The sequence below is a fragment of the Schistocerca cancellata genome, chromosome 5, assembly GCF_023864275.1.
Source record: "Schistocerca cancellata isolate TAMUIC-IGC-003103 chromosome 5, iqSchCanc2.1, whole genome shotgun sequence".
In the NCBI taxonomy this organism is placed as follows: domain Eukaryota; kingdom Metazoa; phylum Arthropoda; class Insecta; order Orthoptera; family Acrididae; genus Schistocerca; species Schistocerca cancellata.
The window spans coordinates 394,129,803-394,273,981 of NC_064630.1; the positions used below are offsets into that span (position 1 = coordinate 394,129,803).

The 144,179-nt window shown below is 43.9% G+C and overlaps 1 protein-coding gene across 1 annotated transcript; it reads left to right on the plus strand.

Annotated features, from left to right (window-relative positions):
• The first annotated feature begins 4,843 nt into the window (after positions 1-4,843).
• On the plus strand, positions 4,844-74,175 carry LOC126188562 (uncharacterized). The gene is made up of 9 exons (XM_049930163.1): positions 4,844-5,099; positions 57,619-57,822; positions 61,522-61,731; positions 65,201-65,493; positions 66,600-66,787; positions 68,380-68,744; positions 70,556-70,606; positions 70,742-71,022; positions 72,774-74,175. Exons 1-9 carry the CDS (start codon positions 4,950-4,952, stop codon positions 73,072-73,074), a joined length of 2,043 nt encoding a protein of 680 aa, XP_049786120.1. The 5' UTR covers positions 4,844-4,949; the 3' UTR covers positions 73,075-74,175.
• Positions 74,176-144,179: the final 70,004 nt, after the last annotated feature.

Consider the following 144,179-nt stretch of genomic DNA (forward strand, 5'->3'; position numbering starts at 1 on the left):
CGTGACGAATATCCTGTAGTTACTCCCCACGCCTGGTCTGATGAACACACAGCCACACTATGGTACAGCGAAATACTCGCTAAATAGCTCGCTCTTAATCGAAATGTCTGGCACTATTTGTGACAGTCGGTGAAATGTAGCAATCAACGTCCGCACATTTTGGTAGCTCTATGGTATTCTAACCATGAATGATCGTCCTCGCCGATCTGAGACTGGGGGCGGTGTTATAAGGTATTAGCCTGTTTTATCCGGTGACCTTACAAAGCTGATGAAAACAACAGGCTTGCTCTACTTCAGTTTAAACTAAATGTGCTGCACTCCAAATACTATCTGGAAACATTACGCGTCGGGCATAGACACGAGTGTGTAAGAGAATGTTAAAGCAGCGTACAGAAAGCTGTTAAAAAGGAACAAAGAGAACTTCCTTATAAGTAAGGTAAACAATATTCCTGAGAATGCTGCTGTAAGTTCTTCATTCTTATCACAGAATGCTGGCCCAACCAACAAGTCACAGAGATGTACGAATCGGTGGTGCAACTAATTTTGTTCTCCATAGATCAGTAGTTTGAAACGGGGCAATTTGAAATATCTGATTTGGTACCACTGGTCCTAACAAACATCTCATCCTTCATTCTTCACCCTTCCACTTTACATCCTTTTCCTATACCTTTTTATAATTTGTAAATTACTAATGGGAATATGTATATGTACCAATGGTCTTGTCGCAGTGATAACACCGGTTCCCGTCACATCACCAAAGCTAAGCGCTGTAGGGCTAGGCTAGCACTTGGATGGGTGATCGTCCGGGTCAGTCGAGTGATGTTGGCAAGAGGGGTGCATTCAGTCATTGTGAGGTTAATTGAGGAGCTACTTGACTGAGAAGTAGCATCTCCGATCGCGAAACCTGATACGACTGGGAAAGTGGTAAGGTGACCACATGCCCCTCCATATTCGCACCCAGTGACGCCTATAGGCTAAGGATGACACGGCGGTCGGAGATATATATATACAGACTCGAACTATGTTGAATAAGATACTCCATATGAAAACACTGAAGGAATAGATTTTAACCTAAGGTAATATTCTTAGTATGTTTTATTCGCAAACCTAAGCTTAGTCTGTTATTTCACTTTAGCTCAAGGTTTCATGGTAACTCTGTACTGTTATAACTATTGCCGGCTGTATGAAAAATGTTGCCTAAACTCAAAATACATAAACAAAAAATTTCTTTTCCTATAAGAATGCCGGCCGGCGTGGCCGTGCGGTTCTAGGCGCTTCAGTCTGGAACCGCGTGACCGCTACGGTCGCAGGTTCGAATCCTGCCTCGGGCATGGATGTGTGTGATGTCCTTAGGTTAGTTAGGTTTAAGTAGTTCTAAGTTCTAGGGGACTGATGACCACAGATGTTAAGTCCCATAGTGCTCAGAACCATTTTGACCCTATAAGAATAGTTGATTTTGATGTGTACAAGAAAGAAGGAAGGAAGACTGGAATTTAGCGTATCATCGACGACGGTGTCATCAGAGGCGGAGGACAAGCTCTGATTATGACAGGATGGCGGAGGAATTCGACCCTGCCCTTGTCACGCGAATCATCTCGGCATTTGCCTTAAGCGATTTTAGGGGAATCACAGGAAACCTAAACCTGTATTGCCGGACGGGGACTTGAACCGTCGTTCTCCAGAATGCGAATTCGAATCCAGTGTGCTAACCTTTGTATCGCCTTGCTTGATAAGTGGACAAAGCCGTCAAGATGTATCGTTCAGTAAGGAGTAATATGCGCTTATCTGAAGACACCTTCCCGATCGCTGCCGAGCGTCTAGTCAGTTTCGCCAGTTGAGGTAGAACCATTCTAAACATGAAAGATGATTTGAACACCGCAGTGCTTTACTAGGGATGAACCATTCTCTGACCGGTGAACTGATTTACCAATCTACAGAGCGACATACAGTTTACTCGCTTCTGAACCGAGTTGCAACTTGAATTATATACATTTAGATATCGTTGCCATTAGTGAAAGATGCGGTCAGTGGCAGAAAAATGTCGTGGAACCGACTGAGGATTGAACTCCGAACTTTTGTATTTTATGTCTCATACCAGTTTCGACAGTGAACCACAATTAAGAACGAGATATCGCACGCTTACTGAAAGGTCAGGGTGGGGGAATGGATACTTCGCAGGTTTTAACCCAATGCGCTAGCGGGCACTATAAAAATACTGTTCAGGATGTATCAAAAAGAATCATCAGATTTTGCACGTATATATTCCTGAAACTAATAAATATATAAAATGAATTTTGTTTTTTGATGAACAGGAAACTCAAAAAATATCCTTTCCTACCTTTTCATAGGTGTTCAATATGCCCCCCTTGAGATGCATGGCCTATATCAATGCTGTATTCAAATTGTTCCCACACTGCAGCGAGTATGTCTTGAGTTACATCTTCCACAGCTGCTGTTATGCGATGTCTCAGTTCATTCTTGTTGCTGGTAACGGAGGCACATAAACAGTCTTTTATAAACCCCCACAAGAAATAATCACTTACAATCAGGTCCAGTGACCTTGGAGGCCAGTAATGTAAGGCTGAATCACTTGGTCCAGTGAGACCGATCCATCGTTCACTAATCCTTTGATTTAAAAATTTCCGCATTTCCAGATGACAGTGCGGCGGTGTCCCATGCTACTGGTAAATGAAGTCGTTCGAATCAGCCTCCCACTGTCGGAAAAGAAGGTTCTCAAGCATATTGAGATATGTGCTTCCTGTAACAGTATTCTCGGCAAAGAAAAATAGACCATACACAAAACACATTAAATTTTGGAGAGTCCCTCTCACATTGTACAGCTTCATGTGGTTGTTACGTATCCCATATTCTCACATTATACGGTTCACCTTTCCATTTAAATGGAATGTTGCCTCGTCAGTAAACACTAAGTGTGGAAGAAAACTGTCGTCCTCCATCCTGACAAGAACGAAATTAACTCCATTCGTTATTGTTTGTCACCTTCACGAAGAGCTTGCAGTAGTTGAATTCTGTATGGTTTCATGTGTAAACGTCGACACGCAACACACGCCAGACGGACATCGGGGGCATGATGAGCTGCACGGCGAACGGATTTCTGCGGACTCCTTGTGAAACTATGGCCGATGCTTTCAATGTCTGCGGCAGACACCCGGGGACGGCCTGGTGATTTGCCTTTACACAAACAACCTGTTTCTCGCAATTGCTCCTGCCATTGTCTGATGCTCTCTACTGTGGGAGGTTCCACATCTTACCAAGCACGAAAGACACGCCGAACAGTCATTACCGACCCGTACTGCGCGAAACGTAGAACACAAGAAGTTTTCTGTTGTCCCGACACCATTTTTGCTAGAACTGAAGTGAGCGTACACTGCTGCTACCAAACGAGATCCATGTAAAATTCGAGAGTTTGCTCTTTCCAACAGTACGTTTTCACGCATATATCTCAAATAACATAATAGTTTCTATTTTTTTTAAATCGGACGATTCTTTTAGATACACCCTGTATTTAAACCAGAATGGCAGAATCGGTACCCGAATCACAGTACTCCGACTGTCATTTCAGCCACGCTATCCAGCTCGAAGTGTAATGAAATCTGCATTGTTACGTACATTAACAGAAAAACAACAAGTAGTTGGAGCAACATTAAAATGCAAAAGGGCTAAAACGGTAGACATGAACATATATATACAAGGTGGCTAAAAAAGAGAGTCTGTTTTGATATAGCAAAGCAAGAAGTTCATTTTTACAAAATACACAATCAAAATATATAAACATGTTCATCTAACCTTCCCATTTCATGTATGAAAATGTGAGGCATATGACCTCCTCTACTGCGCTGGCCTGCAAGAACTCTACCCATGAAATTCACTATGACTGCACGATAAGTTTCCACATCCATTTCGCTGACAACTTATCGAATTTCCTCCTCTAAGTCATGGATGTTACGCGGTTCATTAGCATACACCGTTCACTTAACATTACCCCAAAGAAAAAAGTCACAAGGAAGTAAGTCACATGACCTGGGACTGCCATCTCTTCAGCTGCTGCGTCAACTGAATTTTATATGGATGGTAATGGAGATCATACCGGAGAACTCTCCGTACTGAAGAACAGCTTAACCCCAATTGTTGGGAAAGTTGACGAATTTATTTCACTGGTCTAACAGCCACACTGTCACGAACTTCCGCAGTGTTCTGCACACTTCGGCCAGAAAGACGACACCAAGGACTAAGTTTACTGTGGAATCTGTCTCAAAAAACATTTTCGTAAGTCTGCGAACTGTTTATTCATTCGGTGTCTCATTACGCACTAGAATCGCGCGAAGTCGGCTGACAGTTGCTGCATAACTTTCTCCATTTTGATAAAACGTTTTCACGATTAGCAGACGTTGAGCGCAACTGGACTGCCCCATGGTTCGGCACCGACCGCGATGAACTCAAACTGAGTCAACAATCGGAATGTTCCGGACAATAAAAACGAATCAAAACAAGGTCACCAATAAACAAAAATTACCACTCGTTTCAAAACCGGCGGCCTTTTTGAACCACCTTCTATGTTCTTGTTCAGGCGCGGTTCCAGAAAGGAAGAGGGGTGTTCGTTTAGCAGCAGTTTAACGTGACCATGAAATGGAATCTTTTCAGCGGAGTATATAGTACGTAATAGTGCACTGATATTCAGTTTACACATTCGTGTCAAGTTCAGGCGCGGTCCTGAAGCACGCTGCAGTCTACACAGATCGACTTGGCGCGTTAGTTCGTATGAGTGGAACGTCTGCGCAGTGGTATTCTTTGGACTGTGACGGACGTCGCGGCGCGGCGCTCAGTGTTGGTCGGAACAGATGGCAGTGCGTGCTGCGCCTCGGCCAGAGATGGGCGTAGCGAGTGGCGGGAGTGCGTCATGCTCGGCGTGACGTTGGAGCCGCGGCACGATGGCAGCCACCACTGCTGCCGCCCTTGCGTGCCTGCTGTTTTTGATGATCGGCAGCGCGCGTCTGCAGGACGCCGAAACACCGCTATGCCAGCGACCGGGCTGCAACTGCGTCCAAAACACCGCGAGCTGCGAGTTCGCTCCTGATCAGGCAAGTCGGCAGGCAGTCCGACAAATATCCTCCTAGCAAGTGCGTACTACTGGTCCATCGCAACAACGATTGTGCGACGATACTAAAGTATTACGCTAAGTGAAGTGAACGTGTATGCTCCAGGACGCTAATGTTGTTTTGGAGATACCATTTCAACAAGTGGGTTGTGTAACAATGTCGCTTCGATGGGAGCAGGTTAGAAGAATTCTTCCTCCCACGTCAGCGATTTATCCTCAACTCCTGTTAGTGGGTAGCAAATATTGCTTGGAAAATATACCTAAGGACTCTGAATAGACCACCTTCCATAATTTTTATCAGCTCAACCGTTCAAAATAGCCCTAGCATGAATTTATAGTACCAATATTTTAAACAATATCTTCGGTACAACTGTTTTTACAAGATTCGTTATCCTATGAATGCTAGTATTCCTTTACAAATGTGAGAATATGTAGTGTGACAAACATTGAGTCAATTCCGAAGCATATAATCTCGAGACATAAAAAGAAACATATCTATAATCTGCGTATCTTGAAGAACGTGTTTTTCTTTTCAGGCGTTACGGGTTGAAACAAAAGAGGAACAGGTGTCAGACATAACGTTCATGAACGCATGCATATTCGTGCTTGCTAGACTTGGAAAGCCCCAGATTCTCATCTGTCTAAAATTATTCTGAAAATTGCCTCAGTATAAGCGATGATAAAATGCTTGGTCAGCTTAAACAGCTGATCTGCAACGTGGCTGCGATTTATGTGATCACCGAATGGAAGGAGAATGATCGTTTCAAAGTCTCAGCTGTTGTACTTGATAAACCGGATAACAAGTGCGTCAACAGGACGAAAGTTTTTATGCAAGCGCCACAGTAGGTGGTTAATTCTTTAACAATGGACTAAAGCTTCAGCCATTTTGGTAGAAGGGAACGTCTAGGCGGAGATTTAAGATTCTATACCCAGCATGAGTGAACCTCGTTAATAATATTCTGAGAGTAGTGGGAGAAACACTGTTTCTACGGATTTAATTTTTGTAAACATATTTGCCCGTGGCTTCCTAGTGATATTGTCCAAGGTGTTACTTCATCTCCGTGTAAATTCGTCATTTCGTGGCATTCAGGAACAAAAAGTAGGGTAATTTCCATGTTTTTCCATGAGGCTACGCTTCTGTCCGCTTCCTTCAGTAAGGTTGACATTTTGCTGTCAGCTGCGAAAGCCAACTCGGTTCAGGTTTAGAATAAAAATCACGGCTACCGAAGAGAGGGGCATGGCTTCACACGAGACACATCATGCACTCATTTTAACGTGCGTTGAGGTAACTCTCCGGGACGGGTGCCAGCTTTATTTCTGTGAGATGCAGGTGCACTTCACTCACAAACAGCTGCAGGGGCACGGATGCTGGCCTCAGTCCCAGGTAAAAGCCATTACTTGCAATCTCAAAGGAATGAATGCAGCTGGAGAAAAAAAAGGACACTTTCAACAACCTGTCACAAATGACGCCTGTCGCATCAAAGTCCTCTCAGTCGCAAGATCGCAGTGCTATTTCAGTGATTAAACTTGCACAGGGGTTACGGTGCGAGACGGCGTTCCACGAAAGAGCAGTGTTCAAATTTCTGCCCACCCATCATGCTTTACGGTTCCTCATATCGCTACAGGTGAATGCTGCAATTATTTTTCTCCACATGTTGTAGTATTTCTACACGCGCTGAAACTCCCAAAAAAGATGATGTGTATTACTCATTTCGGGCATTTTTATTTCAATCTGAAACAGAAGTATTAAACATTTTAATTCATAAATATAGAAAACTGATCATCGGACAGACTCGAACGAAGTGGTGCGGTGGTTAGCTTTCCGAGCTCGCATTCCGGTGTAATGGAGTTCAAATATCCGTCTTAATATGCTGATTCGTTTCCCTTGGTTACCATGGTACTTTTGTAAAGAATATTGCCTATTTTCTTCCCCGCCCTTCCTCTATCCGAATTTCAGCTCTAACTCTAGTGATCATAGGAGACCGTGGCTTTGTCTCTTACACTGTAACCGTCACCTACACCGTAACCGTCAACCTATGTCGCAACACCTCCTCGTTAGCTCAAAATTTCAGGTCCAGCTACCTCAAAATTTCAGGTCCAGCTACATCTGTGATCTCGAATCACTGTAAAGTGCATGGCAGTACGTTGTGTATTTTTTATTTTGTGCCATGTAGTAATTCTTTCCATTCCTTTTACAGATGGAGCGCGAAAAAAGTAACTTCTTGCATGCCTCTGCGCATGCCATTGTTGGTCTATGTTTTATATTTAGTATCTCTACGTGTAAGCCATCATTCGTAACGTACTTCAGCTGTCTCACGCACCTTGATAAGTTACCAACGAGTAGTGAGACAGAGGAAACCAGATATTTTTTCTATTGCTCTCCACTTCCTTGTCTACCATTTGGCAGAAAGCTCACTAAGATGATGTCGACCCCCATTAAATTTCCCATGTTTTCTAACAGAATTTAGGACCGCGTTTATCGAAGCTTAGTGAATCAATGGGGACTCTTCTTTATCGTGTTTCAAGCGAGCAGCTAACATTCCATTCTGTCGTCCGACCAAATGTTGATCTGTTAAGTAAATTTCTTTGCTTTTCTTGTTAGCGCGGAAGTGAAAGCAACGTAGTGGTGTGTACGCACATAGTGTGGAAATTCAGACAGTTTTAGTACAACAGATGAGTCTCTTCACCCAGTCCTGAAACTCGTTCACCGCGAAACACCTTTACTCCTGCCTATACCCTGCCGGCTGTACCATCCGCCCTTTTAACACGAGTGAACACCCGGTATCAGCTGACAGCCTGTCAACGCACGGCAAAGCGCCTCTGTGCGGGCGGAAGCTGTTAGTAAGCAGTTATCGGAAGACGTAACAGCTTGATAGCATCTCCCCCTCTTGAGGTACAATTTATTTACCGACAAAAAGCCGCTTCGTTTTCATGCATCTTTTAACATACAATACAAATCGAATGCACAGTCAATGCTGAGATCTTTTTATAATTATGAGTCCATGCTGAGACACACACACACACACACACACTTCCTGCGAAATAATGACTGAATATCTTTAGGTACAATTTATTTATCGACGAAAAGCTACTTCGTTTTTCATGCATCTTTTTAACACACAATACGAATAGAATGCAGAGTCCATCCTGAGATCTTTTTACAGTTATGCAATTTCTGTATTATGACAGTGTATTTCACAATGATCACATGTGGTAATATGTATATAGTTCCAGATTTTTAAATAGTCACAGACTAAGGACGAGTCCGCAAGAGAGCCGACTTATTTCCCTGCATGAGTAAACTATGTGGTTTCGAGGGCTATTCGGAAAGTAAGTTCAGATCGGTCGCGAAATGGAAACTACTGTGAAAATAAAAAAAATGGTTTTTTTTGCAACATTTAGCTACACTTTCCAGCTACTTCTCTACATAGTCGTCGGTCCCGGTCAGACATATGTCGTAGCGTTGTACCCTCGTCATAGAAAGTAGCCGCCTGTGCTTTCCGTTAATTCTCTACGCTGGTCTACAGCTCGTTGTCTGTGTTGTTTTTATAGCCAGGGGTTCATATAAACGGAAATGTAACACAGAGGGAGTCAATTATGGGGTGTATCGTGGCTTATCAAACACTTCCCATCGAAAGCACTCGGGGAGTATCTTCATTGCCATTGAAGAGTGCAGCCGAGAATTGTCAAGAAGAAGGAAACGCATGGCAGTTATGTAGGTTGCATGACAGGCGAAATCTTTCAGCAGGCCGACATACGTGGCGGGAGATATCTAGGCATCTTTATACGCGCATTGTGCGCTCAGAACTGAAAAGAGCGACGTAATGGGAGCGACAGGCATACTATAGACACTGCCCCAACACATTTGTGCAAAGCTTTACTGGATTTTCACTGTGGTTTCCATTTCGTGCCCGAGCCGGACATTACTTTCCAAACAGCCCTCGTAAAATGTACGACAGAAACAAAGCTTGGGATTCCAGACTTTCCAGAAAGTTTGTAGAATGTACGTCACCCCTGAAGCCTTTGTACACATACGAACTGTTGCGGTCTTAGAAAGTTTGACTTACGAAAACAAAATTTTCATGCAGTTTTGAGAGACAGCACATGAAATGGAATATTTTTGGTATAAATTCTTTTTTGATAACGTTAAAAATCGCCTTGTACATTCGTAATAGAGTCTACCACAAATTCAGTTGCTGTCCCAGGACATTTAGATTTATAAAGATGTTGGCGTCCTAGTTATATCAGGATAGTACAACGTATATAAAGTTATATGGTAGTTCCTGATTTATGCTGACCGCCAAACAGACGAAAGTACGTAATGTTTCAATTATTATCAGCATGGAGAAAGTGAATTGCAAAATACTATAAAATTATTTTAGTCGCGAACAATGTTACGGTGTAAAGAGACGTAGTATCCTTAAAAAATAACAGTTTATCGGCTTCACATCGGAATGTGCGCCCTCCTTATGAAATGGCAGAGAATACAGTTCACCAGATAGCGTCTACGAGTGGACAAGATACCTTCAGTGTAATCACAGAAGCAGCTGTCCGCTCCCCTTTCAAACGTTCTCACACGCCGACTTTAAAACTTTTAGGACGACGTAAAGAATCAATAAATGGGTTATATCTGCGGTATCTAACTAATACTGATGGACAGACGGCCGACATTGCGGAATAAAGTTCCCTTCCAGAGAGTACTTACCGCCGTCGTCTGAATGTGCTTGTGATTATACACCGACAAGGCAGGTTGTTCTAGTTATGACTTGCGGTGCGATCAGCAGGTGTTCCTGGAAGATATGCTGGTACATAACGTGACCTTCATTGCACAAAGTTGCGCTTGTTTCTCGTATTTAAAGTTTCACTGTACCTTATCTGCCTCGGATTGGGTGAAGCTTCTCTCATGCCGGAGACAGAGGTACATCGGTACCATGTCTCTATCAAAACACTGTTATAGTCGTTGAAAAACCAATTTCGCGTACGTGACTTTTCCGGATTTAGGCCACTTGGCGTACCTGACTCAGCGCAACTGCTCTTACCGCGGGAATGACGAATTTTCAAATCCTCTCAATGAAAATGAAGGTGATAGAATACCGCGCGAGCCAAACTAGGCAAAGAAACGTTTAATTTCCGCGCAACTGCAGTGCCAGAAGGCAGTGCGAAATGGAGGAGAGGATACTGAAGAGGACTATCAATTGGTGCAGTGGCTGACAGCTGTCAAATCATTCCCAAAAAAAAAAAAATCTCCACTTTCATCCGCCCTACTTTAAAATGGAAACCGATTTTTCTGTCAATGAAGAGGTGGTCATGTGAAAAGTTGTTGATTTCCATCCACGTGACTCTCGTACTTATTTCCAACACAGAGAGAAACGTAACAAGCCATTTAAATATGCTATGGCTGCACGTTCTTTCGCAATTATGCCGCAAATCGACACAATATTGTTTCTTCAACGACTATATGCGTACCAAATACTCATTTTTTAAAACTAGTAAACAGTCGGGATATCTGGAGCATAAGAATCAAACGGTTTCAAATCGAGCGCCGAAAAGACCGATTCACACATGCGTAATTGGACGAAAGATTTTTTTTTTTTTTTACATTTATTCCAGTTGCAGACCACAATAAGTCTAAGATGCTTTAGTTTATAACTAGAATTAATATAAAAAGAAGGCCTTCCTGCGTCCTATGTTTTTTCCGATCATTTCGCATTCGTAATACGTAGGGACTTCGGAAAGTAAGTCACACGTGTTATCCTATGCTAAGTCCATTGTGCAGCAACAGTGGCACACAGTCAAAGGTGAGCACATGTTCAGTGTTTTTGACTCAGCAACTCATATTGAACGAGACAAGACTGGAAATATTTCAGCATCTTCTTTTACCTTGTTGCCGGCCATAGTGGCCGAGCGGTTCTAGGCGCTACAGTTTGGAACCGCGCGACCACTAGGGTCGCAGGTTCGAATCCTGCCTCGGGCATGGACGTGTGTGATGTCCTTAGGTTAATTGGGTTTAAGTAGTTCTAGATTCTAGGGGGCTGATGACCTCAGAAGTTAAGTCCCATAGTGCTCAGAGCCATTTGAACCATTTTTACCTTGTTGACCAATAAATGAAAAGCATCGACTGTGAATGCTTGGTTTTCGCTCTTAACTTTGCTACATTTGCTTCCATATTGGCATTATTATCAACAACAGCTGTCAGCGGACAAAACTTTGGGTAAAGAATAAAAATATGATAAACCATTACTAGGATTAGTCGATGCTACACCTCGTATAAAGTACTGATCTATCCATCGAAATCTATACGCGGCAAACCACTGTGAAGTGCACGGCAGAGAGTACGCCCCAATGTACCAGTTATTAGGCCTTTTTTTACGTTTCATTCACTTATGGTGCATAGGAAGAAAGATTGTTTAAATGCCTCTGGGTAATTAATCTAGTCTTGGTCCCACAACCCGTATGGGAGCGACATGTAAGGGAGTTGTAGTAAATTCCTAGAGTCATCATTTAAGACCGGTTCTTGAAACTTCGTAAGTAGGCTTGCTCGGTATAGTTAACGTCTATAAGTCTACGTATATAAGCTTTAATTACTTCCGTACGAGTGTCCAGTTATTTGCTGAACTGGTCTGGAGGACAAGTCCAGTGAGAAGCGGAAACCCGGTGATGAGATTGCGCCACCTCGTCCCCTAGCAGACCAGAGGGAGTGTCGTCGCAGTGACTGGCAGCTGCGGCAAGCCGAGGCGTCGCGTTTTGTGAAGCCCTGGCGCGTGGGAAGCTGCCGTCAGGCGCAGCAGAGCGACTGGCGCCCACTGCGGCAGGAAACCCTACTTACAACGACGTCCCAGGAGCTTAGGCGGGCTCCCCAGAGCTCCGCACGGCATTAGCAACGACAGCTTCTGACAAAGTAATTAGTCATCGCTTCCCCCCCGATCGCACTCCACTTGTTTTGGAAACTGTGTCTGAAATTATAAAAATTAAGAGTTACACACTATCGATTCCTGAGGGTAATCAGATACATTAAACAGTCCTTCTTTAGTGTCCGTTATTACTTCACTTGCACTGGAAAGCATTTCTCGCTGTGAAGCGGAGTGTGCGCTGTCTGTGTGAAAGTATCAGATCGGGACTCGAAACCGCACATGTTTTTCACTGAATCAATCATCATTGAGCTCATAACTCCACACTAGTCTTCTTCTTTCGTCCCTTATTTCCCATGTGTCTTGAGATTGGCCCTCCTGGTCTTGTTATGCCATTCATAGTTTTCAGGCCGTTCTTTAGGGTCCTAATCCATGTATTTTGTGGGCGTCCGGGGCCTCTCTTTGGTATTTGTAGGTCGCGTACTGGTTTTCTCATGTGGTTAGGTTCACGGCGCATGACTTGTCCGTACCAGCATAGACGATTCTCCTGAAGCTTTTCCGATATGTTTTCTAACTTAAACGAATCTCGGATGTAGTCGTTTCTTACTTTAACTTTTAGGGTCACTCCTTCAGTGAAGCATAGTACCCTTGTCTCGGTTCAAAAGCACTATGGGACTTAACATCTGAGGTCATCAGTCCCCTAGACTTAGAACCACTTAAACCTAACTAACCTAAGAACATCACACACATCCATTCCCGAGGCAGGATTCGAACCTGCGACCGTAGCAGCAGCGCGGTTACGGACTGAGGCACCTAGAACCCCTCGGCCAAATCTGTCGGCTCCTTGTCTCTGTAATCTGGAGTTTCATTTCCTCTGATCTGCGCATGGCCCAACATTCTGATCCATACATTACAGCTGGCCTGATCGCTTGTTTACATGTGTTTCCTTTGACTTCGACAGGCAGTTTCGCATCGCAGAAGACTCCTTTAGTGACTTGTATTTCAACCAGCCTGTTTTTATACGGTTTTCAGCATCTTTACCCATGGAGGTTATCACTGTTCCAAGGCATTCCATACTCCAGAGGAACTGAAATGTCGTCGATTCTAACCTGTCTGAGGTGGAGTTTTCGTACACCACATCGAAAAACATCTCCCGTTTCACGCTGCGAGTCGGCCCATGACAGCAGTACTCGAGAGAGAGAATAACACCTGTTCGTTGCTCTCGTAAAACTTCTGATGTGTATATGTTTGTCTACTGTCGCTTCTTCCTACGAGAAACTACCGTACGGCATCATAAGTAAGCGTATATTACGGTAGTTTTCTAGTAGCCTTGGTCAGTTAAAATCGCAACCGCATTATCTCTACGTTACATGTGTTGCATATCTTTCGGGCGTTATTCCATTTCAATCCCTTGGTTTGCGTATGCGATCAATGTCTTACTAGATACTCCTAGAAACCGGAAGCGATGAGCCGTCTAGAAACTGAGCAAGGATATATAAAGACCCACATAACGCATGGAAATTTTTTTCTGCATAGTTATCCTCCTCTCTCTTATTTAAAAAAAAACTATTTCCAGTAAAATTGAAATTGTCAGTGTTTAATTCAGGTTTATTGTTGGTTTGTAATATGAAAGAGAGGAATTTTGTAGTAAAAATTTTAAAAAAATCAGGTTTATAATATACTGCTATAAAACTCAATTTCCTAAAAACATGGCTTCAGTACTTCGTCAAGCTCATTTATGTTTGTACATGTAAACTCCACTTGCGTCAAAAGTAATTGTTTTGGTTACATAAAAGCGCAGAAGTTTCGCTGTGAACTAATTTTTATTGCTTATAATGTACAATTCATATTTTGTAAGCATATAAAATACACGATAGACTAGCCCTGAATGACGTGCGGTTCTAATTATGTGGAAAACAAACATAAAAGAGAGAGACACCGTCGATTACCAGTTCCTCTGACAGGCACATTTATGTTACTTTTACTACCAATCCGATCAATACTTGCAATTTACTACGTAATTTACCTAAACGTAGTTTTGGTAGAAGCGCACCTCTAGGCAACGGCGTTCACTTGCCATACAAAAGGAACATTTCATTGAAAGATATATTTAAGAAATAATGGAAAATGTGTACTTTCTACTTGCATTAACATAATCCTACATAATTTCGATAAAAGTTGTTCCATTAATTTCCAAAAATGAATATGGAAATACGAGGATAAAATACAAGTCTTATGACAATTAGTTCCGATGAAAATAATCGGGGTCCGCAGCTCGTGGTCGTGCGGTAGCGTTCACGCTTCCCGCGCCCGGGTTCCCGGGTTCGATTCCCGGCGGGGTCAGGGATTTTCTCTGCCTCGTGATGACTGGGTGTTGTGTGATGTCCTTAGGTTAGTTAGATTTAAGTAGTTCTAAGTTCTAGGGGACTGATGACCAGATGTTAAGTCCCATAGTGCTCAGAGCCATTTTGAAAATAATCAAGTTGTTTGACTCTAGAGTTAAATTCTATAAAATTCTTTAACGTCTGTTGCAACAGGAAACGTACGCCTACTTTTCCCACACATAACTGTAGCAAGTGAGAACCGGAAACGTTAAGATTAGAGTCGACTGCGTGGCCAAAGCGAAAGGTGCTCACTGCGGCCTGCTAGGCTGTACTTATAAAATATATCAGTTCTCGAGAACACAGTATCCGATTCCCAAAATTTTGATTCTGCACATCATTACTTTATACTGCTAGTACCTTCTCCCCTACTCACCAAACCCTTCGAAATTTCTCTTCCATATTTCAACGTGCTGGCATCCCTGGGGAAAGGATTCATGGAGAGTGGCTTAGCCTGAATCTTTCGTTTGCGCTGTCTCCTCTAGACTGCATCCTTCGCTCTACAGCGGACACGCGGTGCTGTTTGTCTGTTAGGAAGTTTCACAGTAGCGAGCGAGCGGTCTGCAGCAGATACTCATCTGCTTCATAGAATTAAAAACTCGGTGACCTACGGGGCTTCTAATGCGGCCCTGCGTCTTACGAGCGAGCATTGCTCGCTATCGATACCAAACCTCAGTCTACCAGTATCTTTCTCCAGACAGGCTTCCTGTGCAGTAATCAAGTTGAGCAACAACTTCTCACTGGTCATAGAAATCATTTGTCACAACCGAAGACTGAAAGCTAAAAAAATATATACTGGTTTTACCAAATCGCGTGAGGCGAATGCTGGGATGCTTGTTTCCTTGTCTAGTCGAGTTCTCGCTTTGTATGTAATAACCTCGAGAAGATAAAGTTTGCAGCCTTCCTCTCTCTGTCCGTGCCAATATGTGTGCCTTCCTCGTCTCGGCTCGCATCCTTCCTGCTTCTGTGCCTCATCGCCACAGACAGCCGCTGCCGTCTGCTTCATGTAAGCACGAAAGCTCCAAGGACGCCGCAGACCTCCCCATTCTTTTTTCTTTTCCCTTTTTGCCCCCCTTCCCCCTCTGCGCCCGCCTCTCCGGCGCAACGTCAGCGGTTATGTTCTTTATTTGGTTGTTGTCAGTTCGAAGGAAGCGCCTAGCTCGAAGAACTGGATGGCGGTACAAGATGTAAGCTCGCCGCCCGACCCTTACTTCCCTCTGTTCTGTTTCTTAGGATACTCTACTTGTGAGCAAATAGTCCTGGGTCAGTTTCCACTTTGGTCAGTATGTCTTCATGGAAGAAGTACGCTAGATTTGTTTTGTTCGCCTCGGGCAATGACTGATTTACGAGAACCATAAGCCGCACAATGCTCCAAATTGCTCGTTAAATTGTAGGTACCCCTAAGTCTATTTATAGCTGGAAAGAACGCACACACTTAGACTAGGGCGAAGCCGAGAAAAGCACTGTGGGTGTTCAAAGTTCATATGAATCTTCAGACTGATAACACTTGTTATTTACATCGAAAATCAATTGCGCTGTCTTCCAGAATAGCGATAGACTGATTGGCCAGAATAACACCTGTCGTTCCTTTGCTGTTTCCTATTGTCTGCTACTACAAGAAATGGTATACGTCGTAGCGTCACCGTCTGCTGTTGGTTTCAAATAGGAGTTCCACACTGATGATACGTTAATACAACCTTGTTGGGTAGACTATAATTTTAGAAAATTCAGCGAAAGTTTCGATGAAAAGAAAAACACTGTCGTTAAGATTGTTCTGAACAGCACAGTGCTTTAGTAGCCATACTTTGGTTAGAAGTGGTATGCCATTACATTGCTCCGATCTTGGATCTGACTTATTCAGTCAGGTACATGGGGAGCGAGAGTTTAACGTGGACTGCGAGCCACGGTACAAGTCGGCATTTTTCAACAAACAATGCCAGAGGTGACAGAAGTGAAAAGTCACAGGTAAAAATCGTAGAACTGACCGCAATATGATGTTAACATATAATTTTTCATTTTTTTATACAAATGAGAGGGAGAATCACTGACTTGCTCTCAGGTTCCTAGGTCCCTATCACCATTCCTGACACGTTAGAATGAGTTTGGAATAGGGACAGTAAATAACACGTTCCAAATCGCTTGAGGGCTTTCGATTTTGGTTGTAAAGTTCACGAGGACTATTCCCTCAACTTCCTTTATCCATGTATTCTCTTGCCCTGATCTCTGACGCAAAGGGGTGAAAATATGATTACAGGAACCACTTTCGGACTCAAACGACGCCTACTGAACTGGCACTTGGTCGTACAATTACACTGTTTTGTGTGCCTGTCCCTCTGCCAACGCTCAAAAAGGGAAGAAAACGGTAACTGAAAATAGCGAGTACGGTTCCGGCAGATAGCATCTGGTTGCCATGTATTGTCTTGTAGCTGCGATATATAAGATAAACAAGCTTTGATGGAAGCGTAATTGTTTGTTTTTACCTTTGCTAAATTCGAAGGGAGAAAAATAATATTTCTTAGTCACTTCCTTTTCGATATTTCAGCTCTAGGTGTATGAAATGTGGTTGATCAAACATCGGAACGTTGCCAAATGTCACGGTTTTCGCAGTTTTATTTGTGGCTTCAGTCGGGTATCGCATAGCGCAAGTTCATTTCGCGCCGGACAAAGCTGGTCGCACGCACACACAAGACGACATGAGGTAAAGCGAACCGGGCGCCACGCTCTCTTGCGATTTCCTGGCAAAACACCACGTGTTGAGGCGCAGCTGATAAAATCAAACTAATTGAAGCAAACTGCGTTTAAATTACTTTAATCAAAAAATCGCATGTGCACCTGAACATAAGTATCTTAATAGTGTATTAGAACTGTGATTGTTGAACTTACTGTGGCAAGGATGTACGCAATTTATACGAAAGTAATTAGCCTCACAATCGACTGTAATAGACCCTCAACCAAAATTGTGACTCGCCTTTCAGAAGGCTGAACAGAAACGTCGTTTTAAACGGGTAAGTGATCTTGCACAAACTTTCTACATGATAATTCTGGACGTTTAGATTCGATCTAGTTTTCTCGGTGTTCCCTGATCTTTAAGTCACTCTCTCATCAGCCAGAAGAGCCTTTTCTGATTCGCGACCACTAGTTTATATGCGTTCGATGTTCTATGTTAACCGTACCATGGCTCACATACTCTTGAGCAGTATTGAAGTATTTGACGTAAAAGTGACTGGATGCAATCTTCTGTTTCGACAGTATCCAACCAATAAATGAAGCCCTGTCTTTTGCTTTACGTGCAACTCAGATTACGTAGTCCTTCATTTCAAGTATTGGTGGAAACAGATAACAAATACATTTCGTACCTACTCGTCGAGATAATCCTAGGATTTTGATGTGCCATTTCTTTCATCCCTGGCAGTCAAAAATGCTGAGGTACACCGTGGTACAGGTCCACGTTAAATTTTTGGTCCCCCTATAACTGCCCCGGTTAGTCACTTCAAAGGTCCTACGAGGGCAACGGCATACGAATACGACCACAAATAGTACCGTGCCTAGTGAAGCAGTGTGGTGTTCAGACCAGGCTTCGTATTGACGACAGCTTTACCTTTTACGCTAGCATACCGCAAACTCTGTACGCCACCACAATAGTGCTTGCCGAATATAACACGAGGCGCTTTGTCGGTGGCATCGGTACTGCGCAACCGGCAGCCACAAACCAACCACCTGTGTTTGCCCAGCTGTGCCTGGGCGCCCGCAGTCCGCTTTTTGCCGTTTCGCCTTACTTCCCAGCAGGCGAGGGAGCTTGCGTCAACCTCTGCCGCCTTCTCAGGCTCGTTCTCACAACTGTGACTCACGGGCTGACTTGTTCAACAAATTATCTAAGCGCGCGCCGGAAGAGGTTCGCATGGCGCCCGTCGCACTGTTGCTACTATCTATCGCGTGCTCAGCTTTACCAGCGCCAGTTCCAACAGTTCAGAAGCCGCCAGTTACAATCCTGCTATCGGGCACATTTGCTACATATGTCGAGAAAGTCGTCCCCTTCCAGGTATTCACATTTGGAATTACTTCTGCCCCACTCGTAGCTCGCTGAATAAAAATTGCTCTCTACAGAGAACCGGATCTCAGACCACCGTAACTGTTCAGCCAATAAATGAAAGGAAGAAATGCCGTAGACTCATTGTTTGTACTTCTCGAATTTAGTGCTCTGGTAGTAGATAAAAACATGGCTTTTTCATTCGCCTCCGGCTTTCTAGTTCCACAGCGTCAACATTGAAAACTGAAAAACCGAAAAATGTTCCGGAGGCAAACCTGATCTTTGTATCCAACAGTCATGAGTGTTCGTAGGACTTACTGAAATATAATGGGCAGTCAAATGAAAACGAGACAGGTGGAAAAGAGTAGTTAAACTGAATTGTCAATGTCCGTGCATCTCTTCATCCGTAGCAAATCGAGAGCCGTGGATGTCTTTCTTCAGGGCTCCAAAAATGTGGAACTCGGTTGGGAAGAGATTGGGACTGTATGGATGTTGTGTAAGTGCTTCCCAGCGAAGCTTCTGCAGCCTTCTGCGCTGCAGTCATGGACTGTGCGGCTGGTCCCGGCGGAGGTTCGAGTCCTCCCTCGGGCATGGGTGTTTAGGTTAAGTAGTGTGTAAGCTTAGGGACTGATGACTTTAGCAGTTAAGTCCCATACCATTTCACACACATTTGAACATTTTTTTGCAGCCTTCTTGAAACAACCTTGGCAATATGTTGGAGGGCCCATCCTCTATACACTCCCGATTTCTCGCCAGGCGATTTCCACTTTTTTGGAGCCCTTAAGAAAGACATTAGTCGATGTGCTTGGGACGAAGAGGTGCGCGGCTGGGTACACCCGTGGATACGTAGGCAACCGCAAACTTTTTTCCACTTAGGTTTTGACCGTCTTGTCCCACAGCGGGGCAATTGTATGAAAAGATATGGTGATAACCTGTGAAATAAAAAAAAGTTTAGTTATTTCTTTTCCCACCTGTCTAGTTTTCACTTGACTGCCCCTGATATAAAGATAAGGTTCCTCTTTTGGGTAATGCGTTGAAGTCCGTATTTCTGCCGTCATTATGACTGGCGAACCATTGTACAGCGCAGTATTTGTTTCAGTTATTATGGATCTTGCTTGAATTAAAAGAAAGGAATGGGGGAAAGTCGGTGTCAGCACATGGCGTGCGTTTTAAGGAAAGGCAGCAGGGCTTAATGTCCCTGAATGACGGATCACAACCGAGCTGCAAAGCTGCTACCTCTGGCGCAGTAGGTCGCGCCCTCTGAATACGTTGCTTTTCTGTAGGTGTTGGCTTTTTTGATATGTGTTTGACGCACTCTAGACTGAAGCAGTAAACATACACTCAATAGAATCAGCGTCATCTGTAATGAAAAGGCTAGGGTTCGGCAGCAGATGAGAAAGAACTCGGTATCCGCTGCTAGGACAGTCCTGCCGTCGACATGCAGCAGGAAGGCGCGGCGCGCACAGCTGGTGGCCGGCCGCTCAGACGGACCGGCAGACGCGGCCCCGCTCCCGTCTGCTGGCACAGGCCCCGGCGCCAGCCGTGCGCCGTGCCAAGAGGCGGCGCCTCGCCTTGACTTCGCGTCGCTACTCCAGACGGCGCCCCTCTCCCACGAATCACCTCCACTCGCCATCCTGCCCGTCGCTGCTCAGCATGGGGAGCGACGTAGGTCGCGTTCCCAGTTACTAAGCCGTCGCATAAAACGTGTTAACTGCCTATCGAGGCTAAACATCAGTGTTCGCCCTCCCCTCCCCCTCCTCCGACCCCAATCGAGTGCATAACCTGGGGAGATTTCATCTAAATGTAGACCTGTGCTCCGCAAGTTATAGTATGGTGTGTGGCAGTAGCAGACGTGCCAACTTTCAAAAGTGAAAAATCAGGAGCATTTTAGCGCTGTACTATTGTGAATTACAACACATCCCTGACAAAGTTGCAATAATTCAGTACCTGTACCTGGCACACCCATATTGTTTCGCAATTTCAGAATCGGGAAACATTTTGAGAAGAGTGGTCGGCACAGTTTATAGTCAAGTTATGCTCTACAATAAATGAGGCAAATAAAGCCTCGGCATTCGTCACAGAATCTACATTTTGGGGTTTACACGAGAAGTTCACAGTTTCTGGTTCCGTTCTACACAATGGACACTCTCCTTGTGTTTTTTAGTTTGCACATGTTTAAGAATGCCGCATTTGCCGCCATGAGCCACTGAAAAGTCACATCTACATACACTACAAAATGCGTAAGTTTGTTCCATCTCGATTCACTTAAACATGGAAACTCTTCCGTATGTACGTTTCTGAACACTGCATCGTATTTCTTCGCCATCCTGCACAAAAAATAGTCAACACCTCCATGATACGCAGCCAACAACTACTACAGAGTATACAAATCACGCAGCAGAACCGAGAACACAATGGTCCTACGTTCTAGACAATGGTCATGTAGCAATGATGCCAACCCTGGTGCACCGTTTCCCCCTATATTGCACTTCAAATTCCCCTAAATAATTTGTCACACTGTCGGGTAAGCGAGCGGGGGGTGTGGCGGTAAAATGGAGTCAACAATAAAATTGTCGAGTGGAGAGGTGGGGAGGGTAGGGTAGTAACCCTAAATATTTTTCCCCCCTGAAACATTTATTCCTCTAATTTCCCCCAGGCAGCTTAATTCCCCCTAAATTTAGGAGGAAATCCCCAAACTTGGCAACACTTCCTTGTAGAAAGAACAACTCTAATAACTTTGCTTGGGACGACTATCGACTACCGCTTGTCCACAGTAACTTCACGATTGCACTGATGCTACCAGAAGTGGAGGAAATTGGCACTGGTTGAAAGATATTCATTTGTCTACGAACGCTGCCAACGATAAGTTTCTTACTTCCTTGTAGATACGAAGCCGCCTACTGCCGCTCCCGACAGCCACCGCACAAATCTTCCAAGTTAACATAGACAAGTAGCAGCCATACATTGTCATCCACCAATATATCGAAGGGGCAGGATTTTTCATATAGTAAGGAAAGTATTGAAACTGCTCTGAAAATCGGAAGATCGGTCTTCATGGTCGGGAGATCGGGAGGAAGAAGGAAAAATCGGGAGTCTCCTGCTTAAACCAGGAGAGTTGGCATGTCTGCAGTAGGTATGTAGTGCGCCAGTGTAATAGTGTCGCGGTCATTACGGAAGATGTAAATTGTAGGAAGGTAGTTTGTATGCCTGTATTTGAGCGTGCCCGTTCGGAATTGCGGTGCACATAATCTTTTAACGTGCCCCCCTTCACTGAACATTTGAGACATACATACGTTGAAGATACACTGTCCGAACAGGTCTCGAAAGGCCCAACTGTACCGACCGACCGCCCGTGTCATCCTCAGCCGATAGGCGTCCATGGATATGGATATGGAGGAGCTTGTGGGCAGCACACCGGTCGCTGGTTTTCGTGAACAGGGTCGCTACTTCTCAGTCAAGCTCCTCAATTGGCCTCACAAGGGCTGAGTGCGCGCCGCTTGCCAACAGCGGTCGGCAGACCCTGACAGTCGCCCATCCAACTTCGGTGATCTGGTGGGAACCGGTGTTACCACTGCGACAAGGTTGTGGGCACAGACTATATGATCATAAACGAATCGCTGATCTCATCTCAGCAATTTCTCTCCCTCCCTGTCGTTAGTCCAGTTTCTTAAGGGTCCCACCAGACGGCGCACAATAGGACACACGACCTTATCACCCAAGTGTTTCGTAACAGACCTCTTCCGTAAATGAATCAGACATTCTTAGGATTGTTCCGACAAGACAGACTGGCATCCGCCCTGCCTCGCCTTAAACCGCTCTGGACAGGAACGTGAAGGTGGCGGCTGCTTCAATGAGAATTCCCGTTGGTAGGCTAGGTATGAGTTAGCCGTGTAATGTAAACCCATTCAGCTTCATTCTTCCCTCCTTCGACGCGCTAGGTAAGACACAGGGCTCGCGTTGAGCAAGAGAGAGGTTCAAAACCCCACCAATCTTTACATGTTCAGATTTTCCATAGTTTCCACAAATCGATTAAGGAGAATGCCTGTTTGATTCCTCTCAAAATGCAAAAGTACGCGGCGATTTCTTTATTTGTCTGAGTTTTTCTCCGTGTCTGATGAATCGTTGTCGCCAGGATGTTAAAACCTAACCATCTTTCTTTCCTCTTCCGATATTTATACTCGAGAAAACGTACGGAGTGCACAAATTATTATCCATGTTAATAACGAAATTGGCGAGCCTTTGACTCCCCAGTAATCTGTATTTTGCCAGTAGTTCACACTACAAGCGATACAGCAAACTGTTAGGTAGCGCAAGCTAGAAAAAAGTCGGGCGAGCCCTCGATCGATGCAAACCTACCGCAGTGTTTGCCTAAATAAGTGGTAGTAACTAGTAGAAGGGTTTTGCCATTATGACCTCGGAGCTATTAAGAAGTGTAGAGTGTAAATGTCTAACCTGTGTGTAGATATGAAGAATGTTGTTGCTGTGTCGTGCTCTGCTGTAATGGAGGAATGCAAACATGAAGTAGAGGTCAAATAGGCGGCGCCAACATATAACCAGTATTTCCAAAATATCACGAAGACAGCGTCGCTAAACACAACCAACCCGGCCAACTTAATTTAATTAACTGCGCCAAAGGTGCCACTCCACGAGTCACTGCGAAATTTGCAATTTTACTCACGAAACTGTCGGGCTGTGATTCGTCAGCTCCTGCATCTGCATCCCAAAATGTCTTTTTCAGGAAAATTTCACATACTGTGAATTGGAGAAAGCCTACTACAATTGAATGTTAACGTTATCTTTTAACTCAGCATAGTATTCTTTCTTACACTGACCACCCGTTTCTTTTGTGAATGAACATCCTGAGATCCATCGTGGTGGTTGAGCAACCGGTCGGTCTCATGTGCCCCTGTAAGTGACTAATGTGCATGTCTATGAGTACATAAAAAAGATTGGTTACTCTGTAATTTCGATGAATTTAAATACGTTCAGTGAAGAACGGAACAGATGGCGAATGTGTATTTAAAGAAAAAATTTAAAAAGACTGTGAAGGTGTCGAATGGTGACCTCCTTAACAACTAGCATTAGTGATTCGACTATGGCGGTGAGTGTGTTTATGCGTAGCTCCAAGAATTAAATCGCTCTGTGCAGAAGTAAACCTAGCTATCTACTAACTCACAGAATTCGGTTCAGTTCTAGGACTCTCCGGGAATAATGTTTCAGTAGGATTTCAAAATGGTTCAAATGGCTCTGAGCACTATGCTACTTAACTTCTGAGGTCATGAGTCGCCTAGAACTTATAACTAATTAAACCTAACTAACCTAAGGACATCACACACATCCATGCCCGAGGCAGGATTCGAACCTGCGACCGTAGCGGTGCTCGGCTCCAGACTGTAGCGCCTAGAACCGCACGGCCACTCCGGCCGGCAGTAGGATTTCGGTAGCCGAAGTACTGCGATCTTTCTTTCTCAGGCCAAGCCGTGCCACCACGAATTTAAAATAGTGGAGTGCTTAAACGTACAAGGCCGAATGCCTCGCATTGCTTTCGGTGTTGCACAATAGAAGAGATACCATTCTTTTCGCAGAATTGTCCCCCCCCCCCCTTCTCTCTCTATCACTCTGTCTCTCTCTCCGTCCCTTACACACACACACACACACACACACACACACACACACGCGCGCGCGCGCGCGCGCGCGTTCGCCCACCCACACATATTTTTATGACTCAGTTTGACGGACACGTTTCTCTGCGCAGAATTCATCCCTTATGTCTACAGCAATGATTGTAGCAGCAGTCGAGCACCAAAACGAACTATTAGCAATAACGTCATAGTTAACTCATATATTTTACCTCGTCGACGGGGCTTTAAACCCTAATCTTCCTCCCTTCGGCTACAGAGGTCAATAGAAAAAAGGAGTATGACAGAGTAATTCAGGCAGAATGAATATTCTCTTAAAGGCGTGAAGGCCGGCATATTCGAACAAGAGCACTGCACTGGATCCTCTACAAGCGGGAATAAGCAACCGAAGTCGTGCTTTCGGCGGTCTCTGCCACTCACCGCGGCTCCCCTCGCGATGGGCCGATGAGTTGGTTAAGAAGGCAGGAGATAGGAGACAATCCCACAGCAGGGGAGGGTCAATATTGTGTGTGTGTGTGTGTGTGTGTGTGTGTGTGTGTGTGTGTGTGTGTTCGCGTCATTCAGCGGCGAGGGGGCGGCGAGACCCGCGGCGTTGCCAGCCGGCGTGCCGGCCGCCGTCTAGACTGACAACCTGTAACGACCGCTCCCACAGGAAACGGGACTACTGGGCTCACAAAACACCGCCGCCATGGCCGCTCAAGTGTGTCGCGCCCCTAAACCTAACCGCTAATTACTTTTATAGCACGCCGATGACGAGTGACGCCGTAAACAGAGAAACGGGATGCGCCGTGTCAGGAGGACAACTTATCGTCCCAGCCTGAGCTAATGAAATCGTGACAAAACTGGCACAAACAGAAATCAGTTTCCTGAACACCGAGGGAACACTCATCGCTTACGAATTACAAAGCACCTCTTCTGAAATTCTTTGTTCTTTGGAAGGGTGTTGTACCGCATTGCTATATGATCCTGAGGTAATTTAGCTTTTTAAACGCCTGTATAGCTTTATCCATCCGCCTGAAGTTCGTGTTTAGACATACTCAGATTATTTAACCATGTTATAGAGAATCTGTCTTGTGGAGTAGGTTGCATTTTTTTGACGCTGATTTCACACAGAATTCTCCTACAAGACTTGACATTTTTTAGCCCGATTTCTAAGGAATATTCTAATTTTCAACCACAAATTGGAAATATTAAGCTTCCTCCTGCTTGCTTTGTTTCGTTTTTATCGCTTTGGATACAGGGTGAACATTAATAAAACCGAAAAACAACAGGCGCGGTATCCTGAGTGGAATTGGAGTGAAAAATGATGTTCATAGGACCTTATTTCCTCCATTTCCAATCAGGAATCCGTCCCTGTAGTTGGTCGGTTTTAGTAATGTTCACCCTGTATACTCCGCAAGCCGCTACACAGTGCACAGCCGAGGGTGCATCGTGCCAATATTATCGATTCAGCGTATTTAGCGGAGGAAAATTACAGTCTCTTTGCCTCAATACGTGCCCTAATCTGTCTTATTCTCGGAATCCCTAAGCGAGATATAGGCCAGTAGCACAATGGTAGCACAGTTTTCTTCGAATACAGATTCTCTGAATTTACCCAACAGCGTTTCGCGAGAACTACGTCATTTCATTCCCATGGTCCCTTTTAAATTCCCCAAGCATTTGTAAAAAAAAAAAAAAAAAAAATGGTTCAAATGGCTCTAAACACTATGGGACATAACATCTGAGGTCATCAGTCCCCTAGACTTAGAACTAATTAAACCTAACTAACCTAAGGACATCACACACATCCATGCCCGAGGGAGGATTCGAACCCGCGACCGTAGCGGTCGCTCGGTTCCAGACTGTAGCGCCTAGAACCGCATGGCCACTCCGGCCGGCAAGCATTTTTATTACACTATCATATAGCCTACATCGACATTTTATGATGTACTGCAAACTTCGTACTAATAACTACGATAATAGAATGAACCACGGAAATTCTTAAAATTTCGTTTCGTACTATCCTCCACCAACTGTGATGTAACCAAAGTATTACTATTAGGCACCCACTTAACTGCTCGCCATGCCCTGAGTTCTCATTCGGATAATAAATTGAAAACTCTTTGTAGGACCTCAAATCATCTGCGATATCATCTGCGAATCCACCATGGCCAGAAAATTCGTAGCAGATCTATGACTGGATATGATTATAAGCATTTAACATGGGTGGAAACTTCAAGCTTGTTGCAAATCGCCCACTTTCGGAGGTGGAGAAAGTTGTCTGAAAACAGGCGGAACATCATAGACTGGACAGATACATAGTGAAAGTAGTAGCACATTTAGTCTTTATTTTTAAAGGAAGTTTAAAAAGAGCTTATTATCAATCTTGTTACTCGGTGGGTATTGGCGTTTGAAACTGCTTCTGTGACCAGCAGTTAGAACACAACATAAGTATAATAGGATAACTGCGAGACACGAAAATGTTCAATGGCAAATGAATCTACTTGTAATGACTGAAAATTTCGGGAGTGTTTTCTTGGAGAATTGTTAGTGGATCGTGATTGTGGCGCCAACTGCAGAATTCTAATGTGTGTTAAAAGTTGTAAACATGATATTTCTTACCTCCGTTCAAGGAAGAAACTATATTAAAAGTATGTGGAGTTTAGAGGTGAAAGTTGTATCAAAAGTTACGAGAGACGGTGACCCAGGCAGAATGTGATAGTTAATATTTAATTACAGCGGTTTGTGGACAACGAAACAGAGGGAAGGGCGCGTAGGGCAAACGAGCAGAATGTAGAGGGTAGATGTCACTGATCTTATGACATACAGAGCAGACAGCAATTCAAGATCCAGTAGTAGTAACTCGTTTTTGTGTAGCGGTGTGAAGATGCAGCGGGTCGCTCAGATTCTGGGAAATGGATGCCCTGTCCTTGGTCGAGGGCAAGGAAAGAATACCGTGTGAGGCTTAAGCGAGGACAGCTTGAGTAGGACACGAAGCAGAGTCCTGTGGAGCACGTGCTGCAAGCTGCTACTGACGGCGCGCCCCCCGGGCTCGGCAGCGTCCTCTGGAGCAGCGGCAGCGGCGCGTGTAGGGACGACACTAGACGGCCTATCACGTTACCGGATGCTTGTTTTCAGGTCGCGCGTTCTTAGTCCACACTGCTTGTTGCGTAACAGTGACACGGCCCAGGGACATTACTCGTCGGCTCACATACTCGCTTCCTTCGAGAAGTATTTCAGATTCTCGAAGTCTCTGCCACTGATATTTAATATTGATCTCAATGTAGACAAGTGTAATGTGCTGCGAATACATAGAAAGATAGACCCCTTATCATTTAGCTACAAAATAGCAGGTCAGCAACTGGAAGCAGTTAATTCCATAAATTATCTGGGAGTACGCATTAGGAGTGATTTAAAATGGAATGATCATATAAAGTTGATCGTCGGTAAAGCAGATGCCAGACTGAGATTCATTGGAAGAATCCTAAGGAAATGCAATCCGAAAACAAAGGAAGTAGGTTACAGTACGCTTGTTCGCCCACTGCTTGAATACTCCTCAGCAGTGTGGGATCCGTACCAGATAGGGTTGATAGAAGAGATAGAGAAGGTCCAACGGACAGCAGCGCGCTTCGTTACAGGATCATTTAGTAATCGTGGAAGTGTTACGGAGATGACAGATAAACTCCAGTGGAAGACTCTGCAGGAGAGACGCTCAGCAGCTCGGTACGGGCTTTTGTTAAAGTTTCGAGAACATACCTTCACCGAAGAGTCAAGCAGTATATTGCTCCCTCCTACGTATATCTCGCGAAGAGACCATGAGGATAAAATCAGAGAGATTAGAGCCCGCACAGAAGCATACCGACAATCCTTCTTTCCACGAACAATACGAGACTGGAATAGAAGGGAGAACCGATAGAGGTACTCAAGGTACCCTCCGCCACACACCGTCAGGTGGCTAGCGGAGTATGGATGTAGATGTATATGTAGATATTGCCTTCTTCTCTCCTTAGATTCGGCTAGAAATTATTCTGGAAACGATAACACGTACTGTGACTTCATCGAAGCATGTGTCATTTACCGCATGAGGAGTGAATCTGTCTAGGTCGGTCTGTCTCTCGTCGAGGTACCACGTTGTGGTGACGATACTTTCTTTTTTTCGCAGCCCTCAAAGTAAGCTGTTGTCACATCTGTTCAGCGTATTTCTTTCACATAAAACTAGCAAGATGCACTGGTTTGTCTCAGTGGAGAAGTGGATAATGTGTAAAACACTTCCATTGCTACCGTTCTTCGTCGGTCCTCTCAGCAATAATGAGGGCGATAGTAAATGCAGGATAATTCCAGAGTAAATGGCATGAGTACATCAGGTGTATATCGAGCGCTGTTTAGCCACGCCGGGTCGTAATGAATGTTGTCGGACTATCTGTTTATCAGAGATGTGCGCAGAATTCTTATTATGATCTGCACACTGCCGGCCGGAGTGGCCGAGCGGTTCTAGGCGCTACAGTTTGGAACCGCGCGACCGCTACGGTCGCAGGTTCGAATCCTGCCTCGGGCATGGATGTGTGTGACGCCCTTAGGTTAGTTAGGTTTAAGTAGTTCTAAGTTCTAGGGGACTGATGACCTCAGAAGTTAAGTCCCATAGTTCTCAGAGCCATTTGAACAATTTTTTTTTTTTTGATCTGCACACTGATTACGAAATAAAAAACTGCGTAAATTTCGCCATGTAAGGGCAAGCTTAGTGTAGCTTGGAAGCTCACTTAAGGGAAAATAAATATTTCAAAAGAATGAATAGTGACTATTGCTCTTTGTTGTGCAAAAATCGTATGTCTATACCACAGCAGTGGTGCTCAACGACGCTCAGAATGGATACGATGAAATCAGGGCCGTAGTTCCTCTTCAGACGAATGTCTATCCTCACTTTTCATCCAAGTATCTATAAAGGCGAATACTGTATCCTTCTTGTAATAGAGTTCACTGCCAGAAATTCATGTTTTCTTAATCTCAAAAATGCATTTTCTAAATAAGCAATTTTTATCATCAGCAAAAGACGCAACGTAACCTACAGTACCCTTCGTCTGCTGCTGTGACGTCTGTACAACTCCTTGCCAACACTAGTTACGTAAATAAGCAATTCTCCACCTGAACATGATGACGTGACCCATTGAAGCGCGTAGTGGCAAAATAAACAAGTGACTGACGCAGAAACTGTTTTATTTGTATTGTGGCAGTATCCTCCAAGTGGATCTAACAAAGCCCTCGAAAAAAACAAATTCATTTTAAAAACAGGTAATAGCAAGAAGAACTACCTCGTCATTCCCATTATTATTGTTGTAGGCCTACATCATGTTTTTGGCAAGCGAATAACAGATTGGTGATAATGTTGATTTTATCACAGACGACGTCAAAATTATTAATCCATTTTAATGGTGTTACAGCACTTTGGCTGTGAATGACATTATTAATATGAAGTACAGCAACTTTTTAACTTGATAGCAAGACGTGTTCCGGGCTTTCGCTCAGCTTCAAATCTCGTAAGACAGTTACATATTACTCTGTATGCCGATTGCTATTTGAATGCTGCACTTATCCTGCAAAATAACAGTTTCTTTCGCTAACATGTTTTTAAAGGCGCATGTTAACATCTGACTTGTATTTAAAGTACACATACATTCATTCATGTGTGTTCAGGAGTTCGTTGTTAGGACATTAAACATTGAATTTAGAATAGTCTGTGGATTTTTTCTGTTGGTCTGTTGAATTTTCTTTTTATCGACTATCTCGAGTCAGTTACATTTCAATAGAAATTGCTCCAAACTAATAAAGAAATATAACTGCCATCTTGCAGAATTTGTCGATGTTGAATAACTTATTCTGACGTGCGTCTGTTATTTCTCTGTTTCGGTCTACTTTCGAAAGTTGTCTTCTAATTTTAGTGCCAACACCACAGTTCAAAAATGAAATAAATATAACGGTAATTCGAAAGTGAAATATTCGAAACACTTTGAGTGCAGTGAAGGATGTACAGAGTTTGCTAACAAAACTGGCAATTCCTATCTTCGGTGGTGAAAGAGTTAGAATTTCTCTCTGTGTTACGTTCTGTCTTCACCACACACTCCTTGCAAGACATTAGAAGTCAGGAAATAGATAGCATTCGACATAGGGCCTTGATGTTACTGGTGGAACTGCTATGGGAGATGGCGGGTGAGCAGTAGAGCACTTCTCAGAAGGGAAATGTTTTCCCTGCCACGACTTGCTCCTCATGTCATCCGTGCCTGAGGCGTGCAGGGTGCTTGCTTCCTCATTGCAGTCCATAATATTGAGTACGGCATGGCTCGGCGCTGCCACATGTAGCTGGAGGGGGCTGTCGCTGTGTTTCTCTGCTTCGCCTTCCCCTTTTTTTACCGTCCAAGGTTCCCGGCCGTAGCTTTCCTTGTAAGGCAAGCGGGTATGCGCGCCCGCCTTAATACTGCGACGAAGCGGCTTACTCAACCCGCCGCCGCCGCATACAGCAACACAAAACGCGGCGTATTTTGCCCAAGGCTTATTTCACTCACACAGGACAATACTAGACCAAAAGATAGATACTTAGGTAGACCGATTTCTTCATTATGTTGGAAGGGCGATAGATAAGTGCATGCAACGTAGCGAAATACTATGTCATTATTTTATGGAAATAAAGAAAATTTTCATAAGTGACTGGTTGCAGCCCTCTGATATGATTTTTAATTTAATACACAGCCACGGGTTGTTAAATAAGTATAATAGCTTATTTGAAACTTCCTGGCAGATTATTTGAAACTTCCTGGCAGATTAAAACTATAACCAACTTTTGTTCCATAAGGAACCGTTATGCACAGCGACCGTAAATTAATTTAAGGGAGGAGAGGAGCATAGCAATCAGTCGTAATACCATTGTTTTTTTATTATTCTTGCATATCCAGATTTCATTTATAAATAGCCATCTTCAGAGCATTTGAGTGACTAAAGTGCATTCGCGTGAGTTACCATCCAACAAACTAGCAGCAGTACATGACATCATATGACTTTATTATTCGAATGCAATGAAGATGACTATTTATAGCCTACATCTGGATAGGCAAGAACAATAAAAATCCAATGGGACTGCGACTGATGACTGTATTCCTATTCTTCCTTAGATTAAAACTATGTGCCGGAAAGGGACGCGAGCCTGGGACTTTTGCCTTTCTACTTTTGGTTTTCTTCTTTTTTTGGATCTGTTTCTTCGATGGTTCTGAGCTTGTGTCACAAAACATCTTTCGCATTCCATCGGTTTTTTTGTTTAATTACAGTGGGTGGTCAGTCCCCTGACCAAACACTCTGATCTACGGTGCCGGCGACTGTGCTATCCAAGCTTCCACAGTTTTACTCCGTCACTACCTCATCTTCTATTTTCCAGACTTCACAAAGTGCTAGTCCCGATAGGTACGCAGCAGGACTACTTTGAAGTCTGGAACATACAGCATGAGGTACTGGCGGATGAAAGCTGTGAGGGCGGGTCGTTATTAGCACTTGGTTAGCTCACTGGGCGCTGCACTTACCCGCGAAAGACAAAGCTCACACGTTCCAGTCCCAGTCCAGTAAAAATTCGTTCAGGAAACATAATAGCTTAATTTGCAAGGAATATTAGTATTTTAAGGCCCCGTCGATAGCGATGTCATTAGAGACTGAGCAAAAGCTCGGCTTGGAACAAGTGAAGGGACGAAATTGGCCTTGGCCTTCCAAAGAAACCATTCCAGCATTTGTCCTAATCAGTTTGAGGAAACTACTGAAAGCATAAATCTGGATGGAGTGTTGGCTATCTGTACGCTGTTCCTCCGGGATGAGTGCAGTGTCTGACTGTTGTGAACTGGGGGCGTCCACTATGACGAAAATCTCGCTGCCGCTGAAAAAGACTAAATAGGTGTCCTGGTAGGACGTATGTGTCGGTTCTAGGGCATCACACACACACACACACACACACACACACACACACACACACAATGAAAGTAATCCACAACAGGGGATAATAAAATATATTACTCAAATTTGGTTACGCTGGTTACATCAGTGGTAGAATGCAGGTTTAGCCCATATGTCCTGCACTAAGTTCCATTAAGACAAACTAAATAATCTTCTCTGAACTAAAGTCAGAAGAAAACTAATCTTCTGTCGTAATGTATTATGCGACAAACAGTTCCGCACTATCAATACTGAGTAAAATCTCTAGGCAGGCGGTCTCTGTACGTAACGATAATTCTGTTCACTGTTCTGCTTCTACTGAAGACTGACCACTGTCCATCTATCGACTATAGGAACGCCCTAGCACGACTCGGACTGACTTAAAACTTGCAACTGACAGTTTCTCCTCGTGCGTGGTATTTAAGCGCTCGTCTCTCTTCCTGTTGGTACTGCCCTCCAGGGGGCGTGATTCTCGAGGACAGCGTGACTGGTTTGCGCGCAGCGATGTTCCATCTGTGGACGGGAGTCTACGGTACTTCTGCAACAGACTGTCGCAAACTCTTCTTGTGTGGTATCTCAGCACACCATTATGAACACTCAACACTGCTATACGTCGCTTCGTTCTGAGCGCTGGAAACGTTATGCATACGGGTGTTTCGGAGTGCATGAAAGTTGTTTACATTCACGGTCAGCCGAAAACAGTCGCCTTGCATTAGTGTCTCCAACAGCCTCTACAATCCACCCATAAATGATAGCATCAGTTTCGTCTTTTTCATGACATATCTCATCACTCTAAAAAAGTTCAATGCCCTGAACATTAAAACAACCTCCTCTGGGATGTTATTCACTTCGCGCACCCCATTCTTCTTCGGTCTTGGCAAAATATCGGGGACCCACTCTCGTTACCCGTGATGACTTTTTCCAGGAAATAATTGTCCGCGATTTCAATGAAGTTGCGACGGGCGGCCACGCATCGCTATTTTTGTTCAGGAGTCAAGGTGTGCGGGACAAACTTTGCACATACTTTTCTCTTCTTCAAAACATTCTGGAGAACGTCTTAAACACTTGATTTAGAGATGTTGCCCCATCACGATTTTTGACACAACTTCGACACACTACGGCCGCACATCCATTCCTGCCTGCTCACAACTGACTGGTGGAATACACCTCTGTCGTTTACAGTCGTTAATTCAGTCACCGTAGTTCCTGTGCTGAAGTCGCTTTATATGCCAGGGATAAAATCAGCCTCGGAACTTTTTGGATGGACGGTATATGGACGGCATAGATACGTTTTTCCTTAGTAACTTGCGAAGAAGAGGAAAAATTCCTGCCTTTTTTCGATTTTTTTGCCTATTATCTTCTCTCTAATTTTAGTATTACATTTCATACAATGCTTACTAAAAAAAATTACTGCTTACAATGTCAGCAGCAGAAAGTATCGCGAAGTGGAAATAATAGTTCTGACACAACAAAAACTATTCCAATTTTCTTTTTTCGCTTCCAGTATTCAAAATAAACTTTGACTGTTACACACCGAATCCTAGCTCCATTGCTTGTTATCACTAAAGACTTTACTAGCATGGGGAGTAGAATGCGACTCACACCTCTGCATGAGGTTAAATCAGCTACTTAGACGAGTAGGGACTCTTCTTTCAAAAGCAAACGTCAATAGCGGACAGGGCGACCTACCGATAAGGATCTCCAATGACGTATTAGATGACGCAGTGGCCAGTGAACACGCCACCAGCTATTAAATTTTAGTTAGCTAAACTGAAAACTAATAAAGTAGATTAAACTAGATAGTGAGTCAAAATATGAAATGGCAAGACGCAAGTCTACATTGTGCACTGGTTAAAGTATTCGAAAGTACAATTACTATTGCACGTATTTTAAGACGTGTGCATTAAAATTGAGCATACATTGTAAAACGGTAAAAGAGAGGTGGCTACATTTGCTCTAAAAACATAACTAAATTCATTTTGAGTTTCGTGATACATTCTTCCAACTGGGCTCTGTAAGTGCCTGTTTTAAGTAACATGCTTGTGTGAAGACACTTCTTTGTCACTTTTAACCAGTTCCCTTTTAATGTAAATTAAAAGGGGAGCACTGCTGTTAGCAGTTATGTAAATGTAGTTCTCTTGTTCATACAGTCTCTAAAGTCTACGCCATTAATTATACCTCTACCAAGCCGGTCATGGAAGATACACTTCCTTTTTTTGCTGTTGGACCATTCAGCGTATTTAAGTGGCAGACAAGAAGGGGAAACGAGTGTATAGGAAACTCGCCGATTCCCTTAAAAATAGTAGAGGGGAGGTGGCAGGTGGGGGTGGAGGGGGGGGGGGGGGAGGAAGACTGTGCGTCCCAGGTGGGACGCAAAGACAAGGAATCGCGCGAGCTCTCGTCGCGGAGGCCTCAGCTCAAAATAGCGAAACTGCTCACTGGCTCAGCACGTCCGGAGTCGCGGCAGAGATTTACAGAGGAAGCAGCAGTTACCTGTGCCCGAGCTGGTGCTTCATGCTCACGAACTATGCTTTCATCTCCATCGAGTTCTAACACTTCTGAAATAAACACAACCACAATTGCCTAGCTTGTTTTGTTAGACACAGCGAGGTAGATCTGTCAGTGAGTGTCGTGAGGGCGAAACCAGAGTGAGAAATAAAACACGGCCTAAAATTTACATAGAATAGATAGTCCTGGCATTGTTTTCGTGTTTTGCAGTAAGATATGGACGAAGGGTCTACCCGCGACGGCAAAGACATGAACGAAATATGTTACGCTGTTAGACGGTACGGTCGGTGCCGTAAATGAACATTTCACAGCAAATAATAGAAATCTGGAGAAATGTCGCTCCAATGCGGTATCTGTTGCTAATATTCTACTTTTTTTATATTAATGTCCACACTTTGCGAAGTGGCGACAAGTCATTAGCAAGGCTGAAGTACAGATATCGATATTATTTTGGCTAAGACTTTCCCTTCATTGTTGTTTTTATAAACAGAAAATACCGTAGTTATTCTAGAAAAAAACTGACAAATAGGCAAGTCTACTGAGTTGTCCCATAATACACACGGTTTTCGGAAATTCCCGTTACAAACTTCTAACACTTGTAGAGGGAGTGACGACATAATATTTTGAATACGAATCCATGTCCAGAAACGTACAGTTTGCGTTCTACGACGGTTTCAGTTCAGATGTCTAACTCATCCACTTCTGCTTGAGGCACTGAATTTGACATGATCATGAAACATCCATTTATCACTGAAGCATATTTGTAAAACATTCCATTGAATAACTTGACTAAAACATACGATTTTTTTTTTCATTAACATCTCCCCTGTGGTTCGAAGAAACCTGTGACCATTCGCGCTGCCATTCTTTGTGTACGTTCAGTACCCCCTGTTAGTCCTGTTTGGTACGGGTCCGACACACTACAGCAATAATCTACTCGTAGGATAAGTGTTATGCGTGGTTTTTATGCAATCTCGTTTCCCAGTATCCTACTAATTAACCGAAGTCTGTCAGCTGTTTTATCTGCGACTGAGCCTACGTAATCATCCCATTTCATATCTATTGAAATTATTTTTTTTTTCAATGTTATTTTATCCATGTTGGACCTTGTGAACTTCGCGGCTGTTAATGGTAGTTGGTGAATGACTCAACCAGTCACATGTACTTTTTAAAATGTTTTATTTTTGAGCCATAAGCGGTTTCGGGGCTTCCAAGCCAATCTTCAGATGGCTAATATTTTGAGTTACATACATTTTTTGCTCAAAACCATGTCATCTGCTCCTACAATACACAAGAATATTTGAACATATAGAACTACTTTATAATTTATTTCATTAATAAAAACACGCTACAGTGCTTGGATTTATTTACATATAACGTAAAATAGTACTATTCACTCACTTTAGTTCCAGAACAAGGCGGTTCGTTTTGCTTTAGTCCATGTAGTTTTCCATGTCGATGTATACGTTGCTGAATTGCAACAGCAATATACTCGTGTAATACAGCTAAATAAATGCAAGGTTTTAGTGTGTTTTTATTAAGGAATGAGTTATAAAGTGGCAGTGTATGTTCAAATAATCTTGTGCAGTGTCGGAGTAGACGGTATGCTGTTGATCAAAACATCTATGTATATATATATAACCAGAAATATTAGCCATATAAAAATGGTCGAGATGGCCCGAAATCGGTTATGGCACTAAAATAAATCTTTTAAAAAGTATTTGTGGTTGACTGGGTCATTCACCAACTATTCAAGTATATATTTGTACGAGTCTGCTGATTGCAATTGTGCCCCAGTGGTAGTCAATGCTTACTACCGCTTTCACCTCTGTGTATGTGAAGTGCCAACTTGCGCCGAGGTTCGCATCTCTCCTCCTTCCTCTCCAACAACTGCCTTGGTAAGTGATTCTGCAGGTCGGGGTACTGTGGTGCTGAAATGAACTTTCTTACTATTGACATCTTTATCGTCAACGAGACTTGGGCTGAGACGTACAACAGACATGGCACCAGGTCGGCACTCCTCAGAGGGTCGCGGAATGAGAGAGGGCAGAATGCTGTAAACAGAGCAGGTTCGCCGTCCAGGCGTGCGGAGACCTTGAAGCTGGGAGCGGCGGGTAATGGCCGCGAAAGCCGGCGGCCGCCGACGCCACCTGAGAACACCGGCCGGGAACGGGCCCGAGCCGTTTCGCGTTTCAGCGGCGTCACATTCCAGCCGGCTCCCAGCGGGGGCGCAGGGCGTCGAACTAAACTCCCCACCTTGCAAAGCACTGGACTCGCGAAGAACACACCAACTATGCATTATCGTTTCCCATCATTAGCGGTAGTCAAAGTTTTCAAAATAGTTCAAATGGCTCTGAGCACTATGGGACTTAACAGCTGAGGTCATCAGTCCCCTAGAACTTAGGACTACTTAAACCTAACTAACCTAAGGACATCACACAGATCCATGCCCGAGGCAGGATCCGAACCTGCGACCGTAGCGGTCGCGCGGTTCCAGACTGAAGCGCCTAGAACCGCTCGGCCACTCTGGCCGGCGTCAAAGTTTTAATTAACACCGCAAAATATAATCAATTATTTGTTTTGAAAATAATGTGAAAAGGTGGCAGCCGGAGAGTGTGGTTATGTGTGCGTGAGTTGCGTTTGCATGTGTATGAGTGTGTGTGTGTGTGTGTGTGTGTGTTGTCTAATTCGGACGAAGGCCTTTCTCGCCGAAAGCTTACTTGTTTATCCGTCTCTTTGTTGTGCCTATCTCCGACTCAACATCTTTGCTACATGATGAGCAGCAGTCTATCGTTTTCATAATATTGTCATTATTCCATCCTGGATTTTCCATTGCTGCATTTACTTGTTTTGTTTGTCTGAAGGTACACGTACGTGTGCTACAGTAATGTGCCTCGGTGATTTCAGGGTGTACCAGAACAGCCTACATGAACCTGCATAACAAACAAAATGTCGTGACTTTGTTTTCGAGGTGATGACAATCACTCGTATAACCGATGCACAGTATCCTGCAGCTTAATAAACATTTACATATATACTCGGCAAGCTATCGCATGGTGCGTGGCGGTGGGTAACCTGTACCACTACTCATTAACAGAGCGAATTTCTCGTATCTTATTTTCGTGGTCCTTACGCACGATGTATGTTGGCGGGAGCGGAATCGTTCGACAGTCAGCTTCAAATGCCGGGTCTCCAAATTTTCTCATTAGTGTCTCCCTATAAGAACGCCGACTTCCCTCCAGGCTTTGCCATTCGAGTTCCCGAAGCATCTTCGAAACACTTACGTATTGTTCGAACCTACCCGGTAATAAATCTAGCAGCCCTCCTCTGAATTGCTGAGATCTTCTTCAAACTGACCTGGTACGAATCCCAAACATTCGAGCAGTATTCAGGAATAGATCGAACCAACGTCCTATATGCGGTCTCCTTTACAAATAAGCCACTCTTTCCTAAAATTCTCCCAATAAACCTAAGTCGACCATATTGCCTTCCCTATCACAGTTTTCACATGCTCGTTCCACCTCATATCGCTCTGCAACGTTACGCCCAGATATTTAAAGAACTTAACTGTGTCAAGCTGGACACTAGTAATACGACGTATTCGATATGACTGAGCTCTCGTGATCGACCCAATTTGTTGTTACAACTTCTCCACTGACAACACAGTATTCTCCACCTCCCTTTACACTAGGGTTCCCCTGCTCGCGAGAGATGGTGGTCAATTCCTTATTACATTGGAGCGTCCAGAAACTTTTGATCAGATAGTTTATCCTGTCTCCGTCGAAGGAAGGACATCTTTTTGACTCTTTGGTCACACGATACGGGGCGCTTTTGCAGCTGAAATATGACAGAGCGGTAGCAATCATGATGTTTTTACGAAAAGATTCAGCGACTTGCCTGCGGTGACTTAAGGAACCCACTGAACGTCAAAGATCAGTTGCGTAAAAGAACCTTTTCCCTCCTGTGTGAAGTGTCTCGACCAACGCATCGCGTAGCTCGATGATTCCGTTGAGACGAGTGCATGCTGTGTTTCCTTGTCGATAGTTCTTAGATACTTTCAAACGGACGTACACAGCAATACGGTGCATTGCTGCTAACAGTGGCAGTATTCTTGGCCATATGAAGTTGCAGTGGCGACGTTTAGCATCAATACTGTAACAATTGTTGTAAGGACTAAAGTATTTGGGCCGACACAATGACTTTTTCGCTTCACTGCATAGGCTTAGAAGAGGAAACACACAGAGAGAGCTTTGTTCCGTGAATGTTTGGAAGAAACGATAAAAATTTTAATAATTTACATGCAGGTAACAGCAGACTTTTACCAGCACGGTGAACAAGAGGAACGAACTGGGACAGAATTATAGGTTCTAGAGGTGAACTTGTACGTTACTAAAGTGCGGTCAGTGGCCAAACGTTGATAACCCGTTCCCAAGGTCCCTCTGGATAACCTCCGCAGACCCTTCGTCACAGACAGACCCGCCAAACTCTGCCATTTCTAGTGGTGAAGACAACTCCGAGGATCCCAGTCAAGTTGGCAAGGGTGGAGAGGCAGTAGGGATGAAGGAAGGGGAACCAGAATAAGGCAGGCAGAGCCGACTCGTCGAGTACTAAGCGACACTTCATGTGCGGAGCGCCGCTTTTTAATCTCTTTCGCTATTTTGCCGCGCTGCTAACACGAGGAAGAAATTGAGTTTTTGTCAGTCCACTACGTTTTTCGACATGAGTCGCTCCGCTTCCAACTACTTTACAAACAGAACTGTTTCTTACTGATTTGCATAAACACTGTGATTTAGTTTCGTTGGAAACACGAAAAGTTCGCCAAGGACTTCGGATGACCAGAGAAAAAACAAACGCCCCGCAGAGTCATCAGCATTCTTGTTTTTCTCGCGTGTTCCTAACAAAAGGCTGCAGGAAATTCCATCTCACGAGCCTTCCAGGACGAGAAATTGGTTCACCTCGGAGCTACCAAGGAGAAATCAGTAACGCGAATCTCTTTACTACAAGCTATATAAGTTTGCTCCTTCCAATCAACACAAGACAGTTCTGTCGACATTAATGTTTTGTTAAAGCATCTTATCACTGGCCGCATTTTAAACTGTTGTAGACCAACGCATTTCAAAATTAATTCGACAACTTTAGAAAAATTGTTTTCCTGTGACTTAAAACTATAATTATGTGGTAATACGATGATGGAAAGCGCATACAAGGAATTGTCGGTTGATTCTTTTATTTCCGTAAGATGCATTTCCATCTGCTTATGTCAGAGCAATCAGTGATCTTTCATTAAAAACTATTACAATTATGAATTGAATTAAAACTTGTAATGTGAGCACGAACTTAATTGGTTTTGTTCGTGAGTGCGTCTCAGCAGTGTTTCTTTGTACATGTTTCACATGTTTTTACCTACAGTTTTTCTGCGTTAACAGCAGACACCTTTCAGGGGGCACATTCGGTCCTTTTCATTACACGTCCTCTGCGATTTTCAATGTTACCTAAGTGCGCATTGTCTCATCTGTGTAATCTGTAAGTATTTGTGCAACAAGAGAGATTACTTTACTTCGGAGAGCTCGGAAGACAGTGGTCGGATTGTGAATATTTGAAATAACATCTATTCTGAAATGTCACACTTCTGCTGTGTCCTTTTACCGTCTGAATGGTCTAAACCTATACATGGCTGGCATATTACATCACTTCGTTCGCCTTGCTTCCATGGTCACCGTTAGAAACAGTAATTGCTAAACTTTAATTGGCTTACAAGAACATGATTTAGCCGTTGATTTATTATCCACGCGTCGTTTACTGTCATATGAATTATCGGGACCTATGAATGAGAAGATTGTATGATTGGACCGATAAAGCAGATGTACATAAATACAAAGCTGATATGTGGAGCAAAGAGCACACAAAAAAGAACAGAACGAATGACTGTTTCACCGAGGAATAGTCCGAGCTGGGTACATGTAACGATCATGGTAAGATCCTGTTGAAATCAGTCCTTTGTATGATCACAACCCTGTTACTATAAAGCCTACCTAGGCAATGAATGCAGATTAATTCAACCAACTGAAAGAGTGTATGTAAATCACGTTTCTAATTAGCCAGTTGTCTTTGTAGTTTGTCATTATTCAAACTGAACGTCGCATAATCGAACTTGCATACTGTATTTGCAGTGATTTGTAACTGTTCTACTAATTGCTACAATCTTTGCAGTGACACCGAGGGAAAATGTGAAACAGAAGGTTGCTGATCGTTGTTGAGAAACTAACCACATGTGTGTCAGAGAAATGAGTTCATAAGTATAGTGTATGTGCTACCATATTCTCTTTACGAGAGTAATAGCTAAATTGACTGATGACTAGGAAAGTAATCGTCAGTAGTAACAGCAAATAATGCTTTCGTGGCACGATTGTGTCGCTAGAATCGATGCTTCCACTAACACCGGTGGCGTGCGCCACAGTATAGTCTGCTGAGCCTGTGGATCCTTACGTAACCCTCTGGGCAGACGTTCTGCCCTGTACAGCTGTAAACACGAGAGTGGCGTGGCGTTTGAACCAGATTACAGCTGCGGAGAAAGCTTTACCAGAGACCACGTACCGTCTGTGTAGTATATTATCCTTCATTATTTAGAACAGTATGCCAATGCTGGGGTAAGTTTTCGATTCTGCGACTGTAGAAATCACGTGGTTTTGTGGCGAAGAACTCGTGGAGCCGTGTTCGCAGCGCATTTTCATCTGGGAAGGATGCTCCTTGAAGGTTGTTCGATGGAGAGCGCAGAAGGTGAAAATCTGAAAGCACAGGGTCAGTTGTTGACAATAAATGTCAGCAGTGATGGCCGTCGCTGTTCCACCAGATCTTTTGTGAAGGTCTATGTATGTGGAGCTGCTGCATTCCTTCCTTTTCCTTATGTTAGCATAAAGACACGATTTCTCGTCAATAGATACAAGATATGAGTGGTCGGTGTTGTTTACGGGGCCAGCTGATAACGAGGAACCAGGGATTCGCATATGGCCACCAGCTGATTTGTGTAATTTTGGTTTAGAGAATGCGGTACACATACACTTGATTTACCCTCCACGCTGTCCTCCAATACCTACCAACCGATCCCTTCTTCTAGTCAAGTTGTGCCACAAACTCCTCCTCAATTCTATTCAATACCTCCTAATTAGTTATGTGATCTATCCATCTAATCTTCAGCATTCTTCTGTAGCACCGCATTTCGATAGCTTCTCTTCTCTTCTTGTCCAAACTATTTATCGTCCATGTTTCACTTCCATACATGGCTACATTCCATACAAATACTTTCAGAAACGACTTCCTGACACTTAAATCTATACTAGATGTTAACAAATTTCTCTTCTTCAGAAACACTTTCCTTGTCATTGCCAGTCTACATTTTATATTCTCTCTACTTCGACCATCATCAGTTATTTTGCTCCCCAAATAGCAAAACTTCTTTTCTAATTTAAGTGTTTCATTTCCTAATCTAATTCTCTCAGCATCACCCGACTTAATTCGATACATTCCATTATGCTCGTTCTGCTTTTGTTGATGTTCATCTTATATCCTCCTTTTAACACACTGTCCATTCCGTTCAACTGCTCTTCCTAGTCCTTTGCTGTCTGTGACAGAATTACAATGTCATCGACGACCCTCAAAGTTTTTGTTTCTTCTCCATCGATTTTAATACCTACTCCGAATTTTTCTTTTGTTTCCTTCACTACTTGCTGAATATACAGATTGAATAACATCGGGGAGAGGCTACAACCCTGTCTCACTCCCTTCCCAACCACTGCTTCCCTTTCGAGCCCCTCGACTCTTATAACTGCCACCTGGTTTCTGTACAAATTGTAAATAGCCTTTCGCTCCCTGTATTTTACCCCTCCCTGTATTTTACCCCTGCCACCTTCAGAATTTGAAAGAGAGTATTCCAGTCAACATTGTCAAAAGGTCTCTCTAAGTCTACAAATGCTAGGAACGCAGGTTTGCCTTTTCTTAATCTAGCTTCTAAGATAATTCGTAGGGTCAGTATTGCCTCACTTGTTCCAATATTCCTACGGAATCCATACTGATCTTCCCCGAGGTCGGCTTCTACCAGTTTTTCCATTCGTCTGTAAGGAATTGGCGTTAGTATTTCGCAGCTGTGACTTATTAAACTGATAGTTCGGTAATTTTCACATCTGTCAACACCTGCTTTCTTTGGGATTGGAATTATTATTATATTCTTCTTGAAGTCTGAGGATATTTCGTCTGTGTCAAACATCTTGCTCACCAGATGGTAGAGTTTTGTCAGGACTGGCTCTCCCAAGGCTTTCAGTAGTTCTAATGGAATGTTGTCTACTCCGGGGGCCTTGTTTCGACTTAGGTCGTATCTCACATTTCATCTTCATCTACATTCTCTTCCATTTCTATAATATTGCCCCTGTATAGACCCTCTATATGCTCCTTCCACCTTTCTGCTTTCCCTTCTTTGCTTAGAACTGGGTTTCCATCTGAGCTCTCGATATTCATACAAGTGGTTTTCTTTACTCCAAAGGTCTCTTTAATTTTCCTGTAGACAGTATCTATCTTACCCCTAGTGATACATTCCTCTGCATTCTTACATTTGTCCTCTAGCCATTTTGCACTCCCTATCGATCTCAATTTTGAGACGTTTGTATTGCTTTTTGGCTGCTTCATTTACTGCATTTTTATATTTTCTCATTTCATCAATTAAATTCAATATCTCTTCTGTTGCCCAAGGATTTCTATTAGCCCTCGTCTTTTTAACCTACTTGATCCTCTGCTACCTTCACTATTTCATCTCTCAAAGCTACCCATTCTTCTTCTACTGTATTTCATTCCCCCATTCTTGTTCGTTTTAGCGATACTTATTAACAGGACACCAGCAACGACTGAGAAGTGCTGTCCCCGCGGTGTTAGCCTTCTGATATCTTCTGAATCTGGGGGCGTTGCGAGGCTCGGGCGTGCCGTGCAGTGAGGTGCATAGTGGTGAGGCGCCGGGCTGCTGCGGGCCTGCACCGGGGCCGGCCTGACCGCTACTTTTTGTGCGCGTGGCCTTTTCCGGTCGGCCGGCGACGCCTCCTGAGAAAGCCGAGCACGCACGCTGCTGACGGCGCGGTCGGCAGACGTGCCACAGCCCAGCCAGCCGCCGGCGCCGACAATAACCGGCGGGGCAGCGCAGCGAGCGAGGTCGCGCGCCGGCCGCCACCGCACAGTGGATGGGTGAAAGGGTTCTGGGCAACCACGTATGCCCCTGTATTATAAGGTCGCTGTCTTGTTAGCTTGGCGGCGCTACTTCCTACTACGTGGAGCATTTTTTAAATTAAATACTGTTTTGAAATAATGAAGTGTTTCCGCTACCTTGGGAAGCATTGCAATTACTATCGATGTTAAAGATTGCATCGAATAGTATATCGGCACTTACAGAATTAAGTACGTGTTTCTTTGTTGCTGGTTAAGGAATGATTAACCTAAATTCCTTTGAATGTAGGTTGCTGCAGCTGTTCTTCCTATATGTGTATGTTGCATTAATAATCTGCAAAATTTTGAGTCATCGTCGTTTATTCACGAAAAATACAAAACATTTTCAAAGTCCAATAGTTCAATCAACACCAGCCACGTGCATTCAACTGCCTTTCCAACTTCCCTCCAAAACCCATCTCCTCCAAAGAGCAAACAATTGACAAAACATTAACATCTTTGGAAATGGAAGATTAATTATGTAACCGCTAAAATTAATATCGATAATTCTGCCACACTAGAAAATGCATAATAAGTTTTGATTAACAACTAAAGTAGACATGAAGATCTGCACATAGTAAAATGCGTAATTAAGATCTGCACATAATTTGCGTAAAAACGAAAGTAGACACTAAGATCTGCACATAGTAATGGGAAGGATAGAAATTGGAAGGGCGTTCCATTTCAGTACGACTACTGGAGCTTTCCAGTCTCCGTTCTGTGCATGCTCGCAGCGTACATTCAACTGCTCACTCACCAAAAACACTAAATGCGGTAGCTTTCGCTTGCACGACCTTGTATTTATGCGTGTTTAACGCTAGAGAACTTAAAGGGGGCCAAACGTTACGTAGCAACTAAGCCTTGGAAAATTTACTACTACAAATTTTATTCAAAGGAAACTATAAAAATGGTTCCAATGGCTCTGAGCACTATGGGACTTAACATCTGTCACCAGTCCCCTAGAACTTAGAACTACTTAAACCTACTAAGCTAAGGACATCACACACATCCATGCCCGAGGCAGGATTCGAACCTCCGACCGTAGCAGTCGTGCGGTTCCGGACTGAAGCGCCTAGAACTGCTCGGCCACCGCGGCCGGCAAGGAAACTATAATTTATAGGTTAAGCGCTAGTTACTTAAATACATTATCCTTCAGTTATATGTTAAAAATAAATAGAAAATGTGCTGTTTTATGTCCTATAATGACAATTTTACTGTTCACAACGTTATTGGGAAAGAAGTCATAATTTATGTTATCCACTAGCTACAAATTATTGTAACTTCAAGAATACTTTACAAACAAAATGAGTTCTGCTTTAGTGACTGTTATTACAATATAAGCAAGACCTAGCTCCATGTTCTGCAGAAATTACGCTATAGAGCAGTGGATACAAGATGTGTCATTCTTCGTCTGCTCAAAGGACAAAACAAGCGCACTTTTCTCTCTTGAGGTTGTTACAGGTCCCGCTGTGTCTTTGATGTCACGGCCTAAGTCCACTAACGTTGTCCATTCCGTTTTTGCTTTTTTTGGCGAGTGTGGTGTGAAAGTCACTCATTGTACGGTACGGGTAGTTCTCTGGGAAGCAGGTGCTGCACCTTATATGCCCCAATACCAACATAATCCGTTATCGACTGTAGATGAATCAGCTGAAACAACTCTTTGGATCTCCTGAGAATGTTAGTATATAGTGTGCCAAGGTATTCACAATTTTTCTTCGTGTTGCCCTCAGAAAACAGTGCAGATGGGACACTCTGGGGCGTAAACAGTGGGAATACCAGCGGAAAAGTAATGTTTGAAATTGCAGTGTTAGTTTTACGTAAGTGAAGTGTGAAATTTATGACATTATTTTACTTTGTCTGCTTATTTTCAACGTTATCGCGATTTCTTTGCGACTGTAGAGCAAATAAAACATCCGCGGTGGTTGTAAATAGCATGACATGTGAGGGAGATACCTGTCACTGTGGACTCCATCTGGCTGTACAATGACAACAGCTTAATTTTGCGCCGTGGATCAGGCTGCTCCATTAAGCTAGCTGCCCTCTGTTTCCCGGATCGCAGAAGCACATGCCTGGGCTCCCAGACGGGACACCTAAGAAGAGGGACGAGTGAAGGCGGGCAAACTGCGCCGGCCTGTCGTCGCCCCCAGCCGCTCTGCGCCCACTTGTTTGAAGCGGCGTAAACACAGGTGACAGACGGCCTAACTACCGGGGACCGCGCCGCCTCCGTCTCTAACACTTCTTACCACTCTCGTTCCCGCAACGTTGGGCAACACTGAATCCACCCCCCAAATAGTCACCGTTACAGACAGCGCACCACCTTCACGTAAAAGTAATAATAGTAATTAATAATAATAATTACATAAATCAGCAGAATTTCCTAAATTCTCGAAAATAAACTAAATGGCAAAAAAACCTTCAGTGCCGTTAATATATCTGCAGTTCCAGTGCCAATTAAGACTTTTGGCGTCATTAGCTGAACAAAAGAGACTAGTAGAAACACAGAGGGAAACAGGGGTAATTTGCACCAAATATGGCATCCATCATCCTAAATGAGCTGTTGAAAGAGTTACTATCAAACGTGAGAAACGAGACAAGGGACTGAAATATCGAGCAGCTTCCACGAAAAGCGACTTTGGAATCCGAAACAGTAATTTTGCAACAGGAACTCATCACTCGACAAAGCAATAGTAGCTGCAGACATTAATTACTTACTCTACCAGAAACACCCAAAAAAGTCTCACGATCTAGGCAGAAATAATCGTTAACACGATATAAAAGACTGCACGCGAAACAAACGAATGACCTCAGCCAGGATCGTGTTGATCTGCAAGCAGCGAGCAACTGGTTGATGCACGCAGAATGGCATGCAGGAACTGAGGGACTTCTGACAGCGATACAAGATCAGACCATAGGGGTGAGGAATCACTAGAAGCAGGTCCTAAAGGAAGAAGGAACAGATGGCAACTGCAGCAAGTGTGGGGATTAGGAAGAGGCCATATAACACATTACGTCTCGTTTCTCTACGGGGTCGACATGTTACTGGACTGTGGCAAAGTTGGTGACCGGATGCCCTTCCTGACGCCAACACTTCCCCGGGGCGGAATTCGTATACAATACTCCATCTGACTGTGTCCAGACTAAAATCTATACTCCATCTGACTGTGTCCAGACTAAAATCTATGTTACAGCGATAGAAAGTTTTCTAAATGTTGCGTATTACGTAATTGTGGCGGAAAGGGAATACCAGCCCGGTATTTACCTAGATGGGTGTGAAAAACCGCCTAAAAACCACATCCAAGCTGGCCGGCTCACCAGCCCACGTCGTTAACCCGCTAGACGAACTTGATCACGGACGGACTCCAAACCCTGAATCCTGGAATCGGCGGATTAACGCGCTCGCCTGTTGGACGCAAAATTTTGATATTCACCGAATATTTATAAAGGCATGATGAAGTAACCAAAATACTCCTCCAGAAGTAGGGACAGCTGTATCAATGAGAGAGTTTCCCCCATAGTACACATTAGATCTTCTCACTGGCGCAGAAAACTAAATACTGATTTTTTTTTTGTTTGGAATCGCAGCATAATAACCGATAAAACAATCCATTGTCTTCATCCTGACGTAAGTCACCAATGAAGCCCAGCGATTCACCTTCCCCATACGCATCACTGTACCCAACAACCTTAGTTTCCTAGCCGCATGCAATGAACCTACACCTTTTATATGTACTTCCAACGATCTGTATTACTAACTGACTAATCCGGTGCTTGATCCCAGTTGCATGTTGCTTATCTACCAGTCTCCACGGGCAATAAAAATTTGATTTTAAGTATTTCATTAATTACTGACCGAATTTAAAAATTGAAAACGTTATCATGATCTCCTTATTCAGAGGTATAATCTTACGTTAAAGGTTTAACAAAATAAGACAGGTATTAATGTTAGAAACCGTGTATATATCTTGTGGCGGTCTAACGCACAGCGTGCAAATTACACAGGCTACATTCTTCCAGCATCTGAGAATTAGAGCACTTGCCGACTTGCAACAAACTTTATACATAATTTCAAACCTTTTCGAAACTTTTTCATTGCTTTCTGGGTGAATAATCCGACATTACAAAAGCAACATAATTAGGATTTTACTGCTTCAACCAGTGAAGGTTTCACACGCTTGACGTCAAACATTTAAGGCATTAACTCATTTTTAATCGGGCGAAGCTGTGTTATACATGGGAATTCGATTATTTAAAGAATCGGGCGTGGGGGTATTATTGGTTTCTATTCTGCAAGTGAGTGTGAAGTGTATAGGGGAAGGGTGCACCAGTATCGGTATAGTTCTCGGTCTATCGTCGCACTCATGTTCCATTCAGATGTGAATCTTGGGAATAAAAACTGCAATCCTTTGTATACGTTGGAATTTTTCATTTTCCGTTGAGGCAATCGCATGAGATAAAAATGGTGTATCTCCGGGAATTACTCCTTCTCAAATGTCTGCCACTGCTGTCGGCTGAGCATCTCAGGTGTGTCCCCACACTGACTAAACAAATAATTATTCGATTTAAGTAATAAGTTTTTTATGTATATTGTCAAGTATGTCCTTTCATTTTTATGTGCTCTTCCAGTTTACATTAGTGGTGTGTGTGATGTTCTGCTTCTTTCCCTGCAGTCGTATATTTGTGGTTTTAAAGTTTTGTGCCTCTGTTACGCAGCAACTCATACATACGCAACACATACCATTCACAATTTTTACTTTAAATCATAACATAGTACAATATGTACGTTACATCGTGAAATATTATAATTTAACGTAAATAATATGAATGCTGTATTGCGTGAGTATAAATTTCTGTGTAGCGGAGGTACAAAACCTTAAAACAATAAAGGTGGCGTTACATCCAGTAATAACGTAATCGCCCACATCTGTTGAAGATGAGAATATATTACCTGAAACGGGTGGGAATATATTACCTGAAACGGGTCGTGCTACACACGAAAATCTTGGCCGCAGTACTTTGTTACTTGAACCATTAACACGCAGGTAGGCATTCGCCAGATATCGTTCATTAGGAACGAAGCCAAGTTACAAACAAACAAAAAACCTAAATAACTGATGCAATGTACGTATCATGTGCTTATTCAGAAGGGTATATCGTCTTGACTTGACCGATCATTTAGCTGATTTCATTGGCGATAGTTATCGGTAAGTTATTACTTAACCGCAGTGTAAACAAGAATGACTGGTGAGCACGCTGTTAACGCTAATCCAAGTGCGTTAGCTAAAGCCTACGGGTTGTCGCCGGCCACGAATTACAGGGAAGTGTGAAATCGGCAGGCCAGCTGGAGCAGCTGTGTGTAGATTTTGGTGGTTGTCGGAGCGGCGGCTGTAATCAGCGCGGGCGGCGTGCGGCCTGGAGGCGGCGTAAAAAGACCGTCGCGTGCGCGTGGGAGCCGCGCCGCGCCGCGCCGTGACCTCAGCGCGCTTCCGCCGCTGCCCCACCGCCCGTCTCGCGTTTCACTCCATTCTCCCTGTTGCGTGCTGCCACTGACCCAAATTTATTCTACTTGCTCCCTACAAATTTAGCTACGAAACCATGAAGAGATAACATATTAGAAACACAACGGGAAATATGTGTATGTGTGTGTGTGTGTGTGTGTGTGTGTGTTCGAGTGAGTGTTTGGGTGTGTGAAACTATTTCGATTTTTGCATGTATAATTACACTGTTTTCAGCTAACGTTTGGAGGGTAAATTAGCATGAAAACTAACGGTCTCGGAATGGAATGGAATTACTATTTGCGAACTAATCCACATAAATGGGCTTGCAGTCTGTTCGGTAGCAGAAAACAGTGCAGCCAGGTAAAAGGCATCCATTCAAAGGTTGACCGAATCTGCTACTTTCACGTTCTGTGTGTGTGTGTGTGTGTGTGTGTGTGTGTGTGTGTGTGTGTGTGTGTGGACAGAACCAGCAACAAGTACCAATATAAAACAAATTTCAAAATCATTGTAAATCAGGATCAGTGACGCCATACAGGACAGAAACGACAGCGAGAGGCTACAAACTGAAGACGTTTCTGTGCTAGTTGTATAAGGCGAATGGTCTACTGACGCAGTTATCGCCAACCACCGGCAGAGGGTTGGATCTTCACACTGCACACGCTTCTGAGGTGAATGCCCAACGCGGCAATGTCTGGTGGATAAGTCATGCTACAGTGACACACCAGACCGTCCAAGTACTCGCAGGGCCAGCTCACCTCAATATTTCAGCGCTTTGTATGGGGCTCGTAAGTAGGCAGACGGTGTATACACTCGTAGTAACGACGATTTATTTATAGGAAAAATAAAACTGACCTTAGTGCGCAGACTGGTTTGAACACCATAGATTCCATCTTATTGTAGTTTTAATGCAGTTTTGTGTTCTTTTGAAAGCATTTAGCCATGACCTGCAGTTTAAGTTGGAATCCGAGTCACGGTGCAACTCGGCATTTTTTTTTACATGTAAGTGGTTGCCAGAGTTGGGAGGAACTGTGCTAGGTATACAAAAAATTCTAGTACAGGATGTGGTTTCAAAAAAATGGTTCAAATGGCTCTGAGCACTATGGGACTTAATATCTGTGGTCATCAGTCCCCTAGAACTTAGAACTACTTAAACCTAACTAACCCAAGGACATCATACACATCCATGCCCGAGGCAGGATTCGAACCTGCGACCGTAGCGGTCACGCGGTTCCAGACTGTAGCGCCTAGAACCGCACGGCCACACCGGCTGGCAATGTGGTTTCAACCCCGATCTTTAGGATCTGTAATGTGACACTTGTCCACTTGGCCAGTTGTGGAGGCTTAAATGTCACGTGATAGAGGTTGCTAAAATGAGTTTCTTGTAAATATGAAGGCTTTCGTGACCGTTGTCATTAGTGGTAACATCTTCTGAATCTTTAGGCCACGTCACATCTCTGTTCAAGCTTCTTCACTGCTTGACATTACTATTACACATGTCTGCTTTAAAATGCTGTAATTCTGCTTTGCCGGCCGCTTTGACCGAGCGGTTCTAGGCGCTTCAGTCCGGAACCGCGCGACCGCTACGGTCGCAGGTTCGAAACCTACCCCGGGCATGGATGTGTGTGGTGTCCTTAGGTTAGTTAGGTTTAAGCAGTTCTAAGTTCTAGGGGACTGATGACCTCAGAAGTTAAGTCCCATAGTGCTCAGAGCCATCTGAACTATTTTTTGCTGGGATCTTCTTCGGGATTCCACTGGTGTCCCTGGTTGGCTGAACATAAGGCATGACACAAGTGGAATCTTGAAGAAGATCCCAGCACGAGGTATCACAACGCCGAGCGCTGAATAAGTAACAACGGAAGCTCATTAACAGCAGTGAAAAGTGACGACAGTCATTCACACAGGATCTACTACAATACAGCCCACTGACAGAACTGAAGTCTGAGTTCAAAGTCATTTGTACCCATTGCTTGAATACATTTTCATGAAATTCGCTGTATTTAATGTTCACTTTGTAGTGTTCCTATCCCAGCTAAGTTGCGGGTGTTTATTAATTAATGCTTTCGTACACCTCCAGTCTCAAATTCTACTGTGCGTACAAATATTTGTCCAAACTTGTACGTTTCCAACACAGCCATTTCTGTAATTTAGGATCGTGTCAACATGCTGCTTCCATCACACATTTAACCGATGTTTGTGAGTACTCTGGTTGTTATCCATCTACAAAAAACCGTTTTGAGCTGTAAACAGTATTAAACTCCACCGTAGAAACTCCGGGAGCGATTGTGTATACCATCACCAGAGTCAATGTGGCAGGCATTTGTTATGAAAGGCAAGCCATTTACAGACACGTGCCTCACACGTACTGCTAGTTCAAGACACCGTGCTGATTGAAATATATATTATCGACCATTAGTTCATTACCTCTGCCACCGTCTGTATAATTTGTGATGTGTTGGCAAATGTGCCAACACCTTGTAGATAGAGGAGGCCGAAATGCTCGCTATAATCTAACGCAGACGGGCAGGTCTGGAACAGGATACGTAATGAATGCTATAAAGAAAAGTACGTAGCTGCTGAAATACTTAACTTTTAATCCATCATTTGTATACAGCATTCTTGATGATACAAGTGAGACTCTCTCTAGAAATGGTTAATGGCGCCTTGCTAGGTCGTAGCCATGGACTTAGCTGAAGGCTATTCTAGCTATCTCTCGGCAAATGAGAGAAAGGCTTCGTCAGTGAAGTCGCTAGCAAAGTCGTCGTACAACTGGGGCGAGTGCTAGTACGTCTCTCTAGACCTGCCGTGTGGTGGCGCTCGGTCTGCAATTACTGACAGTGGCGACACGCGGGTCCGACATGTACTAATGGACCGCGGCCGATTTAAAGCTACCACCTAGCAAGTGTGGTGTCTGGCGGTGACACCACAATTTGGGTTTGAGACACCCGGTGCATCGAATGACCTGGAAGCGTTCTTGATAGCTATGGTAACTGCTGGGGTGTGCAGTTGCGCTCCACTACTCGCGTCTGACGTGGCTGGGGTGGAAGGCGGCCGGAGCCACGGCGCCGGCTACCCCAGCGGCGGAAACCGGTCGCAGGTGTGCGCGGGCCTTTGTGTCGCGCGACGCAGGTTGCAGCTCCTGTGGAAACCTCTCGCAGCTTCCATCCAGCCAGTCCTCTCTGTGTTGCTACGGCACCGGCCACAGCGGGGTGGGAGGCAAACCTATCGCAGTCATAGCTCCACCAGCTTCCTACGTTGGTTACTAAACACGGTACATATTAACACTTTAGTAGTTTATAGGTAATATGTTGCGCTGATACGCGCAAAAAATTGCTATAAGCTACTTATGGTATCGAAGTACGAATCAGAGCAAACATAATAGTTTCTTCCATATCCGTTCATTTAAAATATGTTTAAAATTCTGAGTTACAACCGTAGCAAACCTTTAGCACAAATATTGAAAAATTAATAAATAGAAATATTAGAGTACTGACTCTACAACTGTAAGACATGCCGTACGGCATTCTAAAAAAATCACGCAACTTCTCGGGTCACCTATATTTACCCTACCCTTGATTACTGCTACAATTGATTTAAGAGAGAAGAAACTAGGTTATTCCAGGGATTTACATTGAATAACGATTAGCGGAATATTTCTCTTCCGGAATCTCAACTTCCAATGATAGCACTTCGGAAAAATGAAGCGTGTTGAATTATAAATTTTCATATTAGTTCCAGTATTGTATTTCTGTGTATTGTTATCACTATCTAAACAAAAGGGTCTAACGAAATCTCCCGAGAAAATAACCTAATAAGAAAATAAATGTTCAAATGTGTGTGAAATTTTATGGGACTTAACTGCTATGGTCATCAGTCCCTAAGCTTACACACTACTTAACCTAAATTATCCTAAGGACAAACAACCACACCCATGTCCGAGGGAGGACTCGAACCTCCGCCGGGACCAGCCGCACAGTCCATGACTGCAGCGCCTTAGACCGCTCGCTAAACCTAATAAGACAATAGTGGAAGACTCACTCTGTTCCACTGACCTGCGTAAAAATCGCATAATGCTTATGAATTGAATGGCAAGCAAGACAACTTTATGGGGCGCAGGCGATTGCCGTAAAAACACCGCATGTGTGTGTTGCTAACATAATCCAAGATGGAAAGTACAAAGTGCTCAGTCAGGTGCTGAAGAGGTGACGATAGAAACGTGTAGTGGATGGATAGTTAATCGTCACAGTATCGCAGAATTTAGTTTTATTTGTGGTTTATTAACCAGTAGCAGAGCTCTCTCAGTACTATGTAACAGATAAATTACACTTCCGAGCGTAATTCTCGCAATTTATTTCGGACTGTGACTAACCAATCATTTAGGAAGTGAACTGTTACATTGATCAGTGTTACTGCATCATGAAACGCGTGTTTCCATTGCAGCAGTAGGTCACATCACCTCTTGTTGCTCCTGTGTAATCTTGAGACATCTGGCACTCGAAGCACAGTGTACAAGTCTCCAATACTCGGTGACAGGTCTACCGTGGAATTAAAGTTAACTCCCAGTATAGCTAGCAATATAGCTAACTTGTTTTATTTCAACTTTCAAGATTCTTGGGCATGAGGAGTGTCCACTGATCTCGAAGAACGTCGAGGCTACCGCAGGATGACCCAGTCTCCCCAACTACTTTCGATGTGTGACATATTTTATTACTAGCGGCGGCCGAAAACAATCTAATCTGGTTGAAAGGGAGTCAGTTACAAAAGCTTTCACCACAGCTAGCGAGGGAGGAGTTCTGAGAACTGCGCCAACCGCTAACCGTTACTGCAGCAGGTTCCTCGTTGCTGGTGCTGCTGCGGCGGCGGCGGCGGCATCAGCAGCAGTCGTAGAACCGCTACGTTGCACTACTTCTTGCTGCCCGTAGCAGCGACGCGGAAGAAATGTCCACCAATCGTTTCCAGCAAAGACCACGATTTATCCCAATTACTTTCTTTAGCTACCTACGATGTTAACATGTACACTGCGGTGAAACGGAAACAATAAGGCCACTGACTTCGTCGTACGTGCTGCGGTCGACCGCTCTCAACCAATAACAAAACAGGACGTCTGACAAAATTTAAACAGTTTTGTCACAAACGAATGAAGTAGAAGTTCAACCATTGTTGGCTGTTATTTGCTACAGTACACAAGAAGTAAAATAATGCTATAGCTTGGACATAAACAGCAGCAACAGCTGTGATAATAACATTGTCTGCACTACACCGCGACAGTCTTCTGAATAATAGTAATTAACTCACTGCTGTTGAAGATTATTTTGTATAAAACTGAAACAATTATCATAGATGTATATTACTGAAGTACGCAAAACGTAAGTTAGTTGTTTGAAAATATATACATATTAACATACTGAACTTCGCGTCTCATTTTAATAATCGATCACCCGCACATCGAGATCTCTTTTCATTTCTCGCACGTGGAAGAATAAAACACTGTTTGAATGGTTTTATGATAACTTCTGTATACTCTGCCCATGACAATCATAAATAATAATTGTAAAATAAAGATATGTGCAAATACAAACATAAGATACTATAAATCGGCGCTACTTTAATATTCGGCCATCTCGCAATGAACAAACCGACATCCCAATTCGTAAAAATAAAAATGCTTGTTAATATCTTTTTTTCTTGTACACAGTTTTTCGAGTTACTCGTAATTATCTTGGCGACTTCGAGTAGGGCACTAACCCATTCTTCTTTAGGCCTCCTCTTTGGTTCCTAGATTCTGCTCAGGATTTGGCACAAATCCGCAGTAACGTTGTAAGTAGGATTGTGAGAGTATGGAAATATTTTAACGCAATTAAAAAAACCTCGATTGGTAAAGTTCGTGCGCCTTATTCTGCTGGTCGTTGTCTTAGATCTTAAACGCTTTTTCCAACCATTTTGTGCAACCTCACTTTTAAAATGGTATGAGAAGTGCCTTCAGTGGGTGCCGTCAATAAATATTTCACCCGGCCAAGGTTGCCCCTTTATCCCCCTGCCCCCATCCCACACCTATCTCCGCCCACGTCCGTGCTTTACACTGATAAACTAGACTAGAGGTTTCCCTTCTGCAATTCGTCATTGTCGTTCTTGCGTCTCCGACGCGCCATACCATTTGATATAATACGGTGAATTTACCTGTGTCCGCAAATAAATCAACTTCGCACCATTCAGTGCGTTTGCTACCGTAGCTCTTCGGTAAGTCCAGCCTATTCTTTTCGTCGTTTTCGCTAATACAGTTTTTTATGCCAGATGCACTTTGTAGGCTTGACTACGCAGAAATTAATGGGACGACGGTCTTCTCAGTCCAGTCCTCCGAGCTAGATGAGGATGCTTAGCGCTTTGGACTCGCCTTCGGAACGGATGCAGTTCAAATCACCGTGCGTCGTCCTTGGTTCGTCTTAAAGTAAGACGTGTGGTTCGTATAGAACGGACGCAGCCGACTATCAATTGTCTGATGACCTGCTTTGCCTGACGCTGCATGGAACGTCACACGTTGCTAGGACATAATTCAGAAGCTTGAAAATACCAAGTTGTAAACACATGTGGCCTACAAATGATCAGTTTTTGTAATTCGGCCTGCGGCTGCTAAAAGGTCCCCGACTCATGTCCTCTACCATTGGTTCCCAACCTTTCCGAAAGCATTACCCCTGACTACAATCAAATATTAGCTAGTATCCCTCTTCCCACCACATTCATGAACATTAGCGCCTAACTAAACTTAAGAATGCAAAAAAAATTTTTTTTGGTCAGTTTCAGTTTTAAAATGACGAAAGAAAAGATAAATGATATTTAGTTTTTGTAGGTTTTTTTTAATGAGTCAGTGAGAGAATTGGTACTGTTTGTTTCTAGCAACCTTTTTTATACAGTGATAAAGGAACTCGCAGAGCGTGTCGAGTGTAACCTACAACACTTTCTCAGAAAAGAAACTTAGCAATTTGGAAATTTGTGGTAAGTTCCTATGGGACCAAACTGCTGAGGCCATCGGTCCCTAGACTTACACACTACTTAAACTAACTTAAACTAACTTACGCTATGGACAACACACACACCCATGCCCGAGGGAGGACACGAACCTCCGTCGGGGGCAGCCGCGCGGACTGTGGCAAGGCACCCGAGACCGCGTGGCTATCCCGGGTGACTAGGGAAAGTTATCCATCCACCTTGAGGGTAGACACTTGTTACAAAACATGCGTCCTTAGCTCCTGGGCCGGCTGGAGTGGCCGAGCGGTTCTAGGCGCTACAGTCTGGAGCTGCCCGACCGCTACGGTCGCAGGTTCGAATCGTGCCTCGGGCATGGATGAGTGTGATGTCCTTAGGTTAGTTAGGTTTAAGCAGTTCTAAGTTCTAGGGGACTGATGACCTCAGAAGTTAAGTCCCATAGTGCTCAGAGCCATTTGAACCATTTTTTGAACCTGTGCTGCACTCCTCTCCCTAGGCCACTTGCTTCACCCGTATCGTGCACCCGCATTTGAAATAAACCAAATTAAAATGTGTTTATTGTACTTGCGGCTTACTGTGGGTAAATCACTTGATTGGTGGAGTCGTTGCTTCTGAATTGGCAGAAATTGCAAGACGTGAGGCTGTGAATGGTCGTGTTGACCACTCCCACTAATAATAATGTGTTGGCCCTACAGAAGTTAAGTAGCCATTACATAGTTAGTGTTGTCTAATGTTGCCATTTAGTTTATAGTTGCGTTGTGAATAATGAAGCAATTTCTGATGTATTGTGAGAATTCCTACAACACTGAGATATTTATGCATATATGGTGTACATGTATCAGTTTTACTGTCACAGATGCGTGGTAGAAAGTAGAAAGTAAGTGTGTTGTTGTTGTTGTTGTTGTTGTGGTCTTCAGTCCACAGACTGGTTTGATGCAGCTCTCCATGCTACTCTATCCTGTGCAAGCTTCTTCATCTCCCAGTACCTACTGCAACCTACATCCTTCTGAATCTGTTTAGTGTATTCATCTCTTGGTCTCCCTCTGTAGTGGGTGGATTATGTGAGAAAGATGTTGTTGAGGCTTGCTAGTGGGCGATCCAGCTTTCATGGAGCGCGTAGGCGGGAGGGGTCTCGAGGATATTTTCATTACATCTTCATAAAATTCTGATGTAAAGTATTTGATACGTAATTACTATTGCACATGTATGCTTTAAAATGCTGTATTCTGCTTTATAAATTTTAAGAAGTAAACTAACTTCCCTACTTCACAGATCAGCATTACAGTGGAACTGGTGGACGATTACAAAATTTTACTATTAAAAGAGATCAAAAACGTGCAGTAGGTAAGACGGTTGACTATCCCTGCATCAGGGGGGTAATTAGGGCCAGGTTGAGAAGCACTGTTGGTCGGAGCAGAAGTGAATGTGTGTGTGTGTGGGTGCGGCAGGTGGTGCAGCTGGGCGCGGGCGCGCTGCCGGCGGGCTCCTCGGTGTCGGTGGTGTCGGTGTCGGGGCCGCGCGAGCTGCACGTGCTGGCGGGCGCGCTGTCCGGCGTGCGGCTGCTGCAGCGCCTGCGCCTGCGCAGCATCGGCAAGGTCGTGCTGCGCAAGGCCGCCCTGCACGCGTACGCCGAGCCTCACGCCATCCTTGAGGTGAGCACTCACCAGCCTCGCACTGCTCCTACCGAATTCCCAACTACCCCACTTCTGTTACTCAACGAAGCTCACAATACTAACTATGTTTATCCGCGACACCATCTCCCCCACCATCTTCTTGGCAGACACTGGATGACATCAAAATGTAATTGCCACTCTGTAAAGGAGTGTGCGCTGATATGGAAACTTCCTGGCGGATTAAAACTGTGTGCTGGACGAGAGACGGCCTCCGGACCTCTGCCTTTGGCGAACAAGTGCTCTGCGACTGAGGAACCGAAGCACGACTCAAAGCCTTACTTCTGCCGGTGCCTCCTCTCGTGCCTTCCAAATTCACAAAAGCTCTCCTGCGCAACTTTCAAGGCTACAGTCATCGTCCAGGAGTGCTAGACTAGACTCCTCTTCCATGAATGCTTGTCTTGCAAGTTTTACAAATGGCTCAAATGGCTCTGGGCAATATGCGACTTAGCTTCTGAGGTCATCAGTCGCCTAGAACTTAGAAATACTTAAACCTAACTAACCTAAAGGCATCACACACATCCATGCCCGAAGCAGGATTCGAACCTGCGACCGTAGCGGTCGCTCTGCTCCAGACTGTAGCGCCTAGAACCGCACGGCCACTCCGGCCGGCCAAGTTTTATAGGAGAGCTTCTGTGAAATTTGGAAGGTACGACACGAGGCACTGGCAGAAGTAAAGCTGGGTCGTGAGTCGTGCTTGAGTAGCAGATTTGGAAGAGCACTTGCCCGTTAAAGCCGCCGATTCCGAGTTCGACATTATATGACGGGAAGGGAAGTTGCGGTCGTATCAGTAAGTAAAGCAGCCGCCGTAATTCCACGTGGGTATAGTCGTAGCTATAGCTGGCATTTTACAGCTAGCTTGCTGGACCGCTGCCAACACCAATACACAAATGGCAGCCTAGCGTCGTGGCTCTCTGCAGGAGAGACGCTCAGTAGCTCGGTACGGGCTTTTGTTGAAGTTTCGTGAATATACCTTCACCAAAGACTCAAGCAGTATATTGCTCCCTGCTACGTATATCTCGCGAAGAGACCATGAGGATAAAATCAGAGAGATAAGAGCCCACACAGAAGCATACCGACAGTTAGCAATAACGCTATTGTGTGGTGTAGAGTGTTGTTGTTGGAAGAAATGTTAACATAAATGGAGTTTCATGAGGCGGTCCGTCATCATTTCCTCTGCTGTGCCAACCTCTAGCGCCTGAGAGTAGCACTTCAGACTAAAATCCCCAATTACGAGGGGTAGTCGGAAGTTTCGTTTATAACATCTGTATTTGCAGGTAAATGTATGCAGTCGTGGTGTATGCTGAACTCCACACACCACTAAAGATGCCAATACAACCGATGGGTACAGTGGAGTATCGTGCAGTAATCCGCAACAGAAGAAATGGCGCAGCTGTGCCAGGCTAATTCAGATAGCTAAAGAAACAAAAAAATTAATTCCATAATTTTGTACCCTTGTTTTCGAGTTGATGTTCTAAACTCGGACTACCCTCCAGTATTGATTATAGTCAGTTTTCTCTTTCGCCCTACAATTTTGCCTTCCACGACTCCCCCTAGTACCGTGCGAGTTTCATACTGATGCCTTCAGAGACCTCCTATCATCCAGTCTCGTCTATAAGATAATGTTTTTCACATATTCCGCTCCTCGTGGCTTCTGTGTACGACCACCTCATACTTCTGGAACACCACATAACGTTCCGATTCTGCTCTTTCTGGGGCGTTGTATAATAAATAAGTCTGCGATTGACAACTGGCAGTGGTTGGCGTCTGTGTTGCCAGGTGATACTCAACACGCCACGCCTTCGTGCTACTGATAGTTGCATATTATGACGGGAAGGGAAGTTGTGGTCGCATCAGTAAATAAAGCAGCTGCCGTAATTCCACGTAGCTATAGTCGGATTTACAGTAGCTGGCATTTTACAGCTAGCTTGCTGGACCGCTGCCAACACCAATACACAAATGGCAGCCTAGCGTCGTGGCCGTCGTGGCTCCCACTGTGTCGACGCTTCTGCTGCGCTAAGCTTCGCGAGAGGCGCTCCAGAAGGAACGAGATTGGTGTATCGTTTGGTTTGACGTGCCTTACGATGTGCAGTGAAAATAGTCGATAGACAGGCACTGGCGACACACTACAGAAATCAATACCGAATGTGATTTTTGTAGGAGGCAGAGACTTTAAACATCATACTTCTGACGAGTCATATAACGGAAAAATTGCAAAAACTACCGTTTTCCGAACCTTATACATATCAATCACAATACGATACAACAGTCTGCAAGCATCTGTTACCGAGCGAGATACTTTGGTAATCAACGAAAAATAAAAAGTATTTCAATGACTTCAGTAGTTTTGGAGATATGAAGTAATAAGTATGAACTGTTTTCGGGCCGATGACATTTAACCCCTGTAAAAAGAAAATGGCTTGAATTAAAATTAAGAGCAGTATAAAGATCTACACTATACTCGGATTTATTTTTTACGTGATTTGTGTGGGAGATAGACGTTAAACCGATTTTCTATCGCCGGGTAGAGCTGTGGCACCTGCCTGCAGACAATGCTTCTGGCAACACCGTCGCTGCTTTGTACCTTAAACCTCAGATGCCAAGTGCCCGCATCTCGTGGTCGTGCGGTAGCGTTCTCGCTTCCCACGCCCGGGTTCGATTCCCGGCGGGGTCAGGGATTTTCTCTGCCTCGTGATGGCTGGGTGTTGTGTGCTGTCCTTAGGTTAGTTAGGTTTAAGTAGTTCTAAGTTCTAGGGGACTGATGACCATAGATGTTAAGTCCCATAGTGCTCAGAGCCATTTGAACCATTCAGATGCCAAGTAATTTAAATCAGATTATATAGCGTAATTCTTAGTAACGTTTAAACACTGCCGAAGCGACATATATGACGCTCAAACGAGTAATTTAATACAAGACACATGAGGTCTCAAATGTCGGGAAACACCCCAAAAATAGATGACAAATGTTGAAGATGTGACGTGGCCAGGTGACGAACGTCGCCGCACGGGCAGCGGTTGGGCTGGGATGTGACTGAGCGATGCAATACTTGTATTCGAGCAAACGGTGCAAATTTCGATCACCTTCGTAAATTTGATCTGCTGTAATCGTAGAAGTTACATAATTATTGTCCTCACTGTAACCAAGACAACCCTGTTCTTGTCTTGTGTTTCTTTCCTTTCGTCTCCTCTTTTTTGTGTACAAACGTGAATTAGTTTTCATTTACTGGTAGGGAAGCAGTTCGTAAACCAGCAGAGGCCGAGAGACCGGTAAATTTTTCGGCAATGTAATCACATAATTGTCTCACGCAATGAAAAACAAAATACTGCCTGGGAGACGCAAGACTCGAACCCTGAGTCCCAAGCGCTAAAGTCCTGGAGCCTCACCGACGTTAATACTGGGTTGGGATGATCAGCTGCTACAGACCGACAGCCTCATCCACTGCATGAGCGGCGGGCGGGGTACGTCATGTAGCGACATCAGACATGTCATCCACCTTTGGGATATTTTCCGACATTTGAGACCCCACGTGTCTCGTAATAAATCACATGCCTCGGCGTCATCTGCGACGATTCGGGGGTTTGTACACGATAATAAGAAAGCGGAACTAACTGGCTACTGGGTGACTGCCGCTGCTCAACGTACGTTGGTTGTTTGTAATGACAGTGTATGTGGGTGCGCAGGTGAGCGACTGCGGGGTGCTGGTGGTGGAGTCGAAGGCGTGCCAGGGCCTGCGCGGCGCGCTCATCGCGCTGGTGGCGCGCTGCGGCCACGTGCTGCTGCAGGCCGGCGTGTTCGCGCGCCTGCTCGCTCTCGCCGTCGCGCACGTCCCGCACCTGCAGATGCAGTCCAACGCGCTCGCGCTCGACATCAGCGCCGGCCAGGCCACCGTGGTAAGTCGTACCATCACTACGTCTACGTACAAGCAGGAATCAGCTGGAACTAACTTTTTGATTTTCGTCATCTCTGATATTTTATGGGTACTGAAGTCCATGTCTGGTTGACTATCACTGTGCGGTAAGAAGTTTGTACGGTTCCAGTTACCTGAAAGTCATGGAACCTAATGTTCCGCTGTGGTGCCGGTCACTTGAATTCAGTCGCACGTTCCAATTTTGAGAACATTGCTTAATCACTAATGTGTCGTCTAATGTGACAGACGCAAGTAGCTGTGCCAAGCGTGCTCAGTAACTTGAGCGTGGGCTGCTGCTCTGCTTACCTGCAACCGTCTCTTTTTACCAGTGAAAATGTTCCCACTCAACTCTTGTAATAACGTAATTTTGTAACATATTAAATTTGGAAGGGAGGGATTATAATTGTTATAATTGCGTACGGTTTTTAGTTTGTACCAACTGCCTTGCCGCAATGGTAACACCGGCTCCCGTCAGATCAACGAAGTTAAGCGCTGTCGGGCTTGGCTATCACTTAGGAGGATGACAATCCGGGTCTGTGGAGCGCTGTTGACAAGTGGGGCGCACTCAGTACTTGTAAAGCCAGCTGAAGTCCTACTTGACTGAGAAGCAGCGGATCCGACTGACAACGGCCGGAAGAATGGTGTGCTGACCACATGCCCCTCTCCCCATATCCTCATCCAGCGACACCTATAGGCTGAGAATGACACGGCGGTCGGTCGGTACCGTAGCGCCTTCTGAGGCTAGTGGGGACGGAGAGAGAGAGAGAATAAGAGATTTTTAGTTTGTATTTATATATACGTTCTTGAGCACTTAGGTACTATTTTTGTATCACGCTCCTTCTCCATTGTAATTGTCACTTATGTTGCTTCTCAATTTTCATAGCCACTTACGACCATCTGTAGCCTCTAGATGGTGGGTCAGTGCATACTGGAAGAAATAAATAATCAGAGAGACATTGTTCGAACTACATATCGTACTGCAGCAGTTTCTCTAACAGAGTTCTTTCCTACATAGGCAGACTGCACTCTTCATTTCTGAAACACCACTAGCGGAGCCGGCCTTGGTGGCCGAGCGGTTCTAGGCGCGTCAGTCCGGAGCCACGCGGCTGCTACGGTCGCAGGTTCGAATCCTGTCTCGGACATGGATGTGTGTGATGTCCTTAGGTTAGTTAGGTTTAAGTAGTTCTAAGTCTAGGGGACTGATGACCTCAGATGTTAAGTCCCATAGTGCTCAGAGCCATTTGAACCATTTTTTTTAAACGAAGACAGTAATCGATGTGGATGTTCACTGATCCATGACATAACATCTGAAAGTGGAACTTGTAATTCCGAAATTGGTAATGTGAATTAAGTTGAGCTATTGGGCAATTTCACTACCTTAAACATTTTCCGCTGTAGACAACGCCTCTCCGTCATTGTGTGATAAAGTTTTAATCGGTCAAAATAATGTCACATTAAACGACGCAACTGATTACCGTTATTTCAGAGGTGCGCTTCACCTGTCGTCGATTTCATAATACTTATCAGTACTACTTCGAGTAAGAGACGCCTATTTTCTAGAACTGGTTTAAAACCTGGATTTCAGTTTTCCAAGATTTCCTGATACTACTCTCGACATACATCTCCAATTACTGCTTTATCATGTTTCTCTGCTGAGATATGAACCTGCAAGCCTTTCTCGTTTTGCAGCATTTCGAAGTGTTTGCAATACCGCTAGCGTCGTAGTTGGTTGTCCAACCGCGATTAGTCGGACGTCTCGGAAGAGAGGTTTTTGAGGGTGACGGGTGGGTGGTGCTTATGCCGCTGCTGTCTGCCTGACTCTCTCATGGAACTTCTGTCTAGAAACGTGAGAGAGGAAACAGGGGAGAGAACAAAGGCGGTTCTGTTGTTCAGAAAAGTCCGTCACCACTCAGCCCAGATTAGGTGGAATGTTCTGGCAGCGGAGCACAGTGCGCGCGGCTCACGCCTCAAGTGCCACTGGGGCGAGTGGGAGCAGGGCGAAGGAAGGGCGAAGCACGAGGAAATGTCCGGTCTGTTGTCAAGTGTTGCGGAGGGCAGCCACTGGTCACTTCTTATTAGTGTAGAATTTTGCTTCTAGAGACGTATTATACATAACGCAGTACTGGCTGTATTTATGAAGACGCATCTAAAAGCTTACCGAATTAAAGTGAAACGGTTCCGTCGTCTTTCGTGACGTTTCGTTGCGTCATTTCTCACGGCCCCCGCGGCCGGAATTTACGCGGCGCGCGAGCCGAATTATTTATGCGACGTGTTAGACTGATCTTTGGAAAAGAATCGTTTATCGGGGGACCGAGATAAATTCACGGCAGTGTTGCATTCGTAAAACAGTCTTAATAAGAGTCGAAAACCTCACTTCAAAGTTAACGCGGTCATTACGCCAACCACAGTGAAGCAGCTCTAAAATATTCCGACCTGTGGAATGAAAAATATGCACTGTCATCAGTCAGTGCTCCGTCTCTAACCGGTTTCTTGCATCTTCCGCAGACGAAAACGACCATCCTTAGGTCAGGAGGACTAGGAGCGTATTAAATCTGCAGGGTTCAACTAAAATCATATTTCGAGGTCTGTTGATAAGACAAAAACACGTACAAATCTACTGCCCCAATTTAAGTTAGAATGCGATAGCTGTTCATCTCAGCCTTCGCTTCTACAGACCCAAAAATGAAGTGTGAAAATGTTTTTTTCTTATTAAGCGTACAGGGGACGTGGCACTGGCTGAGGAACGCATCCTTGTCGAGAGCAGTGGATGAGTCCATACCTCGGTTCGAAGATTTCGCGCACCATAGTCGCACAGAAAGTTCTTGATAATCACGCATTATGATTATATGGAGATCGTAGACAATAACATTAAATATTTTCGAAAAAGGCAAACAAGTAAGCAAAAATCTCATTAAAAATTGTGCTTGAGAAGGCTGCAGGAACGGCTAGCTATTTTAGTCACTCAACAAAGAGTGCTATAAGCACTATTTCGGAAAGACGAGGAAGAAAATTTATTTTTAGGCAATATTGCCAAAAAGGTTGTCAGGGGGTCTGACATAGTTTCCACGTGGCACGTGTTCAATATTGTACATCATCATTATCATGATATTTCTGCTACGATATATTTTTTTACCCACTTTATGAGATTTCCTTCTGCCAGTGTGTGCTCTGGTCAGACCTGTATTGCTTCGACTAACTTCTTCGGATGGTGGCACTGACATAACTCGTTAATATAGTCATTTGCAGACTCGCTAGCTGCACCTTACAAGCCATATGCGTAGTCTTTCGAGCTGCACCACGCCTATCGCACGGTGGCAGTGCACATCTGTGCCCATACCACTACAGTGGTCCCCTCCCCTTCCCTGCCGTGCCGACGGCGCAGCTAAGGGCCACTCTACCACTCGGCAGGTACCGGTGTCTCGACGCTGTACCCTGTGCTCGCCCTCCTGCAGGTGAACCTGACGCACGTGCTGATGCCGGAGCTGGCGAAGCACACGTTCCCGTCGCCGGCGGTGGAGGTGCGGCTGCAGGACTGCGAGGTGGTGTCGGTGCGCGAGGAGGCGTTCAGCGCGCTGTCGCTGGGCAAGCTCTCGGTGGTGAACTCGTCGCTGCACGACGTGGCCGCCTCCGCCTTCTCGGACCGCACGCTCATCGACCAGCTGCTGTTCAGCGGCTCCCGCATTCACCGGCTGCGCCGCGGCGCCCTGCTCGCCGGCGTCACCAACCTCACCATCGAGCGCTCCAGGTACAGCTCGACACTCACACTGACCCTCGGGAAGCTGGTAGCTCAACTTCGAGCGTTCGCCCCTATCAAAATAGATCCGCCTGGCAAGTTCTCGTATGCAGTGACTCCTTCAGCAGTCTCCAGACAGTAACAGCGTGCTTTTCAAATCTTTCCCTCGTACATTACATCCGAGGGCTATAATCACTCTTTACTGAATAGGAGCATTCTGACTGAGGTTGGTACTCTAGGATATGACCAGCTCTCGAGATGCAATGGTTGACACAAACCCCCTACGCTGATTTAAGTATGTATCTACGGCGCTATATTCTACATGAAAATAAGGGGAAGCGAACAAAATAAAACCCGACAAACTCAGGATGATTAAAAATTACGACTAAATACTGGAAACGATCCCATCGCACTATCCTTCACTCGCATGAGGCTTGCTAAGCTCACACATGAATTTCTGAGAACACCAGCACAGGAGTCACTGTAGATCAGTTATGACTGTTGAACATCATAATGTCGAGCGCACAGATTCAAAAGATCTACGGGGATGATCCTATTACTGCAACTAATTCATTAAATTAGCCACAAAAGAGTAGTTAGTACGACAAGATCCATTTTCCTTGTCAGAAAATTGAATTTACTGCTACCACTTTCGTAATCTCTTATTTATTCATTGTACTTCTTATTCAACCGCTCTGCTCCTTTATAATTTTGACGTATCAAGGATTTGTTACATAGGTAGAGGACCACAGCTTGACGCCACAGAATGCTCTACCTCCAAGTACCACAAAAAAGGAAAAAAAACAGTTATCATATCTCACTGAATTTCTTTTTTTCGAGGGGGGGGGGGGGGAGGAGGCATGAAGGGGTCTTTCATCTGTGAAAAGTTTGTTCCAGTGGTCGTTTTGACGCGCCTTCTCATAGTGACATGCCAAACCTTAAATGACTGTTATCTCCTTTTTGCTATGTTTTTGGGAATCTCGGTCGGTCAGACTAATCTGTATTCATCCATTCTCATGTTCGGGATCAACTATGAGAATGCCTGTAGAGTTAAATTAACCCGACCAAACACTATGTGTATATTGTGACTCAGTGAGTGCTGTGCTGTTTGTTCGCAGGATAGATGAAGTGGAGAGCGGCGCGGTGAACAACACGGTGGCTGTGGTGACGCTGCAGCACAACCACATAGCTCTGGTGCGACAGCAGGGCTTCGTGCTGCGCAAGTGGAACCGCCTCAGGGTCGTCAACAACACCTTCGAGCAGCTCGAAGAAGACTCCATCTGGGCTCCCTACCAGACCGTCGCCGGTAAGCAGCCAACATTACGCATTATCCCTCCCGTAAACGCCATGTTTTCTTTCACTTTCAGCGAAAATTGTGTGTAGCAGCGTTAAAGCGAGCCGAATTTATTTATTGATTTTTACTGGAGAAGACCCCGTTAAAGGTATTCATTTGCTGCATATCCATTGCTTTCAAGCTTCAGCAGTACTGCACAGCAACCGACAGTAGTTACACAATGTTTACCATTTCCAGAAATTAAACTACCGGTAACGTCGATTGTACCACCCCCTACAGCCAATGTTCACATAACAACATCACCATTCCCAGGTAGTGAATTATGATGTTGTTGTCTGCATGAAAGTATTGCCACAGGCTGGTCATGTGGAAATCCGAAACTACATAGGTGGTATTTCGCTTGATGTACCGAATGGAACCTCTCTTCTGATATAAATAAATGCAGGACAAGAACCATAACAAAGGGAGAGAACTCGGCTGTAACCGATTACAAGATCTGTGATGAGTTTCCACAATGTGTCGCAATGTTTAAAGTATAAAACTGGGTGGTCATCAACTCAGTATATGAGAAGGTGAAGTGAACGTCCGGGGCTAGAGGTTTCTGGGAGTTTCCAATGCGTCTGTAAAGGAAACCGCTCAAAAGACACTAGTAAGATCAATTCTGCAGTACCGCTAAGCTTTCTAGAGTCCTCGTGATGTAGGTATGACTGTAAACAGCATAGGAACTCAGAGACACAATGTTAGCTATCGTAACAGGTTGGTAGGGTCCTTACGAAAGTGCACCAGGTGTGCTTTTGTTTGAGTAAGTTTGGAAAATTCGAGGGAAACTCTGTAACAGCTCTGATGCCACCATTATATATGTCATGTAGGAATGATGAGAATAACTTTAGGGTGGGACACATATCGAGGTTTAGAAACATACACTCCATACTCCATACTCAGAGTGAACGGGGCGACAGACTGAATGGAGTGAACAGGGCGACAGAGTGAACAGAGTGATGGAGTGAACAGAGCAACACAGTGAACAGGGCAACACAGTGAACAGGGCGACAGAGTGAATGGGACAACAGTGTGGACGATGCAACGGTGTGCATGGGGCGACAAAGTGAACGAAGTGAAAGAGTAAACGGAGTGAAATAGTGAACGGGGCGACGGAGCGAACAGGGCTACAGACTGAAGAGAGCGATGCAGTGAATGGGGTGACACACTGCACAGGGTGAAAGTGTGAATGGGGTGACGGAGTGAACGGATCGAAAGAGGGAATGGGGCGACGGAGCGAATGGGGCAGCCGTGTGAACAGGGCGACGGAGTCAATGGAGCGACAGAGCAAAGGAGGCGACGGTGTGAATAGGGCCACTGTATCCTCTACCATGCACGGTACAAAGGATTTTGCAGTAAACAGACCTAGGTATAGTAAGAGAAAGAATATAAATCGTTCTTTAACTTTAGTTAGTGTGCTCACGGAATAGGACAGAAAGTCGCTAATGCTGATACGAAGTAGCATCCACCACAGACTATACAGTGACTCGCAGATTTATATGGAGGGATGCCACGATACCAGACTGTGGGCGTGCCGTGCATGTGGCTTTGTGTGTGTACGGCAGGTGCGCCAGTGTCGGAGCTGCGCTTCTCGGAGAACCGGCTGGGCGCGGTGTCGGCGGGCGGCCTGCGGTGGCTGGGGGCGGCGGCGGCCGGCGTGGGCTCCAAGACGGCGGCGGGCAACGTGCTGGAGGGCACGCCGTGCCGCTGCGACCTGCTGGGCGAGGACGCGGCGGCGTGGGCGGCGGACGCGCTGCTGTGCCGGCCGGCGGCGCCGCTGCTGGCGCGCTGCCTGCGCCCCAGTGCGCTGCCGGGGGCGGCGCCGCAGCCCGCGCTCTCGCTCGCCAACTTCACGGCCGCCGTCTGCGGGGGCGGCGACGTGCTCGTCTGCCAGGACGCGCCCGCCGTACTCGCCAACGCCGACGGCGAGGTCAGTAGCGCACCTCTGCCCGCCCTTTCATTTCCGGAGCCGAGGCACCGTCTCAGTCATCGCCTAATTTGCCTCCGCCCAACGTTCTGTGCGCGGGACATTCGTAAGAATAACCAACAACTTTAGGTTTCTTTCTTTCATTATCTTACTAAAGAGATTCGCTTCTGACCACTTGTCACCTGACGTTACCACTTCATTGGTTATCAGAATGACGCTTGTCCCTGGAACTAGGTAGGTGGGAACTGGTGACACCTGACACCAAGTTTGGTCCGTGATGACGTAATGTTGTGGCGTGTGACGTCATACGCTCGCAAAGAGAAATATAGCAGAACACTGACGATATTCATTTCACCTTCACGTTATTTTTTAGAATACGGAACCAGTGTTAATAACAAATCTTAGTTGTTGCGAGATACTGATCTGCAGCGTCGCCTAGGGATTATATTGGGTTCAAAGATAACTGATTTATGTTTTCGCGATTCCAACGAATGTCACGTTATGGCAGCTATAATTCTTGTTGTGGCGCTTATTTTATGGACATTGTATTTCGATGGAAGTATTATGTCCGGTTTTTCGATGACGTCAAAGGTCAATGCAGACACGTGGTATCAGATGGTTCAATTTTTTGAGCTGATAGAATTTCATTATTTACGCACTCAAAACCAGTTTATGTGAACACTCAACATATCCAAACATTTGAACGCTCTGTCATGATGCCTGTGGGGCACAATGCAGTGTGAGCACATTTCCGTGGGATACTATCAAGTGCTTACAGGTACTATATGTATGACTATGAGGAATCTTTGTGCGGCGTGGTAATGTGGATAATTATGGAAGGAAGGAAAGGAAAAGATTGGAAATTCAGAATTGGTACACGATCTAATCTTTTCACTTTACATCTTCATACGTGTTCTATCCATTTACAATTCTGGAAATGAATTGGAGTCTAGGTATCGTTCTCCCCCGCCCCTCCCGAAATTTTCCTCATTTCGGTGCGTTGCGAGATTTGTCACCCTTGCATATTGGAAGAGGTTATCCAAGTGCAGGCAGAGAGTTAATTTTTCGTGTAAGTATAAGAAGAAAACATGCGCCAAACAGAATTTTCGGTTTCTACAGGTTCTTGGTTTACTAATGGATCAGTAACTCCCTGATTGTTTAAAGAATCCAACTCCCATGTATAGAAGAGCTTCAAACTTCTGATTACTTTTTAAATGAGTTAATGTGTTGAATATTTGGCTTAAGCATGTAACTATGTACAAAGTTTCTTGGAAATTACTAATTGCTGTCGCTCTTAAATACTGGATGGATATAGTTTGGGTAATTTTGGCGACTTACGCTACCTCAAGATACATACACAGTTTGTAACTTTAATACTTGGATACACAATTTGTAACTTTAGTACTTGGATTACTGTGATAGACCTTTGACATAGTGTTACACCTGTTACCGAGTAGATTATGACAGGATTTTAAATTTTTAAATTCGGCCACTGATTATACGAAATACTGAAAGTCATTGTTTTGTTGCCGCTTTAAGCCGTAGATCGGTAAACTGAAAGTCACGTCTCACAGCATGAAACGGATTAGGCGTTTAGTAATACAATAAGAGATCTTCTGGAGGCTCTAGAAGACACTTATCTCATGAACCAATAGTCCACATTCCCTATCCATACAGGAGGACACTGTAGACAAGGCTCTTAATAAAATTGTTCATGTAAGCAGCACGTTTTTGTTGTGGAGTTCTGGCCGTTATGTCAGCTGACCTTTTGCGGGCAGTGAGTGAGTGAGTAAGTGGTTGTGGGGTGCCGGCAGGAGTCGGGTCGGCGCAGCACGCTGGTGCTGGCGCTGGTGCTGGGGACGGCGGCGGCGGGGGCGGCGGCGGTGTGCGGCGGCGCGTGGCTGCGGCGCAAGCGCCGGCGGCTGCCCGCCTGCCTGGCCGCGCTGCTGTCGCGCCGCCTCGACTCCGGCGCGGGGGCGGCGGGGGCGGGCGCGCGCCAGGCGGGCGACGGCTCGCCGGGCCACGAGTACGCCGAGCTGCAGCCGCAGGCGGCCGGCACGGGCCCGGGGCCGCCGCCGGGGGCGGGGGCGGACGACGACGCGCTGCTGCCGGCCGAGGACAAGTGGACGCAGACGCTGCCCGAGGAGCTGACGCAGGAGCTGCTGCAGACGCTGCGCGACAAGCTCGACGACCCCGACAACTACAGCGAGGCGCGCGACATGATCGAGCACCTCTACGACCTCATCAAGGTCGAGGAGAGCGGAGCCGAGGAGCGCGAGACGTGAGTCTACACTCTACTCCCATTACGGTATTACGCCATCCGCCCGTTTTCCTCTCGTACTAGTACCCGTACTTCCTGTTACGCCCCCACGCAGCTCTCCGTTCTTCTCTTTCTTCTCAAGTCTCTTCATCTCCAAGTGACTACTTTCAACTTATGTCCTTCTGAATGTGCTTACTGTATTGATCTCTCAGTCTCCCTCTACTATTTTTAGCCCCCGCCCCCCTCCCGAAAGACACTCACTTCCCTTCAGTAATAAGCTGGTTGATGCGGCGGTTCTAGGCACTTCAGTCCTGAACCGCGCTGCTGTTACGGTCGCAGGTTCGAATCTTGCCTCAGGCATAGATGCGTGTGGTGTCCTTAGGTTAGTTAGGTTTAAGTAGTTCTAAGTCTAGGGGACTGATGACCACAGATGTTAAGACCCATAGTGCTCACAGCCATCTGAACCATCTGATCCCTTGATGTTTCAGAATGTGCCCAATCAACTGATCCCGTAACACTTTTAAGACGGTATTTGATGTAAACAAATATCTCTTCTTCAGAAGCGCTTTCCTTGCCATTGCATTTTATTTCCTCTCTACGTCGGCCGTCATCAGTTATTTTTCTGCCCAAATAGCAAAACTCATCAACTGCTTTCGGTGTCTCATTTCTTAATCTAATTTCCACAGCATCACCTGATTTAATTCGACTACATTCCATTATCCTGGTTTGCTTTTGATGATGTTCTTCTTATATCCTCTTTTCAAGACACTGTCCATTCCGTTCAACTGCTCTTCCAAGTCATTTGCTGGCTTAATTATGTTCTTTAAAACGGTTTCCGCTCCTTCACTTTACAGTGAGCCTTCACCTAGTTTTAGTTTTTCCCCGTTTGCCTAGTTTGCGTTTCTTCCAATTCCCTAGGTTTTTTTCCGTTTGTCTAGTTTCTGTGTCTTTTTCGATTTCTTTTGTCTGTTTGCTGTTTGATTTCAGTTTTTCGCGTTTGCCCACTTTACCTTTTTTCAGTTTGCCGGTTCTTTCACTTTAGTCTGTCTCCATAGTTTTGCGATTTTTTCTTTTCAGTTTTTTTTGTTTCCCCTCGTTTGCGTTTTTTCCGTTGTTGCAATTTTTCAGTTTTTTCCCTTCGCCTAGTTTCCGCTTTTTACGGTTGCCTGCTTCGCGTTTTTCATTTTCTTGCATTCGCCTAGCTTGCGTTTTTTCAGTTTCTTTCTTTCGCCTCGTCTGCGTTTTCTCAGTTTTTTTCCTCTTTGCCTAGCTTCCGTTTTTTTTAATTTTATCCGTTTGCCTAGTCTGCAGTTTTCGCAGTTTTTTACGTTCGCCGACTGTATGCTTTTTCAGTATCATCCGTTTGCGTAGTTTGCGTTTTTTTTTTCTTTCAGGTTTCTTCCGTTTGCGTATTGGCAGTTTCATCAGTTTTTCAGTTTGCCTTTATATTGTGTCATTAGGTACCTCGTGGCGTCGCATTCGGGAGGACGACGGTTCAATTCCGCGTCCGGCCATCCTGATTTAGGTTTTCCGTGATTTCCCTAAATGACTCCAGGCAAATGCCGGGACGGTTGCTCTGAAAGGGCACGGCCGACTTCCTTCCCCATCCTTCCCTAATCCGATGAGACCGATGATCTCGCTGTCTGGTCTCCTTCCCCAAACAACCCAACCCAACCCTTGTGACGTAGTTAATTATGGGGGGGGGGGGCTGTTGTTGGTGTTGTCTGGTGTTTGGAAGCGTGGAGTGAGGCTGTGCCGGTGCGGTGTTGCAGGGGCGAGGTGATCCGGCGGTCGGCGCGCGGCGCGACGCGCAGCACGGGCACGCGGGCGCCGTCGCCGCCGGTGGGCGCTGCGGTGCGCGTGTGCGGCGAGTACCTGGAGCCGCGCGACCGCTCGCCGGACCAGCACCTGTACGCCGAGCTGCCGCCCGCCGCGGGCGCGCCCGCCGCCGCCGCGCTCTGCGAGTACGCCGAGCCGCGCGACAGCCACCGCCACGCCGCCCACCACGTCTACTGCGAGCTGCCCGCCAACATGGCCGACCGTCCGCTGCCTTCCACGCCCTCCACCCGCTGACACCGTCCGGCGCTGTACCACTCCGCCCCGCCGAAACAATTCGTCGTCCGGTCGTCCTCGACCACCGCGACTGCCCGGACACTACAATAGCGTCCGTAATCGTCGCTCCAGTAGAGCGCGACCACATCCTTCACCGCGGGCAATTTCACACACCGGCGGAGCAAGAACCGCGCCCTCGGCGGTGACGTCACCGTCGTACTCGGCGCATCGTCGACGCCCGGAGCGGCGCTGCGATTGCGAAAGTGTCCGAGAGTGCAGCGACCACTTGTTGCTGCCGTCTTTCTGGTACCTCTGTCCGACACTCGTCTTCCACAGCAGGGCAGCGGGACTGCGTGCACCGTTTACTGTGATCGTCCGTCGTGGAGTGGAGTGACGCTGGGAGTGTCGCGTAGTGTTCCTATGTGTACCGAGACTTCTTTTTGTGGCAGCCTGTTGCGCCGCACGTCCTTTGCATTAAGACTGTGAGGCGGCGTACGAAGCGCCGCCGTCCTTTAGCTGACTGTGATATGTTTTTAAGTGTCACCACTACCCGTGTTCGCGGACATCTGTTATCGCTCGTGTACCGCTTAATGTAGTGCCTGTGTTTTCAGAGATGTGCTTCTTTTGTCGAGGAGCACGTACGATCGTTTCTTTCCATTGTTGTTCTAAAAGCGAAAGAAGATAATCGTGCGGCTACAACTGACAGAAGTTGCTCTATTTTTTCGTTATGTTTAAAATAAATATTGGTGTAAATTATTTTCTCAGTATAGCACAGAAAGTGTTTACTTCGAAATTTTGTTCTCCGTCGCAACCTAGCCATTTTCTATTGGGGAATGTGTGTTTCATGTTGGAGGTTGAAAGAGTTTTCTTATTCAGAGTTATCAATGTCTTTCACGAATAACGAGGTTATTTCCGTTCGCAGTGTCACGTGTGTTTCAAAGTAAATTACCGAGCGTCCTGTCCTCTGATGCGTAGGTGTGGTTCTGACTGATGTGCAGCAAACAACGAACAATGCATTGCATAATGTCTTGCATTTCCGTTTGTATATAAATAAATTCATATATATATATATAAATATAACATGCCATTCTTGCAGCAATAAAACATTTTTATGTGTAAAAATTACGTGTTCACTTTTTCTGAAACATCACTAAACTGGTTATAATCAGGTAACACCTTTCCATCCGCCTGTTTCGTCGCTGCAAAGTATAAGAGGCACGCGCTATTTTGCTTCCTGTTGATGTACAGTATCTGTGGTATATCAGTGTCTCCTGTAGCCGAAGGAAAGACTTGCCTGTTGCATCTTTTACTCAAGTCATCTGCCTACGCACTTGGCACACCGCTATATGAGTCGTGAGGCACGAGGTGATGCGACGCCTAATGCTTTAATGAAGCAACTCCTTAACTCGGTCGACTAGCGACCTTAACGAGCTTTAATTACGTAAGGAGAACGTAATTGCAAGAAGAGTGAGTGTTATTTGGTGGCCTCATCCTAACCGCCACAAAATGACATTTGCGGTGGAAGGAACGGAAGCAGCCTAGGCTACACTTCTTTTCACCAAAGACAAACCATATAATTAGGCCTGTCTCCAATTAAATTGCTCTTCTTGGTATTAAAAAATTAACTCTCCTTCCGGGGTTGATGCAAGTACTATCTGCCCGAAATAAATATGATATGAAAATACCTTACTGTACACCATATTTTGCCGTATATCTGTCCGCAGCTCGTGGTCGTGCGGTAGCGTTCTCGCTTCCCACGCCCGGGTTCCCGGGTTCGATTCCCGGCGGAGTCAGGGATTTTCTCTGCCTCGTGATGACTGGGTGTTGTGTGATGTCCTTAGGTTAGTTAGGTTTAAGTAGTTCTAAGTTCTAGGGGACTGATGACCATAGATGTTAAGTCCCATAGTGCTCAGAGCCATTTGAACCATTTTTTGCCGTGTATCTAAAAAGAAAACTGTTTTACAGACATATGCGGTTTATTTCATTGTTACCGATTCAGAAATAATTACGATATTATTAAAATGTTTATACCCAACTACTTTGTGAGTGTGCTGCTTCAGTTTCCATCAGTGGCTTCCTACAAGCAATCGTGTAACACTGAACAAATTGAAAGGTGCACATGAAACAGATCTCTAACTTGAAAAGCCTTATTTCATAGTATATTGTTACAATCAAATTTTTTTGAGAAACTCGTTAACGACGAATCTTTATCTCATTATGGTCTTCCGAATAGATTTTTAGATAATCAGATTCAGTGTAACTAATCAGTTTACTACTCGCACGCTCCATTTACTTAACTTCATTGTTACGGCCGCTTATGCTGAAACACATGTCTACACAAGTAACATTTTAGATGTCAACCATTTCGTACTTTCTCTACATCGCTAATGTGAACTTACCGAGAGCTAAGGTTTATCGCAATGTATGCTTTTTTCTGTTCTGCTCGCTTAATTTTCTGCGCCCTTGCGTCGCTGGACACAAGTGTACACATTGATATTCACTTCATGCAGGAATACGTTTAAAACAAGTAATGGCGCGACACTGGCTATCGTGTGCTAACAGTAACTATTGGATCGGCCAGAGATGACCGCAGATGAATAGTTGGGTGCTTAGACGAAAGCTGAAATTGTTAGAAGCACACGTGATCTGACTGACACTAGGTGTTTACTGAACTTGATTCATCAGGTCCGAGAGAATCCCTTGAACAGAGCCTAGTCGTCATAAATGAACACATATTTGGGTCTATCTAGTGTGGCACTGAAACTGTACGACACCGCAGTAACAATGAGTCAATGCTATACGTAACAGTATGACGAGGTCAACATGGACTAAGTAGGCAATCATAAAACAGCTTTCTAACAGTGTTATCAACATTAATGGTCGCTATGACACCCACTTGGCCCGTGTTGGCAGAAATGTACTGTATTAGTGGATCAGTGGCAATTTACCCAAACGCAAACAATTTGTTGGTAGATTCCTCTCGATCCTAGGATATTTTCGCCTCTAGCAATGCTTTGCACAAGCTAAAAATTCCAAGCTACTCTCTGATTCGGATTCTTAGTGAAGTTGGAGCCTCCCCCTCTAGTTGACACTGTAGATGGGTTTGCAGGGAGCAGAAATGTTAAACAATAGAAGCTTATCCAGGAACACTAGCGTCTTACCAAGCGGTCGTTCAGAAAATAACTCGCTCCTAATAACTAGCCCCTGTTGTCCATGCGCGAATATAACACCTGACTTTCGTTGGCGTAAATCTACTGAATAATTTGGTATAGTATCTTTTTATAGGATCTTCCGTTTTCACTTGGGATCATGGAGGAGCATCTGAAGCTGAAAAACATCAGTAACAGGCCCTACACAGAAATTTTGTTTTTTAAAGGAAACCATGGTCTGTAGTTGGCTGTAATAACCTTTATTAACTGTGCGGCCTACTATCGACCACGTTTTCATTTACAAAATTTTTAGAGGCTGTGGCTCCACACAAAAGCAAAATTAGAATGTTCGTAAATGCAGTAAGTGAAATTCACGAAATAAAAAGGAATTGCATCAGGGAATAACATACAGTGGAAAGTCTTTGAATCCGATTAGGACACAAAAAAGAAGACAGCTTCCGCCTGTGCTTTGTTCTCGAATTCTGCCGTGTCTTTTTCGGGCAGCGATCGCTGTGGAACCCCGTGACTACAACCTTGATCCAGGATGCTCCTTAGAAGGAGCGCTGTGTCCAGAAGAAAAGAACCGCACCGGTCATGCATGCCTCCCTTCGGCGAAAAGGTGTCGGCCGAATATGGCTGAAACCTTGCGGCAGGGACAATTTTGACTGAAGTACCTGAAGACCAACGTTTTGCAGAGCATGCAGGCCTACAATATGAACAGGTGACAAACTTGATTGCAAAAACAAGTCATAAGCTTCATTATTTGAAATTTATGAGGTCGTATAACAAGCTGGGTGACCTGGTTCACAGATGGTGGGGAAAGCAATGACACACTATCTCCAACAGACTACTAAAATGCTGCATTGTTCACTGCCCACTGTTTTCATGGCTGCCTTACTCTACTGTTACATCTATACGTGTATTTCGTAAGCCAGTTCTTCACCGTCCATTCATTAATGGTTCACTAAATCGCGAGACGTTTGTAGGATTGCTTGGCTCTCCTATAAATTTTAACAGTAAACTTCCGTGTGATGTTCAACGCTTCTAGTAGCGTCTGCCATAGCGTTTGGCTGGGGGTTTCCTCGCCGCTTTCGCGCTTACTATTTACTTTATTTATTTATCGTATGGCAGTACATATACAACTATTACGAAACTACTATATGTCAACATTTAAACACAGCTCTCCAGCATAAAATAACACAAATGACAACAGCTATATACGAATCTCAAGGTCTTTTATGTATTTTATCACATTACTCGGCGCTGTCAGGAAATCTTCGAAATCCTTGTAGGCACGAGAGGGACATGTTGATACAAGATGAGCAACTAACTGTCTGTCGTTCCCATGGTGATGAAGATGCTGTTCAGGGTAGTCCAAATTGCCCGAGGCCGGTCGAATCCAGGGGGTTTCTTCTGGGTTCAAAGAAGTTTCAGGCATTGTCGAGGACATTTTTGGTGCCAGCAACGTTTCCATTCATCGATGGTATTGAATACAGTTTCCATACGGGTCCTGGTTGTGATGAGAGTGGGATGTGTGAATACACCGTTCCATATTCGAAGGTCGGTGTTATCAGCAATCTTCTGGTATTCACGCATTAGCGCGCTCTTCCGTCTGATATCGGGAGGTGGACTGTGGGAGTACATCATATTGACCCATTAACAGTGCGCATGGCCTCGTTAAGTGGTACGTCTATTCTATTACGTGTGGAGTATTAAACCAGAGAGGCGCACAGTACTGTGTGCTGAGTATGCCAATCCGAGTACTGATGGCCTATGAGTGCCTGCAGACGATCCCTAACGTTTGCCACAGAGATTATGGAAGACGTTATTTCCGCTTTTGAGTTTAGCAGATATTTGTGTCAGTTGCTCCTTAAAAGGAAGTGTCCTATCTAGAGGGGGACCGAGGCATTTTGGATGCATGTTATGATGAAGTTTGTCTCCCTCGAAACAGACATCGAATACTCTGGGCGTCAATATATTGGACAGATGAAAACTTCTGTTTTATTTGAGTTTGGTTGTACACTCCATTTACGGAATTATTGGTTTCAGATATTTACATTAGAAGTTAGGATTTTTTCAGTTGTTTTCAAAGGTTCTGTGTTGGGTGGCTATGGCCCAGTCGTCCACATAGCCAAATTTTCTGGACAGTGTTGGATATATTAAACAAGACATGGGCAAGGACGGATCCCTGTGGTAAGCCACTATTCAAAAATTTGGACAGCAAATATTTTTCCTGTGGTTACTATAAATGTCCTTCCAGCTAACATGTTGTCAATTAGTTTGCGTGGGACAAGTTATAACAAATTATAAAGTAGTCCATACCTCCAAACTGTGTTATATGCTGCAGTTAGATAAACGAAAGCAATAGATGTTTTCTGCTTCACTTAGTATCCTGCTTCAATAAATGAGCTTAAAGATAAGACTTGACCTGTGCAGCTCAGTCCTGGTCGGAATCCAGCTTGCTCAATAGGAAGGTTCTGAGAGATGACTGGACTAATCCGACTGTATAGAATTCTTTCAAGGAAATTATAAACAGTGTGATTGGGCGATAGTTCTTAGGCTGGTCTGATCCCGTGCCGGGGTTTAGTATTGCTATGATTTTTGAGTGTTTCATTTTATGCGGGACTGAATCCGATATCATAAGGCCAGAGAAGACATCCGCCAGTCATCTTGTAGTTCCCACGACCCGAAGAAGAAATTTTGGATGGATTCCTTCATTTCCCAGTTCCTTTCCAGCTTTTAGAGTTCCAAGGGCAGCAGAAATTTCAAATACAGATAAAGTTCTTGAGAACTCAGAGTGTTCATTAGTGTTCTTTTTGAGCAATGTAAGTTTGCGTCTGATGTATCTTGTATGAGTTTTATCCCTTGATGCTCTTGATGTGGGCAGTAAATGTGACGCAATCCGATTAGCTGACATATGAGTGATGTCCCTTACTTAGTTTCCATCCAACTATCTTAGTAATGACCGTGCGTCTGTACTTGATGTTTGACAACTGAGTGACTCGACAGTCTCTATCCGCCTAGTACGTCTCGCTGTATCGAGATTATGAAATTAATTTTGCGCTATTTCCGGGTCCCCACTTTTCAGAAATTCATCGTATTGTTTGTTATTGGTTTCATTCCAACATGGAATATACTGCTTCCGGTATCCCTGGGGATTGTCTTCTTTGTTAAGCTTATCATAACTCCATCAAGCCTCTCATTGTCGTTTTGCTTTTGGGGGTATTCAACCAAGACATTCGCCCAGATTTTTAGTAAATGCATCCCACTTTACTTTTCGAAAGTTCAATCTAGGTCATGAAAGGATGACACGTGTGAGATATTTGTCCCTATTTCAGTCAAGATTGGACGGTGTTGGCTGTGTCGGAAGTCTTGTAATACGAACCGCGAACTTTGGAGAGGTAATTTATTTTCACTAGCTGTTACAAAGCATAGATCTGGATTGTATTCCTATCTGCAAGCTGCTGATAGAAATATTCCTTTAGCCGTTGCAACAACATCGATGTCATATTTTGATAAAATCTTCTGTGAGAATTGGCATTTTGATTTATTTATGCCTTAAATATTGATTTGACAGATCTTGAGCACAGGTCCAAAGTTTATATTTGGACGGTCCTGAGACGAACCGTGTGAGTCCCTGTCTTTGACAAACTCATTTTTGCCAGGAGATATTTGAGATTGTATGGCTGCCTCGGCGTCTTGGTTTTAGATGTTTGCTTACCATATGAACCCTTGACTAAACGTGCTGTTCACCTTTAGATCTTCGCTAACTCTAACTGGATAAGAGTCCCCAAATACAAGTAAAAATTCAAAAGTCAATAGAATGTATGTTTTGTAAGTTACCTCGTTCGTTGGTAAATCACATTTCCTTACAATTATCCCAGTGGGTCTGTCAGGTGTCTCCCCTGTGTAGAATCAGTTTTATGTGGGTGTTCACTCTAAAGCGCTCCGGACGCATACTCTTTAAGTTTTTGACAACTGAGACTCATACCAGCGCCTAAGCGCCAATCGTCGTAATTGAACGATACGCTATTTTGTTAAAGGTGAGGCTCAGCTGCCAGTCCCTGCACCAAGCGTCGTTTCTCAGGCCGTTTTCCTGCATACCGCTACAATTCTCTGCCATTATAACTTTCCAAAATGAAACTTCCTTGGCGAATACCATGAGCTAATTTCACATCATGCTGTTCCTTCCGGAAAGAATGTGGCGCTAGACCTATCACGAGAACAACGAAATTTCATTCATGATGGAGATGTTCGTCACTGTTTAAAATTACCTTTGAAATGATTAATTGTACAGCACAGTCAAATAAAATTTCAAATGTAAATTGTCGGTTTCCAAATATTACGGGCCATCATTTTTTTTAGTTACACGTCAAGTTCCATAGGACCAAATTGAGGACCAAATCTCCAAGGTCATGGAACGTGTCAGTACATGAAATTACAAAGTAAAAGTAATAACAGATAAAAATAAAATGTTTATGAACCCAAAAAAAATCAAAACATAAGTTTCAGTAAACGCAATCAACAATACAACAAGAATCAGCTAAATTTTTCAAGGAACTTCTCGGCAGAATAGAAGGAGTGACCCACGAGGAAATTCTTCAGTTTCGATTTGAAAGCGCGTGAATTACTGTTAAGATTTTTGAATTCTTGTAGTAACTTATTGAAAACGGATGCAGCAGTATACTGCACGCCTTTCTGCGCATGATTAAGGAAGTCCGATCCAAATGCAGGTTTTTTGGTTAACTGAAAGAAAGCGGCTTATTCTTGGAAATAAGCTGATATTGTTAGCAAGAAATGACAGTAAAGAATATATATTTTGAGAGACCAATGTCAAAATACCCAGACTAGTGAACAGGGATCGACAAGAGGTTCGCGAATTTACACCACTTATTGCCCGAACCGCCCGTTTATGAGCCAAAAATATCCTTTTAGAATGGGAAGAGTTACCCCAAAATATAATACCATACGACATAAGCGAATGAAAATTAGCAACGTAGACTAATTTTCGTGTCGAACGATCACTTACTTCAGATACCGTTCGAATAGTAAAAATGGCAGCGTTGAGTCTCTGAACAAGATCCTGAACATGTGCTTTCCACGACAGTTTACTATCTATCTGAACACCTAGAAATCTGAACTGTTCAGTTTCACTAATCATATGCCCATTCTGTGAAATTAAAACGTCAGGTTTTGTTGAATTGTGTGTTAGAAACTGTAAAAACTGAGTCTTACTGTGATTTAGCGTTAGTTTATTTTCTACAAGCCATGAACTAATGTCAGGAACTGCACTATTTGAAACCGAACCAATGTTGCACACAACATCCTTTACTACCAAGCTAGTGTCATCAGCAAACAGAAATATTTTAGAGTTACCCGTAATACTAGAGGGCATATCATTTATACAAATAAGGAATGGGAGTGGCCCGAACACTGATCCCTGGGGCACCCCCCATTTGACTGTAACTCACTCAGACCCCACATCGCAGCCATTCTCAACACAGTGAATAATGACCGTTTGCTATCTGTTGCTAATGTAAGAGGTGAGCCAATTTGAGCTACTCCCCGTATTCTGTAATGGTCCAAGTTCTGGAGCAATACTTTGTGATCAACACAATCAGACGCCTTAGTTTAATCAAAAAATACGCCTAGCATTCGAAACATTTTCTTTAACTCAACCAGTACCTCACAGGGGGAAGAGAATACAGCACTTTCAGTTGTTAAACGACATCTAAAGCCGAACTGTACGTTTGATAGCAAATCGTGTGATCACAATTATCCTGACCTACACAGCCTTTTCAATACCTTTAGCAAACACTGACGGCATAGAAATAGGTCTAAAATTGTCTACATTATCCCTCCTCGTTTTTTATAGAGCGGCTTTACACTGAGTGCTTTAATCGTTCAGGAAATTGACCATTCCTAAAGGAAAAATTACAAATGTGGCTAAATACAGGGCTAACATGTGCAGCACAGTACTTTAATATTCTGCTAGGCTCTCCATCATAACCATGAGAGTCCTCAGTCTTCAGTGATTTAATTATTGACTCAGTCTCCCCCTTGTCAGTATCACAGAGGATTATTTCAATCTCGGAAAGGCATTTGCCATCAGAGTCATACGATTCCCTGCAGGAACAAAATTTTTATTCAGTTGATCAGCAATGCTCAGAAAATGATTGTTAAATACTGTACATATGTCTGATTTATCAGTAATAGAAATATTTGTACTACGAAGTGACTTTATATCATCAACCTAGTGCTGCTGACCAGACACTTCCTTCACAACTGACCACTTGGTTTTAATTGTACCCTGTGAACTGCCTATTGTATTTGCGTACCATTACCCTTTGCCTTCCTAATAACATTTTTAAACACCTTGCAGTACTTTTGTAATGGGTTACTGTAGCTTGATTGTGACTACTTCTAACATTTTGATATAATTCCCACTTCGTTCTACATGATATCCTTATCGCCCTAGTCAGCCACCCGGGCTGCCTATTACTGCTAGTACCCCGTTTAGAACGTTCTAATGGAAAACAACTCTCAAAAAACGTGAGAAATGTGTTAAGGAAAGCATTATATTTATCTTCTATATTATCGGCAGTATAAGCATCCTGCCACTCTTGTTCCTTGACAAGGTTTAAAAAACTCTCTATTGCTGTTGTATTAATTTTCCTACACAGTTTGTAATTATATATGACGATTTGTTTGAGTACAAAAGCCTTTTTGTGTTAAAATTTGTGCATCATGGCCTGAAAGGCCATTCATCCTTTTACTAACAGAATACCCATCTAGTAATGAAGAATGAATAAAAATATTATCTATAGCTGTCTGTTCCCCTGCATCCTAGTTGGAAAAAAACACTGTTTGCATCAGATCGTATGCATTTAGGAGATTTACCAACATCCTTTTTCTTGCACCATCATATCAAAATCGATTTATTAATATAATAAATTTCTGGTACTTCCTATAAAGTGAATCAAGAACCCTCCGTAGCTTGAACAGAAACGTTCTGAAGTCAGATTAGAGGACTTAAAAACAAAAACAATTTGAATTTTAGTTTCACTAAATTCAACTGCCCCTGCACAACAACCGAATATCTGTTCAGTGCAGTGCCGTGATACGTCTATGGACTCCAATGGAATACTGTTTTTTACGCACATGGCCACTGCCCCACTCCGCAAGGAACTCCTTAGAAAGCACCCAGCTATCCTGGTAAAGGGAGCCTCTGAATTGTCAAATTATTTAAGTGGTGCTCCGATAAACCAATAATTTCAGAGTCAACATCTATAAGCAGTTCACTAACTTTATGTATTTTGATGAAATATGCTAATTCCTTCTCTATTTGGAAACATCACGTCTTCTGAGGGTGATCCCTTAGTTAGAGAGACTTTTTTTAAGCAGATATACCTATCAGCTCACTTCATTTATCACAGAATGATCCGTTCACGTCACTAAAGTACTCGAATATATTACCCATTACCGTACTTTGTCGGACTACGTACGCAAAGAACTGTAAGCCAATGTTTCTTGTTTCGATCCCCTTTTTCCGACTGAACGACACGCATGTTATCTGGCAGAGGTATACGCGTGTATTCATGGAAATTTTTTGTTCTTTGACAAAATTGAAATATTTCGCCACTATTTTCTACGTCTTGTTTCGAAACTTCACACATTTTGTCAGCGGATTCTTTGGAACAGAGTATATTTGGAAGTCTCTCTGAAAATAAATGTGAAAACTAGACACGCATTTAGCGTTTTCTGCCTTTTCGGCGCCTACAGGTCAATGTCGAATAACAGTTTTAACAATTATTTGTTTAAGTAAACAAAATATCTCCATTCATATGTTTCATCTTACTTTGGTAACTTTTGACAATCCTTGTAAGTACTGGTTTCTATGATAAGTGTTCATGGAGCTCCTCTTTTGCAGGCATATTATGGTTTCGCACTTCTAGAATCAAATCATACTATTTGTCCTTCCTCCTTTCCACTTCCTATGAGGGTAGGGGCGACAACTTGTGCAAACATGATCCAATTCAGTGGTCCAATATCTCATGACAGCGCGCACGATGGTGTTTTCTCAGCAAAGACGCTACGGCAAAAGAGCGGAAACAAAGTAGTCGTTTTCTAGGATGTATGCACAGTACTGCTCGACGAAACGTACTAAAATAATCTAGCATATATAGACCGTTTTAATACTATTGCATCAGATAGTTCTGATTTCAATGCAACATCTTTAAAAGAGGCAAATGTATGAAACAAAAATAAAGTACATGAAATCTCAGGTCAATTTAGTCGTTGTGAAACTTGTTAAAGTACGTGCAAAATAGTCTTTTTTATGAGGATGTGGAGTCGTCGAGGCACAAAAATCGCGGGAAACCCAGCTGGATCATTAAGACTAAAATAATCATCTGGTTAAACTGCAAACAAAATATTTGGATTCGGTTCCTTTATAAGTTTCATCACTGACAAGCTTCCGCGACAGTTTTTTCTTTGTCTCAACGTTTGGATGCATTAATACTAATATTTATTGAAAAAGTATGTGATAGATGTCAAAAAATATTTCTAGTATATGAGAGCCCAGTTTAATTATAAAATATTTTATAATCAGGCAGTTTCTCTAAGAAATAAATAAGGGTCACTGTGACCCTGGTGTACAGTTTGCGTGACAATGTCAGACGCGTACACCACTAGGGTTCAGGTGTGTAGTACAGCCATTACTGAGAATCTGTGGTACACTGTGCGCTTTACCTGGCCGTGGTGTCTCTCTACCAGACAGCTTCTGCAGCGGCCGCCAGCTGTTACTTAAGAGGGAGCAGCGAGTCAACGAACCTCAGATTCCCTCGGCATGGCAGGCCCCTGTTAACCGCAGCAAGAGGCTCTATCTAATTAGACGCTTTACGGGTCAGAGGGCTGGCTGGCTGGCATGCCCCGTGGAGACAGAGAGCGCTGCTGACCCGCCAGTCCAGACAGTGTGCAGCTCATAGCCCAGTGGCCAGCTAGTCTGCGACTTCAGCCAGCTTACCGACTACCACACCAACGTGTGCCAATATAAGGTTCTTGTTTGCGCGAAAATATCCAACTCAGTTTCTGTTATCGCATCAGTTAGGGAGAAAAATAGGCATAGCCTTCGGAAATATAAAGCAAGAGGGGTAGTTGAGTACACTGTAATGACAGTAATGTATACGGTACTAATGATGCTCATATCACTTTTGCACAGAAGGCAAGTGCATATTTGAGGACAGAACGTCAAATGGTGCTGTGAGAGACGTCAGCTGTGGTAGCCAACTTGATCGGATGATGTCTATGATTCGTGCAGCAAAAGGGGAGACCTGATAACACCGTTGCCAGTTCGCAACTGCGTATTTTGGTGTACAGACTACGCTGAGGTAACAAGACTAATCGGATAGCGATATGCGCATATACAGTGGCGGTAGTATCGCGTACACAAGGTATAAAAGGGCAGTGCGTTGGCGGAGCTGTCATTTACCTGCTGGTGGAGTGAAAAAACCGGCGGCAAGAGAAGACTAACATATACAGAGTGACAAGACGAAGCCTAAACGAGGCGAAAACACAAAACATAATCACCGAAGCAGGAACAGCAGGCCCTGTTTAAACTACATCAACCTTGCTTGGAATGCACGTGTGTCACGTCTGTCTGTCTGGAGCTGTCATTTGTACTCAAATGATTCAACTGAAAGGATTTCCGATTATGGCCACACGACGGGAATTCACAGACTCTGAGCGCGGAAAGGTAGACGCATGTAACATACCATTTCAGATATCGTTAGTGAATTCAATATTCCGAGATCCGCAGTGTCAGGAGTGTGCCGAGGATACAAAATTTGAGGCATTACCCCTCACCACGTACAACGCAGTGGCCCACGGCCTTCATTTAACGATCGAGAACAACGGTGTTTGTGTAGGGTCGTCAGTGCTAACAGACAAGCAACACTGCGTGAAATAACCGCGGAAATCAATGTGGTGTAATGACACATTCCTATGCAGAGACATACAATATCTTAAAAGCTGCGCCAAAGATAAATTGAGAGGCATGTATATTATAATCTTTGTAAAGTTCACATTGTATTCTCTTTTGTTTCATACTCCAAGGAGCTAAGGGACACTTTCGATTGTTGCCTCGTGGAGGATGGACGTGATTTTTGGACTGTGAGAAAGGCAGCCATGTAGTTAGTAATTATGGTTTGTGCGACGAGCAGAGCAAGTCTTATTGTCTTGTGAATAAAAAATAGTGAGAAGTATCGAAGTGTTACGAAAATTATTTAAAGCAACGTAGCATTGTATTCCTTGGTTTCCACCGTCTTCGTGAAGTGAACCGATGCCGACTTAGGAAGATACACACGGTCAACAAAGAGAAGAACTTCGATGGCGACTGATGAATTAATATTGTGGCAGAAGAACTAATTCTACGTCTAAGGTGAGAACTCTGATTAAATCAACAATGACGTAGAATTCAAAATGTAATTAATCGGAATGGTAAATTATATTACAGGCATATTTCACGCAGCACTGTATTTGTCCGCATTCAAGCCGGTCAATACAATCCGTAAAAAAGCCTTTCAAAAATTCTAAACTTAAAAAACACAATAAAATCAAATGTTTTTTTTATTTATTTCGCCACATTGGCGACCGCTGACAGGGACAGTGCTGGTGGAACAAAGAGTAAGTACTTCATTGTTGTGCTACAAATGTACTTGTACTAATTACTGTTTCTCTGTTACATGACGCACATGGAAAATGACGAATAAGGTGAAACAATATTAACTGTATAAACGGATGGCACAATAACCAGAAGGAACAAGGACAAGGATTTACAAAACTAACGTAATCGTGAGTGACGCAGCTCAGCCGGAATTAAGGTAGGAAAGCGCAAACGCATGCAGTGGCTGCACCTTGGCTTAGCTCCACTTAAAGCAGAACCTTTTCCTTTCCATATTAAAATCCTGGTAGTGTTTGTGGCAACACACAATTACACTTTGATAATTACTTTTTTATGTTCAACAATCGCAGAATTAGAAGACGTAGTGCGCCATGTTGTAAATTTCCGACGCGCAACAAATAACAATCGCGAGTAATTTCTATTAATTCAACTGCGAGAGAATTTAAAGATTTAGATTAACAGTAAAGTACAGATAAAAATAATATCTCCACAATGGAATCGGAGAACTTTAATTTGACAAATGTTCATGGACACGTCACCGATTCTGACAATAGTGACGTAAATGATGACGCAATTAGTTTTTCAGCACAACATAATGTAGAAGTAAATACGATTCAATTGCACTCCACAGGGATTAACAATAATGAACCACTTGCAAATGAAACCTTGTGCACAGTCGATGAAGCATCGATTACCAGATCAGATGAAAATATTTCGCGTGAAATCAGTGAACCTAGCCCGGTTTCGATTCAATCAGATCGTGGTAGAGAAACAATGGCTACAAATAATGGCATAAATATAAACACACAAGCTTCGTCAGTTACGCTTGAGGCATTATATAGTCTGATGTCAAACGTGAGCGAGCAATTATCTGATTTAAAGATCAGCCACAACACAACGAACACAAAACTGGCGAATCTAGAAGTCAGCCACAACACAACGAACACAAAACTGGCGAACATGCACAGACATTTCGATCAACGCTTAAATAAACTCACCAATGAAATCGATCAAAAGATCGAAGACAAAGTCATCAAAACCGTCAATAGTGTATACAATGTATTGGCAAATGACTTAGAAAAGAAATTGTCAGATCTTACAAACAAACAGGAACAGGAACTGTCAGAAATAGTAGAAACACACAATCAAACACAAACCGTACAAAAAGAAATACATGAAAACGTACAGGCTATTCAATTAAATTTAACAAGAGTACAGTCCGCATGTGAAGAAATACCTGACCAAGTTAATAAAGTTAACGAAGAAGTCGGTTTTCTGAAACAGGAGACTCGATGTATCAAGGCGGACATTATCAAAATAAATGAAACTTTAGAAAACGGTAATGTAAATGAATCAATAACTGACCGGGAAACAAAACTTTTTGAAAAATTAGGTAATGAAATCAAAGTAGCCGAGGACAGAATACGTAAGGAAATTGCTGGTAGACTGAATGTTTCAAATGACTTGCCTACGTCAAGCAACAGGCAGCGCGACACTTATTCGCCCGTGCCAGATTACGATGTCAATAACGCAGAACATCACGCGCCCTGTCCGGCGTATGTGCACGCACCGGCACAGGCAAACAATGGCTATTCGCCAAACGCGGTGCTGCAACAGGCAGCAGGCGTGTCGCCTTGCATCTCGACGATTCTAGTCGATGAGAGCCTGTTGAAACATAGACAGTTTCCAGTTTTCTCCACAGAATCCAGAAAAACTCATCCAGTCGTATTTGTAAGAGCATTTAAAAATGTCTTACCAAGAAACTGGACTGAGGCACAGAAGATTAGATATGTAGTAGGCTTCATACAAGGCGACGCACTTTTGTGGGCCACAGACATGGCTGAACAGTGCGTCACCTACGAACAATTTGAACGGGCTTTCTTGGAGAAATATTGGTCTGCTGGGGTCCAAGAAAGACTGCGACGTGAGGTATTCAACCCACAACCGTTCAACCTCAAAAACGGCGGGTTGAGAAAGTATTTCGAAAAGTACTTGAATAAGACGCGCTATTGGAACAATCCAATACCGCACGTAGACGTTCTCAAAATTCTGAAAAACAGACTACCCGCGAATTTACGCGAAAAATTGGTAACCATACCGGAGAACGACCTTGAATACTTTCTTTCCGTGCTTGACTCAATTGATCTAATATACGAAGAGCCGAGCACAAGTAATCGGAATGAATATTCCGGAACCAATCAAAACAACGGTAACGGGAATCATTTTAATGGCAATGGACAAAACCAACACAGTTGGCATCCGTATGCGACAAGGCCAAATAATGGAACCTGGAATTACGGGAATCGGAGGAATTCGGCGCCACAGAGACGTGAAGACCGAAGGTATAGTACAGATTACGGTCCACGGCGGTATGGAAATGATAGAAATCACGTGAATGATTGGTCAGGCCCGCGTGATGAAAGGCGGCACACAAAATGAAAATTACAATAGTTACAGTAATAGGAATGACAGACCAAGGAGGAATAGCGACGGCCGGTCGCAAGAAAATGTTGCACGCAGCGGTCCGGAAACTAATTGGCGACAGAATAACCACTCAGTACACTTTGTAGATGTAACGGACAGTACTGAAGCAACGCCGTTGTCTCCCCCGGTAAACAACAATCGGTCGTAATGAGCCCCCACCGGCCGACCGATTTGACGACAGGGGGCACAAACAATCACACATTACATCTTAGACAATTATTTTTAAGATATGATCAGGATGCGACCGTAGAAGATGATCTATGTGAAGAAGAGATGAAAGCACCAGACAAGGTAAGTGACCTCGTGCAGGCTGTAATAACAGCAAAGATAGGAACTATAATTACCAACGTAATTTTAGATACAGGGGCATCTACGAATATTATTTCTAACAGTTTATTCAAAGAAGTTTCGAAAGCATTAAAAGTACCAGTGTTGCCAATGGAAAATTGTAAAATCTTGACAGCTGTAGGTAACAAGTCAAAAAGTATTAAGTGGCAGACGCAAATACCTGTTACCATTAGTGATGTCACGATAAACTGTACATTCTTAATCGTTGACAAGTTAATCGTCAATTGTATTTTAGGTATTGAAGTTTTCGGCAGTATAAAGTAAACATCGAAACTAGTAATCAACTGGGGGCATATGCCAGCTGAACAACGCATAGTTAACCACACCTAATGAAACATGTGTTACTGTGAGTCTTAACGCTATAAAATAAACCATACGGTACTTTTGTAGTCTAACTCAGTTATTTAAGAGAGAGGAACAAAGACAAATTAACGCGAAGGCCAGAGTTTGTTCGCTTGAGACGAACAACAAACCACGCGTCAAGGTTGCAGTCCAACGCTCAGTTGATGAGCACGCGATAGCTGCATGTCAAGACGAGGTCATTGGCCGCGCTGTAGGCAGCGAGCCGGGGAGAAATCTTCCCCCTTCCCTGTCCGGTCAGCTGAGTGTATACAAAGCGCGAAGGCGCATGCGCGGTCGAGTCCAGACGTCACGTGACTCTATTACACGATGGCGGCTATCACGAATAATGTTCACCAACAATGCAGAGTTTTCTACGCGCCTGCAGTCCAGTCATGGTACACAAGCGCGCATGCGCGAAACGTTTAAAAGTTTTGAGACCATGCTTACTATGAGACACAGTGACGAGAGCCATTCAAAAACAAGAAAGAAAAGGGTACACAAGTCTTGTAAATAGTAGCTTAGAAAATTTAATTATAAGCTGGTACTACGTAATAAAAGTGAACATACAGGTACATACTGGTCATGGACGGTATTGTAATATTATATTATATTGAGTAAAAAATCTTAGCTTGTACGGAAGGAGAAAGAAAATAGAAAAAAAAAAATAAATAATGCAGATATATAACCGGAAGAAAGGCTATGTACACGAGAACAAAACACAATTACATATAGGGAAAAAGCAGCAAAGAGATAACGGATACATTTACATTACACAGTAGCTTGCGATTTTCAGAATGAACAATAAGGTAAACGTGTGAATTTTTGTGACTAAGGAAAAGAATGACACAAGCGTTAAAATAGGAAAATAATAAACAGATCTATGCAGCGTGAGTAATGAACTGAATCGCTCTCAAAGCAAATACCTAGGATTTGAAACACATTAACGTTAGGAAACACCTAAAGCACTCAGCAAACAACTTTGTAGAATATATAAGCTATACACGAGGGTACATGTACGAAAGCTAAAGTGTAAAGGAGGAAAATAGGGAATGTTGCGCATTAATGGACCGTAAGGCAGTTATGTATGTAGGAAGAAATATTTAGTTGTAAGTATTATTAGTATGAAGGGACGATGCTCAGCACACCCTGAATTATTTTTGAATATTGAGGGAAGGGTGCAGGGTACCGAAAAAGGGCCCCACCAGCAATGTGTATATTTAGTGGTAGATATTTTTTTGTGTGCATAAACGTATGTATGAATGTGTGAAAGGCGAAAGAAGCTCTGTACATGTACGGAACTTAAACAACGTAGAAGTGTATAAGGAAAATTAAACTCTAAGACAACCTCGTATAAACAGGTATACCTAACGTCAAGAACCAACTTAATTAAAACCGTAAGACTCTACGAGTTTACGAGAAAATGCGAAAAACCTGATACAAAGTGCAACATTAGCGATTCTTCACTCATGTATGCGGAAGGAAGATATGAATTACTTTACACACTTGAAACATGAAATGATAAATCATGTCAAAACTATATCTTCCATACATTTCACGATTTACAGTCACAAAGAATGAAAATGATATCGCCGCTGTACGAGAAACAGGTAAGTAGTGTGATCGACGACCTGTAAGCAAAGGAATCGTCTATAAAATAAACTATGAAAAAAAAAAAAAAAAAAGAAAAAGAAAAACGTCATACAGAATTTCATGCTGCACTGAAGCTATGAAAGTCGGATTATTCGTGTACATAGATTTTCATGACAACCGATGCATTAAAATGTCTGTATTTTTTCTCCCATGATAACACAAGACGCCTATAAGCGCACTTTAATTGAAGATGATACACGCACACAAGGGCGTGCCGCTATTATGAAACTCTGTACATAGTAATAGTAGTTACACCCTGAACTTCAAGATTGTATGTTTATATGTCCATGTTAATGTAGGAAATTTTATTAAAGGTAACGATTTACAAGCACACCAGTACGTGCTTAAGCACAAAACACTGTACATATTAGGGTTACGCTGCATATAAATGATTATTTAGTGCATTTTCAGATTTTATAGGTAAAAACCGCAGCATACACGCAGTCGTTGCCACTACCCTAAGTAGAAGGTAGAAAATTCCCTTCCCAAGCTTCAGTGGAGCGGCTACAGGTGTATTCTCTGCATGCTGATGCATGTCGTTGCGTATGAAGAATACGTAACGAAGGTAAACCTTAACTTACACTCGAGTTTAAGAAAGAAAACAAAGGACTTGTTCCTTCTAACTGATTAATGGAAAAAGGTGTGTGTGTGTCAGTAAAATCCAAGACGAAGAAGCCACTATGAGTGGTCAAAAATTTTTTTTCAATTTTCGTCGATAGTTTTTTCCTGTAATTAATGTAACCAATGTATTGTATGTGTTATTCCATTGTATGTGATGCACTTTGTATTTCATACCAAGTCCCGTGACTTACAAATTTGTGAATATTTATGTACATTGACCAGAAATATTGAGGGGAATGAATCTCGGTACAATAGGTAAAAGGGGTTAATACGAAGAAAAAAGTGTAGTGAAAAGAAAGTTTCGATCGCAATACTCGCGGTTAAAGTGGTGTGTGTAGAAATTGAAATTGTGCAAAGTAGTGCTACGTTGCAAGTGTCAGCGAGCCTAAACAAGGGACATCGAAAAATTGAAGCTAGTATCGTCAAACGACCCATGGCGTCACAATAGGAAAGGACAATGCCAAACAAGTTTGACATGGTACGCTTCTTACCTGGAGCGGCATCGACGGGATCGTCCTCCACCGCGCACATAGTGTGGTGTGTTCTTCGGGGCACATATTCCCAGTCTAAGTACTGGAAGGAACTACAAAAAGCACACGCATACTGAGGTTCGGAAGTTTCGACGGTACCCGCACGTCGGTGTATATTCAGTGCATTGGCGCGCGCATTCAACCAACGTCGCCAGCTAACGGACGACCAAACAATCAGGCGCGCGTATCACCCGGCCATGTTCAACATTGGGTCTAGCGAACAAAGCTCGTCGCCCCAGAATAAATACAGAAGGCAATACAAGGACTTAATTTTCACCTCTGATGAAGAAGGAAACATTTGTAAATAACGTTGTATTCATTGTATATTTTATTGTACAAACTTTACCACATGATGTTTTCTCAATGTTAACCAAAACTTTGTATATTAGGATTAAGGTTTGTAAATATTAGCATAAGTATACCAAAAACTGACACACACTCAGTAATGCCAAAGAATTCACAGTGCCATGAAAATGAGACAATAAAAATGAAGGTTGTAAATAAAAGACCCCCAAACCTATCAATTGCAAGGTCGACTACTGTATCCTGTCAATCAAATAAAATTTTCTAGTGACAGTATACAGTAGGGGGGCAGTTGTAATGACACATTCCTATGCAGAGACATACAATATCTTAAAAGCTGCGCCAAAGATAAATTGAGAGGCATGTATATTATAATCTTTGTAAAGTTCACATTGTATTCTCTTTTGTTTCATACTCCAAGGAGCTAAGGGACACTTTCGATTGTTGCCTCGTGGAGGATGGACGTGATTTTTGGACTGTGAGAAAGGCAGCCATGTAGTTAGTAATTATGGTTTGTGCGACGAGCAGAGCAAGTCTTATTGTCTTGTGAATAAAAAATAGTGAGAAGTATCGAAGTGTTACGAAAATTATTTAAAGCAACGTAGCATTGTATTCCTTGGTTTCCACCGTCTTCGTGAAGTGAACCGATGCCGACTTAGGAAGATACACACGGTCAACAAAGAGAAGAACTTCGATGGCGACTGATGAATTAATATTGTGGCAGAAGAACTAATTCTACGTCTAAGGTGAGAACTCTGATTAAATCAACAATGACGTAGAATTCAAAATGTAATTAATCGGAATGGTAAATTATATTACAGGCATATTTCACGCAGCACTGTATTTGTCCGCATTCAAGCCGGTCAATACAATCCGTAAAAAAGCCTTTCAAAAATTCTAAACTTAAAAAACACAATAAAATCAAATGTTTTTTTTATTTATTTCGCCACAGTGGGACATACGACGAACTTATCCGTTAGGACAGTGAGGCGAGATTAAGCGTTAATGGATTATGGCAGCAGACGACCGACTCGAGTGCCTTTGCTAACAGTACGAGATCGCCTGCAGTGACTCTCCTGGGCTAGTAATCACATCGGTTGGTCCCTAGACGATTGGAAAACCGTGGCCTGGTCAGATGAGTTCAGGTTTCAGTTGGTAAGAGCCGATAGTACGGCTCGATTGTGGTGCAAACACCACGAAGCAACAGACCTTAGTTGTCGACAAGGCACTGTGGAAGCTGGTGGTGGCTCCATAATGGTGTGGGCTGTGTTTACATGGAGGACAGGGTCCGCTGGTCCAATTGAACCGATCACTGACTCGAAACGGTTATGTTCGGCTACTTGGAAACCATTTGCAATCATTCATGGATTTCATGTTCCCAAACAACTACGGAATTTTTGTGGATGACCATACGCCATGTCACCAGGCCACAATTGTTCGTATTGGTCCGAAAAACATGCTGGAGAATTCGAGCGAATGACTTGACCACCCAGATCGCCCGACAAGAATCCCACTGAACATTTATGAGGCATAATCGGGAGATCAGTTCGTATACAAAATCCTGCAACGGGAACACTTTCACATTTACGGACAGATATAGAGGCAGCGTGGCTCAATATTTTTGTAGGGAACTTCCAATGACTTGTTGAGTCTATGCCACGTCGAGCTGCTGCACTATGCCGGGCAAAAGGAGGTCCGATACTTGTCACCTCAGCTTATAATTATAATGGACGTATTGCGACGATCACGGGTAGATTAGTGAAAATTCAATCAGACAGAAATGATCGGGTTATTGAATGTGCTTTCTCCTGTTGTTCGAAGAACGTGGTCACAAGTACCACAGGTATAAAGTTCACACCAGAATGGTCGAGATTTGTGACAAGCGACGAAGAATTTTGCGGAAGACGAAGGAAGTAACGGACACACAGATGGCTCCTTATACCTTATCAACAAGTACGAGGTGCTACCTAGTACTGATAATACTTTTGAGTCAGTGCGGGATACCCCTCCTGTTTGGCCAGTTGGGCCAGCGTCCTATATTCTTGCCCATCTCGAGCAAGTGCAGAGAGCGGGTATGCTATGTCATTGGGAGCTCCAGCGTTAACCGTGTAATGGAGGCTCTCAGGGAAATAGCATGCAGGGCAGGAAAGAACAGCAGTGTGCGCTAGGTATGTTTCTCTGGGGGTTCTCGTCCGTAACATGGAGGAGGCCATGCCCTGCAAATAGTGGCACATGTCAGCATCAATGACGCCAACTGTTTAGGTTCTGAGGTCATCATCGGCACCTTTAGGTAGATGGCTGACTTGGTGAAGGCAACAAGCATCGCACATGGTGTGCACGCTGAGCTGACTATGTGTAGCGTCGTACCCAGGGTCGATCACGGTCCTCTGGTTCTGAGCGGAGTACAACGTCTAAACCAGAGGTTCAGTCGACTCTGCGATGGTATCGGATGCGAATTTCTCGACGTCCGCAATAGGGTGCAGAATTGTAGAGTCTCCATTAACAGGACAGGCGTGCACTACAGGGCAGCAAGCGGCTACTAGGACACCGGAGTAAGCGTGGCGTGCACATGGTGTTTTTTTAAGTGAGAGAAACCCTCTCGGGACCAGGGACAAATTGCCCACAGAATCCAAGTTAATCATCCAGAATGTTCCCAGATAACGCTCGTCCTCGCGGATGGGATATAGAAACGGTTATATGATATTAGTAAATTGCAGGGGCATCCAAGGAAAGGTCCCACAATTAGTATCGTTTATTGAAGATGTAATGCCAAGACAGTATTAGGAACAGAAAGTTGGTTGAAACAGGAAGTAAATATCAACGAAATCCTAGGTTCTGATTGGTGTATAATATCGTAAGGAGAGGTTAGTGGCCTATGGTGATGGCGGTGACGGCGTATTTGTTGCAGCAAAGAACGATAATATCTAGCTCGGTTATCACGGATTCCCAATGTTAATTAATCTAGGATAAGTGAAGTATCAGACGCCTGTCAAAAATAGTGATCGGGAGCTGTTACAGACGCCTGGGTCAAGAGTTGTTGTGGTAGGACGCTTCAGAGAGAACTTGCAGAATATCGTTAGTAATTTTCCTGATTAAACTGTTGTAAAGGGAGGGGGGGGCGACAGTGATTCGTTTGACGTTATTCTGAATGTCTTACCCGAAAATTATTTCGAACAGGTACAGAATTAACTCGTGAAAGTAACGCTTAAGAGCTGCTAGCAACAAACAGATCTGAACTTAACGAATTAATTAACGCAGAGGAAGGTATCAGTGATAATACGACTGTGATAGCAAGTAGAGACAACAGGATTTACAAGGAATGTTAAGAAACGTAGGAAGATAGTTTTGTGTAGCAAGGGTGACACGATACAAACTGCAGAGTATCTCAGTAGTCAACATCAAATATTCAGTGATGAGAACGAAGATTTGGAGCACAAATGGAAAAAAAAAATCAAAAGAATATTTCAATATGCCTTAGACACGTATGTTCCGAGCAAGGTATAAGGGATGGGAAAGACTCACCCCGGTTTAATAGCCGTGATAGAAAGCTGCTACGTAAACAAAGAGAACTGCATCACAGACTCAAACGAAGCAAAACCTAGCTGACAAACATACGAACGAAGTGAAAATGAGTGTACGCAGAGCAATGACAGAAGCGTTCAATGGCTTTAAAATTTTGTCAGTCGATCTGAGTAAAAACCCTAAGAGATTTTGGTCTCATGTAAAATCAGTAAGCGGTTCGAAATTCCCCATTCACTCGGTGGCCACACCAGCACCGAAACGGAAAATAACAGAGAGAAGGCCGAAATACTGAATTCGGTTTTCCGAAACTGTTTTACCGCGAAATACATAGCACGGTCCATCGTTTAAATCATCATACTATAGTCCGTGAGACGAGTGATTGGTACTGACAGTTCCGGCGGGCAGACGGCGCTGTTGCCGAACGTGGCTCACAGCACGCGGCGCCCTGTCTGCTACACGCATTCTCTAGCAGCAGAAATAAAAGCGAGACAAAATACAAGTCGTATTGGTATGCGTGAATTTATTTAAAGTTGATGCTTGAAATATATTAACTCGAAAACTGATAAGAGCTATTTAGTACACGTATCTAGGATGCTGGAACATAATAAAGTTATTTGTTAAACTTCACAACTGAAATGAAAACTATTTTCGCAGGTTGTTGAACATTAGCAGTTTTGGTTTCCATTGTTAAGTATTAGCATTATTAATTTGTTCTACTACAAGCTACAGAATAATTGGTCAGTGTATTAAGAGTTATAATCTGAAGAAAGTACTCACAATATGATGATCTGGTTGTAGATCGATAGCAAACTCCCTCCTTACATTCCTGAATACGTTGTAGTTACTGTAATGGAAAAACACCACTCACATCACTGTCAGAATCTGATTTGACATTGTCTTCCTCAGCACTACTCGAACTATCACTGCTCTCTCCCAGATGTATAATTAAATTTTCGATGCATTCTTCCACAACCCCTTCGGTTTTGGCCGCCTCTCTGATGGCACTTGCAGTGATGTTTACAATTTTAGCCCACGTCTCGCTTGTCACTTTATTGATAGCTGCTGGAAGGAGAGTTTCCACTTCAGAGATCGTGAATTTATTGTTTGCAGCAATGTAATTTTTTATCTGCGCCCACACTCCTTCAATTGCATTGAAGTGACAGTGGTATGGAGGAAGCCGAACGATTTCATGCCCGTGCCTTTTAGCAATCTCGTCAATTACATATGTTGGAAATTGGGGTTTCTTTTGTGCCACAATTTCGAGCAGTTCCGCCTTCCTTAAATCTTCTCTGAAATCTACTTTTCGCCGTTTCAACCACTGAATGATATCGTCTTTTTTTGTTGCCAAGGTTGGTGCCTTATCGTGAACAACGGAATGATAAGGCGCATTGTCCATAACAATCACTTGTCAGATTCGTCATAAGCGATGTCTCGAACCATTCTTGAAATACTACACTGTTCATTTCTTCATGGTGTTCTCCCGTCTTTTTTGACCGAAACATTTTCAAGCAGTTTGGCACAAAACCTTTCGATGTTCCTGCATGTAAGACAATAATACGCCCTCCTTTGCCAACAGGCACTGCCATTGTCCCCTCGGGCGTTCCATCATTCCAGCCTCTACGTAAAGAATGGCTGGCATTGACCCAAGTTTCATCTAACCACACTATACTTTCGAATTCCACACCCATGATCCTGCGCAGAAATCTGCACCGCCATGCAACTACATCTGTCCTTTCCATTAATATTTTGCGTCCGTTAAATAGTGAATAGCTGAAGCCTATGTCTCTCAACACTGTACGCAATAAAAATTTGCTCCCTTTAAGAAGATCGTCTTTCTGAAGCGACACCAGTAATTTAGATAGAGTGGGATGTTCCCTTCTCTTATAATAGCTGTATATATGACGACGAATAGCGTCTTTCTGAAAATCGTCCAAAGCTGTCACCTGCTTATTTCTCGGTCGCTTCTTTCCTGGTGTGTGCAGCTTTGTTGTGCCACTCTCGTCACAATCTACACTATACTGTTCTTACCCTATCTTTACAACAGTGTTCTTACTTATTTTCAATGCTGCTGCAGTTCTCTTCACAACCTGAACAACAGGAATTAAGGGCCCACCTTTGTCCTTTTCTTTCTCAAAGTAATCCCTCACAGAGCACACGAATTCACGGGCCTGGGTGTGTAGCACACTTTTCTTCCTCCGTTTCACTTCTTGTGTTGGGCTGGTACTACCCGGCCCACTAGACATTGTTTACAACGAAACATAAACAAAGAAACACTAAAAACAACAAAAACGAAATAAACTGCGAATTCAACTTCAGACAAACGACGAACGATCGCACCGCCTGCACGCGAGACACTGGTAAGTTTCATAAGCGCGCGCGACCGGGTTTCAGAGCGGCAACGTGGCCCTTGCTACCCGCTCAAAGTCAGGCCGTCATTGGCTGCCTGGCTGCGGTCGCTAGGCAACGGAAAGACGCTACCGAGCTGTCAATACCAAAGACTCGTCTCCCAGACTATAACTTCGAAATGACAGACATGGAGATAGCCGATCGTGGAGTAAAAATGCAACTACAATCGCTTAATAGTGGAAAGACATAAGATTTTACAAAGATTATGCGAAACAACTAGCTCCCCTTCTGGCAGCAGTTTGTGGTAGTTCGCTGGAGCAGCGAAGGGTACCTAGCGACTGGAAAAAGCGCAGATTACTCCCATTTTTAAGAAGGGCCGTAGGACAGATGCGCGTAATTATAGGTCTATATCGTAACGTCAATCTGTTGTACAATTACGGAACATGTTTTACGCTCAGTAATTATGACGTTTTTGGAGAACGAAAATCTCCTCTACAAAAATCAACATGGATTCCGCAAACAGAGATCCTGAGAAACTCAGCTCGTTCTGCTCCTCCATGAGATGCATAGAGCTCCTCGGTTCTCAGACTAATGCTGTATTCTTTGATTTCAGCAAGGCATTTGACATCGTTCCGCACTGCCGTTTACTGAAATACGAGCTTACCGAGTGTCTGGCCAGATTTGCGACTGGATTCAAGACTTTCTTGTAGGCAGAACTCGACACGTCTCTTCTAACGGAACAAAATCGTCAGATGTAAAGCTAATTTCCAGAGTACCCCAAGGAAGTGTGGTAGGACCGTTACTGTTTATAGTGTAGAACTGTAGATAAATTATCTACGTAGTACAAAGCGTTGAAAGCTCTTTAAGACAGTTCGCAGATGATATGGCTGTCTATAACAAAGTAGCATCGACAGAAGACAGTGTCGATTTGCAGAATGACCTACAGAGCATTGATGAATGGTTCAGGCTTTGGAATTTGTTCCTGTACGTATATGAATCTAACGTATTGCGCATATGTAGGAATAATCTTAAGGAACAGTTAGTCATATAACAAGTAAGTGGCATACAAGGTGTTTGTTCGATTGATTCTTGAGCCTTGTTTATCAAAATGGGTTTATTACCAGGTGGGACTGATAGAAGAGTGAGAGATCCGCGGTCGTTTAGTCGGCGCCACGGCGTTACGAAGATGCTCGGCCACCACTGACCAGACGTTTTCAATTGGTGAGAGACAATGTGCTGGCCAGGGCAGCTGTCGAACATTTTCTGTATCCAGAAAGGCCCGTACAGGACCTGCAACATGCGGTCGTGCATTATCCTCGACCGAGACGTGTAACCAATGGCACCTCATACCATCACGCCGGGTGATGCGCCAGTATGGCGATGTCGAACACACGCTTCCAATGTGCGTTCACAGCGATGTCGCCAAACACGGATGCGACCATCATGATGCTGTAAACAGAAACTGGATTCATCCGAAAAAATTACGTTTTGCCATTCGTGCATCCAGGTTCGTCGTTGAGTACACCATCGCAGGCGCTCCTGTCTTTGGTGCAGCGTCAAGGGTAACCGCAACCATGGTCTCCGAGCTGATAGTCCATGCTACTGCAAACGTCGTCGAACTGTTCGTGCAGATGGTTGTTTTCTTTCAAACGTCTCCATCTGTTGACTAAGGGATCGAGACGTGGCTGCACGATCCGTTACAGCCATGCGGATAAGATGCCTGTCATCTCGACTGCTAGTGATACGAGGCCGTTGGGATCCAGCACGGCGTTCCGTATTACCTTCCTGAACCCACCGATTCCATATTCTGCTAACAGTCATTGGATCTCGACCAACGCGAGCAGCAATGTCGCGATACGATAAACCTCAATCGCGATAGGCTACAATCCGACCTTTATCAAAGTCGGAAACCTGATGGTACGCATTTCTCCTCCTTACACGAGGCATCACAACAACGTTTCACCAGGCAACGCCGGTCAACTGCTGTATGTGTATGAGAAATCGGTTGGAAACTTTCCTTATGTCAGCAAGTTGTATGTGTCGCCACCGGTGCCAACCTTGTGTGAATCCCCTGAAAAGCTGATTATTTGCATATCACAGCATCTTCTTGCTGTCGGTTAAATTTCGCGTCTGTAGCACGTCATCTTCGTGGTGTAGCAATTTTAATGGCCAGTAGTGTACTTCCCGCCACACTTATCTGACGAAATGATGGAATGGAACATGAATTAGAGGTAACACGGAAGTAAACCTAAAATCATTCTTCCCAAGCGCCATTCGCGAGTGAAACAGAGTAGGGGGGGGGGGGGGGGATTAGTTGGTGGTACCAAAGATCCCTCCACCACACTGTTAGGTGGCTAGGAAGTACGGTGCAGATGTAGATGTTATGTACTCAGGAACTTGAGTACTACCTCGTCCGCACTATGGCCTAACACTACTGAAAGTAACAGAAAGGTAGTATCATCGAGCACTGCGCACAGAAAGCTTCAGGAAGTTTTTTTCATAGATGAGTTTGCAAAGTGACGGCAACATTATTTGTGCTAGTGAGAACTCATCGTCCATCAAAATCCGATAAAAACTGCCTTCCGACGACGAAGGATGGATGTATATGATGGTATAACGTATGATACACACGTAGGAGCCCATGAGATTCGAAAAGGATCTGTGACTTGTAGTCGGTATAGATAACATTCTCGATACCTGTGTCTGTTCTTGAAAAAGCTGTGCCGGCTGGTGTGGGCGAGCGGTTCTAGGCGATTCAGTCTGGAACCGCGCGACCACTACGGTCGCAGGTTCGACTGCCTCCGGCATGGATGTGTGTGATGTCCTTAGGCTAGTTAGGGTTAAGTAGTTCTAAGTTCTAGGGGACTGATGACCTCAGATGTTAAGTCTCATAGTGCTCAGAGCCATTTGAACCATTTTTGAAAAAGCTGTCCTAAACATCAAGGTGGGTCTGAACGGCATAGTCGTCTATTAGGCACGGTCCCACTGGACAAGGGCAGTGTACAGACTGAGTAGCATTGGGGATATGCTACAATCCTGTCTCACTTCCTTCTCAACTGCTGCTTCCCTTCCATGGTAATGCGACTCCTTAACGAAACATGCAGCTTTTCTTTGGAGACACTCAATATCTTTTACTAAAAGAATATCTTAAGGATCCCAGATTGTCATGTCCTTCGATTCTCATAACTACAGCTTAGTTTCTGAACAAGATACAGACAAATTTTCGCGTCGTTTAGTTTACGCCTGCTCCCATTAGAATTTCAAAGAGTGTATTCCGGTTAACATTGTCAAAAGCTAACTCTACGTTTATAAACGCTATAAATATAGGTTTCCTTTATTTCGAACTATATTCTACAATACATCTTAGGGTCAGCATTACCTCGCATGCACCAGTATTTCTCCGAAACGCAGGCTGATCCCCCGTGAAGTTAGATTCTACCACTCTTTCCATCCTATTAGTAATGTGTGGTAGTATTTTGCATTCATGACTTATTAAGGTAATGGTTCGATAATATATCTGTGAGCATCTGCCTTCTTTGTTATTGGATTATTAAACTCTTCCTTAAGTATGCAGGTATCCTGCTTATATCATATAACGAGTAATTTGCTTATCAGGTGTAACACTTTTTTCATGGTTGGTTCTTCCAAGAATCTTTATAATTCTGAGGGGATTTCATCTGCTCTAGGTGCCTTATTCCGTTTCATGTGTTTCAGTGTTGTGTCAAATTCTTCTCGTAATACCAAGTCTCGCATCACATTATGATATACGTGCCATCAATCTGTCTCATAATCATGCACGCTGTTATGGTTTTGCATTTCTCCAGAGGTATTCTTGCATTGCCATTTTGCACTTTCAGTCACTCATTTTTAAACATTTGTATACCCTTCTGCCTAATTAACGTTCTATAGTTTTATATTTTCCCCTTTCGTCAATGAAATCCAGTATCTCTTAAATTACCCAAGGATTTCTGGGCTTTGTCTCTCTCCCTCTTTATCCTCTGCTGCCTTCATTGTTTCATATATCTGAGGTACCCATTCATCTTCTATTGTATTCTTTTCCACCATTCCGATTAGTTTTGGGCCAACGGTGACTTTGAAATTCTTAACAATCTCTAGTTTCTTCTTATTACCTTAATTTCCTACTTTTCTCCCATTTGTGCTTTGTTAATGTTCAGTATATTTTTATTGTCTTTTTGAATTCTAGTTTGAAGGTAATTACAATATTTTAATCACCATAGTACTCTGCTTCTCCTTGGTTTCATATTGACAGGTTTTTAATTAAAGCTGTCATGTACACCTTCCTTTACTTGAATTGTGAAGATCAAACGAAGAAAAAAGTCCTCTTGTATTCTATATACCTAGGAGATAATGGTGCCACAAATAATTAGGAACATAATTAAGAGCAAGGAATAAAATTGATTAATAGGTAATAATGTGATAAAAATGAAAATCTCAAAACATCCTTTAAGAAGTTGTAAAAACTGAACTATTCCGGTCACATTAAAGGAACGGCTAAGGAAATTCTGCAATACATAAAAATCATGAAGATCCAAATTAACTACCTGAAAGAGAGAAAGGAGAAAGTAGCAGAAATGAGGGTCCCATCAAAGGTAATAAGCAATAAAATACACTATAGCACAACCATGAATGAAACAGAGAGATTCAAAGCTCGAACACGCACGAAGAAGACAGGAACTATATCGTAGCAGCAATACGAGGAATTCCACTCAGTAACAAGAGAATGTATAAATAGTGGGCTAAATGTAAAAACAAACACAGTAAGTGATAAGACGACTTTTCATTATCAAGTCCGACTGCCTTTAAACATTTCGAATGGGTCAACAACGATAAGAGGTAGCCATTTCACAGATATTGTACTAATAATAAATATATGAGAGTATTTGAAAAAATATTTTTTGAATATTTACTCTTCCCTGATTTTTAAAAATATTTATTCTTCCCTTTTGACTTGAGACTACAAAAACACGGCTTTCGAAGTTTCTTCCAGCGCTCCTCGCACTAATTATCTGAGTACGCCCGTTAGCGTACGAAGTCTGTTTTAGACAGCAAATGTGTCGACGCAGGTCGTGTAAGAGGCAGGCACGGGTATCGTGCTGTACAGGAAGCTGCCTTGCATCTGGCTGCTGCAACGGGATTGATAAAGGATCAAACACGCATGTACTGCGAGATCTGAAGGCACGCTAAGCCTTGCAACCGTCTTATAATTCCAGTTAATCGGCACAGAGCATCACATATAGCGTCATCACATATATCGGAGATAGCAGGATGTTTACACAAATGGCACTGATGCTAAACAATGAATGTTAAATGTGGTGACATCGAAATTGCGCACAGACTTGACGGCACAACCAGGTAAAGAGAAGTGTGAGCCTGAACGGAGCACGGTGAGTTTTGAAATTACTTGGTAAGATAGGTTTCGTTTGTTTTTGTTGCTTATTCTCTTGCCCACTAAACCAACTAACCTTGAAGGAACTGGTCATTGCATTGAGTAGGAATATATGAAATAATGCCAGATTGGTACTTAACTGATACTGGGTTGAGGCCAGTTGCATTACCGTATGCGATAGCCATACTTAGATGGCGGGTGTAAGCACACTATCAACGAGTATCGCCGTCTAACAAGAAGTGGAAAACGAAGCAATTAGTCGATGTGACCGCGAATCATCGCTGAGGAGTTGTAACACAAACTCTTCGGCGCATCATTTTGGAAACACAGTAAGGAATTACATAAAGAACAGGCACATATACATCTACATCTACATCTATACTCCGCGAGCCACCTTACGGTGTGTGGCGGAGGGTACTTATTGTACCACTATCTGATCCCCCCTTCCCTGTTCCATTCACGAATTGTGCGTGGGAAGAACGACTGCTTGTAAGTCTCCGTATTTGCTCTAATTTCTCGGAACTTTTCGTTGTGATCATTACGCGAGATATATGTGGGCGGTAGTAATATGTTGCCCATCTCTTCCCGGAATGTGCTCTCTCGTAATTTCGATAATAAACCTCTCCGTATTGCGTAACGCCTTTCTTGAAGTGTCCGCCACTGGAGCTTGTCCAGCATCTCCGTAACGCTCTCGCGCTGACTAAATGTCCCCATGACGAATCGCGCTGCTTTTCGCTGGATCATGTCTATCTCTTCTATTAATCCAACCTGGTAAGGGTCCCATACTGATGAGCAATACTCAAGAATCGGACGAACAAGCGTTTTGTAAGCTACTTCTTTCGTCGATGAGTCACATTTTCTTAGAATTCTTCCTATGAATCTCAACCTGGCGCCTGCTTTTCCCACTATTTGTTTTATGTGATCATTCCACTTCAGATCGCTCCGGATAGTAACTCCTAAGTATTTTACGGTCGTTACCGCTTCCAATGATTTACCACCTATGGCATAATCGTACTGGAATGGATTTCTGCCCCTATGTATGCGCATTATATTACATTTATCTACGTTTAGGGAAAGCTGCCAGCTGTCGCACCATGCATTAATCCTCTGCAGGTCTTCCTGGAGTACGTACGAGTCTTCTGATGTTGCTACTTTCTTGTAGACAACCGTGTCATCTGCAAATAGCCTCACGGAGCTACCGATGTTGTCAACTAAGTCATTTATGTATATTGTAAACAATAAAGGTCCTATCACGCTTCCTTGCGGTACTCCCGAAATTACCTCTACATCTGCAGATTTTGAACCGTTAAGAATGACATGTTGTGTTCTTTCTTCTAGGAAATCCTGAATCCAATCACAAACCTGGTCCGATATTCCGTATGCTCGTATTTTTTTCACTAAACGTAAGTGCGGAACCGTATCAAATGCCTTCCTGAAGTCCAGGAATACGGCATCAATCTGCTCGCCAGTGTCTACGGCACTGTGAATTTCTTGGGCAAATAGGGCGAGCTGAGTTTCACATGATCTCTGTTTGCGGAATCCATGTTGGTTATGATGAAGGAGATTTGTATTATCTAAGAACGTCATAATACGAGAACACAAAACATGTTCCATTATTCTACAACAGATTGACGTAAGCGAAATAGGCCTATAATTATTCGCATCTGATTTATGACCCTTCTTGAAAATGGGAACGACCTGCGCTTTCTTCCAGTCGCTAGGTACTTTACGTTCTTCCAGCGATCTACGATAAATTGCTGATAGAAAGGGGGCAAGTTCTTTAGCATAATCACTGTAGAATCTTAAGGGTATCTCGTCTGGTCCGGATGCTTTTCCGCTACTAAGTGATGGCAGTTGTTTTTCAATTCCGATATCGTTTATTTCAATATTTTCCATTTTGGCGTCCGTGCGACGGCTGAAGTCAGGGACCGTGTTACGATTTTCCGCAGTGAAACAGTTTCGGAACACTGAATTCAGTATTTCTGCCCTTCTTCGGTCGTCCTCTGTTTCGGTGCCATCGTGGTCAACGAGTGACTGAATAGGGGATTTAGATCCGCTTACCGATTTTACATATGACCAAAACTTTTTAGGGTTCTTGTTTAGATTGTTTGCCAATGTTTTATGTTCGAATTCGTTGAATGCTTCTCTCATTGCTCTCTTTACGCTCTTTTTCGCTTCGTTCAGCTTTTCCTTATCAGCTATGATTCGACTACTCTTAAACCTATGATGAAGCTTTCTTTGTTTCCGTAGTACCTTTCGTACATGATTGTTATACCACGGTGGATCTTTCCCCTCGCTTTGGACCTTAGTCGGTACGAACTTATCTAAGGCGTACTGGACGATGTTTCTGAATTTTTTCCATTTTTGTTCCACATCCTCTTCCTCAGAAATGAACGTTTGATGGTGGTCACTCAGATATTCTGCGATTTGTGCCCTATCACTCTTGTTAAGCAAATATATTTTCCTTCCTTTCTTGGCATTTCTTATTACACTTGTAGTCATTGATGCAACCACTGACTTATGATCACTGATACCTTCTTCTACATTCACGGAGTCGAAAAGTTCCGGTCTATTTGTTGCTATGAGGTCTAAAACGTTAGCTTCACGAGTTGGTTCTCTAACTATCTGCTCGAAGTAATTCTCGGACAAGGCAGTCAGGATAATGTCACAAGAGTCTCTGTCCCTGGCTCCAGTTCTGATTGTGTGACTATCCCATTCTATACCTGGTAGATTGAAGTCTGACCCTTTTACAATAGTATGATCACGAAACTTCTTCACGACGTTCTGCAGGTTCTCTCTGAGGCGCTCAACTACTACGGTTGCTGATGCAGGTGGTCTATAGAAGCATCCGACTATCATATCTGACCCACCTTTGATACTTAGCTTAACCCAGATTATTTCACATTCGCATTCGCTAATAACTTCACTGGATATTATTGAATTCTTTACTGCTATAAATACTCCTCCACCATTGGCGTTTATCCTATCCTTGCGGTATATATTCCATTCTGTGTCTAGGATTTCGTTACTGTTCACTTCCGGTTTTAACCAACTTTCCGTTCCTAATACTATATGCGCACTATTTCCTTCAATAAGAGATACTAATTCAGGAACCTTGCCCTGGCTACTCCTGCAGTTTACCAATATTACGTTAACTTTTCCTGTTTTTGGTCTCTGAGGACGGACGTTCTTTATCAACGATGATAATGTCCTCTCTGGTAAGCCGTCAGGTATTTTATCGTTTCGCCCAAGGGGGGGTCCCTCTAACCTAAAAAACCCCCGTGTGCACGCCACGCGTACTCTGCTACCCTAGTAGCTGCTTCCGGTGTGTAGTGCACGCCTGACCTGTCTAGGGGGGCCCTACAGTTCTCCACCCAATAACGGAGGTCGATGAATTTGCAACCATTATAGTCGCAGAGTCGTCTGAGCCTCTGGTTTAGACCCTCTACACGGCTCCAAACCAGAGGACCGCGATCGACTCTGGGCACTATGCTGCAGATATTAAGCTCAGCTTGCACTCCGCGTGCGATGCTGGTTGTCTTCACCAAATCAGCCAGCCGCCGGAAGGAACCAAGGATGGCCTCAGAACCCAAGCGGCAGGGCAGGCGTCATTCGTTCCGACATGTGCTACTATCTGCAGCCGGTCACACCCAGTGCGTTCAATAGCTGCCGGAAGGGCCTCCTCCACATTACGGACGAGACCCCCCGGCAAGCACACCGAGTGCACACTGGCATTCTTCCCCGACCTACCCGCTATTTTCCTGAGGGGCTCCATAAACCGCCTAACGTTGGAGCTCCCTATAACTAATAGGCCCGCCCTCTGTGACTGTCGGGACCTTGCCGGAGAATCGGCCACTGGCCCAACAGGCGAGGCATCCTGTGGTGGCTCGGAAACGATGTCATCACCACTAGGAAGCACCCCGTACCTGTTGGAAAGGGGTAAGGCAGCCGCCACGCGGCCAGATCCCACCTTCGCCTTTCGGCCAGGCACGCGCGAGCCCACCACTGTCCGCCATTCACCCTGGAGTGATGGCTGACCGGTAAGATGCTCACTGCCGGAAGACGCAGCGACATCAGGGGTTCCATGTGATTCCAAGGCCACCGAAGTAGGCATAGGTCTCACCACAGTTGCCCCAACGCCACTACGAGCCGACGCCTGCGCCTCGAGCTCGATGAGCCTAACAGACAAAGCCTCCACCTGCCCCCGAAGAGTGGCCAATTCTCCTTGCGTCCGCTCACAACAACCACAGTCCCTACACATGACTATGTTTACCCTACCCTATACGGTGACAAATTCCCAAGATAATCTTCTGATGAGCTACTCTGATAATCAAGAAACACTCACTGAAATACGAGACGCGAAAACTACGCTAGGTTTTCCCAGAAAAACTATTTAAAAGCTAAGCGCAGCAAATAAGTACAAAAACGCTTTATACAAACAGTACTCGCTGCTGCTGGTGCTCTCGCTCTGGCTGTCACAAGACAACTGCTGATTCAAGTGACTAGTGGCTAACGGCCGCGAAACAAACAAAAGACGGTTTTAGGGCGCTTTCTGTTCTAAACGATCAAGAAAACACTAAGAAATCTAACACGTAAACTACGTAAAGTTTTATCAAGAACTGTTAGTTACTATGCAGAGCAGATAAACACAAATAGAATCCCTTCCTTAGTGGAAGGTCGTAAACAAAATGCAAAATAAACGCTTTATACAAACAGTACTCGCTGCTGCTGGTGCTCTCGCTCTGGCTGTCACAAGACAACAAGACAACGGTGCATTGCTTCCCATTTCTGTGGTTTTATGGAAATTTAAGAATTGTATTCACTGACGTATAAAGACGTTCCGTGCTAGATCTGAATTTTTTACCCTCCTAGACAATATTTCATTTGTCAAAATCTTGTGTTTAAAAATGATCATGTTGCAAGACGAGGAATATTGAGAAACGTTCGAGTGGACAGATGGCAAACTCTCAAGTGTGTATTAGTACTCTGTGTATGTGTGTGTGTGTGTGTGTGTGTGTGTGTGTGTGTGAGAGAGAGAGAGAGAGAGAGAGAGAGAGAGAGAGAGTACATTAGAGAGTACATTAGACGTATAACGGCACCCACCCCCTCCCCCCTGACATCATTTGTCACGGGCTGTGTCAACATGTTTACCCCTATGGCTAACATGTTATCGTCTAAAGGAAATATTCAGCTCGTTATGATAACTTTGCTGTCGAAGATTCTCGTGATAATCATTTGCTTTGGGAACAAAGAGCTATAGCTTGGTCAGAAAATACACGTCTACGTAGTTTCATCTAGTTCGGCATAGTAGATCGCCCAACATATAACAGCACGCCTAAAAACATCTTATGTTCTGCAAATCTCTGTAAATTCCCTGGCTTTCAGTGTATCACTGTGTCATACAGCGTTGTTATGCTGATCCATTATCGATGTTCTAGGACTTGTGACCGTGTATAGAATATAAACACAGAAAACTGCAAACAGTCACTTTTTTAAAAAATATTCGTTTAATCCGTTAACTAGCACACTATTAATAGTATAGTACGTGGAGAGCATTGTATAGAAGAAGGACAGGGATCGAAAAATGTAAAGTATACAACTTTAAGTGGGACTACTCTGAAGATGACCAGTGTGAATGCGGTGAAAAACAGGCGATTGAACATCTGCCCATGTACAATTGAAATGATATAATTTCAGAGACTTTACTGGTCTCATGTGGATATGATTTTATGTACATCGACTGAAGCGGCGAGGGAAAATTTGTGCCAAGGCTGGGAATCGAACTCTGGTCTTCCGGTGAGGCACCATTCCAGAACATGGAGAGCCTCCGCAATGTAAGAGGGAATTTAAAGCAGACTGGGACGCCAGTGAGAATTTGGATCGAGGAGAGAGGTGTGCCAGGGTAATCCGCGCAGTTGTGTCAACTGTTGGGCCAAGGTAGCTTAGTGGCTAACGCACTTGCCTAGTAAGCAGAAGACCTGGATTCGATCCCCAGTCTTGTTACAAATTTCCACTCACCGCTTCTGTCTATAAACATAAAATCTGTTCACATGCCCAACGATGACGTTTTCCTGAACAGCGGAAGGTCAATTTTTATGCAATGACAAGGCTATTGAAGCTGCAGAGTAATGGAAGAAGAGAGTTGGACACGAAAACTAAACGGTATTAACTAGTTTTTGAACCATTTCAGGCTAATTTTCAGAAGGTACACATGAAGCTTACCTGTTTATACCTATAGTGCGATGCTAGATACTGGCTCTGTGTCAAGATGGTAAGACAAAACGACTTTAGTGTACTGCTGTGAGTAATGGGTGTACAGCGAGTTGCACTGAAAAATGAACTCACTCCAACAGTGTGGGTGGCTCTGTAATCGGCATCCAGCTGGCACCTTACACTGTGACTACCAAATGGCCTCCATGTTAGTGGGATGAATAAAATTTAAAAAGTGACTGGTTGCTGTTTTATGTATTTTTACTAAAAACGGAGCTACGATCCATTTCAACACTGATGCATTTCCAGGTCGCTCATATGCCGCGTTATGATTTCTGAATAATAATTATCCTCTTTGCCTCAAGGAGAACTAGTTAAGTGAATATTCCTGGATTACTAGTGGGAAACCGGTTCTTCACCTTTAGTAAATACATTGACAGGTACACGAAGAATCAGAATTCAATTTGTGATACTACCATGGATTTTCCTTTGGTGGAAGTACTGGAACGAAGTACGTTCGGTTTCGTGAAGGCAAATGAGGAGGTACATGTTAGAAAAGTAACGGTCCTGTTTTCGAAAGCAGACGATAACTGCCGGGACACCTGAGCGCTAAACACATACTCGCCCATTCACCAATGACTTCACCGCGTCGTACACGGGACGTTAAACGATAACCTTCCTTCCTTCTTCCATTGTTTTACAGCATTTACGTGAAATGAAGTGTTCTACAGAGGGTCATCGATTTAACATGCTCCTGTGGATCTTTCATACCGATACCACAAAATCTTTCCCACAAATTCAGTAGTCTATGAAGATTTAATAGACTGCAAGTGCCAGAACTAAATAAAAGATGCGTCTGATATCCTTCAGATTTACTGCTCGCAAGACCACTTCGTATATTTATTTGATTACTAACATACACCAGCACAACTGTCTTCGTCTACAGTCCCTATAATTAACTAAAATAGTTTTTAATTTCAAAGATTTGCTGCCACTCACAATTATTGTCACACTATGTATTTTCGTGCTATGTATTTCGATCTATGAACTCACCATCAAGCCCTGCCACAACATAGTTTATTTGATATTGTAGTAATGTTTATACAATTTTTATCTATGTTCCGGATACCGACATTAAACACAACTCCAACATTTCGCATAATACGGACTTCTCGTGCATACGTTACGTCTTTGTGGAACTCAGAGGGTCATGAATATTTCCACCTGAGGAACACTGATGGACAATAACTGAGTGCCTGCAAGCCATACTTGTTCTCATCGACGATTTTGTGCACAAACATAACAGCCCAAAAAATGGAAGGTTCGTGATGCGCTGCGAAAAAGTGACGTAGTTTTGTTCTAATTTTATACCAGCAATGTACTGCACTAAAGATATAACTTTCGCGTTGCAAAGGCTGCAGTGGCGATAATATGAAGTTTACAACACTGCGTTCCATTGCCTCGTCCGCCTGCTTAGCTGGGTGGTAACGTGTTCGCCTCCCATGCAAGTGGGCCCGGGTGCAATTCCCGGCCAGCTTGGAGATTTTTCTCCGCTCGTGGACTGGGTGTTGTGTTGTCCTCATCATCATTTCATCCTCATCACCGGCGTGCAAGTCGGACAATGTGACGTCCAATGAAATAAGACTTGCACTTGGCGGCCGAACTTCCCCGAATAGGGGCCTCCCGGTCAAGATGCCATACGCTCATTTCCATTTTTCCATTTCCATTGCCTCGTGTGTCCGGTTGAACACTAATATCTATCAGTGATAAACTGCACACCGAAATCTGATTTCTTAACGGTAGAAGCTTCAGCCCGTAAAGGTCAGGCAAATACGATCACAAGGGTGTAGAAAAACAAATCGCTTACCGTGTTTGAAATGATGTCGTTATACGCAGGAGGTGACAACAATGATTTCTCTCCATCTACGTTTGAATCACATCCATGCACGAGCCTAGATTCGAACTCGGACCCTTCTCTTTACGAGGCAGCGACGTTACCATCATGCCATGACGACGGACTTCCACAACTGGTAAAGTGCTATTTAAAAATTATCCTTTATGATGTTACAATTTCGTATCCAGCAGTGTAAATTGTCGCGTATAATTGGTATCTCCCAATGACTGTCTGCTGATTCTGCACTTATCAGCTCGTTTGGGAGGATTGAGCCTATTACAATAATACTATCATTATGCATATTGCCCTTAAATAAGTCACTATGCAGTTAATACAACTTGAAGCGCATTCGGAGCATTCGGTGTCACGACTGGCCAGACTACTGTTACGGAAGCATTTCCCTATTGTTTTATAAATAGATTTCAGGCTGCAGCTAGTTTCATCTGTGATTGAATGTATTTAATCCTTCCATTTTATTTCGCATGCATTATTATTCACAATCAATATTCGACTACTTTCGGTTCTGGCACGCTAACCCTGATGCAAAAGACTATTGCAATTTTGTGTTTATTAAAGTGCATAGTTTTATAGTGCTTCTTTTAACTCTTAGGGTACTCTTAGCATATTGAAAGTTTTAGACGTCTCTGCCCCAGTTTTTCCACACAGTTTGGTATTACGTTTAGATGGCTTCTACTTCTAATTAGAAATGATATTTAACATTGATTTTTTTCGCGAAGGAGCGACTGATGACCTCGTAGCTTGATCCCATATTTCCCGTACAGCTAGTTAACCAAACAATCAATGTTTAACAAGGAAAATCGCCAAAACGCCGGGAAATTTGAGAAGTTATTTTATTTTATTTTCGCAGCCAGTTTCGGCAATTCATTTTGTATACCATCTTTGTGCCACATATGCACTTCATGTATATACTCCCAAACGTATTAATATTGACATATTGGAGCCATCAGTTTCTGGGTGTCGTGAATTCGTATTTCAAGTGTTCCTTCGAGGACTTGACAACAACTTAATCAGTTGTTGTGAAGTCTTCTTAAGTAAGCACCTGAAATATGCATTTACGACTTCCAGAAACTGATGGGTCCAGTATGCCAATATCGATGCGTTTGAGTGTCTGTCATGAGGTGCATATAGGGCCTGAAGATGGCATATTGAATTTCCGGAACTGGTTGTCAAAATGAAATAAAACAACATCTCAAATTGCACGGCTGTTTGGCGATTTCCCTTGTTAAATATTTGACCAGCTGTTGGCGGATCGACAGAGAAACAACCAATGTTTCTATAAGTAGAGTAAGGTGCAAGTCCTGCGCCAGACTGAAATCTTACGCCGCCCGTTGTGGCCGAGCGGTTCTAGGCGCTTCAGTCCGGAACCACGCTGCTGCTACGGTCGCAGGTTCGAATCCTGCCTCGGGAATGGATGTGTGTGATGTTCTTAGGTTAGTTAGGTTTAAGTAGTTCTATGTCTAGGGGACTGATGACCTCAGATATTAAGTGCCATAGTTATCACAGCCATTTGAACCATTTGAAATCTTACGCGAGGCGAGTGTAAAAATTCATACAACTGTCTTCTGATAACCAACATTCTTGTACACTGGTGCTACTAATCTTCCGTGAGATCGTCCGATATTACACTTACGGCTACTGGTGACTGCTGTACAGAATAAAGTGTTACTTTCTTATCTCTGAGAAATTCTTCGTCCAATCACAAACTCGGCCAAATAGCTTCGCTCAAACCACAAACGTGGCCATACAGACAATAAGAACGTATTTACTTCAGGAATTGCCATAGTGGTAGTGACTGGATGTTTTTGAAAAGAACACGGAGATCCTCAGAGCTTTCTCTGACTGCGGACAAAGGTCGGCTTGTCTTCCCAACTGGACCGGTCTTCCACCCCTCCTCTCTCCACACAGAATTTCCTTAGAAGGCTCTTGATTAGCATACTGAGGCTTCAAGGTTAGCCATTAAATAAACAGCCTTCCTTAAGCGGGCAGCAGCGAATCCAGTCTTCTCGAAGCAGATTGTCGATGCAGCTTCGCATCAGCGCCTACACCTTAAATGCCGATCGGTTGTTACACCACAGTCATAGAACAGGCTGCTGTATTGCGAAATCACGTGGGGAGTTACCGACGGTGCGCTGGCCACGTTTAACCGTATACCCACTATAGACGATCGGCGATCAGTCACTGCAGTTCAGAACATAGAAGTTCCAGCTGCGCGCCCCAGTAGGCTATTAGCTGAACAGTACCTCGTCATCGCCAGCTCGCGACATTCTGCGGTATCAGATTATTTTTTTTTCTTTTTTTTTACCAAATCGATTTCTGCTTATATTTGACGAAAACCGAGTGTGGCATGCCCACTTAGACAAATATGTACATCGTAGTTCAACGACGCGGTGCTGTGACACACTGTAGCATAGAAGCATACTTGCACTCAGATTTTATATGATTGTTTGTATTCATATTTAGATAACATGGAAGTCTTCCACGTTGTAGCAAGCATTGTACTAAAATACTTCTCGCGCCAATTCGGCTAACACTGAAGAAATATCTCTCTTTCTCTCTCTCTCTGTCTCTCTCTCTCTCTCTCTCTCTCTCTCACACACACACACACACACACACACACACACACACTTACAGAGACAGAGATCGCCGTTACATTTACTGGTCAGTCAAGTCACAACGACTGAAACGCACCCAGTGCGCATAACTGACTATGAAAACTAAGTGTAATTCATAACGAATAACCAGAGAAAAAATTGATTTATTGGCGGGAAAACATGACGCCACGCACCTCATGGCAGAAGAAGGCGACAGATGACGCGTCACATGCGATATTACCAATGGCCACAAAAATTTGCATAATTAGGATGACGGGAAGTCACTTAACGGGAAGTAATGACTAGCATGTGCCCTATCTTTCATTCATTCCCGACTATAAAGTGCGACGGAGCTGTTTGATGCCCGCCGCATTGTAAATGTAATCATCCATCAGGAAGAAGGTGGGGACCCACTACACCGCTGAAAATGCGGGCATACTGGTGCAAAATGACGTCCCGATACACCTCACCTGTTACAGTTCCTCTGTCAAAGACATGCAGGGGTGTACGTGCACCAATCATACAATCCCACCATCAAACCACGACCTCCATACAGGTCCTTTCAAGGACATTAAGGGGTTGGTATCTGGTTCCTGGTTCACGCCAGATGAAAACCCGGCGACAATCACTGTTCATACTATACCTGGACTCGTCCATGAACATAACCAAGGACCACTCCGTCAATGACCATGTACTGTGTTCTTGACACCAGGCTTTACGGGCTCTCCTGTGACCAGGGGTCAGTGGAATGCGGTAAGGTCCCGAGCGAGGTTACCTGCAGTACTCCGTGGCCGTCTGCAGGCACTGATGGTGAGACGTAGGTCTTCTTGTGGTGTTGTGCACTGCGGACGTCCAGTACTGTAGCGCCTGGACACGTTTCCTGTCTGCTGGAATCATTGCCATAATCTTGAGATCACACTTTGTGTCACACGGAGGGCCCGTGCTGCGACCTGCTGCGTTTGACCAGCCTCCAGTCGCCCTAGTATTCTACCCCTCATAACGTCACCAATATGTGTTCTTTGAACCATTTTCAACACATAGTCACCGTTAGCACGTCTGAAAACTTCTGCATACTTACTCGCTGCACCGTACTCTGACGTGCACCAACACACCTCCGCGTATGTGGACTGCTGTCGGAACCACCATGCGACAACCGCTGGTCAAATGCACCGCACGGTCATACCCCGAGGTGATTTAAACCCGCAAACCGCCCACCAGAGCGTTGTTTGAACGTGTATCATCATTATCCTTAATTTATGAGCATGAATGTACATCTGCAGCACACATCATCTGATCCGGAGCATGAGAAAGGTGCTCAGTCACTCATTCACTTGGAGGATGATTCGTGTTTGTTAATTGCTGAATAGCTGAGCACTTTCCTCGTGCTGTATCCGATAATACACACCGATAAGCCAAAACATTATGACTACCAGACACGTAAACGTTAATTTCACTGTGGACATGTGAGTGCAGGCGTAGATAAATTTCCCAAAACCCATAGTGGGTACCAGACAATCAGAGCTATCTTTAATTTATTTCTAGTGCAATAAAATAGTATAGCCTAGTGCACTCAGAGTACCTGTGTGTGTGTGTGTGTGTGTGTGTGTGTGTGTCATCGACTTGCTCGATACGTGCCGTGTACCCGTCGCGAGAGGTCTGCGGAAATTTTCATATCATACGTAAGGTTCGTCTTATTGGTCTTGGGCGAATTCATGTTGGCTGCTATGGTGAGCCTCTTTTTCTGTGGATTACTACAGGAGAAGGTCTTCTTTTATGGGAGAAACTTGTCGTCTTTGTGTGACTGAGACGCAAGTCCCACAGGTGGCATCAAACCACATGTCGGAGACATTATGGGAAGTGAGAACGCCGCATTGGGTGGAATCATGATGGAAGTTTCACGGTGGATCGTGTTATTTCGGTTCACAACAGACCTGACACATCGTCGCACCAAACTTGAGCAGCAGATCCACTTCTGACGTACCTGCAGGAACAGCAGAGTGCTGAGGCCCAGCAGAATAGAATCATTACATAGTGACATGTCGACTGCCCAGCTTTCCCGGGTACAGTGTGTGGCAAACACAGCGACACAAATATTTAGGACTTACTCCACTTCCATCACGCCTCTCAGTACTCCTCGCGTTCGTGCAGGAGGAGAGAATGGGTGCGCGTGTCTCGGGACAAAACTGGCGCGTGCAGCTGCCCGCGCACCGGTTAAAAGAATTGAGGGAAGGGGGAGGAACGGAACCTTTTGTTTCCACAGCAAGCAGCTGGACGCCTTTCCCGGGCGACAAACGTGACGACAGCTGCCTTCACCGGGCAATGCTAGGCCGTTCACGTGGAACCAATTGTGATCAGTTCAATGAACGTGAAACTACTTGTGAGGTCGCTGATCGCACAACTCCAGTACTGACTGTGTGTAAAGCTGAAGGTACCTTAGAACGGAATTCTCGAAAACTGATGGCACTTCGGAAGCTATATGGAAGACGGAGTAATTACTTCTCAAGCGCAGTCAGGGGTTTGCATCTCGTTAATGCTGCAGTTTCCCACACAATATCGAATAAAACGTTCCGAGACTGATTTTCTTCCTGCCGTATAAGCGATATCGGACCGGTAACTAACAAATGTAAATAACAGATCTGCATTTCGCCAGTCAGTTGTGAGCAGGCAGTGTAAAGTATTGGACGTGCGTGCGTAGTGTGTCAACGTTGTTGTGTCACAGATAGCAATGGAGCAACGAACAAAGCGTTCAAAAGACTTTCTCCAGACTGTTTTGAAGAAAAGTGTGTGCCAATTTTATCCCGCAAACTTTGCCTCCCGAACAAAAACAATGACGTATGGACAACAGCCGCGACTTGACTGAAAAGAAATACGCGGACAGTTCTTTTCCGGAAAAAATAGTCACGGGGGGTGGCAAGGATGTGTGTCTGACAGTTCGCCGAGTCCTAAGTCGGTGCTAGTGTGACTAGTAAGTTGGACAACATCCCTAAGAAGGAGTTTTCGGACGATTTCAGTAGACTGTATGAAGGTTCTGTGCGTGGTACTCCTCAAGCGGAGGGTGGGGGGGGGGGGAGGGTGCGGGAGGGGGACACTACGAGGTGTGTGAGAAAATCAATGAGATTGGCAACACTGCGAACGATCTGACGACGCTGTGTTGTTCTACTTGTGTAGACCGGTGTGTTCATCACTTCCAGATGCTCAGTTCGAGTTTCAGCTCCGTGCAGCCATCACATGATTGAGAGCCCCAACAGTGGAGCTGTGTTTTTGTTGTGTGTTCCGAAAATGAAACTGCGGAATTTAGAGCAACTTTGTGACATCAAGTTCTGTGTTAAACACGGGGAATCCGCGAGTGTGACCTTTGAAATGTTGAAACCGGCCTACAGGTAATATTACTTATCAAGAGCGCAATTTTTTCGCTGGTGCAAATAATTTTTGGAAGGCCGGCAACACGTTGAAGATGAACTTCGCTTAAATTCAAAAACGTCGAGCGTGTGGGTCCTCTTGTGTGATCAGACCGACGTTACGAAGTTGTACACAAAAGACAAATTCTTTCGGAACCTCGAACAGTTCATGACATAAGTGCCCTCATTACGAGGAACACGCCGTACGAGGAGGTGAGCAGGTTTAGGTGCAAGGCAGCAAAATACAGGTTGTTTATAAATAAATATCGGGATTTTAACGCTTTATAACATTTATTATATTAAACTTACAGTTATAAATGATATGTCAAATGAAAGAGCAACTCAAACAGTTTTACCAAGAACCTTATAAATGTTCAATGTGAGCACCATTTGTCACACGGCACACATCAAGTCTATAGCCGAGTTCTTCCCAAACGTTGATAAGTGTGTCTTCAGTGATTGTAGCAACAGCTGCTTCAATCCGGTTTCCTAATTCAGGGAGGTCTGCTGGTAGCGGAGGCACGAACACACGATCCTTGATGAAGCCCCAAAGGAAAAAATCGCATGGCGTTAGGTCGGGTGAACGTGGAGGCCATGCAAAGCAAGCCCTTTCATTGGGCCCCTTGCGGCCTATCCAGCGCTTGGGTACAGTGAAGTTCAACCAATCGCGTACTTCGCTATGGCAATGAGGTGGCACTGGTGCCAAACACAACTGTTTGAGTTGCTCTTTCATTTGACATATCATTTATAACTGTAAGTTTAATGTAATAAATATTATAAAGCGTTAAAACCTCGATATTCATTTATAAACACCCTGTATGAAGACGAGCAACCGATGAAGAGTCTTGTTATTATTGTTGAAATTCGAGACAGGTAACATGATGTACGACAAGAGGCCTAGAAGAACGTATAGCAAGACGATCACTGCCTTTCTGTAGCGCAAGCGACGAGGCATGGTTACTTCAGTTTGAGACAATTAGCCATTACCGAAGATAAAAACCATATTACCATTTCTTATGAATGACCTAACATCGGTTTTGGGGTTTACTGTGGCTATCTATATGTACACAAGTTCTAGTACAGCGTTTAGGACTCTCAGTGAAGCTGTCTGTCTCGCTAAGCCTTCAACGATGGCTGCAATTTTACGACCATCTTCCACAGTTAAAATAACAACCACGCGAGCACTTGAACCATACGAAAGGTGTCAGGTTTCATGACTAGAAAATGGGGGAAAAATGCTGATCGAAGCATCGATACCGACAGGTCCCTGTACCTCGTCGGCTGGAAACGAATATTACGGAAGCAGTTACTCAGTTCTTCATGTGCTGCCCCTATGGTACTCGAACGAAAGTAGAATAAATTCGATGAAGCTGCTACTTGATGATTAGGTACAGCTGTGAGCCTGATGCAAACACGTGAACTTTGGAGGCTTGTTTTGTACGTAAATCAGAACAGGCATCAATTTTTGGCGGACAGTCTAATACCACACAAGCCACAAGAGTTCCGAAGCAAACTGCCTTTCTTTCAAATGGGTGTTTCGCTACAGAGACGTGTCCTTGCGACCCAACGACAACGTCACTTACGGCAGCAGTAGAGTCGGGAGCATCATGATTAGCCTAGGGCAGAAATGATAAAGTTGTCCGTCCGACAGCTCAAGCAGCACCACGCTACCCCAGGATATGACTGCTACACAGTAATCTACGGGATTTGCGTGAGTTACACACCAACATCTCGAGGCCGCCACCTACCTTCGGTCACGTAGAGACTTGTTAGATAAATGTCACGACACACTGCAGCCGTTTAACGTGCCGCAAGTGGACTGAGGCGGATTAAGGATCTTACATAGAAGAAAGCTGCGAGCATGTTGCTTAAACCAATATTGTAGGTTACTGTTGTTCACAGAGAGCTAATGTCTAACAGGCAAAAATACAGTCGCAGATACGTCTTTGCTGCACGGCAAGTAAGTACATAATGCCATTTTCGTCGCTGCAGCTGTCCATAATACGCTAGCTTCGCACGCACTCAAGCTACGCGCGAGGCCGTGACCGCATTGCTGCCAGGATTTATTTCATAACAGTGAGCTGTGCAGTTTCGACGAAGTACTCCGGTCACGTCTGCCTTATTTTTTCAACTTTTGCCAGCGACCTAATGACTCGATTCTTTAGTGGGTGTTCTACTGACCTAGTTAACGTTGTTGCATATTGAAGGCGCACAGTTTAGCAACTGTTCCTACAGCCATTGAATAAAATAATAGTAGTATGTTTTATCAGCTGGAAGGATATCAGGGGAAAAGTAATTCCTTTCACTCTGGCAGCAAAATTTTAATACGGTCGTTGAATTACTGCAGCGTTCCAAACTAAAATTGACGGCTTCAGTTAACTACACTTCTTTCATTGCCGTGTTGACACAAACACAGAGAGAATAAAGAAGAGGGATGAAGTTGAACCGAAATAGAAGAGAAAGACCTCCTCAAGCTATCAACTAAAAGAGACGTTAGTCTGAAGAGACACATATTAACAAAGTAAACAGTTAGTGGTCTATCCTAAAGAGACAGTATAATTTGTTAGTGATTTCACAATGTGGAAGACAAACTGTAAGAGTGAGGAAGGAATTTAGACTATATAAACAAACACATGTTGATCACAAAATGAAAAGTACAAGTGATGTGTTGTGATAAATTTGGGTGAAAAAACGCCGGAAATCGGCCAACTGGACCATGGGAGCCGAATGAACATATCTCCAGGACCACACATATGGACTAAAAATACTGGAAATCGTAAGCAACAGCAAACGATAATTTAACCTCCCGAAATTTGTGCTACAAAAGTTGTTTTTAATCTGAAAAACAAGAGAAAATATGACAAATATAACAACACTGAAAAGCCTAAGTAACTGGTAGATTTGCCTCATATCGTGCAAGGCCCCGCGAGCACGCAGAAGTGCCGCAACACGGCTTGGCCCGGGCTCGACTAATGTCTGAAGTAGTGCGCAAGGAATTGACACCACGAATCCTGCACGGCTGTCCACAAATCCGTAAGTGTTCGACGGGGTGGCGATCTTTTCTGAACAGCACGTTGCGTAAAGCATTGTGTCGTGCAGTCATCAAGGCTACATGAGTGGGCCTCCGGCACCGAAAGCCCGTATCGATGATGCTTCGTTTAACGGTTCGCACTCTGACACTTGTTGATGGCCCAGCATTGAAATCTGCAGCAATTTGCGGAAGGGTTGCACTTATGTCACGTTGAACTATTCTCTTCAGTCGTCATTGATCCCGGTCTTGCAGGATCTTTTTCCGGCTGCAGTGATGTCGAAGAGTTGATCTTTTGCTGGATTCCTGATATTCGTGAAATGGTCGTACGGGAAAATCCTCACTTCATCGCTATCTCTAAGATGCTGTGTCCCATCGCTCGTGCGCCGACCACAACACCACGTTCAAACTCACTTAAATCTTGGTAACCTGCCACTGTATCAGCAGTGGCCGATCTAACAACTGCGGCAGACACTTCTCGTCTTATATAGGCGTTGCCGACCGCAGCGTCGCATTATGCCTGATTACGTATCTCTTTATATGAATACGCATGCCTACACCAGTTTGTTTGGCTCTTCAGTTTAGTAACATACTGTAACTACTACATAATATATTTATTATGTGTATAAAAATAAACATGTATTTTCGGCCACTTAACATGCTTCATAAATAAAAGAAGCGAAACGCATATTGCAAAAAACAAACTGTCCTTCATTTAGTTGCACAGACGGAACATACCTTCATGAATTTTGAGGCAACTAAGGAACGATATGAAACGAAAAAATGAAGAAGTTAATCGTTTGTAGAAGGAAGCCAAGCTGAAGTTCACCGACGAGAATTCTCTTAGTGATTACATAAATCAACAGATTGAAAATCTGTGAAATCATACAGTTCAAAGGTAGGTAGAAACAATGTTGTCTTTCACCTGCCAAGTAAGGAACGGTTAGTGACGTTTAATGTGTCTAACATACCAATAAATGGTCAGTTTCTTAGGGATCCGTCAAACGCTTAATACTACTTTCGTGGAGCCTTTTGGTCTGTCTGAATATTACTCAGGTTGACATGTTTAAAATAAGGTGTTTGTAATCATGTGTTAAGAACATTGACTAATGCACTTTATAAATAAATCATGGTTTTATTAAACTGTTTTGATCAGTATTTAAGACAAATAAAAAATGTCATTTTTACGAGGGGCGTTTGAAAAGTCCGTGCATTCAGCCATATTGGTCTATTTCTTTTGTTTGGCATTCGTGTGAATCAAGGAAGTCGAGTGATTGTCAAAAAATGGACGAAAAAGAATTTCGTGTGGTGATTAAACATTACTTTATGAAAGGCAAAACGCCTCATGAAACTAAAGAGAAGCTTGATAAACATTACGGTGCCTCTGCACCTTCGATTAGAACAGTTTAAAAGTGGTTTCAAAATTTTCGTAGTGGCCATATAGGCACAGGTGATACTGGACGTTCTGGACGCCCTGCAGAGGTTACAACTCCAGAAATCGTTGATAAAAATCCATGATATGGTGATGGATGACAGAAGAGTTAAGGTGCGTAAGATTGCTAGTGCTGTGGGCATCTCGAATGAACGGGTTGCATAAACATTTGGACATGAAAAGCTATCCCCAAGATGGGTTCCACGATTGCTCACGCTTGACCAAAAACGGAATCGTGTGAAGCGACGCAAGGATGGTTTCAGCTGTTCAGGAAGAATCCGCAGGACTTTAAGCGTCGTTTCGTTACTGTGGATGAAACATGGATACATTACTATACTCCTGAGAGCAAACAACAATCTAAACAATGGGTTAACAAGGGAGAGTTAGCAACAAAAAAGGTGAAGACCATTTCTTCGGCCAGAAAGGTCATGGCGACTGTCTTTTAGAACTCGCAAGGGATAATTCTTATCGACTGTCTGGAAAAGGGTAAAATTATTACAGGTCCATATCATTCATCGTTATTGGACCTTTTGAAAACCGAGCTGCATGAAAAACGCCGGCGACTGGGCCGCAAGAAAGTCCTTTTCCATCACGACAATACACCAGCACACACATCAGAAGTTGTGGTCGCAAAATTAATGGAAATAGGATTCCAACTCGTTTCACATCCCCCCTATTCCCCAGACTTGACTCCCTCAGAATACAATTTGTTCTCCAATTTGAAGAAATGGCTGGCGGGACAGAGATTTTATTCAAACGAGGAGGTGATTGCAGCAACTAATAGCTATTTTGCATACTTGACAATTCCTATTATTCGTAAGGGATCAACAGCGTTGAACGAAGTGTATAAGTCTAAACGGAGATTAAGCCGAAAAATAAAGAAGGTTTACCCCAGACACGTATGTAGTTTTTATTTTTGCACGGACTTTTCAAACGCCCCTCGTACGTATTTTTACCCAACTTCACGGAAAATCTCATGTGAGGGGAAGGGGCAGGGGCATGGGATGTCTCACTACATCTCGGTAAATCTCGCCAAGAGGGGAGGGGGGCATCCAAATTTTGAAGAAAACCTCTCACATAATTAACGGAGGTTCCATTTCCTCCAGACAAAACAAATTTTTAAAGCCGTGTAATGATCAACAGGAACATTTGTACCATGACAATAATATTCTATCTATAATTAATCTACACTAATAAGGATCTTGCACCCGCTGCTTAATGTAAGCTCACTGTACATCAAATTAGTTACCCCAGTGCACACGCACAGACGAAACGTTAAACGTTTACACATGGTGCAGGGGTCGCGTGACGGGTACAACCCCGCGAGCATAAGCCAATAGAGAACAATGAGACATTTATGTTTCAATTGAGAATTGCACGCAGACGTGGATAAATGTAAGGACGTGACAGAGTGGCAAAAAGAGGTAATAGTGTTTGGCCGTGCCCATTGCCTTACGACGTGTCAAGCTGCTGTTCAACGTGTCTAAAAGCAGTGGTGTAACACACGTGGCCGTGAAACACGACGTCAGAATTGAAGGCGGGAAAAGATACTGACTGACAGAGACCGGAGACACGTTTTATGGCTTATAAATCTAAATCGCTTCCAAAACCGATAGGAATTGCTGCAGGCAGTGACTGAAGATCCATCCCAACCTCATAGCAGGAGAACGGTGCGACGACACTGCAAGCAATGAACATTTGCAGTCGGTCACTCGCAAGAGACCATTGCTTACACAGGCACATAAAGACGACGACAACAGCAAAGTTCATCGGTTGGGAAGAATATGTGACTGGTTGTCTAAACACTGTCCCACGCTGTTACAGCTCGATGGTCTGCAAAATCACCCGACTTGAACCACACAGAAAATCTGTGCGACATGTTGTAAAAGAGGGTAAAATACCGACATCAGCATCTGCACAATTTGGTGCAAATCCGCGATCAAATCTTGAGCGAGTGTCTTAACCTGGATGCAACGTCCCCGCACAAGCCTGTGAACTCACTTCCCAATAGAATACAGGCGGCTGTCAAGTCAAATGGATGGAATTATACGTTTTAAGTGATGCTTGCAACGCTTTCTCTAGGGCTGACCAATTTTTGTCCGGTGAGCTTATATGGAAGCTATCCGGTGCAGGTACTTCTTCCCCTTTCTTAGCATTCCGTTTATGGAATATCCACAGGAAGAAATGGAAGCAGCGTACTCTTGTACATGTCCTAATCCTCCCATGTTTATCAGGGGAGTCTGTACGTACCTATACACAATTGGAAATACTAAGTCCATACAATCTTTTTAGAAGATACATCCCGGTGATAGTGATCTGTAGTAAGATTCACTCTGTTTCGTGCGGCCATATTAGAAGCTGTTTCAATAAATAATCAACTAAATTGACACGAAAACTGCCTATAACGTGCCACACTGGATTCCTTACTTGTTGGGAGTCACATACACGATAGCTTTCTTGCAGATTTTCTACTGAAATTAATCTCTGTTATACTCTCGTACGGGCGAAGTAAATCTATCACAGACTATGTGGCTTTTCTTTGAAGTTCTACTCGATCAGCCAATTACGTGGGTCCTTGTCAGATGAGCACTACTCGAGGATGACCTTCACAAGGGTTTCTTAAGTTATTTCCCGCAACCAGTCTAATAAACACAATGAAATTTATTTGCGGTACATCGGAACAATTATACGATTTATGAATGCAAGTAGGAAGCCGAGTGGTTCTCGGGAACAAATTACAAGTAGTCTCCGCCAGGACAAAATACTGTAGTACCCTCTAGTGTGTTCTCCTCGCGGACATGAAGAACAGCTGTTCCCTGAGTATACGTCACCTTATATACACTATCAAGCCAAATTATTATAACCACAGTGAACAATGCGGCGCGGTAATTATGACAAAAATGGCTCTGAGCACTATGGGACTCAACATCTTAGGTCATAAGTCCCCTAGAACTTAGAACTACTTAAACCTAGCTAACCTAAGGACATCACGCACACCCATGCCCGAGGCAGGATTCGAACCTGCGACCGTAGCAGTCCCGCGGTAATTAAGACATTCAACTTGCATTTGGGAAGAGTCACTCTCCTTCCATCCACATTTACGTTTTCTGTGGTTTCCCTTCCTCGCTTAAGACTACTACCAGACTGGTTCTTTTGAAAAAAGACCGATTTATTTTTCAGCGTAGTCCGATTCGAGCTTCTGATCTAATGAATTCACTGTAAACAAGACGCTAAAAAGTAATCTTATCTCTGTTACGACCACCTTCTAGTTACTGTATTAACTTCCGTTTCCAATAGCTACATTAACTAGCAGCAGGGAAGATAAAAATGAGCTATGATAAAACTTATAAAAGAATAAAACACGAAACAGTAGAATATGTGGTAGTGGAGAAGATTTGCAGCGATTTGTTGGGTAGCTCTGCGTATTTAATAACTTAAGATGCTAACAACAATTTCTTTGAGACTTTCCGAACAAGACGAGGTGGCCATCATTTGTGGAAGTTACAGCAGTGTTTAGTAAGTGTGAACAGCAGCAATGCTAATTTGAAAAAACGAAGCTGCTGATACGTTTATCCGAGTGTGCTGCCAGCACACTCAATTGTCGAGAACGTGTTAAAGTATCCATGATTCGGACATGAATGAAAAATTCTAAGTTGGTCCGGGGCCATTGTTGGATAAATATTTGACTTTTTAAATGACAACAAACCGAGAACTCGCCCTCGGCTACAACATATTGCACGGAAAATTGTAGAGAAAATAAATGAACAGTGCCCGGGAGAAGATGCAATCACAGCGGCTAAGTTTGTAAGAGAACCATTGTGAGATGATACAATGCATTTAGCACGTCACAGGCAAGTGAATTGACTGTACTAATTACATATTATTTATTAAAACATGTGTATTTTTGTATTATTACAGTATTATTGATTTCGTGTATGCAAAAATTTGTTTCTAGGTAGCTGATGTACGCCGGGGCCGCCGTCTTGTGGAGGACGTTATGTTTTCCGGTCACGCAGAGTGCTGCACCCTACAGAATAAGCAGCGAGGGCAAGCTGACGACAAGAAACACCCATCGACGGAGCAGACAAATTATTAACTAATTGCTGAAACAAGAAACAACGCTGTTCAGCTGTTTCTTTTAATGGTTCAGGACGGTTTTAACATAATCTTAACGGACAGCATCAGTTTGACTGAGAAATGGGTTAGAGGTTGTACCAGTCTGAATAACTGGCAGAGGCAGCTGTTTGCTCCGTGGATAGTCGGATGTAAGATTACGAGTTGGTACGACAGCTGTCTGGTTTGATTTTGCGTTAGTTTCGTGTGAAAGTTCCACGTGATTTGCTGGATAAATTTATCCAAGATTCTAACTAACAGTTCGATTACACCGGTTTTCCGAGACGTATGGTGTATCACTGGAAATTGTGTTATGTTCAGAGCTATTAAACGCTGTTGCGTAAAGAGATGGTTTGTAGTACAGTGGAATTCAGCCACAGATTGTTGGTTTGATAAGGTGTTATGGACACATTATTGTCTGGTACTGATGACTGATTTAGGAATCGGCTTAGCTCCGATTTGGCTTCATAGTAAGGGAATGTTAATGCCGCTTTTAGAACACTTTAAGGTAGTTGATTGATACCTTGTGTTTTTGTTGGATGAAAGCAGTGAGAACACTAAGTCGACTAGAAGGGAAGCTTGTACACATACATACATTAATACTTGTTCCATAGATCATGAATAGGTTATCTCGTAATGATGTGGAACGAGTAACTTTAACATAAGTTTTTTTTTAGTTACTACTTTATACCTCCCCTCCATGAACCATGGACCTTGCCGTTGGTGGGGAGGCTTGCGTGCCTCAGCGATACAGATGGCCGTACCGTAGGTACAACCACAACGGAGGGGTATCTGTTGAGAGGCCAGACAAACGTGTGGTTCCTGAAGAGGGGCAGCAGCCTTTTCAGTAGTTGCAAGGGCAACAGTCTGGATGATTGACTGATCTGGCCTTGTAACAAAACGGCATTGCTGTGCTGGTAGTGCGAACGGCTGAAAGCAAGGGGAAACTACGGCCGTAATTTTTCCCGAGGGCATGCAGCTTTACTGTATGATTAAATGATGATGGCGTCCTCTTGGGTAAAATATTCCGGAGGTAAAATAGTCCCCCATTCGGATCTCCGGGCGGGGACTACTCAAGAGGATGTCGTTATCAGAAGAAAGAAAACTGGCGTCCTACGGATCGGAGCGTGGAATGTCAGATCCCTTAATCGGGCAGGTAGGTTAGAAAATTTAAAAAGGGAAATGGATAGGTTAAAGTTAGATATAGTGGGAATTAGTGAAGTTCGGTGGCAGGAGGAACAAGACTTCTGGTCAGGTGACTACAGGGTTATAAACACAAAGTCAAATAGGGGTAATGCAGGAGTAGGTTTAATAATGAATAGGAAAATAGGAATGCTGGTAAGCTACTACAAACAGCATAGAGAACGCATTATTGTGGCCAAGATAGACACGAAGCCCACGCCTACTACAGTAGTACAAGTTTATATGCCAACTAGCTCTGCAGATGACGAAGAAATTGAAGAAATGTATGATGATATAAAAGAAATTATTCAGATAGTGAAGGGAGACGAAAATTTAATAGTCATGGGTGACTGGAATTCGAGTGTAGGAAAAGGGAGAGAAGGAAACGTAGTAGGTGAATATGGATTGGGGCTAAGAAATGAAAGAGGAAGCCGCCTGGTAGAATTTTGCACAGAGCACAACTTAATTATAGCTAACAATTGGTTTAAGAATCATGATAGAAGGTTGTATACATGGAAGAACCCTGGAGATACTAAAAGGTATCAGATAGATTATATAATGGTAAGACAGAGATTTAGGAACCAGATTTTAAATTGTAAGACATTTCCAGGGGCAGATGTGGACTCTGACCACAATCTACTGGTTATGATCTGTAGATTAAAACTGAAGAAACTGCAAAAAGGTGGGAATTTAAGGAGATGGGACCTGGATAAACTGAAAGAACCAGAGGTTGTACAGAGTTTTAGGGAGAGCATAAGGGAACAACTGACGGGAATGGGAGAAAGAAATACAGTAGAAGAAGAATGGGTAGCTTTGAGGGATGAAGTAGTGAAGGCAGCAGAGGATCAAGTAGGTAAAAAGACCAGGGCTCTTAGAAATCCTTGGGTAACAGAAGAAATATTGAATTTAATTGATGAAAGGAGAAAATATAAAAATGCAGTTAATGAAGCAGGCAAAAAGGAAGACAAACGTCTCAAGAATGAGATCGACAGGAAGTGCAAAATGGCTAAGCAGGGATGGCTAGAGGACAAATGTAAGGATGTAGAGGCTTACCTCACTAGGGGTAAGATAGATACTGCCTACAGGAAAATTAAAGAGACCTTTGGAGATAAGAGAACCACTTGTATGAACATCAAGAGCTCAGATGGAAACCCAGTTCTAAGCAAAGAAGGGAAAGCAGAAAGGTGGAAGGAGTATATAGAGGGTCTATACAAGGGCGATGTACTTGAGGACAATATTATGGAAATGGAAGAGGATGTAGATGAAGATGAAATGGGAGATACGATACTGCGTGAAGAGTTTGACAGAGCACTGAAAGACCTGAGTCGAAACAAGGCCCCCGGAGTAGACAACATTCCATTGGAACTACTGACGGCCTTGGGAGAGCCAGTCCTGACAAAACTCTACCATCTGGTGAGCAAGATGTATGAAACAGGCGAAATACCCTCAGACTTCAAGAAGAATATAATAATTCCAATCCCAAAGAAAGCAGGTGTTGACAGATGTGAAAATTACCGAACAATCAGTTTAATAAGCCACAGCTGCAAAATACTAACACGAATTCTTTACAGACGAATGGAAAAACTAGTAGAAGCCGACCTCGGGGAAGATCAGTTTGGATTCCGTAGAAATACTGGAACACGTGAAGCAATACTGACCTTACGACTTATCTTAGAAGAAAGATTAAGGAAAGGCAAACCTACGTTTCTAGCATTTGTAGACTTAGAGAAAGCTTTTGACAATGTTGACTGGAATACTCTCTTTCAAATTCTAAAGGTGGCAGGGGTAAAATACAGGGAGCGAAAGGCTATTTACAATTTGTACAGAAACCAGATGGCAGTTATAAGAGTCGAGGGACATGAAAGGGAAGCAGTGGTTGGGAAAGAAGTGAGACAGGGTTGTAGCCTCTCCCCGATGTTATTCAATCTGTATATTGAGCAAGCAGTAAAGGAAACAAAAGAAAAATTCGGAGTAGGTATTAAAATCCATGGAGAAGAAATAAAAACCTTCAGGTTTGCCGATGACATTGTAATTCTGTCAGAGACAGCAAAGGACCTGGAAGAGCAGTTGAACGGAATGGACAGTGTCTTGAAAGGAGGATATAAGATGAACATCAACAAAAGCAAAACGAGGATAATGGAATGTAGTCGAATTAAGTCGGGTGATGCTGAGGGAATTAGATTAGGAAATGAGACACTTAAAGTAGTAAAGGAGTTTTGCTATTTGGGGAGCAAAATAACTGATGATGGTCGAAGTAGAGAGGATATAAAATGTAGACTGGCAATGGCAAGGAAAGCGTTTCTGAAGAAGAGAAATTTGTTAACATCGAGTATAGATTTAAGTGTCAGGAAGTCATTTCTGAAAGTATTTGTATGGAGTGTAGCCATGTATGGAAGTGAAACATGGACGGTAAATAGTTTGGACAAGAAGAGAATAGAAGCTTTCGAAATGTGGTGCTACAGAAGAATGCTGAAGATTAGATGGGTAGATCACATAACTAATGAGGAAGTATTGAATAGGATTGGGGAGAAGAGAAGTTTGTGGCACAACTTGACCAGAAGAAGGGATCGGTTGGTAGGACATGTTCTGAGGCATCAAGGGATCACCAATTTAATATTGGAGGGCAGCGTGGAGGGTAAAAACCGTAGGGGGAGACCAAGAGATGAATACACTAAGCAGATTCAGAAGGATGTAGGTTGCAGTAGGTACTGGGAGATGATGAAGCTTGCACAGGATAGAGTAGCATGGAGAGCTGCATCAAACCAGTCTCAGGACTGAAGACCACAACAACAACACAACTTTATACCTAAAAATTCATCTATTGAATAGAAGGCGTTGTCATTCAGAAATTCATTTAATTTGCTTTTAAATGTTTGTTGGCTATCTGTGAGACTATTAATGATATTTGGCAAAGGATCAAAGATTTTAGTGGCAGCATAATTCACTCTTTTCTGTGCCAAAGTGAGATTTAATCCAGAATAGTGAAGTTAACCCTTTCTTCTATTGTTGTAGTTATGTACTTCGCTGTTATTTATGAAATGGGATGGGTTATAATGAGAAATTTCATAAGTGAATATATGTATTGGGAAGGTACTGTGAATATCCCGAGTTCCTTAAATAAATGTCTGCAAAGTGATCTTGGGTGGGCTCTAGCTATTATTCTGATTACACGCTTTTGTGCGACGAATACTGTCTCTCTTCATGACGAATTGCCCCAAAATATGATGCCATATGAAAGCAGTGAATGAAATCAGGCATAGTAGGCTAATTTACTGATATCTTTATCACCAACACTTGCAATAACCCTAATAGCATAAGTAACTGAACCTAAACGTTTCAGCAAATCATCGATATTATTGTTGAGCAGTGTCCATTTGCTGTGATTACGGAACGTAAGAGTGGTGAAACAGTTTTGATTTGCTCCAATAGAGAATGAGATCAAGCCCCAAGTGAATAGTAAAGTTTGGTTCAGGAGGAAGGATCAAAAGCACGAACAACGTTATCATTCCCTTACGAGAACCAGGTGGTGAGTGCTGCAATCAAGATCATCAGATGGATTTCATATAGACAGACGTCTACGAATGAAGTGGCTGAGCTTTGTTTTCACGTTCTAAATACAGGTATAAAGTATCGGTGGCACTTGATTTTTATTTTTAAGTAGGGTAGATTAGTAACAGTGTCTTGAGCAACTCGGTTCCTCGAACAAAACGTATAGCACCACTTAACCATTCCGGGCTGAGATGCCGTGGTCGATACATAAAAGTCTCCCCTGACGTTTCGCCTTCGACTGTGGAAGGCATCCTCCGAGGGCATTCGGCGAACTGCAACGACAGCGCGACTGAGCGCCGTATATACACTCCTGGAAATTGAAATAAGAACACCGTGAATTCATTGTCCCAGGAAGGGGAAACTTTATTGACACATTCCTGGGGTCAGATACATCACATGATCACACTGACAGAACCACAGGCACATAGACACAGGCAACAGAGCATGCACAATGTCGGCACTAGTACAGTGTATATCCACCTTTCGCAGCAATGCAGGCTGCTATTCTCCCATGGAGACGATCGTAGAAATGCTGGATGTAGTCCTGTGGAACGGCTTGCCATGCCATTTCCACCTGGCGCCTCAGTTGGACCAGCGTTCGTGCTGGACGTGCAGACCGCGTGAGACGACGCTTTATCCAGTCCCAAACATGCTCAATGGGGGACAGATCCGGAGATCTTGCTGGCCAGGGTAGTTGACTTACACCTTCTAGAGCACGTTGAGTGGCACGGGATACATGCGGACGTGCATTGTCCTGTTGGAACAGCAAGTTCCCTTGCCGGTCTAGGAATGGTAGAACGATGGGTTCGATGACGGTTTGGATGTACCGTGCACTATTCAGTGTCCCCTCGACGATCACCAGTGGTGTACGGCCAGTGTAGGAGATCGCTCCCCACACCATGATGCCGGGTGTTGGCCCTGTGTGCCTCGGCCGTATGCAGTCCTGATTGTGGCGCTCACCTGCACGGCGCCAAACACGCATACGACCATCATTGGCACAAAGGCAGAAGCGACTCTCATCGCTGAAGACGACACGTCTCCATTCGTCCCTCCATTCACGCCTGTCGCGACACCACTGGAGGCGGGCTGCACGATGTTGGGGCGTGAGCGGAAGACGGCCTAACGGTGTGCGGGACCGTAGCCCAGCTTCATGGAGACGGTTGCGAATGGTCCTCGCCGATACCCCAGGAGCAACAGTGTCCCTAATTTGCTGGGAAGTGGCGGTGCGGTCCCCTACGGCACTGCGTAGGATCCTACGGTCTTGGCGTGCATCCGTGCGTCGCTGCAGTCCGGTCCCAGGTCGACGGGCACGTGCACCTTCCGCCGACCACTGGCGACAACATCGATGTACTGTGGAGACCTCACGCCCCACGTGTTGAGCAATTCGGCGGTACGTCCACCCGGCCTCCCGCATGCCCACTATACGCCCTCGCTCAAAGTCCGTCAACTGCACATACGGTTCACGTCCACGCTGTCGCGGCATGCTACCAGTGTTAAAGACTGCGATGGAGCTCCGTATGCCACGGCAAACTGGCTGACACTGACGGCGGCGGTGCACAAATGGTGCGCAGCTAGCGCCATTCGACGGCCAACACCGCGGTTCCTGGTGTGCCCGCTGTGCCGTGCGTGTGATCATTGCTTGTACAGCCCTCTCGCAGTGTCCGGAGCAAGTATGGTGGGTCTGACACACCGGTGTCAATGTGTTCTTTTTTCCATTTCCAGGAATGTATAAGCCATCCAGAGGGCGCCGCTGTCAGTCACGTGACGTCGGCTGTGCTATGATCTCTGATATTGCCAACTTACTCAATTGACATTAATCGACTGTCACGCTGTTGCTGCAATGTCAGATGCCCATCTCAATTTGCTAGTCATCATCAGTCGACTCGTGAACAAAAGCGAGCATTTCTATCGAGTATCGTTACTCGTGAGCATGAAATGGTATCTTTATGCTAACATAATGAAAAGAAAGGATTGGTTGAGTCCAAACAAAGCAGCAACTCCCCGTAGATAGACCTGCGTCCATTCACAAAATATGTTATGCATCTGGTGGAACAGTAACGATGTGGTGTATTACGAATTGCTTCCCCGAGGCGTAACCATCACTGTTGACATTTATTGCCAACAACTGAACAACTGAGACGTCTTACAGATGCAGTCTAAGAACACCCAGGAAGATTTCGTGAAATTTTGCCACTCTACGATAACCCCCCCCTCCCCCCGCATTCTGCTATTCTGACAAAAAACACTATACAGGAGCTGGACTGGGAAGTCATTCCACACCCACTTTATTCACCTGATCTTGCGCCCTCAGGTTTTCAACTTTTTCACTGTTTACCGAACAAATTCCATAGAACTTCCCTTCCGGATGAAAATGCTCTCTGAACATGGCTAGGCGATTTCTCGCCTTTTAACCACGTGATTTCTACAGTCAGGGAATCGAAAAGTTATGCCAGCGTTGGCAGACTGTTGAAAATAGTGAAGGAGAATTATGTTACTGATTACTAAAGTCTCTGTTGTGTTTATGAAACTTATGGAAAAACGTTACGAACATGTCGCGTCTATAGCAGTCCATAAATGCACTAACCTAATACTTATCTTGTCGTGTTAAATCTGGAACAGAAGATTATACCCCTTAATGAGTAAGTTTATGTCACCAATTTAAATTTTTTTTTAATTCAGCCTGTAATGAGATTAAATACTGAAAATCAAATTTTTGTTCCATTTGGAAGCCGTTGGATAGGCGACCTGGGACTGGACGCGTGCACCGGTTCAAATGGCTCTGAGCACTATGAGACTTAACATCTATGGTCATCAGTCCCCTAGAACTTAGAACTACTTAAACTTAACTAACCTAAGAACAGCACACAACACCCAGCCATCACGAGGCAGAGAAAATCCCTGACCCCGCCGGGAATCGAACCCGGGAACCCGGGCGTGGGAAGCGAGAAGGCTACCGCACGACCACGAGATGCGGGCTGCGTGCACCGGTTATTAAAGCCAATATAATGTGGTGTAATTAAATATAGGAGACTCTGGGTCGGCTGATGGGGAGTGGTGAAGCAAGCAGGGGCGGACGCACGGGGCCACGTGGGGCGGTGACTGGCCGTGACAACAGACACGGGGTTGGGGTGAGTCACGCAGGCCGGGCGACCGCCGACTCCCGCCGCTCAAACGACGCCGCCGCCGCTGCCAGAACTCTGCTCCGACTCTGCTCTCTGCTGGCTGGCAGCCATCGCTTTTGTTTGCTTCCCCACGCCTGTCTCACAGGCCAGGGAACGTGCGCCGTCGCGTCTACCTCGGCCCTCGTGAAAACGAGAACCCCGCAGACAGGCGAACAAGCGAAACGGTGCGAAATGGCGTTCGAGAGGAGAAAAGCACCATTCCTAGTTTAGCAAGCGGTGTCGACCTTGTTACTGTTTGATCAAGTTCCGCACATGTTAAATCGTTGAAATCCTCTTCGAAGACTCTATCCAACGCCATAGAAAAGTATATTGAACCGGACAAGTGCGAGCAGGACTCGCGTTCTGAGGTGTCGGTACATACTGAAATTAGTACACTGAGGTGACAGAAGTCATGGGATACCTCCTAATATGGTGTTGGACTCCTTTTGCCAGGCGTAATACAGCAACTCGACGTGGCATGGAATCAACAAGTCATTGGAAGTCTCATGCAGAAATGTTGAGCCATGCTGCGGTCCATAACTGCGAAAATATTGCCAATTCAGGACTCTACGTCCCATAAATATTCGATGCGATTCATGACGGGTGATGTGTGTGGCCAAATCGTTTGCTCGAATCGTCCAGAATGTTCTACAAACCAATAGCGAACGATTATGGCCCAGTGGTATGGCGCATTGTCATCCATAAAAATTCCATCGTTGTTTGGGAACTTGAAAGCAATGAATGGCTTCTAATCGTCTCCAGCCAATGACCGGTCCCGTAGGTCGAGAAGATCTAGTCCATTTCATGTAAACACACCACCAGCTTGCACAGTGACTTGTTGACAACTGGGATCCATGGCTTCGAACTCTACCATCAGCTCTTACCAACTGAAATCGGGACTCGTGTGACCACGCCTTGGTTTTCCAGTCGTCTCGGGTCCAACCGATATGGTCACGCAGGAGAGGTGCTGCAGGCGATGTCGTTCTGTTTGCAAAGGCACTCGCGTCGGTCGTCTGCTGCCGTTGCCCTTTAACGTCAAATTTCGCCGCATTGTCCTAACGGATAAGTTCGTCGTACGTCCTACATCTATTTCTCCGGTAACTTCACGAAGGGTTGCTTGTCTGTTAGCACTGACAACTCTCCGCAAAAATTGCTGCTCTCTGTCGTTAAGTGAAGGCCTTCGGCCCCTACATGGTGAGAGGTAATGCCTGATATTCGGTATTCTCGGCACACTATTGACGCTGTGGATCTCGGACTACTGAATTCCCTAACAATTTCTGAAATGGAATATCCCATGCGTCTAGTTGCAACTACCATTCTACGTTCAAGTCTGTTAATTCCCATCGTGATTAGGACAACACAACAACCTATCCCTGAGCGGAGAAAATCGCCGACCCAGCCGGCAATCGAACGCGGGCCCTTAGGATTGACATTCTGTCGCGCTGACCACTCAGCTTCCAGTTAATTGTAGAGGGTAAAGTTTGGTGGACCATAGCGGCTCTTAACAGCCGATTGCTCATGTGATTTGGAGAAATTAATTTTGGTCAAATAACGGTTATGGCAACAGTAAATTGCAATCACCAATAAAAAGAAAAGAAATTGCAATTTAGACTGTTACTTTTCAAACTTCGACAAAGTACAAAATCACTGAAGTTCCAACATATTGCTACAAATTCATTCCTCTCCTGAAGATTTGTGGTATGAAGTCTCACCAAATATCACAGAAGTCGCTATTTAATTCTAAGCAGACATTAGTAACGAGTCTTTCTCACCGAAAATTCGAATATAGTAGGAAATCAAATAAACAAACTAGAGCAGTCATCAACCCGAAGATAGGTTTCAAAACCACCTGCAAGTTCTACGTCTTCAAACGATGTGAGAGCCAGCTTGCACAGACACTAAATATGAAGGGAAGTTGTAATTTTAATATGGATGAAGCACGGAGCAATCTGCTATTCTTTCCTTCTCTGTCGTTACAAAAATCGATCCCATTAAGTTGAAGGATTTAACGTCTCGTTAACATGGAAGCCATTAGAGATGGAACTTTAGCCCTGGATGGGCAAATGCGCACGGGAAAGCAGACGCGACCTTCTTGAAACGACGATCCTTGCAGTCACGTGGAAACCGGGTAAAATCAAAGTAAGAATCAACTGATAGGGATTTTAACGTTGCTCGTTTCTTGTTGGGAGTCCAGAGCCTATATTACTGTACAACCTAAACAACCCTATTAGTTTTGTCCTTATTAGAAGGTAAACTTCACCCTCCTCACTAGAACTTATGAAGCATGTGTCAACGCACAGACGGCTAAGCATCTGATGAAAATCCTTGTCTCCTTTCTTCCTGAACCGCAATAAGCATCTGGCAATAATAATTCTGTCTTCAGTTTCTGGGCAGGTGCACTATATTCTGCTCGCATTCTCGGCACGGACCCTCGGCAGAAAGGGTGCCTGATCCAGCGATTCTATTTCTGACACTTCCTGCACAAACAAACGCCCGATGGCGGAGCCGCCACCTTTGTGCCACAGCAGGCACTACTCTGATCCCTCTTTCCCCTTGCATTCGATCATTCCTGTCTCCATATTATTCTAGATAGTGCAGCGTCACCAGCCGTCAAGGAAAGTCAACAACACGTAGCAGAAACTGAGTACGGGTATTTCAATTTCTTCTCTCCCCTCTCCAGATGAAGAAGCGCCTTTTAGAATCTCTTCAGAAACTATAAAACAAGTGATATGATGAGAGCCTACCTACAGCGGAGGGGCTGATAGTCGGAATGGACAATGCTGTTGGCCGTTATTACCAAAATGCAAATCGTCACCATACTCGTGCCTGCTTGCACTGTGCCATACTCAATACCCCTATACGTATCAGTCACGTTATTCTCCCTACATTTGGTGGCTCGAATCTGGTGCTGGATGAAATTTTCACGCGACTGCTACGGTCGCAGGTTCGAATCCTGCCTCGGGCATGGATGTGTGTGATGTTCTTAGGTTAGTTAGGTTTAAGTAGTTCTAAGTTCTAGGGGACTGATGACCACAGATGTTAAGTCCCATAGTGCTCAGAACCATTTGAACCATTTGAAATTTTCACTGCCTGTATTTGGCCGGCAAGAGGAGAGCTGGTGGCGTAAAGTTTCTGATCACGAGTCTTTGCGCAGTGGGATGGATTAAATTAGAAACCTCGCCGCAGTATCTCACGAAATGAGGACATATGACACTGTTGATTGTTTCCAAGGGCTTTTTCATGCAGTTCTGTCGATATACATTAGTGTTTTCGTAGGTTAACACAAATTCCACGCTGTGTATACATGACTTCTGTACGTCTCTTCCGCGTCGCTCTAGATCAGTGACAAATTGTACCTACTCTAAACCGTTCGTTGTTCAAAAATGGTTCAAAAGGATCTGAGCACTATGGGACTTAACATCTGTGGTCATCAGTCCCCTAGAGCTTAGAACTACTTAAACCTAACTAACCTAAGGACATCACACACATCCATGCCCGAGGCAGGATTCGAACCTGCGACCATAGCGGTCACGCGGTTCCAGACTGAAGCGCCTAGAAACGCCGTTCGTTGTTGTGGGTACGGATTTTCGAACGCTTAGTCAACATCCGCGACTGCTAACACCAGAACTGCGGCTTGCTTCTTTCTCGTACGAGACACACAAAATTTATATTACGATTATTTTCAAAAGATGCACCTGTCTAAAAATATAAATCTTGTTGGCACCTCTGAGTTGGAGCGGTAAAAGACCTCCCTGTACCTCTACAGATACGCATAAACACTGTTCGAGCTCGCCCGCATCTCGTGGTCGTGCGGTAGCGTTCTCGCTTCCCAAGCCCGGGTTCCCGGGTTCGATTCCCGGCGGGGTCAGGGATTTTCTCTGCCTCGTGATGGCTGGGTGTTCTGTGCTGTCCTTAGGTTAGTTAGGTTTAAGTAGTTCTAAGTTCTAGGGGACTGATGACCATAGATGTTAAGTCCCATAGTGCTCAGAGCCATTTGAACCATTTGAACTGTTCGAGCTTACACACCGAAGTGCAGCGAATCTGCCATTAAGACGGCAATCTCGTACCTTCTCAGAAAGCGTTGAAATAGAAAAGGATGATTCTCGTACATCGAAGAAGTGTGAGAATAATAAGGATGTCGGAGCTCGAGAGAACACCCCCAAAACAACAACGAAGAGAAAAATCGACATAAAATAACAAAGTCAGTACAGCATGCAGTAAAACTCAGCGAAACCGACAGCTTTATAGACTGCAGCCGTGACTAGCGCCGTGCTTAAATAACGTGAGACTCCGTCCATCTCGCACCATGAGCGTTTCGGCATACAGCGATCTCAGCGGGCAAAGTGTAAACCGCTGTCGGCACAGATCGCAATGGTATAGTTGCTTCGGCTTCAGTGTCTTTATTTCCACGTAGCTGACAGCGGCTATCTGCATCACAAAATCCCAGCACTAGATTACTCAATACATCGTTTAATTATAAGTGACGTATCTTGTACTTTGTGTTTTTTGCAGCATTCCAATACTTCTTAGCGGAAATATTTCAACGACATTTATTTCTAGTTTTCGTAAAACATTGTGAAATACTCTATCTTGGTTTTCGTGCATGCATAGTGCGATTAGAATTAGTGGCGACAAAGTCCTTTTTTATGTTCAGTAATGGATTTAGAAGTCGGAATGGCTGTCAGCAGAATCATTTTTAATAAATCAATATACACAGTGTGTCCCAGTTCCGTTATGACTGTGACTATGAAAAATAAGTCACGGATTATGTTCACAAAATCACTGTATTGATTCAAAATAGTCTCCCCCTGAATCAAAACACAGATGAAATCGTGTTAAAGCTCAAAAAATCAGATGGCTCTGAGCACTATGGGACTTAACATCTGAGGTCATCAGTTCCCTAGAACTTAGAACTACTTAAACCTAACTAACCTAAGGACGTCACACACATCCATTCCCGAGGTAGGATTCGAACCTGCGACCGTAGCGGTCACGCGGTTCCAGACTGTAGCGCCTAGAACCGCTCGGTCACTCCGGCCGGCCCGTTTTACGTTTTAAAGCTGTTTTGAAACAGTCACTGTAGTGCATTTTAGGAGTTGCATCTAGCACTGCAGTAAAATTTTTTTGGATGTCTTTCACTGCGTCATAACGCCGATCTTTCGTTGCCAACTTCAATTTGGGGAACAACCAGAAGTCAGCTGAGGCCAAACCCGGCGGATACGATTGGTGAAGCGCGACTGTGATCCATTAACTGGCCTAAAACTCGTGCACAATCTTTGCTTCGTGGACAGGGATGTCGTCATGGAGGAGAAACCAGTAATCTGTCTCTCGGTATTCGGGTCGAATTCGACAAATTCTCTCCAACAAACACTGGGTGACTCAAAAAACTTGATGTTGCCTCACTGGTTCACTACTATTTTTCGACGAATGTCAGACAGGTACTGTTACATTCACAGCCAGGATGCCTGGTGCAGCGTTTTGGCTTTCTACAAAGCAGTTTTTGAAACTTCAAGGATCGTAACGCCGCAACTAGCCATGAGATAGCATTACAATTTAGATTTCACCCAAGCAGTCACAAGCAGGAACTGGGACACACTGTGTAAAATTCGAAAACGTTATTGGTAACGAATTAAGTTTCGCACTGAAAGCTACCCTGTACCAGGCACTCATAAAACTCGCACAGCCCAATATTCATGTAATATGACTGCGACGTCGACCAGTAATGCCAAGTGGCAGGAGCACTGCCCTAATGCTTCTAACTCACTGTGCCACCAGTAAGCCACTCGACAAATTCTCAGCGCGTTAGAGAAGCTAACAACTCATGTTCCCATTCTTGCCTAGGATCAGGAAGGAAGCTGTCGGAAATATATAGTAGGGAAAACTAAGTGCAGAAATATGCATTGTTTGGCAGCTGAGAACCCACACTGGTTGCGGCAGGTTGAGCATTAGAGGCAGTGGAGTGTTAACGTTAGGTGCGGGGTTATTGGAGGCTATGTGACTTGTCCTTACTTCGTGGAAAAAGCCTTAACGGGTTAAAGAAACGCACAGTTTCGTATCGAAGTGCCACCGGCTCTTATTGAGGAATTCCCAATTGAAATACGAACATGAACGTGATTCCAGCACGATGGGTGCCCGGCTCGCAACTTGCCTGTGCTTGGAAAGCACTCATATAGCTCGTTCCTGGTCGTTGGATAGGACGTAAAGGCGCTAATAGCTGGCCTCCACGTTAGCCTGATCTGACGTCGCTGGACTTTTTTTTCTGTGGCTAATTCGAAGTTCAAAAATGGTTCAAATGGCTCTGAGCACTATGGGACTTAACATCTATGGTCATCAGCCCCTAGAACTTAGAACTACTTAAACCTAACCAACCTAAGGACAGTACACAACACCCAGTCATCACGAGGCAGAGAAAATCCCTGACCACGCCGGGAATCGAACCCGGGAACCCGGGCGCGGGAAGCGAGAACGCTACCGCACGACCACGAACTGCGGACAATTCAAAGTCTGTGCACAGGATCCGACGACCCATGAGGATTTAAAACAGTGTATCTTTGCAGAATGTCCAATGATGTCACAGAAATGTCATTAGACTGTCCAGAAATCCTTTCACCAGCGACGAGAAACGTGTTTTGTAGAGGATGGTGGGCATTTCGAACACTTGATGACATAAACGGAAATTGAAGGAAGTTTTTAGGACCCCATTCTTTTCTGATTTCCTTTTTGTTTTTGTTGCTGATGTAAATTTGCAGTGCAAGTGTATATTTTGACTTTAAACTCGCGACGGAAATTTATTAAATAACATCTTTAGACTTTCATTCCTTGTTTTACCAATCCATTCAATTTCCGACGTGAATGTTCCATTCCAGGCTATGGCAGAAAGAAGAGAAGAACTGATGCGGTAGTTCGCTGGTGAATCATCTTTAGAGGCCACGTCCTTTGCCTCCCAGTTGGTGTGTCAGCCCAGCCACATGTAGTCGAGCCTGACAACAACCTGCTTTAAATTAAGAGAGCATATCAGCCTGAAGCGACATATCGTATAACAACCCGAACTTCCGCATATTACAGCAACCGGTTTCATGTTCATAAAAGATAAATCCTAAGTTATAAATATTGTAATTTTACCGAAATCTGATTTGGAAGAGTGAAATGTCGTTCCATCTATCTCTGTTAGAGCTCGCGTCGGAGGTTCGAGTCCTCCCTCGGGCATGGGTGTGTGTGTGTGTGTGTGTTGTTCTTAGCGTTAGTTAGTTTAATTATTGTGTAAGCCTAGGGACCGATGATCTCAGCAGTTTTGGTCCCATAGTCCCTACCACAAATTTCCAATATCTCTGTTAGAACTACAATACCATCAACAGAAATTACAGTAGTTTCATTTTAAAAGTCCAACTGATACCGATATATCTGAAATTAATAGGTATATATTCACGAAAAGAGACTGTAAGTTATTTAGTAAGGACTTTTTCACAATACATTTACATGAAAACAGGATTACGATACCTCAAACGGTGAGGTGAACAGCTTAGCTGACTAACCCTATATACAGAGGCTGTCATTAATATTCGGATAGGTACTGTTTTTGACAATTTTCTACGTCAACTGAGTGGCTACGTATGAAACATCCAGAGAAATATTCCGGATCAGTATGGAGATAGCTAACTCATAGCAAAGAGTCATTGAATCGCTGTAAAATGTTAATTAAAATATTTTTGAAAAAAATAATTTGGTAGGGTCAAAAGGAATCAATCCTTAATATTCGGCCTTGTAAGAACATGACATCAGTTAACTGCTGATTAATATACAGGGTTGTACGGTCATCGTCTATGACACTTTTTCGTTCCTGATGTTTCGTCCAGAGTTGTGCTGGATATCTTCAAAGCACTCCTGCTGGGTGTTGCCGAGGTCGAGCGGAACCAGGAGCATTTCTGATGTCCAGTGGACGAAACGCCAGGAACGAAAGTTTCATGGACTACGACCGTACAACCCGGAAGATCCTCAGCAGCTCAGACATCCAGTTCTGAAAGCCGTCATTGTACAACGACATGAGTTCGCTTGTGTAAATGTTAGTTGAGTGTGGTACGATACGACTCGTCTTTACCTGCCCAGTAGCTGTTACGTCTTGACGCGTGGTCTGCAAGGTGGAAGTGGGACGCAAGTGTACAAACAAGTTGTTCGAACAGCGATTCTTGTCATTTTTCAGCATACCAAGGGTTGCAGTCAGAGAGTTGTTGCACTTTTGTTTTATATACCTAGAAGAACAGTTGAGGATATTGTAAGACAATTAGAGAAAGAGGATCGCACAGAATCTGTCACTCAAAAAGGGTAGTTGAGGAAGCTAACAGAAGTAGGAGGACAATTACTAATCAGAAAGATTAATCTTCGATTAAGAGCGCCTGCAGTTACAAATTGGCTACTACACGAATGTCGTAAGACAGTATGTTAATGTGATTCTTCAATTTCTCCAGGCGTATTTTATCACGAAATAAATCTCCGGTGAACAGCCTGGTATGAGTGTGCATAGGACACAATACTTCGGCAATCGACCACGTTGCTATCATCAGGTGCGCACCTGATGATGGCAACGTGGTCGATTGCCGAAGTTTTGTGTCCTATGCACACTCATACCAGGCTGTTCGCCCGGGACTTATTTCGTCAGTATGTGAATTAACAGAGTGGAGAAATAAGATAAAAAATAGAGTACAACGAAAGAGTGACAAGAAAATAGATAAACCGAGGCAAAAGGTTCAAGTCCTCAAGCGTCCTCTGACCAAAGGATCAGAGTGGTGGAATTACATTTGCCGATGACAGCAAAATAAACATTTTTCAATAGACATAAGAGCTGTGGTGTGTCGAAAACCAAATGACTAGCCTCAGGCAAAACATTTCCAAGCTACTGTAAAACACGGCGGGGGTGAAGGTTTTGGTATGAGGCAGTATTTCGTCATCTGATGTGGGAGAGATTACTGTCATTGATAGTACGTTAACATGGGAGGATAACTCCTACATCTGAAGAAAAATTTATACACAATTGTCGAAAAGTTGAGGATTTGATCTACATTCAAATTTTTCCAAGACAGCACACGCCGTTCCTTTGTATGTTATATACACTGTCCAGTCACAGAAACGTGACCACCTGTAAAATGCCTGAATATGGTTGCCAAGAACAG

Bases quoted from the DNA above. Each gene is read 5' to 3' on its own strand.
- LOC126188562 (XM_049930163.1), top strand. From the start codon at position 4,950: ATGGCAGCCACCACTGCTGCCGCCCTTGCGTGCCTGCTGTTTTTGATG. The intron at 57,823-61,521 runs GTGAGCACTCAC...GTGGGTGCGCAG, and splicing joins AGCCTCACGCCATCCTTGAG to GTGAGCGACTGCGGGGTGCT. The intron at 65,494-66,599 runs GTACAGCTCGAC...GTTTGTTCGCAG, and splicing joins CTCACCATCGAGCGCTCCAG to GATAGATGAAGTGGAGAGCG.